Consider the following 143,659-nt stretch of genomic DNA (forward strand, 5'->3'; position numbering starts at 1 on the left):
TGGAGCTGTTTGTTTGGTTGTGGTTTTGCCTCCAGCAGCAGGGGGGTTCTACCTCTACACCCACCAAGGACGTGGCAGTGGCAGCTCAACACCCAGTGCCTTAACTCTGGTTTGCTCCATCCGACACCCACTGTGTAAATACTACAGGATCGGCTCCAGGGTGCTGACCAAAGAGGGCACTGCTCCAAACCACGCTTCAAAACCTTAAATGAAATAAGGAAAAGATGTCTGTGGCACTGGGTGAAGCAGTCATCTTCAGCTGAGCATCTTCATTTTTATGGTCATTTTTTAATGAAAATATGGGATTTGAGAAGTTTGTATGTATGAAACATCTGTGGGAGCACTGCTTAACCAGTTGGCACAAGGTGGATGTATCCTCATGAGACATAATTTATACTTCCCTGTTAAGCCAAAGTTGTTCTATTCACTATCATTATCCTAAGCTGGGTCCTTTGGTGATCTCATAATTCCAGAAGTACAATAGCCAAATAAGCCTTGATTAAAGAGGTCCCTGTTTTCAAGCCAAGCATATGCTAATACTGGAGAATAAAACAGTGGAGATGCAGTGGTACTGGAGAACTTGGAATATCCTGAATTTCTGCTTGAGAAAAATACAGTTTCTTGAGGCAGGGTGTAAAATTTTGCATTTGAAACATACTCTGGAGCTCAGGTCTCCCCAAAGGATAAGATTTATCTGGTTCTTGAGTTTATCTCCAGCAGAGTATTTATGTGAGCCTGGGCATAACACCAGCTGACACCTTTTAGATCCCTGAAATGTCTCAGGCTGCTGCGGTACCACGTGGCAAACCCTGTGAAATAATTTTGATGAATCACTGTTCTGGCTGTAAGTGGTTTGTGCTGTAACCCATCTGTGCTAGCAGAAACATCATCTCTTCACAGAATGTTTATTTTTGTCAGGTTCATCAGCTTTCCCTGCTACTCTGTCTGAAATCACCTTTTGTAGCATTGCTCTGGAGATAACAACATTCTATTGACGCTGTTAAAAGGCCAGTTAGATGAATACTAAAAACTCCGCTTTTGGGTAGCAATTTGACATGGTGGGAAATGATACCTTTTTTTATATTCCTCATAATCTCTTTTTTGTGTGGCAAAACTGCATTTATCTCAACAGAGCTCCACAGCAGCACATTAACCGTGCCCAGCATGTGCAGTTTTCCCTCACAAGGTGCAGTGTCATGTCTCTCGTGCTGCAGCAGTGCACGGTTCTGTCTCTTGGTGGGATTTACTAGAGGAGCAATCCTCTTCCAGCTGGAGGAGATGGGAAGTAGGAAAATATTTTTCCATCTGTGTAGACTTGAGAGCAGCTCTGGAGTGGCGGGAGAGCAGGACTGTTAAAGCAGGACTGTTAATGGTGTCATTTAACAAACTACAGCAGGACTCCCTGGAGCTCTGGGACCAGCAGAATTTGCCTTCCACTTCCCGCTCATATCCTCTCTGGCTGGAGCCAAAGCAAAGGGAACTGTTTGCAGAGCACAGGGAGCAAATGCTGTTAAGTGAGCAGGTAGGAGGAGGAACGGTGTGCTGGAGTATCCGCTCGAGCATTTGGGGAAGCCTCGGAGTATTTGGTTGAACCTTCCTGTGGTCAGCAAAGCGCCTCGTGAAGGCACGTGCAGCAAATCATTCATTCCCTCTGGGCTTTGCTGCCCGAGAGCAGCCTGCCTTCGGATGCAGGGCTGCATCTTCCCCTGCTTAACGCGAAACCAGCATTTCTGGGAGAAGCCAATTTCCCAGCTAGCTGTCATCTCTGTGTTCAGCTCTGTGACTCACTCCTATCCTTCACCAAGGCACTGCTGTCTTTATCTTCCTATCGAGATAATCAAGTGTCATTCTTACTATTTTTTAATTTGGGAACTGGGATTCAGGGAAATTGCACAACTCTCCAGAGAGGAAGGAGCCTGGATCCCATAGCACTGACTCAGTGCTGAGCAGGACCAGGTGTGTGACCCATCCTGTGATCTCAGGGCCACTCTGGAGGGTGGCACTGGGATCCCCAGGTCATTCCTCACGACACTGTGCCCTGCTGAAGAGGTCTCTCATGGAAACCTGCAGGTGAATTCCCTGGCTCTATTTGTTAATGATATCCCAGGTTTATTTTCTCGTTTGTCTGGTGTCACTAATCGAGCAGTAATTGAATTAGCTGGAAAGAAGGATAAGATAAATTATGAGGAAGAATTAACTTTGTGCACCTGAGGTCAGAAGGCTCCTAGAAAATTCAAGGTGAGAATTGGCTGGACTATAAATGAGATTTAGCAGGAGGATACCAAGTTCCCTGGAGAATCGAGAAGCAGAAGTGCATATTACAAATCAGCTGTGAAAATCCAGAGGTGTCTCAAACTTTTTGGGCAATCCCTTTCTGTTTTAAGATGGGGAAGCAAAGGATGGCATTTACATTCTTTCCAACTGCTGTATTTGATGAAGAGAATTTCCCTGAAATTTATCTTTTCATTCTTGTGTGAATAGACTCTGCCAGAAAGATATTTTCCCTTCTCTATTAATATTAAGGTAGTAAATTGTCTGTCCCTGTGTTCAGTCACTGGCCTTCCTTTTTTTTCCCCCTCTGGTTGGTCTGTAGTTTAAGTTCATCTTTCATGAAAACCATATGTTGGATTAAAGACACGTTATTATTTTCATGCATTGTAATGTACTCTATTACCTTCTCCATCACAGCCCATGTAAAAATAATTATTATTCCATGTGTCACTGTGGGTACATTTAAGATTCTTTAGGTCTTCTCTAGAGCTTATTTCTGACTCACTGGTCTCATTCTATTTTTATGTCAGAATCAGCCAAATATAAACATCTTAATTTTATAAAAGGCTTTTAAAAATATGAAAAATGCATGTTAAAAATAAATAGAAAATGAAGTCATTCAGGAAAATATTAAGGGAATGACAGTAAATTATTTCATACATTGAAACTCCGTAAATAAAGGTAATTAAGTTGCAATATAAAGAAAAATTCCATTCTTAAACACGAAAGCAAAGGCAGCAGTTCATACACTTGCATTTGCTTTGACAGTTGAATTTGCTCTTATGAACAAAGGTTGCAATTAGGTGACTTTTGTGGGTTTGTGAACTTAGCTTTTTGCAGCAAGTTTAACCTGATTATCCTGACTCCATAGCAAGAGCTGCATTCGATCAGTTCACTTGATTGTTAATGTTCCCTTCCCACCAAACCTCAGCTGTGGCTGTGTTAAATAAAAATACAGACACTGGTATGGTAACCTCACCATCTGCTATGCAGCCTTGGGTTTTGTTCTGGAGTTGGAGTTGCGATACGTTACTGGAAATCGTGGGTTAAGTCGCTGAAATTAGATGGGACCCCTGCAGTCTAATCCATAGGAACCAGCCAATTCTTTTGAGTGTTCTGTGTTTGATTAGTTGTACTGTAATTAAAGAAATTACCAATAGTCTTCTGTCTGGAAGTGATTAACCCACCAAGTGCTCATACCTATATTCTCTAAGCATCTTCAAATAATATAAGGATTCATTTATGTTCCTTAATAAGGAAACAGATGAAAATCGTCTCCAGCCTTAATTCTGTAGCTTGTGTGTAACAAGCTGTTCTGCCTTGTGCCGCGGTGATGGCTGTTCAATTGTTGGTGATTATGCTGCATTTTAATTAAAGAGCTAAAATGCTATTTGTAAAAATGGAACGTGCTTCTCAGCACAGCCACGACCCACAGAGGGAAAGAAATCAGATAATGATGGGAGCCACCTAAGCAAACAAAACCTGGCACGTTGACCCTGCACACTCGTGGAGATGTGGGTGTGATTGCTTGAATTATGGCTAAATTTCTCCTGGCCTCCGCAGCATCAGAGTTTTCATTCATTGAGGGAAAAAAAGGAACAAAACCTGGGGGGAAGAAAAAAAAAAGCCACTCTCAATTCTGACTTCTTGATGATGATGATCTTTGCTATTTAAGAAAAAAAGCAGATTGAATTGTTTTGTTAGATTTGCTGACTGAAAGAGCAGCAAAATACAAATTCATCCTTATGTGGTTCTCATTGGAAGGAGGAGATTCATGTCCTGTCCCCCCAAAAACATAAGAACTTTGTGCCTTGAGCAAGGGCCTGATGGCTGAGGATCCCACCAGGAGAGGCCTCTGGAGTTTGGTCCACCAGGCTGGACTCAGGGCCTGCTCAGGTGAGGAGGCACACCCACCTCGGGGCTACCCACCGAGCTCACTGAGCCTCTCTGCCCTGACCTGCCCACCAGGTGCCGGAGTTCAGCTGTGAAATTCATTGCACCTTGCCCCTCCCGCTGGACTCTCAGCTTCTCTCCAGGTGCTCCCTGACCGTGGGCAGAGGGAAAGAGGCCGGGTGAGTTTTGCTGCGGGAGCGGGGCTGCACATGGCGGGAGAATGCCGAGTGCCCGCCTTCGCCAGCCGCCCGCTGGGGTAACGCCACAGCAACCTCTACACGTTCTAGTAAAAATAACCTCCTTTTCTCCAGAGCAGGCCAGAGCAGGGCTTGTGGGAAAGGGCAAAGGAAGAAGGGCCAATAAGGCCCAAGGTTTTGCCTTGTCTCGTCTGGGAATATTCCTGCACCTGTTTGCACAGTAAATGAATTTCTGCATTGGCCTGGAGCTTGGGCTGTGCCCTGCAGATAGTGAGGAAGGCACAGATGCCTCCTGTGACATTCCTACAGTCTGTCATTTAACTCTTCCTATGCATAAAGTGTGGATAAAACCAAGATAGCCTCTTACAACATGCAAATTAATGCAACTTCCTTAAAATAAGTAGCATAGTACGTCACGTGTTGATAAATAACCAACAGATGACACATACTGAATTTCAAGAGTTTCTGTGAGGCCACAAAATAAAAATCACTGTGCTAAATTCCTAAATTATAAATTCTGTAATTGGATTTCTCCTTTTGATTCACTGTAAATTGCATGGTTCTCACAGCAGCTTTTCAGTGGTTCCTTGGAAGTGATTATTCTCACAAAATATTTTTTTGTCTTAAAAATCACTCCAGTGTTCAGCCTGAACCTGCAACCATGTTGTAATTGATATCTCAACTGGTTATTGCAGGAGAGAGACACTGCAGATGGGAAAGCTTTGAAGAGAAGCATTTCCAAAGTCAAGGTTTTTCATGTGCAGCATTGCACAGCACAGAGAGGTCTGCGTAGAACAGTTTGATTTGAGAAATAGGGATATAAATGCTCTGGGAGGTTTTGATGTACTCCTAATATTAAGGAATAAACCAGACATGAACCAGGTCCTGGTTCTCACCTGTGCTGGAAACCTAAGCATGAATCCCAAATCCATTTTAACCAACTGATGCATCTCCTTAATTTTCATGGATTTCAAACTGAGCTCAGCTCCTCCACAAGCATTTGCTGAGATGCATTTTAGATGAGTTCATCAGAGTTTGTGTTAGTCTGTAATATGATGTATGTAATGGGCTTTTACAGTAAATAGAATTTGTGGCTTCATTTCCTGTGCCATGCAACTGAAAGTTCTGTGTGATTCATACAGAAAAATCTGCTTACACAGCATTTGTCGTTGGCTGCTGCTTGTCCTCAGGCTGCAGAAATAAGGAAGAGATTGGCAAATCAGACAGGTAAATTTGTGTGGGAAATACCACTTCATGGTGCAGGGTAGCCCATTCTGTACCTCCCCTCAGCACTGCACTCAGGAGGGGTTGATGGGAGCCCGGGATCCTGTGGGCTTCTGCAAGGTGGACACGAGCATTTTGCATTTGCTGGGCTTTTGAGCAACATGTATTCTCTGAGAAATGAAGAGAGCAGGGATGCTGTGGAAATAACCTGACTTCTTGTGGGCTGTGAAGCCATGGGAGTGTCAAAACTGGAAATGGGATGGTCTGGTTTGTACCACTGAGCCTCTTCTGTGACCACCCAGTGGTACCTGGTGCCTCCAGGCCCTGGAGAGTGGAAAGCAGAAGTCAGGGATGGAGGGAAGTTGCCTGTTGGGTCTGAGGTGGAAAAGGGCAGTTGACAGCTTTTGCGCAAACCTCTCAGTCCATGGCAAGGTAGTGGAGGCAGAAAACACTTTTTGTTGAGCAGGGAGTAGAGTCTGAAATCTAGAGGGGTTGTTGGCTTGTCCCGTCTCACACAAAACTGCAGCAAAACGGGAGCTAGGGAAAATCCCTGGCCTCCAAAACAAACTCCTCATCCTTTGTTTGCTCTGTTTTGCCTACGTTGGTTGAAAATCCTCGGGAAGGAGAAGCTCTCACCATGAGTTACACTGTGCTTAGAACAGCCTGTCTTCATCATGGCTGGTACTTCTAGGAATTACTGCTTTTCCAAGGGAATCCGCATCACGGAGAAATAATAATACTCATCCTTACTGAATGTCCTTTCCAACATTGCAAGGACTAAATGGAAATAGAGAATAAAGCTACTTTTCTGGTTCTAAAAATAATTCTTCTGGGTCATGCGGAAAATCATCGTGGAGGTTATTTGTGGGAGTTCAAATGTTCAGTTGTTCTGCTTTCCTTTTTCTAGGAATTGCTGCATGCCTGAGTGTCAGCCTCCAAAATTCTCAAAAAGCTCATGAAAAGAGCTGCTCTGTTTCCTTTGGAAAAACTGGATGGCTGTGAAAGGAGAGAAAAAAAAAAAGTGTTAGAATGTGTTACGGCTTTACTGGGATTTGGAAATACATTTTAGGATTTACCTATTGGTGTCACAACTCAAACTGGACAAGGAATTAATTTGGGGATAGAATTTATTAATTTTAATGTGCTGTGACCCACCTCTAGGACAGAAGGACTGCTCAGGGGTGCAATGTCAGTGGAAAATCACGAGGTTTGCCTTGAGAAACAATGCCATTCCTCAAAGGTTGGTAGTGTGCAATAAAGGAGGCTGATGGGGAGCTGTTTGGAGCATCTTCCAAGGTTAAGGAAGGGCTGTTTGATGTGCTCAGCCATGAGGGCACAGCCATGAGGAGTGTCTGTGTGGGCCCTGGGGACAACAGGAACCAGCAAAGTTTGCCCAAAAGAGATGGGTTTCCTAAAAGCCGCTGGCAAAGGCAGGATGCTGAGGCAGCAGAACTGCTGACCAGCAATTCCTGCACTCTTAACTGTTTGCCAAAATATAATAAATTTTTTTTATAGTCAAACGCTGAAAATAGGAAAAAAAAATAAAGCAAACCAGTGCTGGTCCAGTGTAGAGCAAGTGGTTTCCTGGTCCTAAAGCAGTTGTCAAACCACAGGTCATCAGCTCTGCAGTTTGCAATTCTTTCTCTGGAATAAAAGGAAGGCAGAGCTGAATAAGCAGCAGAGAGGTTCCTTCTGGGTGCATCCACACTTTTAAAGGCTACCTTGTTCTTTTTAGCTTGTATACCAGCATATACATTTAAAAGAGAAATGAAATCAATCAAGACAGGAGGTCCCAGCCCTTTGCACTCTTTAATGGTTTTTTTCCAGCACAAAATGTCTTTTTAAGTCGGGGAGTTATATCATAAATGGGAATTCCTATGTCTTGGTAACAAGAGAGGGGGATGGGACAAAGGTAGCGGATCAGTGAATGGTAGGAAGATATATAGACAGTTTTTATTTTCTCCAGCTCCATCCTGTCTGCATGTTAACAAAAGTAAAAAAAAAAATTTGCTTCTGTGGCCTGTATGGTGCATTTTTTGTAATCTGTTTGCATGGAAGAGAAAACTCTGATGTTCCTGTAAAACTTCTTTACATCAAACAAGGGAAGAAATCAGCTCACCTGTCAATGCTCATCTTCTTTCTAGCACTAACCTTTCATCTCATGTTCTCTTGCTGCGTGCTGTACAAGGATGAGGGAGGGGAACACCACAGCACTGCTCGTTTGGAGAAGAATCTGTTGGACAAAAATTGGCAGGCTCTTAGCCTCAAAGTTTCAAATCTATTTCTTGATACCTGTCAGCTTGAGGAGCACAGCATTAGCTTTTCTCCCTCTTCTCTGTCATGTCAGCAGGCTGAGAAGAGGCTGAAATGAGCTGATTGTCTCTTTCTTGAGAAAAATCAAGGCACAGCCAACAAATAGCAAGCACAGAAATCTGAACAACTGAAAAGCTTCTTCTGCCTTAATTAACTTTCTTGGCTCTGAGTTCTAGTCTGCCTAAGAACATGTTCAGCAATGAGGTTCACAGAGCTGAAAAATGTTTGCACTATGAGATATAACTGCTTATCACATTATCCAACCCTGATAATAGATGTGCCACCCTGGGAGCCAGAGGTTTGGGGCAGAGGAAAGATCACTTAGTTCTGAGTAGAACTAAATGCTGAAGGGATTTTGGCTTAGTAAAACAGCCATAGACAGGAGAAAAATTAGGATTTTACCAAAGAAATATTGGGGCGGGGCGACGTTTTACTACTGACTTTTAATCTTCTTGGCTTCTCAAATACATAGAGGGACTGGAGAATAATTACTGAGTAATCTGTAGTGAGAATTGGCTGTGTTCTGCTGGGTTAGATGTGTGTGCAGCATTTCTTCCGTGTTTTCAGCCAAAGCTTCCCGTGGTGCTGCTGCTGTGGAGGATGCTGAGTCCCAGGTGATGGATAGTCACCATTCCAGGCGTGGCCTTTCTGAGCCTGTTCTCTGAGTTAGGCCCAGTCCTGCTAGAGGAGCCCTGGAAACTCGGGAGACCTCGCATACGAGCTCATCGGGGCCTTGGGCTGGCTGCTGGAAATTCTCCTTTCCATGAGCAGTTTAAATCCTGTGGAAAACTCCCACTGACTTTGCAGGGATTATCCATTTGTGGAAAGTTATTTTGAGGGAGGTGCATTCCTTTGTAAAACAGCTGGCAACGAGTCTGGGCAGCGCTGAGGTCTCAGTCCTGGCTATGTATTTTTGTTGGTCCCAGTCTGTCCTGTGCCACGCACAATGGGAATGCACTCCGTGGCTACAGCTTGCACTTTCTATTTTAGTCCCATAAAAATAATAATAAAAAAAGAAATCAAGGCTTGAGTGCCTAGGTGTTTTCAGATATTGGACCCCTTGGGCTATAACATGTCTGTGTCTTTGTGCAGTTCTGCTTGAAAAGCACAGACCCAGCATGACCTGTCTTTTGTTAGGGCTTTTGGGCTCCCAGATGAGGGAAGTTGCATCATAAATGGAACAGTGTTTTCATTAATTTTCTGAGCGTTGTTATTAATTGTACTCTTTTTCTATTTTAGTACCTTATATTTCTGTTTATAGTGGGTTTTTTTGATCTCATTCATCTGTGTATTTTCAATAATAGTCCAATATTTAATTTGAAGGTAAAGTAGAAAAGTCCCCATGCTAGTTCATTTAAAGAACATGTCATCTGCTGTGTGCTCAACACATTTCCTGTGATGTTTCAAGACAGAGAACCCTGTGCTGCTTTTACATTGAAGAGTTTGCTAGTAAAAATACACCTCTTCTGATTTAAAATCAGGACCTACATTTCTCACATCCCCCTGTTGTCTCGCACACAGAATCCCATCCGATACTGCTGTGCCAGAAAACGTTAGCAGATAAAGTGCAGAGCAGGTCAGGGTATTCCTAATTCAGATTAATGACCCCATTCCGCTGCCTCCTTAGCAGGAAATTAGAAAGTGCTGGGAAGGAGAAAATAGCGATTCATAACGTGGGGCTCTCTGTATTGGCAGTTGCACTCATTAAAGCTAAGATATTGTTTTGATATAAAATAATTGAGCCTGACTTATTTATGGGCTGCGGCTCATGGAGATTCCTTGAGAAGACTGCTGGCTCAATGTCTGGATCCCCCTTCCTAAGGGGGAGCTGGCCTTGCTCTGAATTCCTGCTCATGGGAAATGAGTTACTATGCAGAAGTAAAATTTTTGCCTGGATAAATGGTCCCAGTTCAAGAGCATTTAACTCCAGTCTAGTATGGAAGTATGGAATGCTCCTTCAGAGAGTGATATCCATGCATGTCACACAGGCATGGAGTAGGAAGGAGCTCTGTGTGTGAAGTGTCAGGTGAGACTGGGCAGAGGCCAGGGTGTGTATGAGCTTGGATTTTCAATTTTCAGCACTGGCACTGGTAATCTACAGTCTGCTGAAATCCTGTATCAGGTGTATTAGGTGTCTCTTTTAATTCTGGGTCGGGCCTGTAATCTTTAAGGACTCTACTCACCGGATATTCCAAGGTGGCCCCGTGCACAGCTCAGTGTTGCCTTGATTGAACACTGAGGTCAGAGGCCAGCAGGAGCCAGAGGTCCCTGCAAACCTGCCCCGTGCACGGGCCTGCTGAGCTCTCTGCCTCCGTGTCATGAAGACAAATGGCATTTTTTAAAATTCTCCCAATGAACTAACATTCATTTTCTGGTGTCTCTTCCTTCTTTATTGCTTCCTAATGAGCTTCGTTCCCATCACCTCTAGCCTTCTGCTTCCCAACCTGCATTTACACCCTTGCATGGAAGAGAAGCAAATTGAACAAATTAATTAAGTTGGCCTGTCTAATGAAATGGCTTTGGTGACTTCTGGGTTTTCGTCTCTTGCTTTTTACAGGAATCTTCTACAAATCTTTAATGGCCACAATTGCTGGGCTTTTTCTGTCCATAGTTGACAAGAACATCACGTTTTCTTTGTATGGTGTCTCCAACTTAACTGAGAACATTTCATTCTCTGTCTATATTTATATTTTTATATATATATTACATACACGTGTGTATTTTTACTCTTTATTTGTATATTTTTGGTGGTCATTTTGCCTCCTTGTTTATTTTTTTAGCAATGGAATTTTCATAAAAGTGCTTTTCAGGAGCCATTTGGAATAACAGCTGTTTCTTAGGAGAGGGGCTCTGTGCTATTACAGTCCACAAAACTTCCTCTTGACCCTGGACTGGTCAGGGTGTATTTTTTCTCCTGTTCTTCTCATGCTGCTTTGTTTGCTCTTGGACAAGTCAACTGATTCAGAATCAAATGTTAGCTAGGTTGTTATTTGCTTGCTCTTGCAGATGACACAACTTCTAACACAGCACCACTCTTACCAGATGAAAGTGCCGTGGATTCTTTCCAAGGAATATGTGAATAATTTTAAATTCCTCTGCTGAAACTGCTTTTACTGAACCTTTCCCCCTTCCAATCTGCACTGTTTTCATGTTGAAGTAATAAATACATACAGGCCTTTGGTATCTGGTTACCTTTCTTCCTTTTCATTCCACAGCTCATCACTTCATTATAGCTGAAAAAAAGTGATGCTCCTGTGAAGTGAAGCTTGTATAAAACACTGTTCTGGTATGAAACAGTGCCTGAAACTTCAGTAGTGGTTCATGTAAGGTCTGACATGTCATGTGTTGAAATGCCAGTGGGAGCCTGATTCAGCTGCCAGTGTTGTTAACCCTGTAAACTTTAGTGGCATTATGGCAGAATGAGAAATACAAATTTTAAACTCATCCTTCTGTGCCATTTAATTCACTGCACATGAGCATGTCCAGGAGGAACAGCACAAGATTTTGTTCTTGCTTCTTCTATCACACAGATTATTGTGCAGTATTTTGCCATTGTGCAACCAGAATGTGTAGAGATGGATGATAAATATGGGGAAATTATTATTTTACACACTCAGTACATTGTAGTGAGTACAATGGGTTCGTTTCAGTCCCCAGGTATGCAGTTGCTAATACAGTCTCAGAAGGAACGAGGGGATCCAGAATAAAACAAAAGCCATCAATTTGGGGTTGTTATGGGAGAAAGAAGTTCTCAGAAATTCTTTAAGCCGCATCCTCTTTCTATCCTTGTGCGTTTTTTATGTGCTCTTGGTGTCTTTATGTGTTCCTTTTACCCCAGTGATAGAAAGGCCATAAATGGCTCTCTGTGGGGAACTTAAAATGCCAGAAAGTGCTGCAGAAGACACGAGCTGGGTCAGCGCTGCTTACAGTGTTCACCTCTGGAGTCAGACCTGCTACTTGGAAAGCTGCATATCAGTGGTGGGTTTATTTGTGGTTTTTTTCTTTTAGTTTGGGATACCAGAAAAAGATATCTATGCTGAGACGAGTGGCCTCACCTCTAGGTGAGATTTTGGACAATTTTGTTGGTCCTTCTGTGTTCAGGTTCACTGGCTCCAGCTTTCTCAGTTAAAGGAGCCTCTTCCTGTCTGGAATTTCCTGCACTCAAGGCAGTAACAATTCAGCTGATTTTGGGAATTTTGGGAGCAGTTTGCACTCAAAAACTGTCACTAGGACTTAACGGAAGCAGCAGCTGGCAGTGCTTGCTGAGATGGAGGGTAGCTCGTAGCAGGATGAAGGTGAAATAATTTGTTAAAAGCTGCTGTGCAGGAGTAGCGGGCCTGGGAACGATTCAGCCTCGTGATGCCCATTCTTCCCAATGCCTCCCAGTCTACAAACAAGGGTGTTTGACCTCACAAGGGCACAGATTCAGCAAAACCTAGATTTTGTCACTACGTACCTGTCCTGCCTCAGGAGGAGCAGTTTCCTCGCTTGTGCCTTGGAATGCTTTGGAAAGGGACTTTCTAGGTAATGCTGTAGTTTTGTAGGGAATAATCCAATTCTTTTAGTCTGAAAAATCTCTTTAGATGTTTAGGAAGAAGCCAAATAAGGGGAGAGACAAACCAGGATGTGCAAAGGACCACAAATAGCATGGGGGGTTTTGTCAGTTTTCTTCAGGAAAAGAAGCCCTGACAACTCTGCTCTACATGTTTGATGTTCACTCACTTTATGGGAGCTGGCACTGCAGAGAATATGTATTTATAGGGATGTATTCACACAACTTTGCTTCACACAGACTACTGATTTAGATGTCTAATTTAGGAGCACAGGCGCTCTCTGTAGTCGGCAGAGCCTAAATGAAGGTCTCTGAGTTACCCCCTGAGAGGAGGCACCTTTCTCCACCGAGTTCAGAGCAACCTGAGGTTCCTAATTTAGGCCCGTAAGCCACGTGTGCAGTGTGTGAGCCTTGAGTAAACAACACTCAGGGATTAAGTGCTGGCCCTGGCACTGCTTTCCCCCACAGGCAGTGAACTCTTCAGAGATCATGACTTGGTCAGACTTGAGTGTGGCTGAAGAGAAGGATCATCTTCCTTCCCTGCTGAATGTAGCCAGATCCATGGGCCTCAGTGACTTGAGGGCAGATACACACTTGCATAGGACCGTGCCCAAAATACCATTTAGTCAGTGAGGGGAAAGGGAACTCCCTACCCCAGACCCAGCCATGCATGCTCGACTTCAGGTGGTAGGGCAGGTAGTGGCACGAGCCCCTGCAAGCTGCTACTTGCACAACTGGCTACCATGGCTGTTATCCTGGGATGAACAGAGCTCGAAAAATAAAAAAGGGAAGAAAACCCCACCCCAAAGCAACCCCCACCTCTGCAGAAGTGGAGGTTAGTGAGGTGAGGACCAGAAGGGATCTGTGAGCCCCCATCTCCTCCATCTGCCTCAGCCGGGGGCTCTTCCTGTGACCCCGCACAAATTGTGGATCTCTTGCTGCTTCTCCACCTCTTTGCAATGCGAATGGTTTTATTCACAGAAGGTGATGTCACGAGATTGTTGTGAGGGGATGTGACTCAATGTTTGTATAATGCTTTGAAGATGAAGAGTGCTAAGTATTGTTATTTGAGATGGCAACAAAATAAAACAAAGTATGTTCGGTGCAGCTGTTCGAGCCAAATCCATTTTCAGTTTATCTTCCAAGCAGGAATTCAAAATCAAAGTAAAAATCCTTGCCAACTGGAACTTTACAGCTTGATGGGAAAGTTAGAAAGAGAATTAATTGGGTTTTAAATAGTTGTAACTGTATTGCGATGGAGCGTGGAGTGCTCATCTACTTCTAATTGCCAGTCAGTTTGGAACTGGGAATCAAGGTTTGCTCAGGGGAATCTTTTTTTCAGAAAAGGAAAATAGTTGAGCCATCTTGCATGGCACACTGTATAAACTGTCAGAACTCTGAAAACATGTGCTTTTTCCACTTTATGCTGCCTTTTTGCAGTAATGCAAACCATCAGAAGATGTGGAAAGCAATGAAATGGCCAAATGCCACCACAGAGCTCCTTGGGGGAATCACTGTCCCCTCCCAGACAGCTCAGCCTCTGATCCTGCCCCAAAGGGCTGCTCCAGTAGGGCAATGGTTCTCCCGGCCCCGGCAGCCTCTGCCTGGGATAATCTGGGATCGGGTGCCACCGCTCTGTGTGCTGGCCCCTCAGCATCTGCTCCTGGTTGCTCATACAGGGGTCCATGACAGGAGGATTTGCCCTTTGGATCAGGGTTGTCAATAACCACACAGCGCTTACTCACTGTGTGATAGATCAGAATTTGCTCCCCGGCCTTTGTGATGGCCTTTAGCCTCTCTCCCCTCAGTTTTGGGAACACAGAAATTCCTGTGCTGAATCAGGCTAATGGTTCAGCATTCCAGCAGCAGCAGCTGACCTAAAACCCCAGGGACAGATGTGCTTCAAAATTGTTTCTACCTCGTGGTTGATATTTCAAAATATGAGAGCAAAAATCTGCTTCCCGCAGAGTCTATAAAAAGGACACAATAACACTTTCACTTCCCAGGAGCAGTGCTGAGCCCAGACCGTTTGCAAAACACTTTCAAGTCCTGGACTTAAATTAGCAAAGCTCAACTATTTTTACCTCCCAAAGACCTGCCCCTCTTAAGGAAATGTACATTTGATTTAGAGTTTTTCCTGATGTTCAAAGGGGACGTGTCTCTCAGCCTCTTGTGTTTGATGGGATTTGTGCATGTGAAGCACCTTCATAAGAGGGTTATTCATTACTCCTCACTTTGAGTGAACACACTGTTTTCCAGCTAAGCCATCCTGTTTAAGTTTTGCTGTCCTGTGCAGAGGTATGCCTTCAGATCCCAGGTTTTGTTTTCTTAATACTTTTGAAGTTACTTGTTCCTAAAATACGACTCTCAGTAAACATTTCAGTGCTTTAATTTGGCTTCAATTTACGTTTGAATATTAAAGTTCCAAAATAGTTTTATGAGCAAATAAAAATACGATGGCTCTGGGAGCCTTTCTTTTCAATATCTTTTAGTTATGTTAAACTCTGCACTCAAGTAACTGCCTTATAAACAGCTTTATATTGCAAGTCATTGGAACAACATTCCGTAATGGCTTGCAAATGGCATAACATTTTGTGCCCCAGTTTCTGCAGCCAGAATGAACAAGATCATTGGAAAGGTTGCTGATAAAAGTGGGCATAAAAAAGATAACCTTAAATCTAAACCCTCTATATCACAAGTAATTGAACAAAGTAAAAAAACCCCATGTATGTTTCTTCTCAGAAGCGACACGAGCCAGCCCAATCCTGCTTGCTGAAATGCATTTTCTTATCATATTCCAACTAAAATTTTTATTTATTTTAAAGCTGTGCTTGCTGTGACAAAAAATGATTGCATAAATCATTTTTCCTCACCTCTGGAAAGCTGATTCTCTCTGAGAATCAATTAGTTAGCTGCCAGAAGAAAGCCTGGATCATATATTCTGGAACACTTAGTGGGCAGAGCAGTGTTGAAACACCCGTGGCAAATGTTCATTACTTGAGGTCTGGCAAAATTAAAAGTGCAGCACAGGACTGACTTTTTTTAGTTAAAACCTAAGGCATTACTGGAGAGAAACCTGTATAATTAGATGCTTATATTTCTTTCCAATGTGTAAATCTTATTGATTTTTATGAATGTTACCATCAGCTACAAAAATGGGAAATAGCAGAAAAGATGGTCAGTGCTAGTGTGGTATTTTGCAAAATCTTGATTGAAAAAAACCCATCAAGTCACTAAAAGATATAATCTTTTCCAGTTATTGTCTTGACAACTTTGATATTTCAAGTGCTTTTTGAAACACATCCAGAAACTCATGGGACCCAGTTCCACATGGTACAGCTTCTTATGCCCCTCCCAAAACATAAACCCCAAACCCACCAACCAAATACCTTGCCTGAGAAGTTTTGACAGAAAATGAAGCTTTGTTAGCTGAGGGACCTGTGCCTCTTTTGTGTGGGCAGTGTTTTGGGTGTCAGCTGTTTGGTGATCATACATTTTAATTAAGGCAGGGCACAGTGATGTGTGCGCTTTATTTGAGCTTGTTCTCCCTTTTAAGCCTAATGAACTTATTCAGCCCCACAAGCAGGAACAAGCCTGTCAGATCCCTTTGCCAGCGGACTTTGGCACAGATCCCTGAGCAGATAGTGTGAGATGGCATCACTCAAGAGAGGGAATTGTCCAAACCTATAGAAATCCAGCTGCTGTTCTTAGTAAAATACAGTACTCTAAGGTGGGGCATATTTTCCTCCTACCTTCCTGTGAGAATGGTGATGCACTGGGGGAGAAAGATGTTTCCCAAATGCATTTCTAGGAACAAATGCTTTTGGAGATGCCGAGGTGGCTACACCATTCAAATTCTGGCTTTCTCACTGCTTATTTTATAAGCTGCTCTCAAGCTTATGAGCTGCAGCCGGATGGACTGTGGTCCTTCTGGGAAACATCTCTAGGTTTTATTTCATCAGTTTGAGAGCTGTAGCCATGAGTTACAGCGCAGTCACCTTCACATGCACTACACTGTGCAGTAAAAGCAAACTGCTCAGGTTTTGGTTTTTATTTTGATTAGATTTGAACAGACTTTCCTGACTTGTGTGCGAGAGAAGAGAGTGAGGCAGAAAGATCAGGTGGCAGTTTTCACAGGGATGGTCCCGAAGGTTAGAGCAGCAGTTGAGGATCAGGATTTCTGTCCTTTCCCTGCCTCAGTTATGGCTCACTGTCACTGAGAGAATTCACGTGCTCTTTCTGAGCTCACGTTCACAGGGATTTTCTGTCTGACACGGTGTGAAAACATTGTCTCATGGTGGTGCTGAGGGAATGATGTGTAGCTAAAGCAAAGACTTGGACCAGGAGTCCTGTTCTGGTCAGATTTGCATCTGTCTGTAAGCCATGCCTGAGCTTCCTTCCTCCATCAAACGATACTGTAATCCTGAATTTATACATTAAGGAATCCTTTCAGTGGGTAACCGCAAAGTGGCCAGCGGTACAAAATGTCGTGTGCAATGTCCACATGCAAGAACGGGGTCTGTGAGGGGAAACCCTGCAAAACGGGGGGAGATTCTTGGGAATCACCCCGATACCCGTGCAAGTGGCTCTCGTGTGAGTCACAAAAGGCGTGGGCCTTTCTTGGGAGAGGCGCAAGGCAGTTTCTCCGGAATCGCTCTCTGTGGTGCCGTTGCCTCTTTGCCAGTGCCGGGAGAGAAGGTTGGAGGCAGGCGCAGGCCTGGCGGCGTGGGATGCTCTAAAGGGCCGTTAAGGACCACGCCCGGAGGTGAAGCCCCTTTTTTTCTGCGGAGATCAAACAGGAGGGTGTCTCAGGCGGTCGGGGGAGCGCCGATGTGCATATTTATAGAAGTGTATAATTGGTGCGGATTTTACACGTTACGGGCCGGCGCGCTCAGGCATCGCCTGTGTGCGTGCGCCACCTGCCGGCCGCAATGCCCTTCCCGCCTTTTTTCCCGCCGCCCTTCCCGCCGCTTTCCTTGCTACTTTCTGTGGGACCCAGGGAAGAGTCGTGAGGGGATTTGGTTGAGGAGGGAACCGCCCCGGCAGGCTGCAGGTGTTTTGAACTGTGGGTAATGTCCCCATGCCGTATTACATGTCACCCACGTTCATCCCGCCGTATTTTTGAGTTTCTCCAAGGGAGACTTAAGTTCTCAGCCCCAGAGGAAACATCCTCTGCACTCTTTGGAGATGCTCCCTGTGGGGAGATGCCCAGACATCTTCCACTGTCTCTGTCTGAGTTAATGCCGGCAGGGATTTCGTTTAAGGGACCCTGTTTTCCATTAGCAGTTACTCCCACACAGGGCTGCCCTCCCAGTGTTCCCAGCCTTGGTGTGTGGTTTGTAGTGCTGGAAGTCACGCACTGTTCAGCCCTCTGTGGTGGGAACAGACGACTGGAAAGGCCTGGATTTGCCCTATGTAACCTGTGGGCACAGCTGGCCTGTGCAGGTAGCCCTCAGCCCGGGGGTTTGTGTGCTGGGAGGGCTTCCAGAGGGTCCTGGAGAGCTGAGCCATCCTCTCAGATCCACACTCTCCCCATGGAGCACTCGGAGTGACTGGTTCCATGTGGGCGCATCTGGATAGGTGGCAAAAGCTGAGGAAGATAAGTCTGGGTCAGCATATCTTATCAAAGACAGGTACAGAGCAAGTTTATTTAAGCTGTATTTGACTTACCTGTATAAAAGCCAGAGGGGAATGTAGCTCTTGGCTCCTCAGTACAATTATGTTTTATTTGATGCTTTATGTCTAATTTCTGCAATTTTAGTGCTCATATTAATTATTTTTGAAAATGTCAGTTAATAGGTCCGGGGGTTGGTTTATTTGTCTGTTTATCCCCAAGTGATGTTCACTAAATAACAAATCCACACAGTTTGCCGAGCTGAATGAAGTCACTCCACTGCTGTTTCCCTACTTCCCATGCAGTACTTCTCATGGACAGAGGAGGCTGCTATGGAATTGGTTATTTCAGCTGGGGGAGTGCTATTTAGGGGACTGTCCTCTGCCTGCTAGATACATGCTGAGGGCTCTCACAAGCCTTGACACAAGTAGTTACTCCTGCCTGGCTTCTTCTAGCCTAGATCACTATAAAGTGCAATAACAGAGGGCTGGTTACCCTTGACAGATGCTTGGAGGCGATGCTGAAGGTGACCACCAGTTTCACAGTGTGACACGTGTATCAGGGCTTCCCAGTTCTGTGCAGGTGTCACCTCGCTGCCACGGGCACACCCAAACTTTGGTTTGCATTTAGAGGGCACTGGGCTGCCTTGAGAGCTGCTTCTCCCTTCTGCCAAAATTCCTGCCTGGACTGCTCCTGCTGGTTTTTACTGTAACATTAAGCTTGTAGATATTACAGCACTGTCAGCTGAAATCCCTGGCTCCACCACTGACTTCAAATTTGTAGTCTGGCCTTAACCTTAGCACAAGCAAATGCTTATTTAGGTTGTTTTGCAAGTGTATGATTTAATGACATCACCAAATTTCTGGCTAATCAAGATCTTTCCAGAAGCAAACAATAAATGGCAGCAAAGCATATTCTTGAAGTAGATTTTACGTACAAAAATCTGAGCATTAGAAATCTGTCTTTTGAGTAATGAGATAAAAACCACAGAATCAGCTTCTAGGATCAATGATAAATCTCCTTGTTCTACACATAACACATGGTATGGGATGATGATGTGTAACAAGCAGCACACCTGACACCCCCCAATGAAAACCACTTTCTCCAGGCAGAACCGTTTGGTACCCTTATAAATCCAAAAGAAAATCAGGTTGTATTGTCCCAAGAAAGAGCATCTACTTAGAGCAGACCAAAATGTTATTTTTCCCTAAGGGAGCATATTGAAAGCAACATTATTCTCCAGGTAATGGACAAAACCATTCTTTATTACAAAGACTTCATGCCCTTTCATAAGCGTTAATAATGCTGGGGATGTGTGGGTGGGAGAGCAGGTGGGTAGGAGTGCTAAATGGAAAAGCGAAAGGCAGAGCTATGAGGCTGTAATTTCTTATGAAATATTGCTCCATGTGATACCTCTTTGCTTTAAAACATTTTTATAGAAGAGAAATACTTTGCATTTCCTGCAGTCTTCAAGTTTTTGCTGGTTTTTGTAACTGCAGTACTTCTGGAAGGCGGTGGGGAGGGGATAGCTTAGGAAAGCCTTTATTTATCCCAATGACGTACAGTAGCACCAGCAGTGGAAATTTCCTTGTGCTCTGGGCCAGTGCCTGAATCTTGTCTAAAATCATCTCCTAGGCTCAGAGCAATATCCCTCTCCAGCTCTCCCAAGCCTCCCGAGATGGGACTCATTGCTGTTCTTCCAAAAACATTTTCCTGTGCTTCAGAAATTGGGTGGTTTTCCCTCATTATCCTCTTTGGAGGTCACAGAGCGATAGTGGCAGCAGAGGTGGCTGCACACAGGGGTGGATTCAGGGGGATTCCTGGGATGGACTCCATGTCCGAGTACCTGGAATCCTTCCATCTTCTGTTTGCTTGGGAAATTCTGTCATTGAATCTGATTCCTACATTGTGGCCACCAAATGTTTCAGCCTCACAGCTCTGGCTCATGTGGCAGTAAGGGCCCTGGAGATTTTTTCCAGTTTCAACCTGTTTGGCTCACTATTGCTGTTGTAAAACTGTAAAACCTTCCCCACAGGTACTAGTAAAGGTCTAGGACTGTCCTTTCATAAGAATTCCTATGGAAATTCCCATTCAGGGTCCAGAAAACTCTATTAACACAGTTCTTTCATCCACAGTGTCCAGAAATGCTTTTCTGAAATGATCAGATTGAAACTTCTCTTCATAGTTGCACAGATTTTTTCATGGCTGAAAATAAAATCCAGTGAGCTTGAAATTTCACTATATAGACCTCACCAGCCAGCTTCTATCTAAATTAAAGAAAGACTCCATTTCTAGGAATAATAACATTATAAAAAATAATTAACACGAGAATGAATATTTGCAGCCCTAATAGTCAGAAGCAGGAGAGGTAATGAGCAAGATAAAAATCAGTGCTGGCCTTTCCTGTTAGAAGTTTATGGGCATTTAATGAATTTAAATGGAAAAAGGAAGCTGATAATTGAATTATTCGTAAGAACTTTCTTCAGCAGGGTTTGAATGATTGCTGTTGGCTTTCACTGCTGTGCTCCCATTTGTCACCTCAACCCGTGCACTGGGAGTACTGGATCTATATTTATTTGTAAGCAGGCAAACGTGAGAAGTGTGCTATTGATGGCATTGACTGGAAACATGTAACCAGCACCACAAAAAGGTGAGTTGGAGCAGGAGCCGACTGCTCAGAGATTGCTACAGCCACCTAAAGAGTTAGACAGGAGCAGAGAAGTCATTTGAAAGAGGTAACTGTGTCAGGCTGGAGAAGTGCTTTTATGCCTCTACACTTAGAGTTTCCCATGTAACACCCAACAATTATATGGGGACGTGTGGGAAAAAGAGGTTCCTACAGGAAACTCTGGGCAATTTGCATTGGTCCATAAAGAAAGGCAGAGAACAGCAGAAAAAAGGCAGGCTCAGCCTACACAACTAGCAGGGAAAATGCTGCAACATGAATTAATTTTCATTAAAAAGGTGCGTGGAACAGCAGGAGGACAAACTGCAGCTCTCTGCAGATGGAAAGGGCAGTGGGAGGAAGATGCCAGCAGGGAAAATGCTGCAAATTGGTGTTTTGGAGAAAAGGCAAATGCGTTCATCCTGTCAGCTGCGGGAGGTTTCTTTTTATTGCAGGCTGTGTGTGGTAGCTAATGTGTGTGCGTCCTTGTGGCTTTGGGGATTGTTAGTTTGGGTTGGTTTTAGTACCTGAAAACCCTCAGAAACTATTGGAAAAAAAATCTAACAATTGTGAGTTATCCTGACACTGACATCCCTGCAGACCAGCGGCCTGCAAAGAAACCCAGAAGGAACTTTTCCCTTCTCACAGAGGTCTATCCATTTGCCACAAAAACAACAGATGTTGAAAGGAAGTAATTTTAAACTGTAAGGTTTAAATTGGCAGCAGGGGAAGACAAGTTGCCAAAATGTGTTTCTGAAAGCCTCAATTCCGCCTAGTGGGAGACTTCCCCGTTTGGCCCCTGCACAGAGACACTTGCATTTCATTTAATCTGCTGTGGCGCAATCAGAAGGCCCTGGCTAAAAGAAGTGTCCTGTGAAGCAGATCCAGAGCACTTGGCCCATGGAAAGCTCCACACTGCTCTGCTTTTATCTCTGGTGGTGGTTTTTGAGGTGCATCGGTGAGGGCTGCACTCACCAAGTGTCTGGGGGGGGTATTTGCCATGTGGGAAGAAGCAATGGGATTTGGTCCCTGGAACTTCCCAAATGCAGCTTTTCTGTCTGGGTGTGAGCGCTCCAGTAGCTGAAGGGAGTTCACAGTACCCCCTATGCATGAGCAAAGCTTAAGGAAAAAGAGATTACAGTGACAGGGATCTGTGGAAATAGCTAAAAAGGCAGAGTGTACAGGACAGCTCTGAAACTCTAAAATTACTTTGTAATAAGTTGTACAGGATCCTTTCCAATTATTACACACATGTACAAAGAAATGAGAAGTGTTTTGTAAATGTAGTGGTCAGAGGAAGAGAGTAATTGAAATGTTAATTCTAATCATATGCTATGCTCATGCATTGATTTTTTAATTCATGTTATCCATTAATTAGTTAATGCCTGTAAAGCACATTGAAGATAGAAAACGCTAGAAATTACTATGGACTATTGTTACTATCGTTATCCACTAAGTTTAATTAATTCTTGTACATTTTAATTGGATTATTGAGATGTAAACTTGACAAAGATTATTTCGGACCAAAGGTTGTCCTCAGAATCCTGGCAAAGTGAGCAGCTGCAGTGCCCATCCATACAAATCAGGGGACTGCCTTGTTTCTGCAGATTGATACATAAATCCTCTTAGGTTCGTGCTACATGAGCGTTGCATCTGATGGCTTCCCTCTCCCCTGGAACACTCCTTGTTTAGGGCCAGGCTGGGACGCGTTCAGCCCGGCCTGGCGATGGTATTGCTACAGGAGGATGTGTTACAGTGCTGAGCAGTGATTTATGTTCCTGGAAGATGAGAAACAAGAAGATTATAGCACAAAGATGAGAAGACTCTCAATTTCCCTGTGGGGCCAGCACATTTCTGTCACCCTTTGAAGAAGGGGAGTTGTCTTTAAACCAGTAGTGTCTTTAACAGTATCTGGTTGTAATTTGTTCTCTTTCCTTCCTATGTCTGTAATCATGATGAAACCCTCTGACTGTCCTTCGTTCTTGTCTGTGCTTTGGAAGGTTGTATGGGAAATAACTGTTTCTATTCAGCCTTATTTATTTAATTATTTATTTATTTATAAATAGCTGCTTTTGAGGGAAGCATCGATACCTGATCGTCTTGGAAGAAAACCTCTGTGAGGTTTTCCTTTCAATTTGGTCCATATTGCTTCCCCCCACCCCGTGATAGATCAGGGATATTCTGGGTTTGTGTAAAGTTGAAGGTGGTCTAGTTCCAGAACCTGCTTTATTTCCAAAAGTAATTTCTCAGCTGCACATCTTCCCATGGCTGTTTGCAACAAGGCTCGGTGCTCTGCATTTTTTCCAAATGTTTTGATTTTAATGCTTATAAGAACCACTGTTAAAAAATCTCCCACCAAAATGAAAAAAAGGCATTATAGTGGAAAAAAGAACACAAACACATTTGCTCTTTTTAAAAAGACATTTATCAAAGTTCAGTCAGCTGGGATTTTCTGACACATGGCTGACTTGAAAAATTCTCTTTAACGTCTTTGCATTTTTGACAATGTAAGAAAGTACCACTTGGATTACTGCAACTGTGAGGATTTTAATTGACAAGAGAAAAAAGTAGGCATTGTGATTTTTTCCCCCCTAATTATTTTTTGTTAGATATTTCCCTCTTCTAATTTTGTTTCTGTAATTTTCTCTGTGCAAATGTCATTCTACTTTTACAAAAAGATGAGGACCAAGGCTGGTAAGAAGTACTTGAGCAGGGTATGAGTCCAGCAGTCCTTGCAAGTAATGGAAAGCCATGTATTGGAGCCAGTGAGTTTTGGGACAAATTCTAAAATATCTAACTTGTCTCTGCCTCTGTAGCACTGAATTCCTATTAAAAATTAGTGAAGTTTGTTTCCTTTTTTAATCATAACTTTCTTTGAGTCAGTTCTGGGGTCTTATGTAGTGACATCATACCCCAGTCCTTCAGGACTAACCCAGTTGTCCATATCCACAGATACTAGAAAGTTGCAATCTGTTATTTAGCCTTGAAGAGCATTGGCCGAGTCAGCCTAGGGAATCTCATTTCTGGGTTAGATCCTCCTTTGTTTCACATGGTGCTGAAGTTGCAAGAGTTTGCTATGCAAAAATCTTTGTGCACACTGTTTCTCTAATGTTACAGAGAAAATGCTCATCCCCTGAAGGTTGGGGGTTGGGGTTTTTGGCATCTAATATTTCCTTGTTGGGAACAATTGTTTCAACTGCAGCCTATCAGTTTATTTTCAGAACCGCTTGCCCTTGGCATTTTTCATACCTCAGCTGTGACAAAATGTACAGCAGTGTGATTCTCTTTCCTCTCCCTGTGTATTCCAAACATTAGGGTGTGTGTCATCCCAAATTGCTGGGAAGTGACTGAGGTCAGCAGGATTTTGCTGGCCGTTCTCAATGAATGGTTTGTGCTTTACTTAGATTAAATCTTATTTCTTGGAATTGCTAAATTGCCCCCTCTCTGTTTTAGCTCTGTTTCATTCAGTTTAGAATGTCCAGTCTGGTCTGTCATGCCTGTGGCTGTGCAAGCCATACACAGGGATTTTCTCTACCCATGAATTCCTGCTCCACTTAAAAACCCAAACAAGCCTAAAAGCCTCTCACTCCAATGCCCAGTTTCGTGAGTTCATGCATCTCTTCTGGAATTGATTAAGTAATAATAGCTCAAAGGAGGATGCTTAGAATAGAAATCCTGATTTGGGTGTTCCTTTTTGTTTTGCTGTTCCTGTTCATAAGCAAATAGAACAAAATCTCCAATAATGTGCATATCATTGCAGCACAGTGTTGTAATGATACAGCATGTAACATTAAGTTAGCACTAGATAGAGTAGTTCACTTACCTAATATATTGAACACAGCCTAATTAAATATTTAATGGATTTTTCCCACTGAGAGGAATCAGCAGAATAACTAACGAGTGTGTTCCTGGAGATGAAAGTTGCCGAGGAAGGTGATCTGTGGGGATTGTTGTTCATTCAATAACCTCGTGAGCTGCCTTTCCAATTACTGATATGTAGATGCATATTTCAGTGGCCCCAAACCAGTGAGAACTTCAAAGTCCTACTGCATGACACAGTGGTAAATGTTTAGCTGATTACTGTTTGCTGAACTGACAATAAAGTTGTGGTTTGTTCCTTCCTTAGTTTAATGTGAGCACAGCTTTGCAGTGAGAAATGCCCATATATTATTACATGGGACACTCAGATTTAACTAATTCTGCCTCTTTCCTTTGTAGGAACCGGAGATCTAAAGGTGTATCTTGTAAATTCTAGGAGTCTTTTTATGGACTATATTGAGGACAGTCCTCCTTTAGTAGTTCTATAGCCTCAGCTCCAAGGGGTCCCACTCCATGGCTGGGGGTCTCGGTTGCCATTGCAGTACAAATAAATAAATGAGGCTCAGCATGAATAATGCACTGCAGTCTTTATTCTGTCCTGAATGGCATTGTCAGAGCTGATAATTAATTAATTTCTGGAGCCAGTGGTGTCTGCACAGGGCTGGAGCAAGTGAACATTGTATCTCTTAGCAGGCAGCTTCCTTCTACAGTCCTGTAGTTTCCAACTGATGTGAAGGCAATAACTTTAGATCCAGCTGGGCTTTAATTCCAGCTGAAACTTACAACTCCACTAGGCACTGTGATATTTTTACTGCCGTACCATCAACTCTCCTTTTCTGGCAACCTTTCTTGTTTTTCTCATCAAAAATAATCTGTAGATAGCAATTAAAAAAAAAAAAAATTGGCAAAAGGTGTCTGCTGTCCTTGGCAGACTCTCTGTTCACTGGGCCCTTTCACTGACATTGTGAATGAGTCCAAAGGGCTCTGAGCACCAGCTCCTTCACCCGTGTTACTGCCATGTTCCACCAGAGCCCTGTGAGGAATTGCCGGTGAGCTGGAGACCCAGGGTTTGTTCAGATGTGGGATATAAACCCTAAGAAATACTGCAGTCATCTTTAAATTGCTGTAGCAGCACAGGGAATGCACTCAATAGGAAGTGCCATGTTCCGTTAGATAAGCTCTGAGTGCTTCATTTCATAGGAGCCCAAACACTGAAGGGTTTTGTTGTTGTTGTTGTTGTTGGGTTTTTCTTCTGTTCTTTTCCTTTTGTTTGCTTTTTAATTAAAAAGGAAAGGGGGAAAAAAGCCCAGTTTCAAAGAAGATGATAAGGAAATGGGAATTATCAGAGCTGCAACTGGTATAAAGAAAGTGAATGTTATCACAGCCACATCTGCTGGAGAGGTTGTGTTACTCCTGCTGCTTTTTATTCTCTAAAACTTAAAGGGTCTTGGAATTCTTTCTTGCAGCAGGAGCTGTGCAGAGCTAAGCACCCCTCAGATGAAGCTTGGGTGAGGGCTGGCAGGGCAGCATTGCGGGTTAACTTGTCAGGAAATGAGCTGTTCCTGAGCTGCTGGAGTCCCAACAAGGAGGGATGTTGTGGAAAGCAGCACTCCAGATGCTGTGGCCTGGCCACCGGCTTTGGGAAGTGCTGAGATGGACTTGGGGTTGCAGTGAGGATGAGACTGATGTGGACTGATGTGCAAATGTCTCCTGTGGGTGGTCCTTGGTTTTATGCTTTACTTTCATTACTTGATTTCCAATTTTGTACTCAAGGACCAATGCTTGGCTGGATGAATGGTTTTGTTTGTGTTTTTAAACTAGTCTAGTATTTAAAGTGACTGTATGTGAATCTTCAGAAGAATCTAATTTTGCTTCTCTGTAAATAGGTAATCCTAGTAAAGATGTGAAAACCTTAGGATGGGAAGTTTGGATAATTTGGAAGTCCCTGGAATGGTTTCCCACTGAGCTGTACTGTGGAAGTTGTCAGTGAAACAGCAATAGACAGCGAGAAATTGGATTCTGCAACAGACTGCTGGTGTCTCTGTGACAAAGTGGTGAATAAATAACCAATGATTTCACAACAGAGCCCACCTTACTAACCTGAAATTTTGGGATATGTGTTGAAAGTTACAAAATCCCGCCCTACCAAGGAAGGAGCTGGATATAAAAGGCCATTGCGTAGCTATGAGTCAGCTGGAATGAGTGGATGGGTGACTGATTTAAATGTTTTTTGATAAATTAAGATGATTCTAAATGAAAAATAGTGTTACAAACCATTGGAGATCTGTCCTAGTGTAGATTAGTTTTACTTAAGCACACATAGCTTTGTAAAAAATGCAATGAGTAATCACTTTTTGTAAAAAGGTTTTATTAACACATATCAATAATGCCTTAATCTCATTCCAATGCTTGTGCTTACTAAGTATGTTGTAAATGCTTAAAGCTCTATTGATGTCTTAGAGGAGGACAGAAGGTCTCCATCTTCATGTCTGTAGATACTGTGCCAGTATTTGCCCCTTTTCCAGGGTTGGGGGAGCAAAGGATGATACTCTAGGACATGCACCTCATCTCACTTCCCACCATATGGGCATGTACTTTATTTCCATCAGCAATGGTGGAAAGAAGCATCTGGCCCCTTATTAACTCACTAATCAAGTATGAACAGGAAGTAAAGTCCAGTGTTACTCAAATGATGAACAGGAGCACAATTAAAACAACGCCACAGATGCTCTGGTTATGTGTCTGTGTTGGATCCCAGCCAGAACAAACTGTCAGCTCTGCAGAAAAGTTGCCAAGCCCTCCACGATAAAATCAGCTGCATAAAAATGTTGTAATTAACGATTTCCCTCTAACATCTACGGATGCCTTTAAGTTATTGTTTCAGGAATGTTTTCTGCCGAGTTGGAAAGGTGCCTGTTTCCATATTTTATGTTGCCTCTAAGGATCAGCCATCAGCCCACTTGTTTAACCGTGGGCAGTTATAAAGCATGTTCATTTACATGAACCTCACTGAGATTAACAGACGGGTTTGGAAGCATGGGCCAACACCTGCAGGAGCAATTTCCCTGTCAGTTTGAGTGGCAGTATCTGTTCCTGGCTCAGGAAAAGATCTTTTCCTTACTCACCTAATCCATGACTTGGGGAACCTGGATTTGTCCCGGAGGAGGGGCACACAAGTCTACAACTGAAATAAAAGGCAAAGTGCCTACGTGAGACCTTCCAGGAGTTTTCATTCTATTACAGGTTCCAAGTCAAAGCTGCAAGTCTGGCTGAGCCGCAGCCACTGGCTAAGCTCAAGCAGGACGTGCTCATTGCTCTCCTCTCCTCTCCTCTAGGGCATCTTTGGTGTCTGTCCCGAGTCAGGGTGTGTTTAGTCTGCTCCAGATGCAGGCTTCTGTCAGCACGGTTGGGCTTGCTCCATCTCCATCCCTGGCCTTGTGTGCTTCTTCCAATTCCCTTGCATCCCATACAGGTTCTGTGAGCCAGATCAGTGCAGTCATCCACGGGAAAACCAGTCATTATTCATAAGTGGTAGATTTTGGCATTATTTTTTCATTGACTCACGAAGCTGATCCAGTTCACCACACACTTGCATGGTTGCTGAACCATGAGGAAGGTGTAGGTGGCAACAGGAGGAAGTTCACAGCAAACTTTGCTTTGTGAGAATTTCTGAATTTTGAAATACGGAGGTAAATTTTTCAACAATTTCAAGAAGAAAAAACTTTTAATGTAGTTAGTTTTCTTACAAAATAAATAGAAACTATTTACCACAAGCAGTTAATTAAAGGGGTTTAAGTTGCAACTTTCTGAAATTTTGAAAAGCTCAATGACTAATTCAAGCTGATCTTATCTCCTCTCTTCAGGTTGTTAATTTGAAAACATTTTTTTCTAGATTTCTTTTATGTTTTCTCCTAGTTGGAATTACATGAACTTCTTTCTCTCTCAAAAGTAGTTCTGGGATGAGAAAAGTGCATGTTGCCTAGTTTGGTTTGCTCAAAGTTGGCTCTTTACTTTTACCTGTGGTCAAGTCCAGGAGCAAAACACGAGGATTCCATCTGTAAATGCTTTGAATACAAAAGCAGTCATTTTCATGACTGAAGGATTTTGTTTCTGGCCAGCTTTAGCTAGATGGCATTATCCATAATATCCTTTGTGCAGTGGAAGTGGGCATGCAGTGAAGTAGGAAATACTGTGTGGATGGCCTGGTGTCAGACTATTAACTTTCATAGGTACCAACACTGTGAACACTGCTGGAGACTCCATTAGGAAAAGTTGATCTATATTGCATTTAAAATGCATTATCTAATTTATGCTGGTGCAGTGACTACAGGAGTGGCAGTCAGGGCTGGAAAGTGAATCCTTTGATGGTGAAAGAGCTGGAGGAGGAGTGGATGGATCCTGTGGCCGGTAAGTGCTGGCACAGCTGGCATTTACAGCAGGGATCTGGTTTTTGTGACCGTGGGACGCTCTTTGAGTATCAAGGACTGTTAGGAGGAGGTGTGATCCTCCTGGCCAAATAAGGCAAGAGCATTTTTCCAATGTGCTGGCAAAAGCTGCTGAGGAAAACTTTAACCTAGGATGGACAGAGAGAGCTGACTACAACAACACAAATGAGGGAGTAATGGACCAGACTGGCAAGAGATCCATGGCTGGGGTGCTACCATGCTGGAGAGAGGCTCTGTAGGGACAGGATGGGAAGGCGAGGAAGGGGAACTCTCTCCTTGGTTAGGGATGGGAAGGTGTGGAGCTCTGCCTAGGGACAAGGGATGAGCCAGCAGAGAACGAACGGGCTGCACTGGAGAGCAGCTGATGTTGGGGATGCTGTGTTGGGTGTCAGCTACAGACACATGACTGATGGGAAGAACATCTAGGAGCAACTGTAACTAAAATTACTTGATCTTTTCATTTTTAAAGCTCTCTCCACTGCCTTCCAATTTGGGAATGACATTTTTCAAGTCTGAACTCCTCTCAAAAGTATTTTTGGAAGGTCTGAACAAAAACAGTTTAGCCATCTTTGTGTAAAATGACTGCTAGGCAAGTACTTGGCTATGACATATTTTTGGCAGAGAGCTGTTGAACAGCTTTAGGGCCTCACTGGAAATGTCCAAAAGTGTTTTTAAAATCATCAGGTAATTATTATTGGTTATAACAATGCTTAGAGACTCCGCCCAGCAGTCAGAAACTTAAAGCACTGGAGGGTCTGGAGGCAGAAATGAAAAGCAAGTCCTTGAGGATATGCTGGAGAATTTTCCAGCAACAGTTGCTGGGTATCTGCATGTCCAGGGGTGAGCAGGACACAGCAGCGGAAATGTTACTGAGCTGGCAAACTGTGGTCAGCTATGGAGATTTAATTGGCTGCGGATCCACATTGCTGCTGGCATTTGGCACGTGGTGTGAAAGGGCTGGAAGGATGGACAGGGACTGCCATCCCCCTTGCCACTGGACAGAGGCTGCAGCAATCCCAGCACTGCCCTCTCCAAGCTCATTTGCCCAGACTCTGCACTTCGGGCTGTGAATGAGAATTATTCAGGGGAGTATTGCAAAAATGCAGCTTTAATGTGAAAATTGCAGTGTTTTGGGGCAGTTGTGGTCCTCACCGGTGACGGTAGCAGCCCAGGAGGAGGGAAGTACTTGGCATTTGATCAGTGAGGTGTTCTGTCTAAAAGGAAAGTTTTACATTTGCCAGGAGATGGGAGTAATTATGTTGCACTTCCCACTCCGGTTTTGATCTTGTTACGCAAGCATGAGCGAATGTGAAATTAGACCTCTCCTTGTAGAAACGTTCCAGATTAGTTTCACTTGATACGTTTTTGCTTCCATTATTAGAGCTACACTTTTTCCCAGACTTTTGAAGTTTAAACTACTTCCAATGGCCATACTCTATGAATTCCCCTGTCTCACTGGTGCCTGTACAATAAAGCTGTGTCTCCTGAAGACACAGCTGTGGAGGCGTTCATGTTTGTGAGGAACGTGGTGTTCCCTGAAGCTGTTCATCTCACATTCGTGCTTTCTATGGCACCTTGTGATCAAAAGCCGTGAAATGCTGCTCCAGAGAAACACTGGTAACGTTGAGGCAAGCGGACACTCTTCCCTGAAGCTTTTGTATTAAAAAGTTTTTGGACATTTTTCAGTTAACTGTTTATTTCATGGATGGAAATTAATTTGAACTTTTAAAAATCCAATGTCATGTGACCTTTCAGCTCACACACTGCTGAATTAGAAGAAGAAGAAAAGACTTTATTTATTGCTGTCTTTTCCCCAAGCTGTTCTTTTTCAGTCACATTAAAATGGAATATATTTGGGCATAAAGGATGACAGCTCCTTTTCATGGCCTTTCACTGTATTTTTGCTGTGGCTGGTCAGATGCTTTTATCTCAAGCTTTGTTCTTTGCAGTGGGAAAAAAATCAGAGGATTTAAGAGAGTGATAGAGTTTTCAGAGAAAATAAAAATTTCACACTATACTTGGCGCTGCTCAGGAAATGGGATTTCATGCTGGCAAAGCTCTGTGCTTGGTTGGAGCTCTTGTTGACAGTGATGGGCTTTGGGGTTCCTCCTGCAGCTGAGCCAACATGCCACCTTCCTGTGGCACAGGTATTCCTTGGAATAGAGGCAGAGTATCCTGAGCAGCAGGCTGGACCTGTGGGAGCAGCTCAAGTGGGATTCCCAAGCCAAGACCCATCCTGGATGGAACCAGAGTGTCTGGCATGTGGTTGGGAAGCTGAAGGTACATGGAAAATGGATCAGCTGAAAGAACATCTCTGCATGGCAATTGGGAAAGGAAGACATGGAGGACTCGTGTGGTGAAAAGTCCAAGTGTAGCCTGCGAAGAATAGGAGCAGGAGAACTTTTATTGCGACCAAGTACAGCTGGCAGTTCAAGGAGAAGGTCAGCAGTAAGAACAAAGGAACAGTGTTTGGTTCAACCATTGTTGTAGCAACTTTTAAATAGGACTAAGAGCAGAAAATAATCCTTGGCTGGTCTGGTCCTGTGGCATTGGCAGGAAAATGCCAAGGGAGCTGGCAGGGACAGCGACATGGGACAGGTAGAGCACAGATTCAGCAGCTGCCGGTGGAGAGGCAGCCCTGCTCACAGGGTTACAACCTCGTGATGTGCCAGTGTTGGCATTAACTTCTTTAATTTTCCCCTCAAGAACCAGAAATCTTCTTTAATCCTACATAATTCTAAAATTGCAGAACTGGAGCTAGTAAGGGCCCATTATGAGAGGCAGCCTCCTCTGCCCGCAGGGGGATTGTTCAGGGGGAACCTGGTGATTGAAAAATAGGGATTCAACCAATTACTCACCTAATAGTTTCAGTTCATCCACTTCTGCCTCTGAGATCTGTCGTCTCATCTTTCTTTGTAAGCAGCATGAATGGATTATCAAGTTTCATTCTCAAATCATCTGCAAGGCAGATTTATGCAGAGTCTTTGAATCTCTAAGCAAATTGGGGAATATGAGTCTCTTGCTTCACTGCGGCTGAATATTCTTAGGGAGGGTGTATCAGCAGCCCAAGCCTAATTCCTATGAGGGGCTTAGCTCATGGCATGCGACCTTCAGCTCGAGTGAGGAGCTGCGCTAAGGTTTGGTGCGAGCCCGTCTGTGCCTCCGGGCTGCGCTGAGCGCCGAGGCGGTGCCGCCCGGCGGTGATGTAATGTGACCTCTCGGCAGCCGCCCCACCGGAGCCATCGCACTGATGCGCGGGCGGCCGCGTTTGTGCCTCCGTTCGGCGGGGCGCGGCGGTCACCGGCCGGGACGCGGGGCCGGGAGGGCCGGGATGCTGCCGCAGGTGCGTCCGTCCCGCAGGTGTGTCCATCCTTCAGGTGCGTCCGTCCCGCAGGTGTGTCCATCCTTCAGGTGCGTCCCGCCCGCCGCCCCGGGATGGCCCCGGCCGCGCTGGCGGGCATTGGCCGGCAGGGGGCGCCCGCGAGCCGCGCGGGGCCCGCGCCGCCCCCGCCCGCACGTGGCTCGCGCCCCGCTGAAAAGCCGCGAGCGGCCCCGCGCCCGCCAGTGGCGCCGGCAGCGCCCGCTCCGCGCCGTCCTTCCCGCTGCTTCCCGCTGCTTCCCGCTCATTCCCGCTCCGCCGCCGCCGGCCGGGCCGCCCTGCCCTCCGCCATGGTGTGCGGCATCGGCACTTCGCATCCTCCCCTGCATCCCGCAGCCCGGGGGCGGCGGGTACCGTGAGAGCCACCGCGCATCCCTGCCGCTGCGGCGGGGACCAGGCGCACGCAGCTGGCGCTGACCTGTTGCAAGAGCCGGGCTTCCCTTAGGGATCTTTTGTCTAGGTCTTTTTTTCTATTTTCTTTTTTTTTTTTTCTTTCCTTCTCGACGGGGGAAGTTTGCTTCCCAGTGTGTGGCCCGGCTTCCTCCACACCCTTTCCTCCTCCTTTTCCTCCTTTTTTCCAGGATCCGCTGCCTGGGGCCAGAAGGGGTCTCCCTCGTTACCCCCGGCCCAGCGCTGGAGCTAGGGGCACCCCTCGGGCTCCGGGCTCGCCCTTTCCCCCGGCGGCGGCGGCGGGGCGGCCCCGGGAGCGCGGGGAGGCTCCGCGAGTGCCCCGGGCTGCCGGGCCGCCACCATGTCCAAAGTGGCGGCGGAAAGTTGCGGGGCAGCGCCGGCCGAGGACTTGTCCAAGGTGTCGGACGAGGAGCTGCTCAAGTGGAGCAAGGAGGAGCTGATCCGCAGCCTCCGCCGCGCCGAGGCCGAGAAGATGAGCGCGATGCTGGACCACAGCAACCTCATCCGCGAGGTGAACCGCCGCCTCCAGCTCCACCTCGGCGAGATCCGCGGCTTGAAGGTAGCGGGGTGGGCAGGGTGGGACCCCTGAAGTTTGTGCGGTGTCTTCGCGACCCCGCCCGTCCCGCCGGGATCGATCTCGTCAGGTGGATGGTCTGGGAGGAGCCGCTCCCGAGAACCGCATGAAAAGTGGAAGAGGACTAGGGTGTATAGCATTTGATCCCACTTAAAAATCCAGTCTCCGGCTAGGAGATGACCAGCTGTTCGGCAGGCTGCGGGGCACAGCTGATTTATGCTCTGCCCCAGTATTCTTTTGGGTTGATAAAAACGCTGTCACCTTTGTGTTAGACTTCCTTGGTTTTGACTGAGGTTAAATGATCCTGCCTGAAGTGCACGAGAAATAAGGTCTTGTGTAGCTCACTCTGTGAATCTGTCAGGCAGGCTGGTAGGCTGCTGGAGAGAGGTGGTCATTTCCAGGATGCAGTGCAGCGTGTGGCAGGTGATGGCAGACCCTTGGGCTAGGGTTTGGGATGATCAGAATCAATCTCTAATTTATTGTCTGAAAAAGACATCTGGTAACATACCTCTGATCAAACCATTCCCAGCTGTGGACTTGTGCAGCCTGCACACATCACCAAGTCTGTAATAGCTTATCCCTTCTTAATTTCACTCTCTTGGTGGATGAGAAGCTTAGTCCCTAATGCTTCCCTCCTAGTTCTGAGGACTGGGAAGAAAAGTGCGACTATTTACAGAGCATCACCTTGCCTGTGGATTACAGACCTAGAAAGTTACCTTAAAGTAGGCAGGACTACAGAACATTTTCTGGTTTATTGCTTTGAGCATTTTCAGGAAATTCCTTCAGTGAGGTGAGGTTGGAGGGAAGGAGAGAAGAGACAGACGCAGTGTGGACTTTTGAATTATTACAGGAAAGTGAATTAGAAGAAAGTTCTTCACTTGTAAATTGGCTTTAAATGACAATTATTGAGAAAGTGTCTTTGATAATAGTGTGGCATAAAATAAGTAGCTCGTGGAGGAAGACAGTTCCTGCCTCCCAAGTTTTTGTGTTCTGCAAAGTGTGAGTATGTGTGTCCCTTTGATGGTGTCTGAGGGTAAAAACGACTCATCCATGATGGTATTTAATAAAACTGAAGCTTATCTTTTAAATGTAAGCTCAGTTACAACAATAGCATCTTTCTCCCAGTTATGTGCAAGAGTGTGACATCATCTGGGTTTATGCATCTTCCAGATAACTGACAAAACACACTTAAGATGTGTAGGAAGGAGTCACAAATTCCTCTCTCAATTCCAAACTCCTTAAGTCTTGTTTGACTTCCGCCTTTTGTTCAGATGCCTCAGCTGGGGCTTTCAGAAAGAATCTGGGACAAGGAGGTGTTTTGAACCCTGTGTTGGTGTCTGGAAATCTCCCTCCTTTGTCCTGTGTGAAATAACTGCACCATGAGTAAGAATGACCAGCTGGATGGCTGCCTCCTGCTTCCTGACTGAGGAATTGTGGACTTACACAACTTTTTTTATTCCATTGTGGGATCATCTCAAACATCTCTCACTAGCAGAGGTTTTAAAGGACACATTATAGCCTTGTTGAATTTTTTTTTTCTATTGTCAAATACAGGTTGAAATTGTTCAAATTCCAAGTTATTTTGAGGCAGAAATCAGACAAACACAGGCATTCATGCACCTAAATCCAGTGGAGTTTCTTAGGAAACTGTCCTAAAATGGTGTTTCCATAAGACTAAATTTTTAACAACTGTGGCTCATCTCTAGTTGTAACGTCATACATAAGAAGGAATGAATATGTAGGTGATGGGAGAAAGATAAATATGGTCACAAGTCCAAACTAGAATGATAAAATACTGAAAATGTTTTTATTCTGCTGTAGTAAACCCTGAGCATTTTTACTTCAGAGCATTTGCTTCAGACTGTTCTTCACTTAGGGAAGGGCATAGAATCACATACTTAATTTTATTAGGGGTGAAAAATCTATTTAAGCAGATTATTTCATTTCAGAGTGGTTGAAGCAATCCTGGTCAAGTGATTACTGACAAGGCTTTTTATGCAGATCAGAAACAAAATCCAGCAAACCCCAATTTTTAAAAAATCTCTAAAATGGTCATCTTTGTATGTGACTATGCTTTGGGGAGTAGGGAGTGTAAATGTTAATAATTAATTAATTGAGAGAGATTACAATTTCTGGTGTACCTTGCAGTTTTATTTAGCAATAACTTGCAGGTGAATATTTCTCAGGAGAGTGAGATCATCATGAGAGCACTTACAATCTTTGCCCAATTTGGGAGCTAAATTACTCTGATATTTAGCATGAAAATTAATTAAGCACCTGAAACTTTTCTGCTGTATCAGAAGTTAGAAATTAGCTCCAAGCTAAGGGCAGTTTTTGCTGGACAGCAGCTTTGTTTGCTTGAAGCATGGTGCTGTTACAATGTGCCAGATCTACACATGGAATTATTTATGCTTCACTGGAGTGCTTAAGTGTGAGTTTGCAGCAGTGCTGTCCACTGGCCTGTGTAACAGTTTAACATCAACTCCTTTAGACACTCCTCTGTCATGACAATCTTTCTTTTAAAGGACATCAACCAGAAGCTGCAGGAAGATAACCAGGAGCTGAGGGACCTTTGCTGCTTCCTGGACGATGACCGGCAGAAAGGCAAGAGGGTGTCCCGCGAGTGGCAGAGGCTGGGCAGGTACAGCGCCAGTGTCATGCACAAGGAGGTGGCCTTATACCTGCAGAAGCTGAAAGAGCTGGAAGTGAGGCAAGAAGAAGTGGTTAAGGAGAACCTGGAGCTGAAGGAGTTGTGTGTGTTGCTGGATGAGGAGAAGAGTGGAGGAGCAGGCAGCCGGAGCTCTATCGACAGCCAGATCAGCCTGTGCCAGCTGACTGCCACCAGTGCGTACATCAGAGATGTTGGGGATGGCAGCAGCACTTCCAGCACAGGGAGCACAGACAGCCCAGACCATCATAAACACCACCCAAGCACCAGTCCAGAACACCTGCAAAAACCTCGGGGGGAAGGAAGCCCTGAGCACCAGAAACACAGGAGTATCAGCCCAGAGCACCTGCAGAAGCCCAGGGGTTCTGGCAGTCCTGATCATCACCTGAAAGGGCCGAGCCCTGAGCATCACAAAACCATTGTCAAAGTACCTGAACAACAAAAGCACAGCAGCAGCAGTCCAGAAACTATCCCAAAGCATGTTTTGAGTAGTAGCCCTGAACACTTTCAAAAGCAGAGGCCTGGTGGTAGCCCTGAGCATCAAAAGCACAGCGGTGGCAGCCCAGATCACCTTCAAAAGCACACGCCGAGTGGAAGTACAGAGCACCTGCACAAGGTGAGGGGTACGAGCCCGGAGCATCTCAAACAACACTATGGAGGGAGCCCAGAGCACCTCAAACACCTCAGCGGAGGCAGCAGAGAAGGTACCCTCAGGAGACAAGTGACAGATGAGCTGTCCCCTCACCACAGGAGTTTGTACAACGGAATGAATGGTGGGTCAATACTTGTAGCAAAAGCTCACTTTGAAAATTGCTAAGGTAGTTTCAGTGCTGTTTCAGCTATTTCTGTGGCAGGAATGAGGTTTGATGTGAAAGGAAAGGCAATGAGTCTGGTGTCAGCATTATTCCTTTAGTGATTTAATTGGAGTGCACCTGTTTGTCCATCCAGCAGGATGGGTGTGGGGTAGATTAAAGAAGTAGGGGAAAAGTGCATTTTGAGTGTTGGTGTAAGGTATCAAGGAGGAACTCTTGGCCCTGACCCTGCTCTGTGGTTGGTAGATGTAAACTGTTTGTCCCTAGGTGGATTTCTATTTGCATAAGAGAGGAATTGCACTATGTTTCTTGTCCTGCCTGTATCTGAGTCAGCAGAGTAGAGGTGAGTGTCTCCAATTTCATTTCCACCTTCCTAATCTACCTTGTCTGTAGCTTTAAAGATTTTAAAATTTCCTGTTTATTGATTGAAGGCTTCTTATGTCCTTTTCCATAAACTTTGGAAAAGATCCTAGATGAAGAGTAGGCTCAATAGAAATGAATGTGATAGCTCCTAAAGCTTTTCAAAGCTTTGAGTTTGCATATTTTTATTCATAACAAATTAAAAATTTAGGAAGATCAGAAGGGGTTTCTTTGCTGTTGTTACTGCTGCCTTTTAGAAAGGTTTCCAATAAACATGCCTTGTTTTTAAGAGCTGTGTATCCTCCCTGACAGAAATAAATTACTTGTCTTAGGAGAGTCACAGTGTATGTATTTTCTTATTTGGAAAGCTACAAAGTTCAAACATCCTACTCTGCTGTAGAAATAACTCTTTTTAGACTTAGCAGAATTCCTATAGCCTCCTGCCTTTTATTTCTTCCATGTGCCTTGGGATGTTTTCATGAAGGAAATTAGTGTCCTAGTTAAAAACTCTTTTCTCAGACCTTCACACAGGTTTGAAGTCAAGCTCTACGGAAAGTGATGATTTGGCCTTAGCAAATGGTCTTGGATGGAGTTCATGTGTGTCCATTTCATAAGCAGCTGTGAGCAGCTGTGTTGGAATCAGTGGAAGTGACCACTTGTTGTTGGATCTGCTTGTGAGATGGGTGCCTTTGTCACACTGGTCCAGTTACCTGTTGGGATTAACTTGCAGAATGCCTTCAGTTAACCCCTCTCTGCAGGGGCAAATACACATTGTTTTCAGTGAAATGTGTATTGTTGACAGGGCTGGCCAACCCCAACATGGTAAGTGTAGAGACTCCTCTTTTTAATGATCTTAAAATGATTAATAAGGTGAGTGTGTGACAAATACGTGAAGATGTGTAATACAGAAGTTATTCAAGTTGGTCTTGCAGAACTTCCATTAAATGCTGTATTTCTTTCTCCATTCAGTTCTTCCTGGTTACAGTTAACCTTCTGTAAGTAGCACGAAATCTGGAACCAGACTTCCTAAAAAGGACTTGTTTCTTGCACCCATGATGTTCATCAGTCCATCACAGGTTGTGTAGGAAGGTGACCTAAGGTTTTAAATGTCTTTTTAAAACTCACATGGGAGGGAAGATATGGTTTTTCTGCTGCCAGCACTGTAGGCTTTCTGTTTGGTTTTTGTTTGTTTTTTTTTTTTTTTCCCCCAAGTAGCCTTGTTAAGAAGCATATTCCTGACCGTGCAGTGAAAGCAGTTATTACTTTATTCCTGAGTTGACTGGCATCCTTTGTGCAGCATATTTCAGCTGTCAGAAGTTTGGACTCAGGCCACAAGGTGCTGGAGAGGGCAGCTGGTGCTTTGGGAGGTTCTCTATTGACTTTAATCAGAGCTTTGCCTGCCCTGTGCTTTATATAATCACTTTTACAGAGAAGTTCTCTTTGGTTTGACAACTTCTCTCACCAGAAAGTTGTCAAACCTCTCTTCTTTCAAATTTATGTAATTTGATGCAAGCTTGAGGTTTAATTCTGACATCTGTCTGACCTTGATCAAACTTGGTAAAACTCTTGACAGCTCTGCTGTGAAGAGGTTTTACACTTCAGGGAAATACTTGGTCTTCATGGCAAAGCTGAACCCTTCTGGATTTATTTTGTGTAATTTTGTGTTTTGATTTTGTCAGCTACTGTAAAGTTGTGGGGAACAGTTAATATGGAAGTGGTAGAAGTGCTGGCCATTATCATTTTTTATTGTTGTGAAAGTAATGTGTAAGTCTTAATTTGCATGTTCTGTGTGTACCTGACCCTGCCAGCTGAATGTAGGTGATAAAAGTCCTGATCTTGTTGTAAGGAATGCTGAAATTGTGACAGTGGGAGTTAGGAAATGGCCTGAAAACATGGCCCTAAACTCTGATGAGCAATACAAAAGGACAATATTTTGATTGTGATCCCAAAGTCATGCAGTAAGTATATCACATTGGTGCAATCTAGTTTGTTTTCAAATTTGGAGTATCTCTAGCTGGCAGATGTTCGCACATCTGTGTCATGAGTTTGCGGGGCACTTCTAAACTTATTGTAGTTCTTGCAGACTGTCATGTGAGCAGCAAGAGTAAACTGTTGGTGATCCTAAATGGTGAATGGCAGAGACAAACATGTTTTGATATTTAAAGGAGTAAAACAAAGTATTTTAACTAGGTAGTCAGAATTTACCAGAGTCAGCACAAGCCTGTCCCATCTTGGTCTGAACTGGACTCTGAATTGTGTCTGAGAGAAGTTATTCCTCTTCATGATGTCAAACCTCATTCAAAAAGTGCTGTACTCTCTACCTGGAAGTGGTGTTCCTAATTGGAAGCATGTTTGTGAACAGCCCAGCTTTACCTGGAGAAATGGGAGCTTCTAGCAGCTCCCATTTACCTGGATTTGTGATCCTGTCAGCACTTGGTGACCACAGGGAAGCAGTGGATTCCACAGGGTGGTGTTACCTCTCCCAGAACTCGGGCTGTACATAAAGATGTGTGGGATGGATTAGAGAGTTTGCAGGTCCCTGACAAACTGGAGCTGCCGTCAGAGCAGTTGCAGTGTAATATTACAATGCCATCAGAAATGTGATGTGCAGCTGTAGCTGCTTTGCAGGATGTGTTTATGCATTAATCATTGGGGCTTCATGCATGTTTTAAGCTATGCAGGAAGTTACCTCAGCCTCTCCCTCACAGGCACAGCTGAAGGAATAAAGGATGAGGTGATAACATTTCCTTTCATAATTCTTCTCATCTTCTATGGTCAAAGGTTTGATCTTGGTATTTTTTCTTGTATGGCATGTCAGCGTTCATTTATAAGATTTATAAGACTTTGAAAAAGCCTTCTACTTCATGGTTCTACATATTTTTCTGAAATGAGTGTCCTCAGCCTTTGGAGTGACAGAAAATGGGATGGGAGAGCTAAGTTTGGCTTGGTGCCTGTTAATTGAAAACGTATGTATTTAATTCCAGAGATTTTAACCAAGTAAAACATGATAGCAATCTTTTGCTGTAATCACACCAAAATGTTCTGGATAATGAGAACAGAGGTATTTGGGATAGAAAGATTGCTGAAATTAGATGAGAAAATATCAGCAGTAAAAACATTTTGAAGAGAGCATTAATGCAACCTAGAAGAATACGTGACAGTTTAGCTCTGACACAGATATCTGGGGTGTAAGTGCCTCTATAAATTGATCAGCTTCCAGCATTTGCAGTCTAAGTGTTGGTTTTTTAATCTAAGTGATTTATTTTCAACTTTCTATTTTAAGAAGTCCTTTGTTTTACTCTGAGCTTTGACTTTTGTGTGAAAGGAAGGTATCCAAAGGCTTTCATGTGTGCTTCTTGCTTCCTGCTGAGGTTATTAATGAAGAGAAGTTAAACTGCTGACTAACACCTCCTGTGCTGCTGGAGCTGTGAGGGCTCTTACAGAACAAATGCAGCATCGCCTCTCCTTGAGCAAAGGTGTTTGTAGGCTAAACAGAGACTCAGCCTAAATTTTGGACACTTTCTCTCATAAATGCACTTGTGAGAAGGAAAATGAAATTAGAAAATACTGCACTGAGTAAGAAGAGGAAACTACAGTGTGACTCCAGAGAGAAGAAAACTCACAGCAGTGTTACTGAGTTAACTGATACCCTCTCTGTGCAAACAGCTCCCCTTTGCTGGCCAAAGAGTGGGATGATGTCATGTTTCAGTGTATGCTTGCTTACACGTTATGTTTCCTTAAGTTGAAATGCAAATAATCTGCCTGCCATTAATGGCACTGTACAGCACTCTGTGTGTGATTTGACCTTTCCTAGTGGCACCCACGGCTGCACATCTTGGAGCCTGAGGCAGCATTTCTTACTTTTCAGAGTGTGACCGAAGGCTACAAGGATTGGTAGAACCTTTTCCTTGCCAGTAAGAAGTGACCTAGTGTTTATTTCAGGTATTTATTTTTGAAGTGTGGAGCTCTGAAACTTTGTCATTCAGAGTCTTTCAGTTGAACTCTGTAGGTTTGATGTCAGACTTGTAAATTGGTCTTAGCTGTTCCACACTGTAAGAGAACTGGGGCATGAGATGTGAATATGGATGTAACTACAGCACACTGCATTTATTACCCAACTCATTTTTTTGTGGAGTGATTTTTCATGTTGAAAATGTGTTTTGTAGTAGCAAAACAATGAACCTACTAGAAACCCATGTTGTAGGACTTTTGGGAGAGGTTTACAATTGCGTGTCCTTAACTTCACTGACAAAACTTGTTTTGATTTGAGTGTTTTAGTGTGCGGTGGATCATCCTTTCAGCAAAACTCTTGGTATGTTAATGGTGGAGTGATGCCTCTCCTTATGGAGAGAGTGGCCTGATTTCACACGGTTGTCTGGATGTTCAGCACTGATTCCTGCACAGTTCAGAGGCTGATCCAAGTAGCAGGCAGGTGCTGGGGGCAGGGGTTTGCTGTTTGGTGCTGTGGCACTGCTGGCTGCAGTGGGATGTGCAGGCAGGGCTCACCTGCACAGCCCTTCCTGCTGCAGGACTGAGAACACCCCAGCACCTTCTGGGAAGTCACTGCTTCCAAGTTTGTGTCTTCCTTTCTCCTTTATGCTGCATATCCCACTACACAGGCGACTGTTTTGCAGTGAGAACTTAATTAATTCAGCCGTTCTTTGATGGAAGCAAGAGGCGGAGTAGGGAGTAGAGACATTACCTTTAAGCCATCACCAGTGTACCTCGTGTCTCTGGGAGCAAGGTCCCTGCTAGTCCGTGAGAGGGGTGTTAATGAGGTGGGAGACAGTCGGTGCTGTCAGGGATTTGGGACCTGGTCCCCCAGTTCCGGCAGCAAAACCCCCTGCGGTGACTCCCTGCAGCACAGTGAGCAGGACCCGTCCCTCCCGAGCGTTTAACCGGGATGGAGAGGAGCAGCCGTGCTGGCTCCATAATTGGAGATGTGTGGCCATCCCTCGCGTTTGGAGTGTCTGCTGGAACTTCCTGACACCTGTCCCCGGAGCTCCAGGAGGGAAGGGCTGCTGATCAATCACCACACCGGCACCGATGGTGTCTCCACAAACATCCTGCAAGCCACCGCCTGTTCCCACCATCTGACTGTAGTACTGGTACACCTGGGATGGGGCTGACATACTGATCTTTCTTTTGTTGGTTTTCTTTTACTTCATTAGGTATTTTTGAAAAACAATGTGTTTTCTGAGTAGTGAGTGGAAGTTTGTTTTGGTGTGTACAGGAAGCAGAGAAGCTTATTTCTTTTTCATGGTGATTGGGTCAAGGTGTAAGCCATTTGCCTTTACCTCAGAGAGCTTATCAGGAGTTTGCACGGCTGTTAGTATTGTCTGCCTGGCATGAAGTGGGCACATTTGTGTGTTATTTTATTTTTCTTAGTGCCAGAATGGCAAATCCTCACATTAAAGCCTTGTCTGAGTCCTTGCTTAGAGTCCTTGCTTTAACCCGAGCTCAGGACCCCGTGTATCAGTTCTTCACGCAGCTTTTGGGGTTAGTGTTACGAGTTTATAACAGTAAAATATGGGTTTAGAAACATCAGTGATTAAACTGTAAAATTCTCTGAACTCTGGCACTTACAATGCAGTCAGCACATTACAGTAATTTTTGGTGAGTGCTGCTTGTTTAAGAAATTCAACCTTGTAGTGTGTATTATGTGTGCCAGTCCTGTCCTGTCCCTTCTGTTCACCTGTTAATGTTTTGGCTTTTTAAGATTTTTATTATGAAGTTAGCAATGGAGAGTTGTTGCAGGCTGTGCAGGGGTTGGAGCTGGATGGGTTAAGACTTAGGGAAGAGCGTGGCAGTCAGTGCAGGGTGGGGTTCAGGTTTTGTACTGCCACACACACAAAGTGCATGGATGTTGACAGGAGTAAGGGACAGCAAGGCATTTCAAATTACAGGGTATTTAATGAGGTATAATAAAGCCTTGTGTACCTAAGAAAATTACTCTGGCAATGAAAATTCATTGGCTTCTGAGCTAGCAAGTCATGTCTTAATTAGTAAACTGAAGCGCAGCTTGTCTTGGGTCATATTGTCATATGCACAGATATATAGTTACAGAGGGAGCACTGAGAGTTATCTTGAAGTCATGATCTTGATGTAAATCTTGTCTGCCTGTGCTTCTTCACTGGTTAAGGGGTTGTCTCTGAAGAGAATCAGCTATGACTGAAACATAGCTTTGAATTTTGCTTGATGCAGGAAGCAGTACAATAATCTGTTTGAGAGGGAATGAATTATACAAGTGTAACAGGGGGGTGAAAGACATAAGCTAGAATTGTCTTTAAAAAAATTAGCAGTAATGATACTACTCTGTGCACATTTAGTGGGCTTGTAAATTTGGTTTTTTAAGTGCTTTTAATTCTGCAAGGCACACAGAGAAGGGGCAGGATTGTGATCTGTGTCCATGAGCATTTGGTGCACAGCATGGAAGTGTGTGCGAATTTATTGATTGTGAATGGAAAAGCTGCTGTCTTGAGCTAGGCTGTGTTAAAGATGAACAGTTCTGTAAAGCTTGTGAATAACAAATAGTCTTAGTTCTACTTGTCATTTCTGCTATAAAACTTTGGGCATATTTGCATTGTTTCTGTAACATTTATGGGGAGTGAAGAAGCCAGCAACTCTTTGTAATTCAGCAAGAAAGTGCTTCTTCTACCCCTTATTTTTTTATTTGCATGATTCATGTGAGCTTTACTGGTTTGTAGAAGTCCATATAGTAAATTAAGTGGTTATTTGGACCAATGAAACACATCAGTGTTCAAGCACCCTCAAGAGTCAAAGATGTGTCATAGCTGAAAAAGCCCAGTGAGCCATGTGGTAACCAACAATATGGAATGTCTCCTAAAGGTCTCCATTTTGGTACTTCCTCAAGGTTACACAAATTATTCCAGAGCCTTTATGCCTGTAATATTAAACATCTCTAGATCTGATCAGTAGTGAGATAGCTCCTTCAAATGTCTGACCTCAAAACTCACTAGATTTCTTTCACTGCATCTCTTTAAGCTCCTGTGAGCTGTGAAAATTTGCCTTGATCAACTGTGGAGCCTGTAGCTGTGACTTGGATTCAAAGAAAAATAGCTGTGCTTTCTGCAGAGGGTACAAGGCTGATTCATCACTCCGTGATAAGCTCCCACTTAGGCCAAGTGCAGATAAGCCTGGAGAAAAGCATTGATTGCTGACCCACATCCCCTCTTGGCTTCTGAGTCTGTTTTTGGTTTGTTTAGTGAACGAACTTTAATGGTGTTCAAAGTCCATCTTATGACTTTTGTGGTCTGCAAACATTACTGAGGACATTAAGATGAGCTTCTAAAAATAGTGTTGGATTATGAGAAACAAAATGAACATTTCACTGAAGGCAGATGAATATATTGAGCACAAACACATGAATGCTGTGAAGCAGATCTTGAAAATTGACTCGGAGCCTTCCAAGGATTTGAGCACTTTGCTCCTTGTTGGCACGTGACTTGAACTGAAATGGGATGCCCGGAGAGAACAAGATGCTTAAATAGCCGTGCTCATGCAGTGCTCTGAATGAAGTCACTTGTCTGTCACTGTCATTCATCTTGTTTGCTTGGGTCCCTTTTAGAAATCTGTGTAATCTGAAGTTAAATTTTGAATTTTAGGTTTTTACAGTGCCACTAAGTCCATAAAGAAAACATGATGAGAAAGCGTTCCAACAATGATCTTTTCCTAACCAGCTCTCCAACTACTGAGACCAAAGGCTCTTCAGTATTAACTGAACAGCAGAAGATACCAAATCTATGTCTCCTCCAGGTACAGGTGCTAAGAACTCTTCCATTTATTCCTGTTGTTGGGACTTGATGCCTGGCCTACACTCCAGTCCATACTGCTGAATGCTACATTGTGACCACTTACAACCATAGCACGTGCAAATATTTTGGAGAACTATGAGGACAAAAGACCCTGAGTTTTTATGAAAACAAATCTTCATTTCAGTGTGAAAACATTGGGATTTATGTGTTTTACTTTCTCCATGAACGTAATAAAATGGGAAGATTTTTTGAGTAGTGTATTCAATCTGATAAAAATTAATCACTGGATTTCCTGACAACATGGAAATGATGGATCAGATTATCTGGGAAGCCTGGATCCTGCAGTTTTATCCTGTCAAGTCACTCCATCATACCGGATTTTTCAAGAATGAGTTGCACAGTGTTCACTCCTTATATTGATCACAAATACTGCTAATGCATACTGCTGTATCCCTGGAATCCTGAAAAGGTGCCTGGGGAACTCCAAAAGGAGATGCAGCACAAAAGGACTTGCTTGACCCACTTTCATGGTAACTCTACAGCAATCCAAATTAAGGTGTATTTACTTATCAATTGCCACCTGGAAATGTGGAACACTGGAGTCAGTTTCCTGGGCAACATATTCTATTCCATCTTTTCCTATTTCATGGTGGTTTTTATTTGATTTAATTTTTTCAACTAACAAAACTGACAGCTGATTCCAGTGTCACTTTGGAAAATGGGTATTTGAAGGATTGGTGAAGAATGTTTGAATGAGAAACAGTTTCTATTGGTGTTGAGAGCAAAATAGTGTTGAGTTTATCGCTGAAAAGATCTATAGGTTAAATGTAGCAAACCTTGGCTGTGTCTGCTTTGTGCTTAGGAGAGTTGCACTTAGCACATGTATTTTTCAGTCAGTTGATGTTAGATATTAATCCTGCATGTCACTTAAACCTAATGTAAGGTTTTTGGATATTCCTTGTCCTTGTTGCAGGGCAAACAGGATGTTGACTGCAAAGATACAGTCAGGTGATGCTTGTTCTCTAACACTTGGGTGCTTTTAATACCTCCCCAGTTTTGTTAGATTTTGATTTATTTGTTCTTGCAGTGCTGCTCAGAAACACATCATGATGCACAGGAAGTAAAGAGGTTCTGGAAAATCTTGGGAAAGGATCTGTAGTGAAAGATGAAAGTTACTTGTAGGTTTTTTACTCCCTGGAATGAGAAAAATCCAGATAGCATTTGCATTCTGTTTATTAGGAAATGCTGTTTCCCAGGGAACCAGGAGGATTTTCATGCCAAACACTGAGGCTCACCGGTCTGTGGCGTTGCCCATCAGGGCAGTACTTGGGTGTCAGGAGTTAGCTGGTGACTGAACCATTGTTTGATTTGCTCCTCAGGTCATGTAACTTGATATGGGGCCCAAGTGCCAAATTTGTGTCCCATCATATTTGTGGAAACACAGTGGGAAGGGCTCTCTGGGAGAGTTTCTTCACTGCTCCAGAAGTCTCATCAGCTGAGCACGGTCTGTTTAGCCACACCCAGAGACATCTGTTGCAAACATAGAGAGAAATTTCAGCAAACATAGATTTCTCTGTTTTAATGGTGTAAATCAGAAGTAGCTCTTTGCCCTACAGATTGCAGGTACAGTTCTGTTTCTGAGCACCATCCCTTTAGCAATCTAAATTCAGGATTCAACTCCTAATTGAGGGCTTGAGCCAGCTCAGATCTGTGGAGAACCAGGGGTGGATGAGATTGTAGGTCTTGGCTTGGCATGATGCTGGCTTGTCACCTGTGGATCTGTCCATGTCCAGTTCCACCTGAGTTTCTTCTCCATGTGATGGAATGTGTGCCCTGATAGCAAACCAATCAGCTGGGCCAGAGGCTGACTGTGTGGGGTCGTGGGAGTTTGGGGAGAGCTCATCAGGTTTGAGGGTAGTCAGACCTTGCATCCTGTTTTGCTCTGGTTTTGTGAACATGTGTTTTTATGTGTGTGTTGGGCAAGAAACTTCTCCCTCTGAACACAAAGCCAAATGCTGAAAAGGCCAAACCCAAGAATATGTCAGATCTGAAAGCCAGCAAAATAAATGCTAAGTGCCATCTATTTTCACAGATTCACAGCTTATTCTGAGTTGGAAGGAACCCACAAAGATCGTGGAGTCCAGCTCTTTAGTAAATGGCCTGTATGGGGACTGAACCCACAACCTTGGTGTTATGTGCTGAATTCACCATCAGAGGGAAAGGCTGAAAATCTGTAACATATGGGTCATCCTATTAACAATACTGATGCCTCTTCTGGAAACTGCCTTTGCAGTATGTCTGTCCTTTTCAGGCCCAACCCTTCTGCTCTGGTTCGTGCTGCAGAAGCTTTCTGAGTTCCATGGAGTCCTGTGAGCTTCTGAAAGGTGCAGAGCAAGTCTGTGACCTCAGAGGTGGGACTGCGGTACCTAGGGGAGAGGAGGATGTTGTTGTTTTCCTTTGCTTACTTGCTTGCTGTGGAAAGCCATTGGAAAGTCCTGTCCTTGCTCCAACTTGTAGTGCTGGAGTTTGAGCCTACAGAGGGTTTGGGACCAGTCTTGTGTGATGGAGGAGAGAAAGCAGCTCTGCCCAGAGAGCTTGGCTGGATTACAGAGTTCTGGCCTTGGAGAGCTCCTGTGTGTGGGCTGGGGTAGCATCGATGTGTGGAACATTGATTTACGTGTGTGAACGCTCCCCTGGTGGCAGCCAAGTCAGACGAAATGTCTTTATGAAGGTGAGACTTGATGTGTATAAAGAGCTGTGGGTGAGCTGTTACCCTGAGCAAATGCTCACACTTGTCGGTAGTGCCTGGTTCACACTTGGCAGCTCTTACCAATACTTCTGGAAACAATTTACCAACCACACGATACTGTCATCATCACCTGTGTATTAAGAACCATGAGCTAAAGACAAGACAGGATTAATCAGCCACCAACTAATGCAGGTTTCCTGAGGTTTTGCTGCTGATTATTCCATTGCATTATGCCAGTTTTTTTCTTAGTCTGTTTTCAGCATGGTGTAAAAACATGGGCTGAAGTTACTCACATGCCTAGAAAACACCTTTATGAACAATCAGCTTGAGACAAACATTTTCAAGGTGTTTCCTTTCAAAATCAACTTTTAAGGCAATGTTTCCTTCCTTTCTGAATTTCCTGAATTGTGCTAGTGGGAAACAAAGCTATTTTTAATTCTCTTTTGTGTGTGCAGCAGTCCTATTAGAAGCTGTTAATATACCTTTTGCTTTTACAGGGCTGCTTAAAGGTGTCCTGGCCCATGAAGTGACTTACAATGAATCCGCACCTGAAGGGCTGTGATAGCTTTGCTAGAGGAAGCTCTGTTTCTGTCTTGTTTCTCGTGGCTTGTTTTTATTGTTGCAGAGCAGTTATGTAGCTGTAGTTGTCTTGATTTGGGAAATGAAGATGCTGGTACCAGTCAGAGGCATGGTCAGCTCTCTGCTGGGGATTTCAGGCTGCGAACCGGTGCAATCCAAAGGAGCATTCATCTTCCATCAGAATAAAATTTGAAAAAGAACATTCTTGAGCTTAAAAAAAATGAGAACACAGTATTTTGGCAAGATGGTCATCTGGCCCTCAGCATCCATCAACAGTGTGGCATGTTGTGACTGTGCCAGGGAGGGGGCGAAATGGTGCTTAGCAGATATAAATCTCCATGACGAGGTTCAGGCTGAACATCTGTGACTTGGCAGATGTGGAAGGGAGGAACTCGGGATTTGGAGCTGTGCTGGCTGAGCGCCGGCAGACTCCGTTCTAGCAGGTAGGCGGCTGCTGCTCTCTGTCAGACACTGCAGGCTGAAAGGTTTGCTTAAAGTCCTGTGAAGCCGGGGCAGTGCTGAAGGGAACACTGGGGAAAGGTTCTCCCTGCCTGCCAAAAGCTGGAGGTTTCTTGTGCAAAGTCACTGCAGCAGAGTCGGTTCGGGAAGTGTTTGTGAACGGCCCCGCTCAGGCTTCGGTGCAGGCTCCAAAGCTCCTCCGTGGCGCGCCCTCCGCGGGGAGCGGGGATTTGGCATCCCGGGATCACAGCCGAGGCATTCCCGGCCAGGGAGATGTGCTGACAGCACTGCAGCAACAATCCTGCTTGGGAGCACGAAGTTCGTGCAATTCCAGCAGCTTCCTGCCGTGCCAGGCAGCGAGTCCTTAATGGCCCTTCTCAGCCGAAATGTGCTCTGAGTGCAGTTTAATATTTCAGACCTGGGCAGAGATTAGAGACATTAGTACTGCTACTATTTTAATCTTAATTACAAGAGCAAACACCAGGTCGTGTGTCCTAAGCATGATTTAGCAACCTGTTAGTCTTTTAATTATCTCCTTCCTAATTAGATTGCTCTGATTATTTGATAATTGAAATAAGTGTATATTTTTTAATTCTTGTGGCAGTAACTTTTGGAAAAAATTCATTGCTTTTCATTTTGCAGACATTTTGTCTTTCATGGTGAAGTACAGGAACATATGGTGCTACTTCTGAGGTAGTGCTTGTCTAAATATCTTTGCTTGTAAAATTTTCTGCAGAGCCATATAATTTTCTCCTGTAAAAACATTCCTACTGTATTTAACTGGTTTTATAGCTACTTAATGGGATTATCACATTTTTATAATTGCAAACTTTTAATGGATGCAGGTTAAGAATTTAAACTGTGAACCCTGAATAAGAAAAATGAGAAGTAAGTAGTTAGAAATTCAAAGAGAGTAGTAAGTAATAGGGATAATAGTATGAAGAAAATAAAATAGTTTATCTAAACACATCCCAGGTATTTTGAAAGGGCCAAAGCAGTAATTTATTTTTAAGCTGAACTCTTGGACTATCACTGGCAGTCAGTAGACATGAAATGCTCCAATCCAGTGTCTGGAATCCTCCCATGGGAACTGGTTACATCTCTGTTTGTGCTCAGTCTGGTGAACACGCTTCCCAAGTGATGGTGTTCCTTCTGCCTGAGCCATGGGAAGCTTGAGTCAGGAGCATAGATTAAAAAATGTAAAACAGCAGCACATTCATCTATATACAATGAAGGGAGACTGGAAATGTTCCTGAGCGTGGCACAGCCAGCAGAGTCAGAGGAGTGGAATAACCGGAATATTCTGTATGTTTTTGTCTACATAGCTAGACTCTTACCCAGCATGAGAGATGATTAGTGAGAGGCTAATTGGCCTGTTAAATAAACATATTTAGAAATGTATAGAGATACATATCTCGGGAATGATGCAGATCTAAACCCCTTCTTACGCAGCAGTGGGAAATGCATTCCAGGGGCAGTGTGCCAGGCTCCCTCTGTGCTGCCTTGGACATGCTGAGCCAAGTCTGGAGCTCTTCACAGGCCAGGTACCATGGAAAACGCTGCAGGGATGAAGCGTCTCCAGGAGAGGAGGAGCTGGCCCAGTCACGCCGGGAGCAGAGCTCTCTCCCCCTACGGGATCACAGATGGAGCAGCAAGCGCACAATTGCTGGAAGCGGAGAGACAAGAGAAGGATGGACTGAACAGGATCTCCTTTCTCCTGCAACTGGATTCAGGACTGATTGCCATCTCTAGGGAAACATCACTCAGATGTGGAGGTAGTTTTTGTAGCTGTAATGAGAGCAGGCTGTGTTAGATTCTGAAGGTTTGGAGTCGCACCCTGCTGAGCACAGACAATAGGGTTGCTCAGAAAATAGTTTCTGAGTTTTTTGGGAAGAAGAAAGTAGATGAGGTCAGACAGATTCCGAGTTATATCTCGGAGTGCATAGGTTGAAAAGTGAAGGACTGAAAAAACAAAAATGTTAGGAGGACTCTGGGCAAGGGAAAATGTCATAATCCAGATACCCAAAGTTGGATTGTGTTGAATTTGCTCTGGTTTTGAACAGTATTCCTGCTTCCCAAAAATGAAGGTGTGGGACAGCAGAATTAGATTACAGGATAACCAGAGCTCCAGCATTTCCAAGTTTGAAATGGTAGGAAAAGGTATAGGTAATGACCACTTACATGTCCCTTGTTTGTGGGTGCCTGTGTAGTTTTTCAGTCAGTCACAGGTATCAGTTTGGTGTCCTGCCCACCTCATTCTGCTGTCAGGGGATAAACAGGGCATTTATTACAGTGCCAGCCATGGTGCGGTGACCATCGTGGTGCTGCTGGTCCTGACCAGCTCTCAGTGGCTGCTCAGGATTTGTGTTTCCGTGGCACCTCTGAGCTCCCCCGTGGCTTTTGGTGTCTTGACCTCTTGGAGGAGCTCCTGCCAGTCTTTCCTCATGAGTGGGAATGGAGCTTTGGCAGTCCTGGCAGTTGATAGTCTACAAAAGTGAATTTCTTTTTGTGTGGCCTCTGCTCCTCTACCAGAGTTCTCTGTGAAGCAGGATTCTTCCCCCATGTACTGGAAGGCAGAAATCTTTCATTATGGAGTATTTAATTTTTCAAATGACTGCTGCTACAGTATCAGTCAATAGTCTGTTAGTTGAAATCTGCTGCTGAATCTGAGCTTTCCTATTAAGAAAGGAGAAAGCAAAATATTGTTTCTATCCACTTTTACTGAATTAATCTTAACGATTTGTGAAAGTTGTTACTGTGAGTCCTTTGATTATTATTGCTGGTGAAAAAGCAATTACATTGGAAAACCAACTAAAAGTCTATTGTGAGATTAAAACCTACAGTTCTAGTTTTTTCCTTGATTTATTTTTGTTAGTGGGTGATTGATTATTCAGAGTGAGACAGGGATCTAGGATTTCCTCCAGGTTCCCCTTGTTAGTCCCTGTCTAGCAGCTGTTTGAAGTTTATGGCACTATGAAGTTCCTACAGGTGCCTGTGCTTTGGGGCTTGGAAAAAGATCCCACATGAAGTGAATGGGGAAGAATTTGATGGTCCATTTGATACATGGCCATACAGGTTAGCAGCCCATTTAGGGGACCACTTGTCTCATTTTAATTCAACTAGAAAATGCTCACTCAGCTGCACAAATAGGACTATCCATCTGTACACCTATTATGGGATCAGATTAATTAAAGTAAAAGCAGTGAATTAACTTCAGTTACAAAGGCTGCCATGAATTGCTCAGTAATCATTTAATCCGATGTTACACAGGTAGAAGCCACCTTATAACTAACATTATACTACAAATTTTTGATCCAACATGAGTTTTGAGGGTTTTTTTTTTTTGTCTTCTGCATTGTCAAGGAACATGGTTAAATAGCCTTACAAAGGCAGAAGGTTTGAAACTTCATTGGATAATTTGTAATGCTTAGTTTTAGCCTTAGGACTATTTCTAACTATAGCTTGAAGTACCTTTAATCTCTCAGTTTGTCTAAACGGTAATTCTGATAAATTTAACAAGAATCGAAGGTACTGTGGGATTGAAAGTTTTCCTGGAAGGTTACTCAGAAAAGAAATATGCTTGGTTTTAATTGCACAGGCTAACACAAAATTGCCTTTCTGCTTTGAAAGCAGAAAGCAGTCACGTAGAGTTGCCTGGGGACGTCCATCCGTCCGTCCATCCATCCCACCGCCAGTGTGTTTGTGAAGAGTCAAAATGTTTAGCAGGGAGGGTTTTTGTATTTCTAATTTCACTGTAAGGTAATATGTGCTTTTTAGGGAAATATATAGCTGTGGGCTACATTTGTTCACAATTGCCACACCCCATTCCCTCCATGCTCCTGTACAAGGCTCCAGGTTGGACGCGAAGCTCTTGGTGGGAAATTCCAAGGATTTCCAAGGGATGGTCAGTGCAGGAAGGTGCACAGTGGGTGACATAGAGTTGTTCTGTAGCTGTTTGAATAAGCTTGATATTCAAATGCACAGTCTGAGATGCGACACTAAGGGAGAAAATAGAATTAATACGAGTGTTGCCAATCCATTACTGTACTGAGAGCAGGAAATGAGCCCTGCTCTCTGCCATAAATTGATATTGTGGAAGCCTGGGAGCCATCCTTGCTGAGCACCAGAGACTGCCTAGTACTTCAAAGGAGAGCTGTGTGTGAATTGCACTCGAGCTGTTAGGTCACAATCTGTGATTGCACTTCTGGAGATTGGAATTAGTTTTTGCCTGTTTCCTTTTGACATCACTCTGGTGGCAACTGAGGGCCAGCAGTGTTTGCTGAAGAGATAATGGTAGGATGATGGCTGTTGTCCTTGAGGAAATGCAGATTTTAGTCACTGATAATTAAAAATCACAATTACTGTGTGATCTTGGCTGTGGTTTGGAGATTTTTTTCCCCTTAAGACAAGGAATTTCTTAAAGCATTTCACTGGAAAATGGAACTAGATGGAGGAACATGGTGGTGGTTAAATTGTGGAGAGAGTGAAGCGCAGGACTGTGGAACCTTTGGATGAAGTTCTGCTGTGCTGCAATAACTCCTGTGGGCATCACAGGAACAAATGTGGTGCAATGGTAAGCCTGGGATCTTGAGGGTAAATCATTCATTGAATGTATTGTAACGTGAGATGTTCTGCTGTTTAAATATTTTGAATGAAAAGAGCATCATATGCTTTTTCAGACACCCCCTTCACTAAAGGTGTAAAACAGAAAAATCCATATACACTTACATGCTAAATAATTTCTTACACATGCAGGAGAGAGATTTGAAGTAGAAACAAGAAAATACCGAACTGGGATTGTTGAGCCTGTTTTCTGCCAGGAGTGGAGTCCTTGAAGCAGGAATAAGAATTAGGATTGCCAGGAGCAACAACTGACCTTTCAGCACTTGGGGTGCTAAGTTGGCAGATCACAGGGGTAGTTCCAAAGTACAGTTCCCAGCCTGTTCAACCCCGTATTGGTGAAAAATGGAATATCAGAGGGAGAGAGGAAGTTTATCTTGCTGCAAAGAACCATTCATACAATTATTATCTTGATTTTATTTTCACAGGAACATATGTTTCATGTTTAGTAGTCAACTCCTTCCTTAAGTCTTTGCTTCTCACCATAATTAGAGTGTGAAAAATCAGTGTGAAGGAAGTAGGTGGGGTTGGAATAAAACCTTGGCACAGTTGGCCACATGTAGAACATCCTTTAGAGCATTAACAGAGGTGAAAAAGTGTGTCCGGTAAACCACGGGGAGAAGGGACAGGGATTTGGCTTTAATTTCATTTTAAGTAGGAAGAAGAAATGAATTTGAATGAGAAATTGATCATACACAGTTTGATCCTCTTGTAGGAATATTGCCATTGATTTCCGGAGGAATGGGATGTACCACCTTGTTTGCCTGTGACTGTGCTTTTCTCTTGGAACAGACTAATTCACTGACACTCCAAAGACCCCAACCCAAACAAAAACCACCACAAATAAACAAACAAAATCTACTTGACTGCATGGAGACTAAATTAACTTTTAAATTTCTAATATGATTGTTATGGAGCAGCAGAGGCTGAGGAAAGACTCTCCTTGAAATTTTGCTCCTTGGACTACCTCCACACTGTTCAGTAGTGGCAATGGTTAATTCATTTTCTAAAGATCACGAAGATACACGAGGCTGAAACTTTGTGATTTATTTTGAGCTCTGAGGAATATAATGTGAAAACCTATTCATGTTTTACTGGCTGGCCAGAGACTGCAGTCACTTTAATGAGACACAGCTAAATTTGCCATGATAAAGTGCTGCTTCGTGCATGAAATAGATGTTGTGGTCCTGTGCTGGTGATTGATGATTTATTACCTTCAAAACTGTAGAACCAATGTGCAGAATTAATTTTGAGTGGATTATTCATTGTTTTTACCCCCTGGAATCTTGTATGATTGATAAACATAATTTAAAAGGAAAAAGCCAAACTCAGAAATTAACAGTGAGAGATTTTAAGGATGTGCATTTTACAACACCCCCCCCCTTTTCCCCATGAGATGTTTTACAAACCTAATGTAGCATCAGTTTGTGCTGCAGAAGATGTTTATAGCTCACTTCATTCTGGTTCCTTATCAAATTACTGGTTTTACTCTGTAAAGCTCTCGGGGGATTGAGTGAAGCTCCAGTGTATGGATCACCCCTCTGTGTGTGGGCCTTTGTTCCCTGCAGCAGTCCCTGGGCTGATCCCAGCTGACAGCCCTCAGCTTGGAACCCCTGGCACTGGGAGTCAGCTCATGGGGAAATGCCCACAGCAGGGCTCGCTCAGCCAGGGGGATTTTCAGCTCCCAGTCTTGTATCTGCTTCTATCCTTTAACTTCTGGGGAGAAAGCCTGCTCAGGCAGAGGACTGGCACTAGAAAACTGAGAGGAGAATCCAGCCAGCAGAAGATGGAGAAAGGCAGAGGTGTGTTAGAGGCAAGGAAAGTGATTAATGTGCTGTGGTTGTCTCCCTGGAGCACAAGCACCCCACGACACAGAGTTTTAGGGTTTCTTCTGGTGCAAACAAGCCTTGGGTCTGCCTCTTGCACTGTGGGGATTTGAAAAAACCTGTGCTGCTCCCCCAGTGGGTTCCTTACACTCAGCTGTGTAAGAATATATATTTATGTACTAGCCTGTCCTGGATGTCTCATTTTGGCAATGCTGGGTCTATAAGATGAGCTGCTGATGGGCACTGGAGGTGCTCATCCAGCGTCCTGCCGGAGCAAAGAGCAGCTCAGCTCGGCTCGGCGCCATCGGCCTCCAGAGCTGTACGTGTCTGCTGCTGGAACCATCAGTGTCAGCTGCCCTTCCAAAATCCAGGGAATTAGGCAACATAGGATATGTGCTCTGACAGGCTCCATAGCAACTAAATGTTGGACTTAGGTGAAATTTTGTAGGTCCTTAAGCAGTTTTGGTCCTTGCCCTACAGAGCTGAGGTGAGCTTTGCTTTGTGAGAGGTTGTTTCATAATCCTCCTTTAGACTTGGGCTCATGTGCAGGTCCGAGGTGACATGAGGGCGCAGCAGCATCTTAGCTGACAAAAGCAAAGGCTCGGTGTTTCATTTAATCCTTTATTTATTTAAAAGGAAAGAAGCTGTACTTTTGCAAGCAAGGCTCTTCTCAGCATTTGATAGCTGAGCAGGGTCAGTCTGGATTGTTACCTGGATTTTTAACCTCTGGAAAGAACACAGGTGTGCTTGTGATGGAAAAACCATTATCTTTTGAGCCTGTCATAAATAACCTGAGGGTAAAGGTTGAAATATTAAGCTGAGATTCTTTCTACTTGCTCTTTGAAACACTAAAGACCAAGAGCCTGACAGTTTTCCAAGGCTCTCTGCAAACATTGGTGGTGGAATTATCATTCACTTTTTGTCAGGAGCTGCTGTGCGATGCTGCCGTGTGCTCCAAGCAAACACAGCCCCTGTATTCCTCTCCTTCAAGTCCTGAAGCTGATTCATGTTCTCTCATCACAGCACCTATTTATTCTCTTTATCACAACCATCCTTACATCATCTCTTTGCCCCTTGTCCATGCCATTCTTCAGTTTTAAGGTTTTGGTAGATTAAATAGATTTAATTATAATCAAAAATGTCTGCTGAGGCTGGGAATGGTGCAGAATGGTGTGAAAAAGAACCATTCCCATTCTGGGGAAAAACTCCCTTCTCTGGCTTGTTCTCTTGGAAATTCTGTTTCCCTTGTGCTTCCCTACACATCTTCAGAAACTTAAGTGCTTAAGAATTTTATGATCTATAAGCCAGTGTTTTTGGCCTTCATAGCTGGTAAAGTAAATAAGTATCAGGTGACTCTGCTCCTCAGACCTGGAGCTGCTCACAACTCCTCTGTCCATTACAGACACCAAGCCCTGCAGTGCAACAATCCAGGGCATATTCTGTTTGGTAAAAATCAGTCATCATACTCTTTCTACATCTCTCTGTTTTGTTATATGTCATCTTGGATTTATCAGAGTGATCCCTGTTTGGGTTTTCATCCCTAAATCTGGCCAGATTGTCTGACAAAAAACTGTGGCTAAGAGACAGTTTCCTTAAAGGGCTGTTGGCACTCAGTCTTCACCCCTGGAAAAATTGTGAAAAATGAATGGTGTTGTGGGAGACATGGGTTTGTTTCCAAGGACTAAGCTTTATGCTCAAGGTAATCATAGGAGAGTGATTTTAAATTATTAATGTCTGGAATGTGAAATCATCAAACTTCTGCTATGGAAAAATCTTTTTGCGTTGGAGAAATGTATCTTAGGTCAAAAATATTTTTGTCTTCCTCAGCAGCCAAACCTCTGTGGGCTCTTTGTGACTCTCTGAAATGATGCTCACGTGGCTGGAGTGGTGCTGTGTGGTCCTGCCTGGGCAGGACAGAACAAACCTGGCCAAACTGAGCCCTGTTTGCTGTTCCTCTGGAAGAGGCTTCCCACATCTCCTAGAGGTGTTCTGTGTTATCATTCCAGGTGCTCAAGGCATGAGCTTCTACCTTTTCTCAGTCTTGGCTTTGCTTTCAGTGGTAAACCACATTTTATTGATTCCTTTTGCAAATGCTGCTTCAGTTTCTCTTCTGTCTCCATGGTGTCCTCCTCACTTTCCTGTCAACAGAAGTAATACACCTTTCTGTTACTATGAATAATGGGGGAGATTAGCATAATTCTGAATCTCACTGTAAGTTTAAAATCTCTTACGGGTGCTGACAGAGAGACCACAGCTTGTTACTATCCTTGAGACAGGAGCCTATGGTCACTCTGTCAAAGTCTTGATGGGTGATGATCAAACTTCTGTTTTTCAGGAAGTGTGAGATGTGACAGATCGAACAGATGGCAGGCTGGGCTTCATTTTTATGTCAGAGAGATGCTGTGTGTTTCAGTGCTGGTACAATTACCCCGTCCCTGGGTATTTAGCAAACAAAAATGGTTCCTCAGGGTAGGAAAAAGGGTAAAATGGTCTTTGGCCAAGAACAGCATGTGCATCCAAAATGCTACCTTTTGGAATATAATTAATTAGTAGAATTAAAGCTTCTAAAAAGCTGAGTGTTGTCAGCAAGGAATGAGAGATAATCTTGAAACAGGATAAAACTTTGGGATAGAAAACACTGAAGGATTCATAGACTGGTTTAGATGCCTTTAAAAGCAGGGAAAGGAGATTGACTGTACTTCCTAAAGCCACAGGTATCATTCCAGCTTCTGGTTCTGAAAATTCAGATGATGTGAGCTTTGTGATCCTGATTAAATCTTGTCAAAGTTCTCTCTGTCTCTCTCTCTGATACACTTGCAGAAGCTTTATCCTCATGTCCCATGGCAGAATTTGGATTTGATGCCTCCCTGAGGATATATTGCACTTGGTATTACATGCCCACTTTGCACTGTATGCTTCAATCTATCTTTTCCTGGTTGAAAGGCAAAGAAATGGCAAAAAAATAGTAGAGAAGAAATGAATGTCTTCTATTGGAAATCCAGAACAAATTTGAACCAACTCCATGAGTGTGTGAAGTTGCAGTCCCTCTGTACCTGCTGTGGTGGAAGTTTTGGTTTTAATCCAGAGGGAACAGAAATGAAACTCTTGTACATGAATGAAATGAAAACCCCCAAATGTTTGCCTGACTAAGGCAAGTTGTTTAATGGTGTGGTTTGTTTCGAATTTTTTTAATATTCTTTTCCTTAGAGAAAGCAAACTGAAATCTTTCCCCCTGGCTGAGGTTTTGCAGGTGGGCAGAGTCAGCAGGAATGAGAAGTCTCTGAAGGACAGAAGGATAGGGAAAAAGGGCACTGCATAGTTTCTAGGCAGTATCCCTTACACTTAATGCAATGAGTGGTTAAAACAATAAGCAGGTTTGGTGTCAAGTTTTGAAGACGCTGTACCAGAGCCAAGAAAAGGGGAGAAAGGCAGGAAGCACTGGGACATGCTGAGGGTGTTTTTTGTCTAGATAGAACACATAAATAGTAACTGTTTCAAAGGGAAAATAGAGGTTGCAGAACTGCAGAAATCTGAATTCATGTCAGGGCTGCTTTGGCTTCTGCTGAGTGTGCAGGCCCTGGAAACCCATTCCGTGTCAGTGTGGGAGAGGAGTGCTGTGCTCAGGAGTCGCATCCGCCCGCAGAGGAGCAGGCTGGGGCATTCCTCGGGGAGAGATGTTCCATCCCACAGCTCCGCAGTTGCTGCAGCGTCAGATGCTGAGTGCCACAGCCGGATCCTAAGCTGTAGTGATGCTCTGGGTGTCGTGTCAGGAGGGATGGATCGGGGGGAAGTGTCCGCGAATGTGTTGCAGCGCCAGTAGTCTTGGTGCTGACACTATTTTTACTTGCCTAGGCAGCATCTTGATGAAATCAAGGGAGACTGAAAATGTTTAAAGTTTTGAAGTGGAAAGGAAATAATAATGATGCTTTTCTTGAGGCCAGTTCTTTTCTCAGCCATTTCTTCACTTCTTTCCTCAGTAAGTGGGGAGGTCTGACTGCAGGAGCTGGTTTAATCTGATTTAGTAACAGCTGGAATACAGAGACTTTTTGTTCAGCTGTTTATGCATCTTAATACATCTTGTTCCTTTCACTTTCTTTCTTTTTTCTCCCCAGAAGAGTTTTAGCAAATGCAAAGACACTGTAATGAGGAGGGAAGAAAATGACTCCTGACCATAGAGCTGTGGAAATTAAATACCTCCTTTCTTTTCCCTTCTCCCTTACTAAAGAAGGGCCTTGTGAAGGTGACTCCAGGCAACCAGCCCCCTGCAGCCACAGGGAATGGGAAATGATTTGTGTGGGTGTTCCAAATCACCAGATAAAAGATTGGAAGGGATGAGATGCCAAGCCCTTAACTAATTTAAGGTGGCATAATGCAAAGGACTTCTGACTGATGGAGAATTTGGCTTGGTTTTCAGATCTTCAAGGCATTTCATACATGACATCAAATAATGACAGCTCTTCTGAAAGCTTCAAAGATTTGGATAGTGGCCACCGCAATGATGCAGAAGTTTTTCCTTTCCATCTTCCTGCCATGCCCTGACTTTACTGCTTAATAAAATAGTCCATTTTACCTGGTAAGCTCAGCCAGTCTTTTATGTAATTCATGATATGGATTCAGTTGAGGCTGTGCTACACACAGTGGATCTGGTTACCAGGTGCAGCAGAACTTCAAAAATAAGATGAATTAAACTGTGGAGGGAGTTTTCTGGGTCTGACCATTCAGCTTTGGAGTTCCAGTGAAGGAATTCAAGCTCCATACCATACTTCATGGGTTCTTTTATTTAGGAGTAAACAGCTCAGCTGGGATCTCTTAGCCTGATGTGAAATTCCAGCCTGATGGTTTTCTGATAAATAGTCTGTCTCCTGGCCTTTGCTGAAGCTTTAGGAAGAAATGCAAGCTGCATGTAAAGCTGCAAGCAGAGTAAGCTGTATTTCACTTTTATAGGGATTTTTATCAGTTATTTTTATTGTGCTCATGTATTAACACCACTAATTTTCACTTTTGTTCCTTAAAGGCTTAAAACTAAAGCTTATTAAAAGATGACAGACTTTTCAGTATTTCCTGGGAATGATAAAGTCTCATGAAGAGGCATCAGTAAAAACAGGATATCCATCATTTTATGTCCAGTGGGCTGGGGGTGTTGCTTATGTTTGAGCCTCTCTCTCAGCTGCAGTTTGTTCTCTGTAGGGGTCTGGGTGGGCAGAGCTGTTATGTGTGAACTTCAAACAGGTGAGGGTGTGATGCAGATGGGGTTAAACACCTCTGACTTACAAGAGCATCTGTATTGCTCTGCATTTGATTTGGACCTGAAAATGTCTGTCAAGTACAGGTACGTGGGCTTGTATAAACCCTGCCTGTGAGGTGGTCATTACTCTGATTTTGGAATAATTTCATTAACGAAAAGGAGGCAAATACCTTCATAGACTAAATCTCCTTTCCTCTAATTTCATCACTGTGCATTTTGCTCTTCACTAAGTTCAGGAGCAGGTCCCCCAGCCCTGTTCCCTGGGCTCTTGCTGAACCAGTGCGAGAGCAACCAGGGAAATAAATACCTGCAAGCTCGCCCAGAAAGTGCTTTTGGCTGTCAACCAAGTATTGAAGTATTAACCTTCCAGATGAGTGGGAGCTGCTGCTGTGTGCTCCTACTGCTGTCTCCTGGGGGCTTCACTGGGGAAGCACTGGCATTTCATCTGGGGAGGAATCCTGCTCCTCACCTGGAGTCTGCCATCAGAAGCCCAGGTATTTATAGCACATGCACCCATGTGGAAAGTGCTGTTATTGGATTTGGGGCACTTTAGTTCTATACTTAGCTCTGTTACCTCCAGTGAAAACCCTTGCGTTGTGCCTGGTAATGTTCCTTAGCTTGCTCTCAGCTCATGCCACTTGTCACTTCTCTCTGCCTCTAGACAACTGCTGCCATGTGTCTGTAGGTTCCAAAACAAGGAGAATGAAACAACTTTCAGGCAAGTGATGAGATTAAATTGACACAGTGCAGGACTGGAGCTGAAAATGTTAGACTGCTGCTATCCCTTCAAATGCCCTTTTACCAGCTAAGAAAAACTGCCTTTAAAAAAAATGGTTGGACATGAAAAGAGGGTGACATTTAAAAGTGAACAAAGGGAGCATCCACAGAATTCACAACCAAAGTGTGAGTGAGATCAGGAAGAAAACCCCAGTTAAAGTAGTGATCAAGCAGAGGTCTTCCCTAGAGGAGGTCTGAAATGTTTGTCCTTCTGTCACTTTTTTAGCAAAAGATTCAAAGGTTTCTGGGAGTAAAACCACTGGATGGTGTTTGCTTAAGAAGTGAGTCATGCCTAGGAAAACAAACTTACTCAAGATGCATCTCACAGCAAAACAAACTTATTTGAGATCAACTTACTTGAATATCATAAATTAGTCCAATTCCACTAGAATTTGATATCAGTTAACCTAAATACAAGCTAAATACAAATGCATGTGTTTTGTTTAAGCTTCATTGTTAATGACAAGTGAAGCTCTGGTCATCTCTTCCTTGGGAGCAAAAAAAAGAATTAATTGGTGGGGCACAACTGGAAAAGACTTTTTAACCTCTGAGGAGAGACAAGGGAAAAAGTGAAAATATTTAAACGGGGATAACTGCAAAAGACAGGTTGAGGCTTTAGTGTACTTCTAGAAAATGTAGGAGATGCTCTATGAAATGGTAGCAGGAAATTCAAAAGCAATGAAAGAAATGAAGATGTTGTTTGAATATATAAATAAAATTTGCAACTGAAAGAGGTGATTGATACTTAAAAGCAATTTATAATAGAAAAAAGACTGAAATGTGGGTTTTAGGCACTGCTGCGTGGCAGAGCGATCTGGCTGCAGCTCAGTGTGCCAACTCCTGTGTGCTGAAACACCAACTTGACTCGTCCACTTAAAGGCTGTCTTCACCTCTTATACTGAAGCTTCATTTCATTCTCAAGTCCTACCCCATCAATTTTTAATTTTTATTATTTTTTTAATAGATCAGGCACAGAGCTGTGCTTGTTTGGAGAGGATCCCTCTGTGCAGAGCCTGCCTGCATTTGCAGCGCAGATACAAGTTATGTGCGTGGTTTGACTCGCACTCAAGTGAGCTCACCCTGAGGATGCTGTGATTTTAAACACTGTGCCTTTTTTTAGTGCAGTGGATGGTTATAATTAAGGGAATTTGCAAGTAGAAATTTGTTTAGGCTAGATGTGCAGACATAACACCACACAGATTGCATTCTAAAGACACACACAAACCTCTCTGTGAAAACATGGCTGAGCAGGCAGGGAAGAGGTTGAGTGGAAATAAAATATGAAACAAGGGAGAAGCCCGTCTCCAGTAAATGAGGAGCAAAGGCATTCCTTCCTACAAATGCAGCAGGATCAAGCAGGGAAGAGGCCACAGGACCATAAAGGAAGAGGTGCATTATCTACAGCCCCATCTATTTTTACACTCACTTGTCTTCTCCCCTACCTGCTTACCAGCCTTAATTTATTTTATCTAAGTGAATAGATTGAAATGAAAAATTAAATTAAAAGGAGCTAAGTAAACGATTTTGCCTTGCAGCTTCCTGCAGGGTATGGAGTTGGGTCATTTGAAGGAATTTAAATTCTTGACTAGAAGCAGGTGAAAGGTTGGTGTTGGCTTTCATCTGTCATTTTGCTGGAAGTGTAATAAACCCCAGGTAACAGATGAGGATGTTATTGCTCTCAGGTTGATAAAGTCTGCATGGGAAGGGCTGCTCAATTCTTTCAATTACCCAACTGCCAAATTATAAACAAACTCTGTGGAACACAAGGATTTCTTATGAATTTTATCTCTTTCATTTTGCCATGCTCAATATCCTGCCCTTTATTAAACCACCTAAGGGATGGACAGTGAGAATCGAGAAATCTCTTGCTGTTCCCAGGGCCTCCTCCATCTCTCAGTTATTGGACTCCTTGTTTTTACTAAAACTGGTGTCTTTCATGTAGAAATGGTGTAGTGCTGCCAAACACACACCTGCAGGGAGGTGAGGTGTTGCTTCCCCAATGACGGGGGTGTGCAGAGCATGGCCCTTTTGGTGTCTGCTGAGGGATATGAAAACCATCTCTGAAGCACTGGAAGCTTTCCTGCTTTCTGCCTCTTTCTCATGGACGTGCGATAAATCCCATCTTGAGACCTCACCGTGGAGTGAAGCGGTGAGCAGTGCTTTGAATCAGATTCTAGGTCACAGGGGTTTTTTTAAATTTTATTTTACTTCTTAAGATACAAATTTAGAAACTCATTAAAGCTTTGTCCTTATGGATTAGACATACTTAAAACAACGGCAGGATTTTCTCTGAAGGATATGATAGAATTTGTTGACAAGATTAAGGACAGGCGAATGGTGTCACCCAAAGCCCACAGGAGTTACTGAGTTTACTGATAAGGGATTTGGATCTGGCCTCCAGGATTTTGCAGGTGGAAAGAAAAGAAAAAAAAAAAAGCAGCTTATTTTGCTTCTTGGATAAGGAATAATTCATTGCTACTTCCTAATAGAAACCGTGGGCATTGATTTTCCATGGATTTATGTGCGGTGGTTTACAAGACTAATTTTTACAAATGGTTTCTGTTGGCAGATGTAAGCAGTCTCCTGCTGCACTGGCTGAACAACTGCCATTAAGCAAATGGTTGTCATTAGCAGGTACTTTTTTAAGCTTAATTTTGTTTAACCATTTTTTTTTTAATCCAAGTATCTGTAGGATTGCAAAATGGAGGAAAAAAAATCCATGTCTAGCTCAGATTGCTGAGAAATCTTTGGGAAAATTGGTTTATAAAGCATCTTAAAAAGATGGACACAGCTGTACAGTGTTGACTGTGTAATTCTAAATATAATTCTAAATCCTATTAATTCTAAAAACAGTTTGATGAAAAGAAAAGGAAGCTCAGGGAGAAATATAACTGCATGGGATAAATGGGTCTCTTGAATACATAGACATTCTGCATGGAACTTACCTGCCCTGAATTTTTAATTCAATGATAGATCTCTCTTCAGCAGTTTCTTTTTAAAGCAATACCTTAGCCAAGGGAACGTGAAAATTATAATCTCAAAGTTCTATTTCTGGAGGTTTCTAACTCAACATTGAACCATTTATTCTGAGGAGAGAGCTGCTGTGTGAGGTCTCTGGTGTCCTGGCAGGGAAGTTGGGCTATTCCTTACCTGCAATGTGGGCTGTGGGATACCTGAATACCTGAATCAGCAAGAGCCTCCCTGGATTTTAAGAGCCCCTGGTTTACCTGATGCCTTTGTAGGAGTTATTTTAGTAACAATTATGTATTAGAGATCTGTTACTGTTACTTTTGCCTGGAGGGCAAGGAAGTCCTGGTGGTTCTGTGGGGATTCCAGCTGCTGCTTGCAGCTCTTTAAGTGCTGAAAGGTTTTTTGTTTTGGGATGTTTTGGGAACTATCTCCTTGGGTCTACCTAACTATCTGAGGGTGTTGTGCTAGCGATGGGATGGGAGACCTTTGAAATAAACTGGGATTTCTTGAGGATGTTGGGTTTGTCCTGGGAACTGTGATCCAAAGGCTAAACCTTTGTCCTCTTGATGCCAGCTCTGAATGTGTGTTCAGCTACTGCTGTAAACACGCTGTAGACTCTTTTGTGAAAGTAAAAATTACTTTCTGCAAGTGCTTTACCACACTTTCGGTTAAGGGTTTTAAAACATGTATGTGATGCTATTTTCACGACACTTATTGTTTGTTTAAGGCACCTATTAATGTCTTCTTAAATATTCACATAATCTAGATTTTACGTGCTACTGCCACAAGACAGAGATACTTGTTCCATGAGAAATGTTGTACTGTTGTGTTTTATACTTCAGGGCAAGGTTAAGACTCAGTCATTCTGCATTATAACTGGATTTAAGAAACAGGAGAGTCATGGATCTCAACTCTCTCTTGCTCCTTTTGGCTTTCACATCTGTTATGGCTTTGATGTGAAATACCTGCAAACTGCCAAATTTGGCTTTATGTAAACTTAAAGAATTGTTTGAGCGTTTTCAGTTTTTATAGGCTCATTTTGTTTCAGTGTCATTTTGCATCTCTATACAATTAAGAGTTTTTAAAAGTCTTGAGTCTTCATCTGACTCTTCTGAAACCAAGGGAGATTTTTCTTCATGGCTTTAATGGGAACAAAGCTGGCACTTGGCTGCCTTTGAAAATCAGACCTATAACTTAATAAACAACAAATCACTGTCAGCATTTACAGTGGATGTCAGCATTTGCAGTGGCTATAAACAGCACTTACACCATAAATGTCCCCATTAGGTTAATCCTTACAGAAGTGGAAGGGTTACTGTTAGCCAAGCCCGGGCTGTCTAGGTTTGGCTGGATGCAGGAGGCCCTTTCCTAGGGAACGTGTCCTGGTGGTGAGGTCACTGTCTATGTATTGCTGTGTGCAAATAGGCAGTGGGAGTCCCTTTGGAGAGGGGTTGGCTCTGGAGGAGGGAAAGAGCAATGGAGAGCTCCTGGGATTTACAAGGGAAGTTTGTGTCTCAGCCCAGGAGTAGCTCCCATGTTTGCTGATGCCGATGACAATGTGTGTTCTGCTCTTGGGAACATCTCCTGTCCCTTCAGCCAGGCTCTGCTTCTTGACACAAGCCAGAGTTCCTGTTATAGTGCCTGGAGCAATTATTAATACAGCAGTTGTGTGGAAATGCAAATAAGTGTACCTATTTTGTGTGGTCTCTAGATAACGTGGAGTGAAAATCAGATTGTTGTGCTTTCCCTGGGCTGCAGTGGGAGGAACCATAGAGAAAAGCAGTGGCTGTGCTGCAGCAGGGCTGCCCTGTGACGTTGTCCTGTGCTGGTGAATTCCCTTCTCAGCCTTCTCTCTATCCAGGGAGCCCAAGTCAGTGCACCTAAAGAGCACAGTTTGGGTATGGCCCCCTGAGTTCCACCCAAGTCCTGCTAAAGGTGTCTGAATGTGTTTCAGATCCGTCTTGAACCCAGAGGCACCTGTGGGTGGCAGAGCCACCGTGGTGGGCACTTGCATGGCCCTCTTCAGAACCATCACTTTCTGCTCCACGGGTGGCTGTGTCAGGTCCAGACCCTCGGGGAGAGCTGTGGCTCTGCTGTGTTCCCATTTGCCAGAGGCCTGGGGGCTGTGGGCAGGGCTGTTTGCAGACTGTTCACAACTTTGGGGCAGCTGTGACCAAATTCCCCACTGACAGCACATCCAGGATGGTGCTGGGGCAGCCTCCCATCATTTCAGGCACTGACTTCACAGCTCCTGTAATATAAAGCAGCTTTTATATGTTGGCTTTTTATTTTTCTAAAATGGAAGCTCAAAAGCTTTTATGGTTTTCTGACACATGATCCAGAGAGAGAATAAAGAATACAGAGCTTTTCCTGCATTTTTTTTGGAAAATTGCTTCCCTTCACACCTGCTTGCATTGACTAATTCAAGTCAATAAACCAGGACCAAATTTTCACTCATCCCCTCATATTAATCATCTTATCCATACAGCTTCCCATCATGGCTCTTTAGGATGAGGACATTGGTTGAACTGGTTTATTACAGAAAATATATGTCATGGTCATTCATATCATAATGCTCATTACATTTGTGACACTATCAGAATTAGAAGCCTTTAAAAGAAAATGCCACGAGTACTCACTTCCCCTGGAGCTAAATGAGTGAGTGAATGATCTCTGAAATGAACTGAGTAATTAGACATTTTCTCTCTGGAGACCGGACAGACTCCAGGAATAAATATGGGCAATTCCCGTTTTGAAAGGAGCATTTGGAAGGTTTACAACTTGTTCCTGTAATAAAACAGGCCAGTTAGGAGCAGAAATGTGGGGGACAATTGCTGAAAATACCCATGGAAAGAAACAGCTCTTGAATCCCTGGCTGTGGCTGCAAAGGGGGATGTGGGGCAACAGTCAAAATGCCAGAAGTACCAGTGACAGGTCAGACAAATAATAGAAGTGACCAGCCACATTATGGCCAAGGACAGCCCCTTCTCGTGCTGGATTAATTAACATTCAAGATGTTTCTGTGTGAATTCTAACCCCTTGAAAATGGCCCTAAATGGCACACTTGAAAATGGACTTTTTCACTCCTTTGAAACTGGTCCTCTCACCTTTCTTTGCAACAGGATCTAACTTCAATGGAATGTTATTTTTGTGGGCCTTTTCACTATTTAAAAATTTTGTTTTGCTTAAATAAATCTCAATGTTAAATCTTCATTCATATGGCCTCGACCTGGCTGCCTTTTTCAAAGCATATTTCCCTTCTGTGGGTCCTCCAGCTGCAAAAATATACAATGTGAATGTCTGCCCCAGGGTCAAAGTGATGCTTCTGAGTGTGAAGTTTAACAATGTGCATATTTATCCAGCTGATAAACATGTCAAATATAAGAGACGTGTTTGACAAGGAGAGAGGAACAAAATTTTGAGGACATGGAGGCAGATGTCCACTCTTACTGCTTTCTGTGGGCTTTCAGGTGTTTTTGTTGGCACATTTCTAAGTGTTCAGGGTAATAATTTATGTTAATGGGTGATATGAAGATGTAAGGAAGTTACTTAATTACTTATTTATTAATTCCCAGTCTCAGAAATTATCAGGCAATGAGACTAATGAGAATGGGGTAAATCTGAAGAGAGAATTTCAAGTAAGCCCAGAGTAAAAACTGCAAAAGGACCTGGGAGTTTGCTAATTGATTGTCTTCATGAAGAGAGAAGTCATGTTTAAAATTGTCCGTGCATCATTTGTTCTAATGTAATAAGCAAAAACTATATAAAAGTAATTTTATTGGGGGGCAAAAAGTAATTAACCTGTCCTGTTACAATGAAACAGATTTTTTTCTAGAGAGAATTCTGCTGGGGACAGCAATCCTACCTTTGATTATGTGCTATTGCATTATGAGAACTGCAATTCAGTCATACTCATCTTGCCTTCAAGAGATTTTCAATTTAGTGTGCTATGAGCTAACTGAGCTTAAACTTGGTATGAGGCTCCTTAAAGGTGACATTTCAAATAAACATAATTTTTCTGCAGTCCTTTCACAGAGGAGCTTTAACAAATGAATGACAGATGTGAAGTAATCTCACAGTCAAGAAATAGAACTTGTAAAACTCGGGTGTTTTGAGTAACGACATCCTTAATTTCTCTTTCGCTTGATTAACTTCTGTACTGTGGTTCCCAGGGCCAGGAGGAATTAAATATAGTGTGAAGTGACTCACTCCCTGTGCTTTGGGAGACTGAGCTCTGGGTAAGAAGGGTTTAAGCTCTCTTGAAGTCTGGAGCAGCAGGTGAGGGGCAATTCCTGGTGAAAAATGGGAACTCCACAGTCAGCAGGTAAAGGCTGGTGTTTGGGAACTGACTTGCAGCAGGATGAACAGATACACGAGTCCAAATATTGATTCCAGGCTGCTGGAGAGGGGAGGAGATTGTCCTGGGAGAGCTGCCCCAGTCCTGCTCTGAGGCTGCAGCTCACACTGTGAACCTCACAGTGTTTACAGCTGGGTGGGCACGAGGGAGAGGCCACATTTGTCCCTTGTTTTGGTCCCTGCTTTGGGGATTTAAACTGGCTCATATGGAAACTCTGGAAGGAGGGAACCTGGCCTTCCTTGGGGCTTGGTGACCACCAAGTTACAGCTGCACTGGCACAGAGAGCAGGGGCTGCAGCTGAACCTGTGCCCAGCTGCCCCCATAAGTGAACGTGTCGATATAGATGCAAAATACAAATATTACCCTATATAAATATCCTATTTAGCCATGTCCCTCTGCCCAGGAGTTGCAGAGCAGGTCGCTCACCCTGTGCTGTGCTCACCTGGCTCTGTCCTTGTGCTGGCAGAGCAGCTGCTCTCGGCTCGGCCACGGCTCGCGCGCGGCGTCCAGCTCCTGGTGCTCCCACATCCGTCATCTCCAAGGCTTTATGAGCCATCTGACTGCCCTGTGCCAAGGGAAGTGCTTCGTGGCACTGCACCCAGCCAGGGGTGGCAGGGCAGCCGCTCACAGAGATATACATCAGCAAGGGGAAGTGGAATTTAAACTGCCTTTTAATTTGTGCTGAGACAGGAACTGGCAATTATGAACCAGCACCATTTAATGAAATATGCCATCCTTAACAGACTGGGAGGGGGTGCTTAACATGTAGGGCAAAGTAAGTGCTGTGTCTGATTCGATTAGAGGCAAATTTAATCTTGTGGATGACACCGCTGATTCAACAGTCTACTTTTTTCCTAGGGTCAAAGTGACTTTGGCTTGACATGTGATCTGCTCAGTGCCCTAATTGAACTGTAGGCTGGATGGGTTTGATTTTGTATTTCAACAGGAAAAGGAATTTAATTTGAGAAGTTGTGATGTACAGTATGGGAAATTATCTTTTTACAGCACGGGAAAGCTTTTCTGTGATGCAAAATTTCCCCAGATATGCTCCCCAGGCAGCAAATAATAACTCGCAAAGACATTTCCCCAAAATATCAGCACTTACTACAGAATTGGTGAAAACTTGTGGTTTCCATTATATTTTTCAAGCCTAAATCCAAAGGATAAATATCTTTTTTCCTGTAAAGAGGTTTATCTGACTCAGCAGATTTGATTGAATGTTCTTACAAGAGGGAGATGAAAGACTATGTAAGTAGGTTAAGCATGGGCTGAATTTTAGTGGGAAAAGCATCTTGAGACTTCAGAAGCACTTTAAAAATTGGCACTCAAATCACAGGTGTCCTGCATTAGTCCTAGGTCAGTGTGTTAAACATTGAAGAGTGAAGTGTCTCTGATTGAAGACTAGAAAAACTGATTTGGATCTTGAAGTAATTTGTGTCTATGATGGGATGTCCTGTTCCTGGGAAATCCCTGTGAGACCAGGAGTGTCTGAACACCTGGGAATTATGAACCGAGGCAGCTATTGTTGCAAGGGAGGAGCTTTCAACAGAAAACATTTTCAATTTATTCTAATGTATTTATTTTGTGGTTCTGAAATGTACTCTGTTGCTCCAACTCAGACTGTTCTGTGGTTCTCTGAAAGAAACTGGTTTGGTGGCCCCAGCAGTGGATGTTATTTGGCTTTGGCAAGAACAAGGAGAGTAAAGTAGGAATTGACGTGACACAGTGAGCAATTACCCTGAAACAAAATTGGCCATTGCCAGCATTTACTATGGCCAGTGGCAAATGCTTGATGCTCAAGGGATTGTAGACTTTGGATGCAATGGATGGCAAGAGGAAAACACAGCTTCTTTACAGGGAGTTCTTTACTGCTGCATAAGAAACACTGTGTCTATGTTAAGAATGAGGCAGTAAAGATAAGGTGCTTTTCTGAAAACAAGATTGCTGATTGTTACTCACTTCCTCTGATTTTACTTTCCCAAACAGGTCTGCATTCCTCTGACTTCCACAAGAAGAGATTTGTCTCATTTGTTAGTTCAAACTGAGGTCAAGTTTCCTTTCTTTGAGTCTGCTACCCTGTCTTTCCCTTCCAAAAGCTTCAAATACAGGTGTGAGTCTATCCCATAATCTTTCTCTTACTAAAAGTTCCTTTAGAGATCTGACCCTTTAATCTCACATTCTAAGACAGAGCAGTAACTTGTGTGTTCATGTTTAACTCAAGTAGAAGGATTTTTATCAAAACATAAGATGTCCTCAGTAAGGGCAGTCATCACAAGCAAATCTGGAAGCTGACACAAGGCTCAACGGCTTTTAGGTAACAGTTTTGATGTTTAGGTGGAAATGATAAATGTTTCATTAAATTGTTGGCCAGGCAGCTCTCGGTCCTTTTTACTTAGGGACTCCACCAAAAATGGCTGCCAAAGTCATGCACTGGGGTGAGCCTGGTTTGATCCTGTTGTTGCTTTTCCTCTTTCTCTGATGATGGGAAGCATCCCTTGGAGTCAGTGTTCCTGGGAGTGTGGGTATGACCCTCTGTAGCATCCTTGGATCACTGACTAAAGGAAGGACTTGCCTAAACCAGGAAAAGCCCGTGGCCTTCTAACAGCTCCCGCTTGTCACCACGTGTATTCTGCAATGGGAGCACTTTTCTCGCTGTCCTGCCCAGTGTAAATTGTCCCTGTGTGCTGACTGTGGAGCCAGGCCCTGGTCATCGTAGAACAAATGCTCTCAGCAAAACTCAGCCAACTGTGTCAGCTGCCTCTGCAAGCCTTCCCTTACCAAAAAGTGAAAATGAGACCTGGGAATATTGTCTTTGAACAAACAGCTGTGAGAGCAGGAGGAGACTGAGACGGGACAACTCACTACTGCTTCCTGGGTTATGGGCTAGAGATGTGTTAAATGCCTTTTTTGCCTTCTGCCTATTTGTAACAGTGGGACAAAAAAAAGGTGCAACCAAACCAAACCCCAAACCAACCCAAAGCCAGGCAAACAGAGAAAATGGAGCAGTTCTCGTTACTTCTCACTCCACTTGCCGCCCAAGTGCTTTGGTCACAGTTTGGCTGATGAGGAATGGTGGGACTTGCCACTGCTGAAAGAGGTCAGTTCCCACCAGAACTGGGACCTGAGTGCCCAAGAAAGGGTTATTTCAGCTGTCCCAGCAAGTGCCCTTTCCCTTGGGAAGTGTGGGCTGGCCAGGTAGGCAGGTATGGAGCTCTCAGTGGCTGCTCCACCGGAGGAGCTGCTGCCGCTGTTGTTTTTCAAGGAACCTCCTTGAAATGTGTTTATGCTATGGGAAAAGTGAGCTTATAATTTTCCTGAGCTCCTGGCACCTTTCCAGGAAGGCATTGTTTTGTGTGTCAACTCACTCTGGGGTTGGTGTGTTGTAATTGCTGCTCCGGGAAGAATGGGAGGAAAGGAGATTCCTTTTAGTCTCCAATTACTCTGAGATTTTTCTGTTAGTCTTCCTTAGGACTGGAAGTTTCTGTGGGGTTTGGAGCAGAGGGCAGTTCTCTGTACCCTCGGGTGAGGCCAGGATTGCTTGTTGCCATCTAGGAAATACCAGGGAGGTGCTGGGGGTCATCTTTTGTGTAAGGTTTAGAGATGTTGTTAACAACTGTAGCGTGACAGATCTTGGTGCCACGGAGGCAATTCCATACCTGTGTAGAGCAGGTGGATGCAGGAAACACTGTGGGATGTTCTGTGGTTTTCCAGCTGGGGTGGGTGAGTTTTCTCCTTGTGCTCAGCATGCTCTAAACAAGGTGACAGAGGGTAATTGATACAGGTTTCCTCCTGCTGTTTCCATAGGTGAACATGAAAGCAGGGTTGTCCTGAGGAATGGCAGGAGACAGTGCACATGGATTGGAGCTGGTTGTCGGGCTCACAAAACCCATGAAATATATAAGCCTCCTGCAATAATTTATTGCTACAGATCTTATGTTCATGTCCTAAGTCACACAAAAAACCTCGTTCATAAATTTAATTTTGGTCCAATTGTTTCTGCCAAGATTTTCTTTACAGGAAAAAGCCCACAGACTTCTTTCAAGTATATCCACTTCCAGCAGCGAAAAGGAAACCAGGCATTCCTGGAATTATTATCAAAATTCCTTTGTCTCCGCAGGGCAGGAAGCCAGATTGCTTTGTTTTAATAGCATTTTTCTAGCCTTAAACCTCTGACGCTGTCTATATGTCTCAATTTTCTCCAGAAATTTTGGGATGCTGTCTGCACTTTGTTACAGCAGCTGCCCTGACAGCTCATTTATACACTGATTTTACCTTTCTTGCCCACAGCACTACAGTATCTGAGCTGATCCCTCTGTAATAAAACAGTGGGTAGGCTGGTTTGGTTGTGTCTCTAACATGACTTGCTGTGGTCATACATATGTAATGTAATGTGATTTGTAATCCTCCCCAACTGTTTTACTTGGAGTTTTCCTGCAGTTTGTAGTTACAGTCACATCTGTATTTTATGCCCAGAACCCTGGGAATAATTCTTTTTGTCTTCATTCTAAAAAATCTCAGGAGATTCAGCCCCACTTTGCAGCTATTGGTAGAGAAAAATGTCAGTATTTTTTAGTTTCTAGAATTTATTCTATTTCACAGCATTACTGTATTTTAGTTTCATTAGTAGTATTAACCAGGCATGATAAGTGGGACTGTGCTCTACCTCCTGCTTGGGAAATGCTCACATGTCTCTTCTATCTTTTTGCCTGCTGATGGGGCAAATTCTTCCTCCTTATAATTCCATAAAAGAAGCTTTCAGAGTGACCAGAATGAAATCTTGGTCATTTGAGGGTAGGTAGTTCATGGGAAGACCCTCACCTCACGTGCACGTGTCCACATAAACACATGCACTTGATTTTTGAGTCTGACTCATCTCCCAGCCTGTGTTGTGTGGCCCAGAAGGGGCAAGAAAGGGCCCTGGGGAGCTCCTTATGCCGGGGACAGAGGATTAGTCATGGATTGCTCTGTGTAAACCTCAGCGAGGACACGACAGCTTCCAACAGCCTTTGTAACCAAAAGCCCTGTGCAATTATTTGTATGTTTGGGGAGAGGAAATGCGTAAATTGCTTTCCCATTAGTGAAGTAACCAGGAAATAAACAGAGGAGACCTCGTTTAAAATGTTTGTTTTGTTCCGATGATGAAGATAAGCAGCTGGGAGAGCTCTCAAGTTTGACTGCTCTTCCTGAGTCATCCCAGCTTTGTCTGGATGCCGAAGGCCCTTGTGCTGAACACAGCACTAAAGCCCTGCAAATGGATATAGATCATTTAGAAACTTGAGGAAGTATTGCAACTGCTAATTTGCCATTTTCCGGTTCTAGAGCACTTCCTGCATTTGGCTGATTTCATCTCTGTTAGTTGAAATGGTTCTTGGAACGTAAAAGGAGAAGGGTGCAGGGGCAGCCAACAGCAGTGGCCTCGATTCCTGAGTTTGAGGAACAGCTCACAGGGGACACGGATCTGGGAATAGCTGTGCTGGGTAGCTGATTTGGATGGACACACATCCACAAGAGTGGACAGACCATTTCATGGAAGGCAACTGCAGTCCTTTAGGTAGGGCTGCATGGAGAGATAGTTGAGTCTTGGAAGTCTAGTAAAGTGCAAGTACTTCATTAATTTTTGATTAGGAAGATGCTCACAACACCTACACGTAAGGATCAGCTTCACTAACACTGGGGAGAAGTCTCCTCAGTGGAAGAGCTGCCAGGCAGCAGTATCCTAGGGGAACTGCCACATCTGCTGTCCTGGGATCTCCAGTGCAGCCCAGGGAATGGGCAGCTGGCTATTGAATGTGCTGACTTGGGAAATCTCAGCTGGTTTTGCTACAAAGACATTGCAGGTCAACAACCAACAGAAAAGGAGAGGACAAGGGGCTCCATTTGCTGTGTCTGGGGGTAAATCAGACAATCATTAATTACTTCATTGATTCAACAGCTTTATAGCAGGTAAATGTGTCTAGTACAGCATACAGCTCTCAGTAGTATGTGCTGTGCTTTGTTACCTGTGTTAAGATTACTTGTAAGTTTTGAATATTTTAATCAGCATCATGTTAATATAGCAGCAGTGTATGTTGATTGCAGTGAAATAACCCTGAAAAGGCACTCAGAAACCAGAAAGTTGTTTATGTGGAGCATTTGGCTTCCTCTGAAGCCCTGACAAAACACAGGCTCCCATGGTTTATGCCTTTCACAAGTGTTGTTCTGCATCAGTCCGTGATGTGGGTTTGTGCCTGTGCACTTTCACAAAATAAAGCACAGTCACTGAGTAGTTCTCAGGCCCAGCTGCAACAGTGTAGGATGTAGCCATAGAAATCCCAGGAAGGCAGGAAAGGCAACAAGGCAGGGGAAAATGTGGGTTTAGGACAGAAAGAATCTCACTATGTGGATAGGAAAATACCTAAAAGGTGCCTAAACCCCATCCCTGGGAGCGCTTGGAAGCCTAAAAGTGCAATGTGGCAGGGTTTGGCTTGCAGCACCTGAGTCCCCTCTGCCCTGGCTGCTGGGAGTCTCACTGGACCAATCCCATAATCCCAGCATCATATCAGGACCACAGAGATACTGATCAGACACACAGATCTTCAGAAATGAGGGAAATAATGAGCTGAAGTTGGGGCAGGATCCTCTCTTAGGTGATGCCTGGTCTGCTCTGGCACAGGAATCTTTCTGCCCCTAAGGTCAGGATGTTTGGGCTATCAGGAACATGCAGGAGACATCTGCAGAGTTTTCCAAAGTGCTGAAGTAGCTGAGTGCTGATTTCAGCTAGAGCTGGACACTCAGGCTGATTCCTGACCTCTGAGGTCCCTCTTGGGGCTTTCCCCTCGCAAGGATTTTGTCTGGAGACCTGGATGCTCCAGCTGTGGAGGGAGCAGCCCAGGAGATGTGAGTCCCTAGAGAGCGACATGCTTGCACGGACAGATTTTTGGCTTAAATACCTTGCCATTTGAATATTTCTTTTCATTATCCCTTCCCCAGTCATTCCAAAAGAGTCTTACAGAGGAGCTGGAGACTGTACCGACAGCCCTTTCCTCTGCTATTGTGTAGCTGCCAGCTGAAATGGATAGAGCTAATTTTTCCTTGGAATTAGGTTCTGTGCTGAGATTGCTGGTGCAGTAATTTTACAGAATACTCATCTTTCCTGCTTTAAATGTGCCCAGCTCAGGAGGGACAGGCAGGCGTTACTGTACCATGGCTCTTTAATGGGCTCTGGAAGCAAGAGGGTGGTTTCAGTCCCCAGGACATATTTAATCTTGTAACATCTTTTACTGCATTTAATAGCCTGTCCTACATCTTAATCACTCTGTGTAGAGAAATTAATCCAATATCCCCTTTTGTTCTGATGATTTTAAATCTACACTGTTTGCCCAGGTTGGCCTGTCTTCCTCTGGCAGTTCCCCAGCTTCTGCCCTTGCCTCCTCACGGGAATGCTCCCCATTGCTCCTCACAGAGATGGATAATTGTGCACATCTCGCTGCTTTTTCCCTTGGATGCTTCCTGGTTTTGTAGTTTTTCCTGCTTTGTTTACAGGAGGCTTTGGATGCTGTGTGCACATCAGAGTTCATGCAGGATGCTCCTGTTGCAGGGAATGAAGCATCAGCAGGATGAGAAGTGAGACAAGGAGCCAGAAACAGCCCGAGAGAGTGGCCCTACTGCCCCTCTTGCTTTCCTGGCCCTGCCTGCTGCCCAAACATCTCTTGGAGCCCCTGCCTCTCCATCCAAATTTACCCCACGTAAACCCAGAACAGGGACTGTTGGTTTCACTCACACAGGGAGGAGGAAGAGTTGTGGGTTGGCTGTTCCTCCACATATTCATGTGGCTATCGATCTTTGTTGTGAGTTTTGGCATCTCTTTTGTAGTTGGAGCAAGAAAATGTTCAATGGTTCGGTGGCTTCAGTAATGTGAGAGCTTCTATTTCTGTACTCTGAGGAACGTCGTTCGAATTTGGGATTGAGTCACACGAACAGTAACCCATAAAAGAGGAGTTTACAGGTTGGATAACTGCCTCCTAACGAGGCACTAGATGAGCATAAAAATGATTGAGAGGTTTGATCTGATTCAGAATTCCTGGAGATGTAGTTTTCAGGTTTGGCCTATGCTGCAGTTTCCCAGGTGGAAGCCAATGTATTATTAACTAGAGATTGCTGTACCAATACTAAAATTCTCACATAAACTAACTTTTCTAAACTATGTCTCTTCAACATCTGATGATTGGAGCCTGTGAAATACAATTTTATGTGCTAAGAAAAGTGGCTGTGAGCATCTGTGGGGAGTTGTGGGGGTGGTGAGGGCCTTTAGTGCAGGTATTTGGTGTCTCAGTCAGTTTGACCCTCTGGTTTTTGCACAAATATTGCTGTTGCTGGGAAGCTTTGCATTTTCATTTTTAGTATTTTTTCATTTTGTCCTGTAAGTATTTGTGTAACAGAGGCACAGCAGAACTGGGAGAAGCTGGAGGTGACTCTGTGGATACGGTGGTTTCTCAGTGGCCATGGGTTTGCAGGGGACCTGGGGCCTTTTCAGCAAGGGACACTTAAAAGATACAATTCTATGTGACAAGGAGGCACCAGGGTAAAGTTGAGATTTCTGTGTGAAATCAAATGGAATACTGGAAAAGGCAAGCCTGAGAATAGCTTGGCTTAGGGAAGGAAGGAGATGAGGGCGCTGGGTTGGAGAGATGAATGAGTGCCCTCATCTCCCTTCCTTCCCTAAGCTGAGCTGTTCTCAGCTGGTGCCTTTTCCAGCCTTCCATTTGATTCCATGCAGGAGCCTGCTGAACATCCATCCCCCTTTCCTTCTGCTGTGTTTCCAGTCCGGGGGCTGTGCCTGCGCGTGGGGACACGCCTAATGAGCACAGGAGAGTGCGGTGGCACAGGGACAAACCCGAGTGGCTGAGTAAATGGAACCAATAAAGATTTTACTGATCATAAACCACAGCCAATCAATACCAGAACAAGCTGACAGCCAGTGGGAAAGGCTTCAGCAACAGCATAATGGGTTTGATTTTCTCTGTTTCCATCAATAACGTGCCAAATGCATTTAGCACAGGCTGAAGGGGAGCTAATGGGGTATCAAACAGGCCAGCAAGGAAAGCCTTGCTGTTGTCACCTCTAGCACCAAAAAACCCCAAACAAAGCAAGGTTAGTGTTTCAGCAGCCCATTAGTGTGACAGTGTTATCCAGCTGTTAGCAAGAGCGTTACCTCAGCTGACATCTGAGACCATTTTTAGGTGCTCCTAAAGTTGAATCCTTTTTTCTCCATGCGAGGTTTTTAAACCTTTTTTTTTTCTTTCTTTCTTTTTTTTAACTTTTTTGGTTTTTTTTTTTTTCTGGATGAATTCAACTGGAAATTTTGTTGCACCTAAAGCTAAATGTGCAACAAAACCTCCAGCCTAAATCGGTAATGTTTTTAAGTAGAAGCCAACAATACATTTCTAGTAAGTTGTGTCACAGGCAGCATTTGGGTGACCTGGGGCATTCCTTGGTGGCCTCAGGAAAAGGGAAAGCCTTGGCAGAGCTTTACCACAGAGATGTGCATGCACAGTCAGCCCAGACCTGCTCACTAACCTGCCTGATCCACAGTGGCACCTAAATCCAGGCAAATACAAACACCTTGAAATCTGAGTGAGACCCCAGCACTGAATTGGCTAAAGGCATGGCAAGGGCTGCCTTAAGATAAGGAGAGTATACTTTCTTCTGATAAATAGTTAATCTGTGATTAAAAGCTGCTGCACCTGAGAAAACACTGGTTTTGTGTGAAATCTGAATAAAATTCTCTGATTACAGAGATAAGGTAATTAGCACCTGTCTGTGTGTAATGTGTGCTGAAAAGGGGAAACATGGCACATGCTGCCTGAGAAGCATCCGGGCTTTCACTGCGTCCTGGATGTTTGAACCAGCATGTGCCAGCTTTTCCCTTTGCTAGGATTCAGTTTTGACACACTTGGTGAACTAGCTCAGCTTAGTTAATTATATTTTTAATTACTGGGAGAAGTCAAGAATTGCTGGATCCATAATCATGAGGAATCTGAGCTTGGGGCGGGAGAATTTCAGACAACAGCAAGACTGAGAAATGCAAACCCTGTCTTAGTGCCACGGTGCTCGCTATCCCAAAACTTCCCAAGAATATGTGTCTTTGTCGTAAATAGCTCCTAAACATTCTGGTGAGCTGAATAAAATCCTGCCTTAGGCAGATGTCTTTCTTTCTACATGATAGCACTAATCCCAGTGTCGCTGCGTTGCCGGGGAATTCGGCTGCACTCTAACACGAAGTTCTCCAGCCCTTCTTCAGTAAGGGATGTTATGTAAGATGTGCAGCCCTAATGGAAAATCATAAGAGACAGGGCTAAAAATGACCTTGGGAGGTCCTCTGATGCTGCCCCGGGGAGGTGGGTGCTGCCAGCGCTAGCACTGAGTGCAAGGGGTGTAAATTGCTGAGTGTAAATCCAACAGGGCCTTTTTTTTTTTTTTTAAATATCCAAACAAGGTGCCTGAAAGGGGACGGATTGCAGTGATAACATGTCTTAGTCATGAGTATTAATACTGAGGTAATTAAATCAGATGACTAGGACAGGGAGATGGTTTGCATGTCATTGAATCTGCTCCCCAGTTAGCAGAGGAACCCTTTCCTAAATATGTGGAGCTGCCAGGGAATTACAGGAGGGTTTAAAGTACCACTTTCACAACCTTGGTTTTCGTCTCTCATTTATTGAAAGATTATTTAGTTGTCACTGCAGGGTGCTGGGTGTGTGCTTGAATGACCAAAATCTGATTTGATATGCAATTATTAAATTCCTGCCAGCACAGTGCAGGAAGCTCAAAGGTCTTTTCCAACCTAGTTAATTCTGTGATTCTGGAAGAGCAGCATAACAAATGGAGCTTGTTGAAGTCGGACGTACCTGAACCAAACCCTCGTTGCTGTACATCAGAGTATCCCTACACCCAACATGCTGAATTCTTTGCCCAGGTAAATTGTTGGCAGTTTCCCTCATTTCTGCCCTCAGTGTTTAAAATGTGTGCCTTGGGATCTGAGAGTTCCAGATTCTGGTGACCTCCTTTAGGAGCACGAATACCAAAGCAGGACGTGTTGCTGTTAACAGAATCCAGGTGAATTTTGCACTGTCACCAAATTGTGTTTTTCCATTTTCTGGCCATGAGGATGTAAGGACTGCCTCAGAGCAGCCTTCTGTCCAGCTCTTGGGTCTCCCACTCTGTCTTTCCCTCAAATACTCCTCTGTTGGATAAAATCCCTTCCACCTGCCCTATTGGGCTTGTTACTCCAGCTCATATGAACAAGTGGAAAAGTAGGTTGAACCTCTGGGGTTTTGCTTTCTGTGGGTTTCTCATCCCTTTTCCAGGGATCTAATAAGTGTGTAGAGGACCTCAGACTTTAAGATGTTCTCCAGTGCAGTCCCACAGCTGCCTGTGAGTGGTAAAAAAAAAGAAACAAACCCAGAAAGAAAAAAGAAAATATCAGAATTTAACATGACATCCTCACCCATTCTAAAACAGCAGAGGATAATCTGGCTTAAAGAATGTTATGAATTCCTTGCTAGACTGAAATCAGGCACAGTGACATAAAAATGGATAAAAACCAATGCACAAATATGCCTTTGGCAGCAACATAAGTGTCTGATAAAGTTTGACATAACCCCAAAATATCTACTCGCTTCAAGAGTGTGGATGTCAAAAGAAAAAGAGATAATTACGAAAATATTGATGTTCTCTTACAACATGTTAGAGTGACAGATGTGGAGAGAGGGCGAATTGTCACTGAATTTCCCTAAGAGCAAGATATTTCTGTGTCTCTAATAGCTCAGAAAATAGTTTTATTTCAGCCCTGGAATGAGGCACCACACGTTGATCACATTCTCAATGATGTTAAGAGCACAGGAGGCTCAAGTAAGGAAGCTCATTTGGTGGTAACCCATTCCTGAGAATGGGAATTGTTCAAAATCGATACATCCTTAGCAATGCCTCACAAAGGAAGATGGGAAGGAGAGGACATCATGTAACCAAGGAGCCCACAGGGGTCAAAACTGGCAGTAATGACATGAGCCAGGGACTGTCTTGTTTGCACAGGCTGTTCCAAAGCAGAGAGATGGATCATGTCGGTCTTCTCATAAACGCTTTTAGATGCAACTTTTGTTTGGTTGGGTTTTCTTAAAGTTTGGTGACAGTGTTTCACTTCATGTGTTTTCAATTTCTCCATCTCCTATGTCCTTGACTGACTTTTCTGCTCATTTTTCCTCTAAGCTTATAACATCCCAGCATAAATATATTAACAGATCCTGAAATATATATGTGTCTAGTCTATGTGTCAAGAAGACTCACATACCTTAGGATTTACTTGCTCAAGCCTTTGGTAGATGACCTAATTTTCCCTTTTAGTGAGATTACAAGAGGAGATTTAAATAACTGTTTCACACTTTAGAAGGGTTAAGAGGCGCAGAGATTCTGGACCAAATCCTCAGCTGGTAGGAGCTGGCATTGGGAAGCTGAGAACTGAGGCAGAGTTGCGTGATTTGAAGCAGCAGAGATCTCTGCTCTGGACTCACAACAGAGAAGTAAAGGAGTAAAACTAAGGCAGACGTTGCCAAGAGGCGTGTGTTGTCTGAGGAGATAAGAAATGCTTAACCAGGAAATTGCAGGCGGCCTGGAGCTGAAAAGAATCCAGAGGGGAACTCTCATGGAGGGAACTGGTGGGCACAGCTGGGAAATTGGACTCGACTCGACCATGAATCCAAATCCACACTGCCACAGCAGTGAACTTGTAACCAAGCAATTAGAGCTGGCCAGGGCCAGAGGGAGCACCTGGTTCAGCCCCTCTGACAAGATGGGTACTCAGGGACCATCTCATGGAGAAAACAACAGAGGGAAGGGCTGGGATGTGCCAGGAGCTGTTGCCTCTGCTAAGGGCTGTGATGGTGAGGGAGTTCCTGCGGCTCCTCCCAGGGGTGCCTGTGCTGGGAAGGAGCTGATTTGGTGGGAGGGTCCCTGTCGTACAGAGTTAATTGAATGAGCTGTTCATCTCCTAAGTGCTCATCTGAGCCAGGCTCAGCAGCTCTCCAGAGATGCACCCATCACTAACTATGAAAATCCTCATGCAGCAGAGCGCGCAGAACCTCAGATTACCTCTTCCTCTTTTATTGCACGAGGCTATTTTTAATCCAGTGCTTGGCTGGGCATTAATTATCTTTGACAAATTACTGTGTATTGTCTTCATATTGTGTAAATTCCCATGCATATTTTAGCCCATTGCAGTCTCATAAGAGCAGTAAGTGACACCTTATTTCCCTTATTTTACGGGCAGGCTGCAGTAGTGATGAGGTATCAGAGGAAATTCATGCCCAAATTCATCTGTCAATTGAAACCAGTGAACAGCTGTGTTCTCAACGCAGCTTTGCAGGACTATATCAGCCATCAGCACTGCCCTGATACCCATGGATTCCATACCATCAATCATCAATTTTGCTAATTACATGGCAATATGAGTACAAATGTGTGATGGGAATTGACATCTCAGAGGAAGTTGAGTGGATGGATCACTGAGTCAGGGATGAGTAAATGTGGAATTCCACCTACATACAAGGAGGTGCAAGAGTCACAACAGTTTTTCTGCATCTTTTTTCTTACACTTGAGTGCTACATTCCTAGACATGTCTCTCTCTTAGATCCAGGACTTTAAGAGCAGCAATTCTATGTGACCCAGGAAATGTGTGATGGTAAAGCTCTTGGGTGCTTTTAGTGCTGGATCAGGAATCTCCTTATGTCAAGGTCTTGGGGGCAGACTGGGAGTGACTCATGTTCTTCACAATGCACCAAAGGTTGCCCTTGTGGAGGTCAGTGAGGGACTGGTGAGCAGAGCAAGCAGGGTTTGCTCTTTGTGCAGTTGAGAGAGCAGAGCAGGGCAGTGGGAGCGTGTCCCTGGTGTGTGGGGGAGAGGAGGACGTGCCGTGAGGCGCGCTGTGCCCCGGCCGGTCCTGCTGTCAACCAGCTCAGAACGTCCCGGGCCCTGGGGACACACAGCTGCTTTCCAGCCCAGCCCCAGCTGTGGCAGCACGGCCTGGCAGGAGCTGGGGCTGGAGCCCACGAGCTGCTGTGCTGCCTGGGGAGGCTGTGTGTGCCCCAGAGCCCCGGGACTGTGCGAGGGGCCCCTCTGACCCTGGCTGCCTGCACAGCACCATCTGCTCTCCCTGGGCTCCGCAGTGCTGACCTGGTGGGATAATGAGTTATCCTTGTGGAGCGTTTGCAAATGGGGATGGGTTGGAAGGACTCAAGCCTGTGTTGTCTTTCTGTGAGATTCCTCGGGTCTGAGAAGGGACCACCTTAAGGTGCAGCAGTTCAGAATCACAAGCAACAAGGAATTGATCAGTTCCAGGATCAGGGCTGTTTGCTCTGCCCTGGGAGGAGCAGAGTGGGATGTTCCATGGATATTTGAGAGAGGCAATCTGCTGTGAGTACAAGTGAGAATGTGGCGCAGGCTCTGGCACTGGTAAACACAAGCAGATCTCTGTGGATAATATGAGTTTTTTTCTGTTTGATTTTTTAGAATCAACCTTGTCCTATGTTAGGCAGCTGGAGGCCAGAGTAAGACAGCTGGAGGAGGAAAACCGCATGCTGCCCCAGGTGGGTGACAGCCCCGTGGGAGCACCCGGGCTGCAGAGGGACCAGCAGCCCTTGTCCTTCCTGTGTTTGAACACCCAGATAACCAAAGGCTCTCACATCTGTTTGCTCATCTTGCTGTGTTTGAGTAGGAGGTTGATTTAAGGCTGTGACAATGCTTTCATTAATGTTTTTCCTTTGCAGGCGTTGATACCTTGCTAAGAAAAATTCTCTGGAAGCTGCTCCTTCTAATTAATTAATTAATTTATGGGTTGGGAATCACAGTGAACTGACCCTTTGCATTCTGGTTTTGTTCCAAGAGCTTCTTGTTAAAATATCAACTACTTTTTACAGTTAACCAAAACATTTTGCTCTAAAAATGCAAACATTATAAGTAATAATTGGGTTATATTATTTTTAATACTCTAGGAAATATATTAGATACATTAATGCAAGACTGAAAGTCAATTGACTAAATACGGTGTTAAAGGTTTTCCTAACATGTTTCTAAGAATGCAAAATTTAAAAGCTCAATACAAATGAATACACTTGTAACTTTTCATATAGGTACATACTTACTAGAACGTACTTCTATCGTGTTTCATTAAATAACCCTTAGAAAATTTTGTCAGGTCTTCAAATGAAATTGCCCAATGGAAAAGAAATGAAGTTGGATTTTGTTTAAATTGAACACTAGCCATTGGTCTGAAGAAAAAAAATGCTTTTTGTTGGAATTAGTACCATTATTTGACTGTAAAATCCAAGGTAACAGTGAGGTAGTAAGAAGTAAAATCCACTGGCTCAGATTTATTGCCCTTTTGTTAAGGCAGAGTCTAAGTAAAATGTGGTGGATTTTCCCCTCACCTTTAATGTGACAGTTGGAAGGGCCTCTGCAACTCTTTGCTTGGTGACCTTGGGCCCTTGGCTTCTCTCCACTCTGATTTTTGGATCTGGAAAAGAAGGACAACAAGAAAAGTCTGCTCATTAACATGTAAACAGTTTTCAGTAGGAAAGACAATGGTTGATCATCAGTGATAAAGAGTATTATTTTCTTTCAAGAACATTTTTCATGGCAAATGTTAACAAACCCACCCAAAAATACTGTGTGGTTTGTCTTGGGTCTGAAACAACACTGGGAGATAAATTGTGCAGAACATTCTTCATGGGCCAAATCTTTAGAAGTGTCCGTGTGTTTATGTTTGATTTGTCTGGGTTTGAGGCACTGAGGCAGAACCCACAGAATGCATTCCCAAATCTTACCAAAGCCTGGAACACCCACACTGTGGGCACTGAGTTCAGTGAAAATACCTTGGCTGGGGTTCCAAACCAAAGAATAGTGCCTGTGGAAACAGCCCAGCACCTAAGCCTGTAGCTGTTGCAAAAATCATTGAAACAAAATACGCTGAGGGTGGGGTTTTGAAGGGGAAGAGTGAGGTGGGCAAGCCTGGAAACTGCTTTTTGTTTTCAAGTAGCCAGGTCAGAGTTTGTCTTATGTCTGGCTTTGTTGGCACAAGGATCTGTGGTGGAGTTCTGAAAAATCTCCTCATATCTCTGGATACTTTATTCTAAGACTTAATGAGTGGCAAGAGTTCACATTTCCTGGCATATTTTACTCTTCCTCCTGGTTGAAGTCATGGCTTTGGGGAGAGGAAGGAAGTGTAGACACCAAGCTTATTCTAACTTTGCATTCATCACCTCGGTGTTACATTTGCCTCAGCTTGTTTTGAGAGTTTGTTATTCCTGTGGGTCCCACCTTGAACGTGCTCACCTCAGTGGTGATCAGGCCCTGTCACAAAGACAAGGATGCAGGATGGAAATGCATAAACTCCTGGCACTGGTTTAATTCCATTTAGTGGGAGGAGTGGGAGTTTGTTGGGCATGAAGCCAAGCCAAGTGCTTTTGACAAATAAACTGAAAATCTACAACGAGCTCCACAACCGATGAAGGTTTTTGGCACGGCCCTTACTCAGTTACAGTGTCCTGCCTTAAAATTTCAGCAGTGTCTGAGTGAGAGATGCCTTTCTGCTTTTATGGATAGCCCCTCCCTGGCAGGGTTTGGGAATTGCAGGATTGCACTTAGGAGAGAGGTGACGAGTCACGCTCGTGAGTGTGACACGTCTGCTGTCTCTGCTGAAAAGCCCTGGCCTTGTCTCAGGCTTTTTTCTCTCCTCCTGTCATGCTTTTCTTCTTTTTCCTCTCTGCTTTCAATATCCTTTCTTTCCCCCCTTTTCTGCTTATGTGTCACTCCTGGAAATGCACTGACACAATTGTCGACACCTCTCCAGACAAATCATTCTGTTCCTCTGTCACTTAGATGTGGTTCCTTTCCGATTTCTTTTGCTTTGCTTGTCTCCCTCCATATGTATTAGTTTTCTTTTCAAAACCCCACAGACCTCTAATGTAAAGGTTTTATTAATATTTAGTGGCAAGAACATTTCCAAAGAAAATGGTTTTAAGTGCTGCCATCACTGTTCAAATGGAACCTGAGTTTCAGCTCCCTCTGCTGTACCGAAGGGCTGCTTTGTCAGGGGAATTGCAGTACCACCACTGAGTCAATATTTTAGTTTGATCAGGTAATAGAAAAGGTATAAAAATGGGAATATTCACTTAAGCCTGTTAATGTCTTTCGCTGTGCTGCACAGTGGTTGTGGAGATGGTTCAGAGCATAGGAAGGGCTTTCAGAGTTACGAGGAGCCGTAGGTTGCAGGTTTGCTGTGTTTGTGGGAGCTCTTCTTTTGTTGTTGTTGTCGTTCTCTGTATTCCTTCTCTCCAATAACAAGATATGACCCAGACCCTTTCAGTTTCTGGCCACAAGCAGGACTTTTGAGCAAGAAAGCAGATACTTTCCAAGATTTATGGCACGCAGCTGGGTCTTCTGTTGGGAATGCCAGACTGTGCCGGCTGCGGCCGGGCCGAGGGGTGAGCAGCTTGCACTGGTGCTCCTCAAACACTCCTGTGGGCAAAGCTGTGTGACAGCAGGGCCTGGGGGCAGCAGGGATAGAGCAAGAACGTTTCTGTTTTGCTGGATGAGTTCAGGCCGGAGTAGTTCCTCACAGGACTGAGGCAGGAGCAGCACATGGGCTCTGGCAGTGCCTTCTGCTGACTCAAAGTGCACATGGAACTGCAGCACCACTGGAGATTGGGTTGTGCAGCTGACATTGAAACAGGAGAATGCAGCATCAGCAATGCTCTAACCACACACAGCGTGTTGACCCTGGCTGGAGGCCAGGTGCCCGCCAAAGCTGCTCCATCACTCCCTTCCTCGGCTGGGCAGGGGGAGAAAATACTGCAGAAGGTTCATGGGTTGAGGTAAGGACAGGGACAGATCACTCACCAGTTACTGTCATGGGCAGAACAGACTCGGCCTGGAGAAATTAGTTTGATTCATTACCACTCTAATCAGAGTAGGATAATGAGAAATAGAAACTAAATCTTAAAGACACCTTCCCCTCACCCCTCCCTTCTTCCCCGGCTCAGCTTTGCTTCTGACTTTCTCCATCTCCTTCCCATCAGCAGCACAGGGTGGACAGGGCTTTTCTTCCTTCTTCTTGAGTGTGTAACTCAGCTGCACTGAGCTGGAGGGCTGAGAATTGGGAAGCCATCCCTAAAGCCTCCCTGTTACTAAAACCTGAGATCTTCGCCTACCACTCAAATCTTGTCACACCACCTATGTTGTTGTAATGAAGATACTCAGCAATAATTACTAAAATATGTAGGGGTCAAAGATTGAATTCGGATCCAGTTGCAGCTCCCTGGGCTGTGACAGACCTGTTATGCCAGTGAGTATCTTCAGAGGCCTGGGAAGAGGAGTCTCCTCCCAGACTTGCCGTGGTGCATGACTGCTCCCCTGCCTTATGCCGGGAGAAGCCAGATCAGGATCTGGCATCCACATGTCAATTAGCTGAAGATATCCCTGAGTTTTTGTTGGGGTGGTATTTCAGGGCTGATAAGCTCAGCTGAAATGCCCTGGGAATGCGGACATCTGTCATATAATGACAGTGAATGCATTTGCAAAAGACAAACTTGGCAAGTCACCCAATTTAAATTGCTTCGGTTCTTATTTGTTTCACGGGAGGAGGAGACTTTTCCCCTTCCAGCTCTTTGTCCTTGTAATTCAGCTTTCCCTTTCAGTGAAGGGGAAGGGAAGCATTGCCACGATGCTGCAGACAAGGTGCCAGTGGGCCGGAGGTGGTATGCAGAGGGAGTGAGTGCCCAGCTCCCACAGCACAGGACCAGGAGGCAGCTCTGGTGCCAGGCTAGAGCAGAGCCTTCTGCTCCCTCTCACCTGGGCTCTGCTGCCTCTGTTTCCTCATTCTTTCCTTTCCAAGGCTTTTGGTCCTTTCCTGTCTCTTTTTGCGGTACTTCTTGCACTTGCACTGTTGCTTCAGGCCCTTTTTTGGGGGTAAAAAGCATCCTTGTTAGCCCATTCCAGTCCTGGTATGTTTAACTGGGAAATGGTTAGGCACACATGAGTTTATTCTTAAGCTCTTTTAACACTTTCCATTTCCTTCTTTCTTCCCCCTTTCATTAGATTATCACATTTTATTTCAATCTATTTCCAACTCTTTCAAAAACCTTTCGCTGAGATCTGTGTTTTTTCATTTTCCCTCTTCATGACACGGTTTTAATTATAAATCTATTAGAGGGTGGGAATTGTTTGGTTAGTGTTTCTTTTTCTAAAATCTGTGTCACTCACAGTTCCATAGTGTTTGTCTCCTCCCTTCCTTAGCAGGTAGGATAGGGAATCCTTCAACCAAAATGTAGTTAAAAGCCATTGAATAAACTCATGTTTCCTAATCATGCCATCAAATATTTGCTGAAAGAAAGTGAATCAAGAGCATCCACCCATCCAGTTCTTTCATGTGCTCTCGTTCCCAGTGTAAATTAATAGGCCATTAATGAAGGGCTCCAGTTCCCAGCAGCTGCAGTTCTGAGCAGGGTCTTTGTCTCAGGGTGTCCATTGTGCTTGACAGGGGAAGGCTGGAAGACAAGAGCTCATGAGCTTCATGTTACCAAGATACAAATTCAAGAAACACTTGGTGCACAGAGAGTTGCCGTTCTGAGAGGACAGATGATCTTTTTTTCCAGTTATAACTCTAAAAGTCAGGAGTTACTTTGTCCTCAGGATTTTCTAGTAGACTGTATGGAATCTTCTGGATTTTCCATATGTGACCTCCAAGGTTTGGAGCTGCCACAGCCCAGAACGTTTTTCTCTTGCCTGTTCATTATCAAAAGAGGTTTCTGACAGGCCTGCTGGAAATGGCTGTTTCTGAGGGGATGTAGCCAGCAACAGTTTTGTCCACTCAGAAATCTGAGTGTGCCTCCAACCCAGTGTGAACATGTGTGGATTTTGGCAGCAATATCCTGGAGAGGTTTCTGCTGAGGTCTTTGAGGACAGGTGAAAAACTGCAGTGTTTGAAGATTGTGTATTTTAATTGACAGGAATATTCCCTAAAAAATGTCTCTGTTTTCTTTAGTGTGTTATTAATCCAGCAGAGCAACATGCTGCAGTTACTGCTTTCTGGTTTTCCTTTCTCCTGCCTGTTTGAAACAAGCTGACAAACACAGTCTGTGTTTGCTTTGAGCTGTACAGGGAAATTGAGGGCTGGGGAAATCAGGGAAAAAAGCTTTGAAAATCAGGTAGTGATTGAACTGATGTGGCAGCTACCCAGCAGGAAGGATCTACTTCCTAGTAAACCACTTGCATCTGGGATAAGAGGCCGCTGCAGAATGAGGTAGGGCTTGGATGGTGAGTGAACCAGTGCCCAGTGGACAGGAAAATCCTGCTCTCTTGGAAGCTTTGATGAGGTGACTGTGAGTGTCCTTGGGGCAGCCATGGACTGCTTTTCCCTTCCTGGCTCTTCCTGCGTGCCAGGCACCTCCGGAGGGGCTGGCACATGGACTCCCACGGACTGAGCTGAACACTGGGCTGGGCACTACAGTGGTTTTCATTCATGGCTGTCCTTATCAACAATACAGATTGAAAAAATGAAGCTTTCTACTGAGTTAAGTAGAACAGCTCGTGATGAATTCTCTCCATCACAGAATACCCTGTTCTACACAGGGGTCTTTATTCTGACCCTGGCCAGGGTACAGTGCAGGGTTTGCCTCTGGCACTGTGGGAAAATGGCCTGAGTAGTAACATTTTGTAGTTAGTGTGAGTGAAATGCTAAATTTCCATTCATCTGGGCTTTTTGTTAGGTGATATTACAGGACTGAGTCAGATTTCCTGTTCTTTCTATTCACTAGAGTCACGTTTTGGCATTAGATATTTTGTAGATTTTCTTCTAACAGCAAATGGATCTGCGCATTCAGGGATTCTTATCCTTGTGGGAAGTACACAGGATGTGGTGTGGGTTTTACCTGCTCTCTGCAGTGGGATGACCTGTACAGAGATCCCTTTAGACTCAGAAGAGGCCACATGCATGCTGCTGTACTTGGGCACAAGGGCTGGCCAGGCCCAGTAGGGAAGGCTGGTTATGTGGGATGAGCAAAGAAGTAAATGATTTCTCAGGTGCTGATGTTATACAGCTCTGTTTGTTCACAATTACTCAAGATGTTTAAAGTTTATAGAGATTTCAACACTACAGAGCTATGACTTCATCCCTCCTGTCTGATTTGGATCCACTTCCACAGTTTGTTACTGGATAAGAAATGAAAAGATCTGTCACACAGGATACTGATTCCAGTAGCTGGATGCAGGTGCTGTGTGGAGCTAGGAAAGAGGAGGAAGGGAGCAGATGTCTGTTCCCATCCTCGAGGTCCTGCTCAGGATCCAGTTGTACTTGGGGCTGGGCAGTGACAGGGGGCTCAGAGCAAGGAAGGTTAGGCCAGGTTTTGGTGGAAGGTGAAACATGTCCATGCTCCCCCTGGGAAGCAGCAGCTGTGCCAGAGGCTCTGCAGACCTCAGTTCCTCGTTCCCCAAGGTCCTGTGTGTTCAGGCACCACCGCTTTGGCAAAGTGCCTTTTCCTCCTGCTTTGCTTCACTGCCTCAGGAACTCCTAACAGTAGTGCTGGAGTGCCTCCAGCTCACAGGGCCCGTGCTCAAGATGGGCATCCCCATCATCCCCTGGAATAAGCTTCCTCCATGGGAGGCAGAAGCTTTACTGCATCAGTGGAGTGGCCTCACCTGACATGAGAAGTCCCTGAGCTGAGGATGGGCCTTCAGGGCTGCAAAATCTGCCTTACTTTTGAAAGAAAAGCTTATGTCTCTTATCAAGGACAGAGGGAGGAAGGAGAAGGATGTCCACAGGGGAAATAATAATTTTCGGTCTCCTATCAACATGTGCTGGCTGCTTGAAGCACTGTGTTCACAAGTTTCTCGTTCTCATGAAAGGAGACAAAAGTGTGCTACATATGGCAAGGGAAGAGGCTGTGGAGCACAGCTGCCTGGAGGAGAGCTTGAGCTCTGAGAGCAGCACTGCTTGCAGGAAGTTTGGATTTTTTTGTGTTCAGAAGGCTACATGTGTAGTGCATAGTCATTTTCTCATCATTTTAATGGCAGTATTTCTATTTTCTATTCAAAACTGACCAAAATCTTTGCTGCCTCTGGAGTTAGTAAAGAAACAGAATACTTTTCCTGATACAAGCCCCAAAGCTGACAGACTGAGTCTATCCTAAGCCAGAATTGCTCCAAGCTGCTTTATTACCCCTTTTCCTTCCTCTTTCATTTCCTTTCCCAAAGTACAGCATAAAGTCTGGCCAGTCACGAACTTCCCAAAGTCATGAATCCTTCCCAAAGCAAAATAAGTCCTAAAGCCCCTCCATACATCACAGCAATTTGGTAATGGCCATTGCTGGGGAGGACTGCAGGATGCTGCCCCGCACAGCCCCGAGCGTGTGCTGGTGTTGCCAGCCTGGTTACAAGATCCATTAGTGCCCACTCTTGTGGATTACATGGATCCAGTGCTTGGCGGGAGGACAAGTTTGTGTATGAAATGAGGTTTCAGATTCAGGCTTAAAGTACCTTTTCCATGGGTTTAGCATATGCCGCATTTTGGGGTTTTTTGTAACATATTTAATTTTTTTTAGGGTTCTTTTTGAATATGTGAAGTCCAGTCCTGCAGATGACTGTGGGGGTTGAGTTGATGTTTTAGGTGCCCGGGAGGGTTCTCTCTGCCCCTTGGCACTGCTCTGAGCCTGCACCTTTGGTTACAATGGCCTCAGTGTATCCCAAGAGCATTAGGAACTTGCTTTGGACTGGGTTACTTTCCAATGAATTTGGATCTGTGAAATTCAGCCTCGTGTCTTCGCTGTGTGCCCTTTTTCTCCCACCCCCACCTTCATCTTTCCTACTGTTTAGATTAGAGATACCCCCAAAAACTGCACTGTGCTATGTGCTTGCTTAGCAGGGCAAATGAGAGCCCATGGGGGCACTGTTCCTCATCAGAGGCTCTTTCCACTGTCATTACTTTTCCTTCAGAAATGCATTTCCCACACGTTCCAGCAGGAATTAATGCTACATTATTTCTTAATGTTTCCTACGGTGTTTATTACCTTTAAGGAAGGAACTTTCCTTCTCTCTGTCTTTGAAACATTTTGCTTCTTCGGAGTTCTCAATTCTTTTACACAAAGTTCTGCGTAAGGAATGAAAGGGAAGAGCAGGGCAAGTTGGGAGCAGCTCAGGAGCGGGACTAGGGCGGTCCCTGCGGCTGCAGTGCTCACATTGCTGCCCACAGATGCAGCAGGGGTATTTTTAGCACTCCTCCAGAGCTGCCTGCTTGCTCAGGTTACCTCACTCCAGGAGATGCTTTACATCCTGCAAAGCTTGAGGTGACTGAGCTGGAAGAATTTAGGTAGCGTGCATTTTTTTGGCAGTGTCCTGAAGAGCCCTTGCAGGTGTCCACTGGGACAACCCTGAGGTTGTCACTGCTGGGGACAAGTTGACATCTCTCAGGCCAAGGGGGCCATGCCCTTGCCCTGGAGGAGCTGGAGGCAGGGAAGGAGTGAGCTGGCAGCCCGGAGCTCCTGGCTCCTTCTCTGGTTGGCTGTGGCTCAGCTCATATTGCAAACCTCGCAGCAACGTTCAAAAATGTGAGTTCTGTTGAAGGAACAACCTCCAGAATTACTGAGATAAAATTAGACCTTCTCAAAACCTTCCTGTGAGGTTGAAATTATCTCTGTAAACTTTGTAGCACTTTTGTGAGGTGATGTACACACATAAGAAATTTTGTTATGTCCTGATTTTCCAGGGAGACGCCCTTGAGGGCTAGAATGTTTGGGTGACACTCTGCAGTGCCACCCACGCTGCCTCAAGTGGACCTTGGTTACTGTGGCACAGAAAGAGGGGAGCTTGGGAGTAACACACACCTTCAGTGCTTCTCAGCCTTCTGCAAAAGAGCAATAAATAACTGACATCTGTTTTAATTAGTGACCAAGCCTTTTGTGTATTAAATAGTGTTTAATTTTTTGCGAAGGATGCCATTAGGATGCCAGGAGGGGCGGAGGGGAGTCACTGCTCTGCAAACGAGCCAGCCAACGTCAGTGGACATGGCTCAGCCTCTCAGCAGTCTGACTCAGTGGTAAATGCTCTGAAGGTAATGCTGCTCCTCTGGTACAGTCCATGCAAAACGTCCTGTCTGTCCCTCAACACGTGTGTATTGTCCTGGCAACATCCCCATGGGCACCACTGGGATGTTACTGTCATGAGTGGGGTTGTTTTTGTTTGTCACTCATTGCATCTGTGGACTGTGTGTATCCTGGGCAGGGTCCCGCCCTCACAGCCGTGTTGATTCCAGCTGTAGCTGCTCTCCACATTACTTACACTTGTAGTTTTTCTTTGAAGCTGGAAGTGGTGTTTTGCTGAATAAGGAAGTCTTTCATTGAGAATGCATGTTTGTGCTCCAGTGGAATACAAGGGATTCCTTAACCCGTGCAAAGAGAAAGACTTTAATGCAGAGATAAAGCCAAGGCACACAGTATATTTCTGTTAAAAATGGCAAAGACCACAATCCCAAGGTCAGTGCTGAAACTCCCTTGGGAACAGATGTGCTTTACCCTGAAGTCAGGGCTACGTTGCAAAGGCCTGTGTGGCATTGATATACAGCAATTGACACAAGTAATCAGAGGGGTAAATCTCAAGTTCTCACTTCTGTCAGCAGTAAAACTGTTGCAATTAAAGAAACTTAGAAAGTGTTAGAAGATTCCAAGGTTTGTGGGGTGACATGAGACAAGTGGCTGAGTTCTCTGTCCCACTGCAGCACAGGTGCCAGTGGTACCCGTGTTCCTCTGGAGGGGAATGAAACTGAGGGAGAGCTGAGCAGAGAGCAAGGACTGTGTATTCCTCTCTCCCAGTGCTGGCTCAGACGTGGTTGTCTGGGGCTTTGTGCACCTCTTCTTTTCTGTGCTTCACTCATTCCTAACCTGCTTTAGGTTAAGGGGGTGTTATTCCCCACCTCTACAGGTGTTACAGGGACATACTTGGAGTGGGAGGTTGGCACTCCTTCTGGAAGGGACTTTTGTAGACATTTGCTCTGGTTTTGAGCTCAGCGGTGCTGTTGGCTTGCCTGGACATTCGAGTTCCTGCACACAGTGATTGTCTCCCTCAGGCCGGGTGACATTGGCTTCTCCTCCGTGGAGCCTGAGGAAATGGGTTTATGCAAGTGAACCGAGCACAAATTACAGCCATCAGATCCCTTCCTGTAACACAGCCCCGGGGCACAGCAGCGCTTCCCCGCAGCCGTCTCGCCTGTTTTCCTGGCATGCAGAGGGGAGAGGCAGCAGAGAGTGCCCCAGCCCCTCTCCTCATGCCCTCAGCTGCACGTCCCCTCCGCGATGGCCGCCCCAGCCACGTCCCTGCCAGCTGCACTCAGCCCAGGAGTGCGCTGATCTCACCCTCGTGCAACGTTCCCAGCTCCCGAGGAGTGCCTGGTTCAGAGTGCTCCAGGTCCTCTCTGCATCTTCCATGCATGTCACCTGCTGCTGCCTAGAAAATAAAGCTATGCCACGTAATTTTGTCAAGAGATCATGTGTCATTATGGAAAAAAGCCTTTTGTAGTTCTCTTAAAATACCCTTTGGCAAAGGCTCTTCCCTGAATGGAGCATTTAACAAGGTGCTTTTGACAACCTGTAGTAACAGCTGGTCCGTGTAAGTGAAATATTGGAACAACAGCTGATGCTTTGCTTGCTGAAATGGATTGATAAGAAATACACAGAGTTTAGTTCAATATGATGTGAAAGCTGTGCTTTTAAGTTCACCAGGAGGTACTGCAGCAATTGATATAAATGAAGTGTTGTATCCAAATGGAAAGTGAGCTGTCAGCTCACAGATTGCCCGACTTCCCCATCCCCAGCCAGGGAGCAGACCCTGCTTTTTCCCAGGGTGAGGCATATGGGTTTGATCCCACCTTTCTGGGGAATGCACAGCTGATCCTTGCATCACTGCAGAATCAGGTGCAGGAGGTAGAACCAGCCAGCATCAGGAGCCTGCTTTTCAGTACAAATTTGGCAACTTGGAATTCCTGCAACAAAGAAATAGTCTCTGTTATAAAACCTCATTGTTAGTGCAGCCCACTTGTGAACAGCATGAAATCTGAAGAGCAGGACTGTGTTTTAAAGGGACATTTCCATTAGAAAACAGAGGAGGTGGTTGTTAAAATAGTGCTGTTGTTTTCCTGACTTTGAAAAAAATGAAAAAATATTTTAAAAATTGCCTGGAATCTCCTGCCAGTGGAGGAAGTGGGGAACAAGAGCAGAGCTTTGCCATGCAGCCGGTCGGATGAGGCTCTTCCATGACCTGTTCCATCAGGCAGGATGGTTGGAAGAAGAAGTTGCCACTTGTGTGTCCCCATTCCAGTTGTATCTGACCAACCTGCTTGTGGTGCTCTGCATGGATTGACTTTGCACTGAGACAGCTGGAAAAATGTGCAGTGTAAGTTTAAGGGGTTTAATTTTGTATTCCATATTGAACCTGGAAACACCTGAAGATGCAAAGTAATCTTCGTTTAAATGCTGACAGTATGCCCTTGAAGATTTTATATGGAAATTAAGTCAATTACTGTTTCTGTAATGCAATTACTGTTTCATTAGGAACACTGTAGTGTTAACATGTGGGTTAGTATTGATCAGAAAAATCTATGTGTATAATATATCTGGGATAAAGTACTGTATGACTCAGCTGACCTGAATTTATCCTTCATAAGAATAAAACTTGGCAAGTGTGATGAAGCCTGGCAGCCTCAGTTTCCCCACCTGAACAATGGCCCCTATGTATTTTTCTGCCTATGATATTCCTTTGTAATTTATGGATAAAACCCAGTTTCTAACTCATACATATTTAAAAGTAATCCATAAAAATTCTTGTGATGTAAGTAATGCCACTTCTAAAATGCTCAATTTGACATTATCACTTCATTTGTGTAAATCTCAAATATATACTTGTATCCCACCTTGTCCCTTTGTTCCCCAGCCATTCAAAGCTCTGCTGCTGGCATTGAAATGCTCCCTGTTCCTCTGACTTCTATAATCCGTGCCTGATTTGACTATTGATATATTATTATACTTTTAAAATAGTTGGTTATTTTCTTTCTGGTTTTGTCTTCTTACACCCACCCAGTCCATGTTCAAAGCACAGTGGATTTGTGATGAACGACTTATAATGTTTCTTTTCTTTTGCATTCTCCTTGCAGTTCCTGCCAGGCTGTAACTCAGTGTTTAGCTGCAGCCTGATGCACTGTGGGTGTTTCACAGGAAACATTTGCCATGGCATCATTTTGCCTGTGAAAACAGTGGAACGATGACAAGTTTCACTTTGAGCTCCATAATTTTGATGCATGGTGTTGATTGGTACCAAAATATTGCAAAACGCAAATATGGATGTGTAATTCATGCTGTAGGAATTTTGTGGTGTTATATGATTGTGCTGGTATGTTATTAAGGTAACGGAGGTGGGAATTCTCTCCTCAGGATGTGCATATGGAATTGGTGCCTGCTCATCAACAATGTATTTGGGAATGGTTTTGCTTTGTATTTATAAGCTTGTAGTGCCTTAGGAGAATGTAGCCACATGTGACAGTGGGTTTAGAGGCAGTTCATTGTGTATTAGTGAGCATGGGTGTAATTCCAAAGCACAGGAATGTCTGGATTCGGTCTGGAGGGGTGTTACTCATATTTTCCTCAGGTTACTGGGAAGCTTTGTTTGCAATTCACTTGGGAAGGGAGCCCAAGGGAAGGTGGTATACACCAACTGGGATTTTAGGGTGTAGCTGGGCAAGAGGGCTCGGGTAGCTGAGGTTTCCACAGGTATTTCCTGCTGCTCATGGAGACCCACAGGGCTGGAATGCTGCTGCAGCCCGGAGATGTAATGGCTCTCACCTGCAGTTGGGTGCAGGTTCCTGCCTGGATTCCAGGGACATTCCTGCATCCTGGCACTCGGGTATGTTGGAAGTAAGCTAAAAAGGAATCTCCATGGCTGCATCCTCAGCCTCACAGCTGTCCTTTAGCTGAGGTTTCTGCTGAAATTTGGAGTGATTTTGAGTGACATTTTGACCCCAGCTTGTCACTTGTGCTTAGGGCATGGGCTCTCCTGTGTGGGTTTTCCCCTTCCTAGCAATCCAGGGTCACTCATTCAGCTGGAACTAAAGGACCTTGGGAAGTGTCATCTCCTAGTTTATTACTGTGTCAGCATTAGCTACTTGGTAGATCTTGTTTTAATATTTATTGACAAGAAAAATTGTTGGAAGTCATGGTTAGGCGCAATGTGCCTTCTCACAAAAGATGTCCAAGAGAGCTTCCTCTTTGATAGTATTAAGTTAGGCAAATCAGGAAGCAGATGTTGGAAAGAATTGTCAGATCCAGCCTGGCTGTGCCACAGACACCCAGCCTGGGAGGTGTCCCTGAACCCCCATTTTTCATGCTCTCACCACTGCAGTGTTTCACTGCACAGCAAACGTGCCTAAAGCACACATGTTTTTTATGATGGTGACTTGGGATTTCTGGCTGCAAGGTTCTGGTCATACGGCAAGTTTGCAGGCTTTGGGTCATGCCCACCCACTGGAATTAAAGACAGTTCCCTTTAAAGACTTGAATTTGGCCCTGTAACACTGTAGTCGTGTTGCTTCCAGTCTGAAGTATTTCTGGTTTTCATGCTGACACTCAGGTTTTCTTCAGGAAAGGCTCAGAGAAACTGGGTTATTTTCCCATCTCTTGTACCGGATCACAGTAGGACCTTGGGTTTGTTCTGCCTTTGCTCATCAGCTCTAGGAGCTACCTTTTCAGGATGTCAGCTTCCCAGGATCCAGCTCCTTTGTCTTTATTCAGTGCCAGCTAATGCAGTGTCTGTTCACTGCTGGACTTTAGGCACTGGTAAAATACAAATAATGAATGATGACAATGGAAAACAGCTTTTACCTTTCTTGACAGTCATATTGCTGTTGGCCTGGAGATTAATGGGTGATTTAGTAGCAGTTACAAAAAAATAGTCTGAAATTGCAATACAATTGATAGGAATCACCATTGTTGTCTCTAGCAGTCCCTGAGAGACCTGGGGACATTGGCATAAGCTACTGTTCTTGTGCTCATATTCCATCGACCTTTCTGTAAGTCATTGTAAAATACCTCCCTAAATATTGGGGGGTATCACTTCTCTGCCTTTTTAATTCTGACATTGTAACATGGGTGTTAAGCAGAGTAGCACAGTGGCTGCAGGCACAATTCCTCTCATCTCAGGAAAGAACTAGTGGAATAAACACTCCTAATGCCTTCCTTGGTTTGAAGAGAACAAGTAAATGCTTTGAAGCAGAGGAAGAACTGCTCTGTGGTTTTTAAGCTGGAGATGTTTAGACACCTCTGGAAGGATCTTTGTGCTTCTGAATCGCATTCTACAAGAGATGTGGTTGGGGAAATAGTTGGACAGAGTTTCTGTTGAGACCTGCAAACACCCTCAGTCTTGTGTGTGAAGCGTAAAATATCCCCATGATGCACGTGCCAGTTCATGTGTCCCTGTTTCTAATCATTTTTACCTGGCAGCATGTGCTTTCTGTGTTCAGAAGGAATGCTGTGTCCCATGGGAGACAGTCTCTGCTCCTGTTGTGTGTCCCTCCCCTGTGTCCTACCTGTGCTGCATGGTGTGTGTTCCAAGCTGTGGCATTCCAGATGCATGTCCATAGGAACGCCAGTGCTCCTTAACTGCGGATAATGAGCTCTCTTTCCATCCCTCCCTCTAGGTTGTGTGGAGGAAACTTGGAGATGCTGCAGGGTCGTGCCCTGGAATTAGACAACACTTGTCAGGAAATCAGTATAAAGGACCTATGTAAGAGGCCCTGACCACATCCTCTCTCTGAAGAGCACGAGTTTGAACTGCCCAGGAGAGGGGAAGAACTGCCTGTGTCCGCCGCAATTCCCAGCTGACGTCGGGGGCTCTGCACTGCAAGAGACTGCTGGAAAGGGGGGGCATTCTGCACAGGGGTCTGGCGGGGAGCCGTGTGGCAGTGTCCCCCAATCCTGCTGTTCCAATATCCCGGCTAATGAAGAGCTGCACCCTCACTGCAACACTCCACCCTTAGAAGCATTGAGGTATTGCCATCCTAACCAAAAGATATTTGGGATTCTGCAGGCGTTACGCAAAATAAGTTTTATTTTGGTTAGTTACAGTGAATCTCTGATAGGTCTGAACGAGTTTGCCATTGGATTTAAGAGAGGTTTTTCAGCAGACTGGAGAGACACTGATAAACTGTGCCTTTGGTCTCCGCAGGTTTGAGAAAGTCGCTTCTTAGTAACTCACACTTCAGTCTGTAAAGGATCCGTTAATGGTGCTTAGGCAATTTCCAGGTGATTTTTTTGCTTTGGTAGAATACCTGCCTTTGGAGGTGCTAAAAGACCATAAAGTCCTAACCAGCCGGTAGTGTAGCATAACTACAGTACTTGTAGTGATCCGCAATTTCTTTCTAAATGAAAGTCAAGATAGCTTTCTTTTCAATTCACGTTGATGCACATCTTCTGAAGAGGTGTAAGGTGTTTAATGAATGGCCCTTTAATTAACAGAATGCTTAGGCATCACTCTTACAGGTCTCAAGTCAGGATTTCCATCAGAGTTTATTTTGGAAAATATTTTCCAATTGTCAGGATGCTAATTTCTACTGTTTAATTTAGAGACATGCTGGTTTATTTAACAAGAGCCTACAAGGATCTGAAAGATTGCACTGCAGTATAAAAAAAGCTTTTCTTGCCACTGTAACGTTCTTTCAAAGAAAAAGGTTTTATGATCCTCAGAGCATGTCTTTCATTATTATGAGGCAGAAAGCTCTTGTTCAGATTGCCTGAGATTTGACCAGACGGCGCCCTAGATGTGCTTAGTTTATTTTTATCTCTGTGTATATGATCCTAGTTGTGTGTATTGAATTACAACAATAGATATTTTGTGTATATCTTAAAGCAATGATAGTTTCATGTATGAATGTGCAACAGGCTTGTGACTGAATGCTGTTGCTTAACTTTTTACCATAGCTGAGTATCAAAAAGACTAATAAAAATTAATAAAAAAAAATATAGGAATGCAACAATTCCTGGGTTTCTGGTTTGTTCTTGGTTACTAAGTTTTGAGCCAAAGTCAGAACCTCTGTTTTTCTGAGCTTGGACTGTGTCCGTGGGCTATTTGCAGTGGAATGTAGCTCGGTTGCTGTACAATCTTTTGTTATATAGGCGTATGATGTAAATCTGCTATCTGTCTTCAGAAAAAGTGTGTTAATTTGCAGCAGTAATTCTGTTGGTTTCTGTTGTTATTTTCACTTGGTACCATTCAATGTAAGGCCTCTGATCCAGCGTTGCTTTCTCGGGCAAAACTCCCGTTCACTGCTTCTCTTTGAGTTGGAAATGCAGAATCCAGCCTTCTGTTTTGAGCCATTGCCCTCCTGCGTGGTTTCTGATATAACCCCCAGCCCAGACAGCTCTGTCCTCTTTCCATGTTGTTTTCTCCCCTATATTGTTTGCAGAGTTCAATTTCAATTGTTGTATTCCTATCTCTCTGTATGTATGAACAGCTGTAACACCTGTACTTGTGCCTGCGCTCTGGACGTGCAGGGGCCAAGCGAGGGACACTGGTCTTTTGACACTACACTTGTGTAAATTTTGATACTGTATTAAAACTATTTTTTTACAGTTCTGCATATGATGAGGTATCAAGTATTGTGTTCATCTTAGCAATGGTAATAAATTATAGAATCCCAGCCTTGTTTGCTCTCCTTTACTGACTGAAGCTCTGAGCTGCTTGGGCTTACAGGCAGGAGCTGCTAGAAATCCGGCTTGGTTGAGAAATTAGCTGCATGCTGTGCATTTTTTTCTTCATTTTCTTGCCAGGTGTCTTTAAAAAATCCCAGCAAAGTGAAGTTGCTTCTCTGTCTTCTGTTAAATGAGGAATAGCTGTGTGTGATTGTGCAGGGGGGCTGTGACCAGGTGCAGCTCGTTCAGTCCTCAGCTGTGCTGCGTTTGCAGCCCCAGGACACCTGTGCTGGTTTCTTCTTCCTCCCCTCCTTACAAGCCAGTCTTGAGGTGAGGATTGGGGAACATGGAGCTCTTGGAGTCTTTTTGTTCAGGTAAGGGGTGCTGGTGGGGCTGGCAGTGTCCTACAGTGTGTTGGTGGCTTCATGTACCACCACGTCCTTGCCCCAGTACTGAGTTGTGGGGGAAAGGGCTGGCTCTTTCAGAGCAGAGAACTTTTACTAAATTTTCTGGAGGAAAGAGATACTTAGTACAATCAATATCTTGAAGCTAATAAATCCCATGGGGACTCCTTAAAGTGTACCTTCCTAAGAGAAGGAAGTGGGCAGTGTGTGTGGGGGGGTGCTCCTGGGGGGGGGGGGGGGGGTCTGTAGCCTGCTGAAATGCCTCTGTGCTAATGAATAAATGTTGCTGTAGTACTTGGGGACCTTCAGCTGCCCCTGTGGTTAAGCCTTTTTCAGTGAAATGTAACTGTGCCAAGCCTTGTGGACTCTATGTACAGTTGTTTGTAGCAGACTTCTGCTTTGGTTGAAGATTTGCCCATGTTGTTACAGGCCCTTTCCCAGGATCTCAGCTGAGCCTGAATGAGCTATAAATTCACTGTGTGAGTGAATTTTAAATAGCACTTATGTAGTGGATGTATGGAGTGGATTTTACCTTCTGTACTGTAGAAAAGCTGCTTTGCTGAAGGGTTAGAAGGTAAAGAATGGCACTTTGTTTTCAGCAAGTAACTGGTTTTAGTAGAGCCTGTTCCCCAAAGGCTGCACTTGATGGACATGTTTATGACCATGGCATGAAGCCAGAGTGCCCTTCTTAATGTTTTGAGCAGAGCCAGCCCAAACAGCCTCTGTGGCCTGGGGACAGCGCCTGGCCCTGCGCTCCTTTGTGCTGCCCAAACCTTTCAAACACCAAATGCCCCCCAGGCTCTCTGTGTTGTCTCCGCAACAAATACCAGCCCTGCCAGGGTACTGGATTGTTTAATTCCCCAAATGTTTTTGAAGTAAGTCCTGGGGTGGTGTGAATTCTTTATACTGATCTCACCACTTTGATACAGAAGAAAATAGCGAAAATAGCTTGGCTTCTCTCTCCCCCCCCCCCCACTTTTAAGTGGAAAAAAGTCTTGATGAGGCTGTCCTTTATTTTGAGCAGAATGGGCCATCAAATGCAGCTGCTGGGTATGGAATGCCAAAATCTCCATCTCCACACTTGTGTTTTCCAGGCTCAGGTGAACCACATACATGGGGACCCCAGGCATGAATGTCCCCATACTAGCACTGAACTGCAATTCTGCTCATCCAAGATCCCAAAGGTAAGAACAGCTGACTTGATAGCAGCTCTGCCTGGAGTGAATAAATAGAGGCTGTGCATTAATTAATCAACCAGCAAACAGGAATTTGCTGGGCTGCTTTGGGGTTATGGTACTTACTAGCACGTGCAGGCAGGCCCAGGAGTGAATTGTGAGTTGGTGTTTGCCTGAGCTGGCAACTCACATCTGATGTGTGCAATGCTGGGAGTGAGGGGGAAGGGGAACTGCCAAAAGAGGAATGAACAAATCATCTTGCTAGGAATTACTCTTTTCTTAAAGAAAAAGCTCCTTCCCCTCTTCCTTGATGGCTCCAGACTCCTCCTGTTTGGTTGGTTTTTTTTATTCCAGAAACAGCATGGCATGGTTGAGATTTTCAATGTGCAGAAGGTCAGAGAGGAGGGGAAGGCTTAGCCAAGACTGTGTGGGATTGGTGGGGGTCAAGCAAAACAAAGATGGTAATGTGAAAGAAAATTAACTTTTGAATACTCTTGCATAAATACAAATATGACTGTGTTTTAAAAACTTAAGAGAACATGGACCAGAGACATAAACCTTACTTGAATCTGTCTTAACTGTGAAAGCTCAGACACTTCCATGTGAGTAATTAGAAAATGGAGAAATAAGTAAAACCATAGTACCCTATGCTATTGATATGGTGGCTTTGCTGGAGTCAGGCTCTGGGGATCTCCAGCCTAGTCCAAGCATTAGTGGCTCCCCTCGTGCTGGCTGGTGGGGAAGGACCCCAGGGACTGCATCCCACGCTTCTGTCTGAAACAGCTTCCTAAACACCTGGTTCACAAAGAAGTGCCAAAGTAATAATACTGAATTATTTAATGTGTTTGTTAGAACATGATAATTACTCTCCTCTTGAATAAGAACTTGTTATAATGATCTTTTCAAAGCACTGGCCATGGCCTGAAGTTTGAAGATTCTCTGGATTCCATCCCTACCCCCCCCCACTACTGCATATAGGTTGAAGTGTGTGTGTGTATATATATATATAATCATAAATATATGATTTAAAAAATATTTGTAAGTCTGCAGATGAAAAAAAAATAACACAGGGAGCCCATCCCCAGCTTCTGGAAAGAAAGAGGACCAAGGGAGGGGGTTGGGGACCTGCTCTGCCAGGATCCAGGTGGCTGCAGGTGAATCTTGTGCTGCATTTAGGTGGGACAATTCTGTTTGCAATGACCTCAGCTGTGTGTGGCAAACACTGAGAGAAAAGCAGGGTGGGAGAGAGAGAAGGTGGTTTAACCCTTTCACAGGTGACTTTGTTTTCTTTTTATCATCACTGTTGGTAAGTGCCAGGGGCTGGGATCAGCCTGTGAGCAGTGCTGTTCCCAGGCCTGAACGCCTCCACTGTGGAGCAGGAGGGGTTTGATGGCATGGTTGGGTGTTTTTTCAAGAAGCTTTGGAAGTGCCTGGTGTGGCAGGGGACCATCGTGGCTCAGGCCAGTGTGCTGAGCCCTGGTAAAGCATAGCTTCACTCACACCTTAAGCATGAGGGTCACAGTGAAAGGAAAACATTCTCTTGGGTTTGGAGGTGGCATTTCCAAATAGAATCTGGTTTGTTGTCAGAGTGGTGGTGGTTGGCCTGGACGTCAGTCAATGGCATGGGGCTGTCGAGCTGCTCTGTTTTCACAGGTATTAGACCTCATAAGAGAGGAAATACACAATCTAAAAATAAAGTCTTTTCCTCCCCCTGCTGGAGGGGAAGTTTCCATAGACCGCTGTGTGCTCCCGTTTAGGAATGTCAGAGCCCACCCTACCCAACCTTGAGAATCCCAGGAAAAGTGCACCATGAAACATGGAAATGTTTCCATGGGAACTGTTCTTCTACTTCTGCTAATAAAACAGACCAATAACACCAGTGACAACAGGTCCCAGTTTCTGCACCGAACTACAAACAGTGAATGCTACAAAGGGAGCTGGTAAAGAGCAGAAGTGTAATCAACAGTACTCTAAATTAGGTATGTGTGTGCCTCTCGGTGGGAAAGCACAAGCAGATAAACAAAGCCCTTGGGGGTGGGGGGAGGGGAAAGGAAAAGATCGTTTTAATTATAGCACATGCAGCCAACATAAACCCCATGGATTGTGTGAAATCAGGTTTGTTCCTCTGATCTGCAGCAGGAAACCCTGTAGCAGATCAAATGTGCTCAGGGAAGCTGTCCTGCTAATTGCTGCTCCTAGCTGAGCCAAAGCCAGCTATTTAGACAAAGGAGAGAATTCACTTCTTATTTAGTATTAATTATGAAATAGCATGTCTTGATGGGCTTCACAATAACACTAAATTTCCTGGGGAAAAAAAAAAAGTAGTTCTAATCCTGTGAAATAATTGGAGAATTAACCCATTGCTTCAGGCTGGAATCCAAACATGTGCATACAATTAGGTGCAAGATGAGTGATGTGATGAATAAGGCCTTTTCTTCAATCACAACCAATAATGAAACTTATTTTAAAGCCTTCCTTCCAAGCATTCTTGTATGCTCTGATGTTAAAAGAGCATGAGGTTGGGTTTTGTTTTTTTTTTTTCCTTTCTGGCATGATTTTCATGGTTCCTTTTGGTTTTTATTTTTAAACCTGTTGTGGCTGTTTTGCAGCATCTCTTTGGCTTCTCACTAGAGATTTCAGAGTTCTGCACTGAGTATTTTGGGGGTTGGATGTGTTGCTTGGGTACTCTCATGGACAGGAGGTTTTTGTTTCCTCCTGTGCTTTTCCAGTGTGCGTGGGGTGTCTTGGAGCAGCTTGTGCACGTTTGTAGCCATGGACAAGCAAAGCCAAAGAGGCGGGGAGGAAGTTGTGTTGGTACCCTGACAGAATGGAAACTGCAGGAATATCCATACAGAGCATCCATAATCCATATGTGCTTATGTTAAGTAATAACTTTACTGTGTCCAGGAAAATGTTTCTGTGAGCGCTGATGGAAAACTGAGCTGGATGGGAAGGCAGGTATGTGCCAGCAGAGACCAATAAATGTGCTGCTCTAAAGGCACTTCAGAGACATTTTCAGGTGTAAAAATGAGCAGTTGGTTAAAAAATACAAACAGATGAAAAATAGACAACTTGAGGTTTTCCCAGCTGCTTCCCTTGGCTCTTTTGAAGCTGCCTTTCTTCAGAGGATAGTTCCGTGTGACAGTGGGTTTGACTTTTTCCCTGCTAATACCTTAGCAGGGAAAATGAACAATGGAGAGAAGAGGCAGCCAGTGATCGGTGCCCAGACTGGCGCTGATAAGGTTTTATCTTTGACCTCAATGAATTAATTGATGCTCAGGTCTCAGTCAGAAAAGTCCTGGCCTGGTTGAGGAAGGGGCCGAGGGCTTGGTCCTGCCCGCGTCTCTGTCCCAGGATTCGCTTCCCGGGATCGGGGCGGGGGTTGTCGGGGTGTTTCTGTCCCCTGAGCTCCCCGGGGCTGCTTTTTACAGTGGGGTTACTTCACGTGGTGCAGCCGGGACAGCGGGGACCGGCGGGAGCAGCACCCGCCCCACAGAGCCCCCTCAGAGCCCCACCTCCCCTCACAACTTCACTGACATCTCCCACCTTCCCTCACGCCTCTCCCCTCACAACTCCTGTCTTCCCGCCTCACGACACCATCTTCCCTCACAACTCCCCTCCCAGCCCCATCCTCTCTATCTCCCCTCACAACTCCCCTCTCTTTCCCCTCACGACTTCCCTCACTCTCACTCTCCCTTCACGGCCCCATTCTCCCCTCGCAATCCCCCTCTCTCCCCTCACAGCGCCGCCGGAACCGAATCTTCACCCCCAGCACAGGTACTCGCCATAAACACCGAAAATACTGATCTAGGAGAGTCTGGAGGGGAAAAAAAAAAAAAAAAACCAAGAGGTCGAATTTGGAGATTTCCAGTCCTTTGTGGCATAGAGGGAGGGAACTTTTCTTGGGCTGGATGGAATCTACATAAATAATTTTTGCCTCCCCCTGTGCCCGTGGGTAACTCAGCAGCTGTTGATGTCAAAGACTGAGGAAAGCTTTCTGAATGTATGTTATAAGAAACGGGTTCTAAGTCATATTTGTTGCATTTTAGTTTTCTGTCATCATAGAAAATATATAAACAGTCCATAAATCAGAGTGATTGGAAGAGGGAAAGATGTTTAGTCTAATTACCCTGTGCTCTTTGTTTGGATGGGGAGGATATATTAGGCAGACTTTTTTCTTTTGCTTCCCTAGGAGTAATTAAATATGCTCCCAAAAAGGTTTCTGGTTAAACTGCCTATTAAAATAGCACATTTGTAATTCCTATTTCACATATTACTAGCTTCAGAATTCCAGTGGCTGGAACAAAAGGAGCTGAAATTATATAAATTAAGGGATAGTATTAGAAGAGAGCTGTATAACCAAAGTAATTCTCTGCTCAGATGTGTCCTCTGAGTTTTTATTCTTTTCAGACACATAAAGATGGCCAAAGGGCAGGAAAAATGACTGCAGTGTTGAACTATAACTGCACACAAACCCAAGTTTTCATTCTGTTTTCAATTACTTGAGCAATCCGTACAATATTCCAACCCACCAGAAAATTAATGCTGGTTTACCAGATACTCACCTTAAAAAAAGGCCCAAATCCCTTCATGTTTCTATTGCTGCTTTACAGACACAGTCCTGTTAACTGGGATTTCATGGGTATAAATGACTGGAAAATTACCACAAAACGATGTATTTTCTGTTCTTGTTTTGGCATGTCTGTTGCGATTTCCTGAGGAGTGGGTAAATTACATGGAAATTGTCACATGTAGTGATTAAAAGGGTTTAAAAATCAATTTCACCTTGCAAGTTGGTAGAGAGGGGTGACTCTGCGTGGGGTTTACTCTGAGTTAGTGGAGCCTGGGGCTAAAATGCAGGCTTGGTTTATTTGGTCTTAGTTCAGTGTTTATGTTAGTATGTGGTGTTACTTGCTGTGGTACTACTGGAAGGCATCTGGGAGTGCTTGATGGCCTTAGCCTGGGAACACTGCTCAGAAAACTCCTGCTGTTTGAAGTCTGCTCCTGAGGGAAGGTCCGTCCAATCTGCTGCTGACTTCAGCCCTAGACCTTCAAATAATTTTGGAAAAGAAAGGTAGATCCCAAACAGCCTCATTAACACCATTTTTGTTAACACATTTTTCCTCAATTTTAAACATTCCAACAGGTGTCTGTTTGGGGGTTTTTTTTGTTTACATCAATGTGAAATATTTATTGATGTGAAGAAATGCCTTCATCTCTTTGAGAGACAGGTTTGGTTTGCACATATTCCTGCTGTGCACAGGAACATTTGCTGCTGATTAGAGGGGTACAGCTCTGTTTGCAAAGCAAAGTGCTTGCATGAACAGATTTCTCCCCTTTGCCTTCTGGTTTCTCTTCCTGACTGGAGTTTTCCAGGTGCAAAATGGTCTTCATTCAGAGAGAAGACCATCTGTGTTTTGTCGATGCTCAGAGGAATAAAACTTTGCAGCTGAGAGCTGATTTCAGTCCCTCTCCTTTCCTGCCTTGATACTGGAGTTGGTTTTGTGGCTGTGCCAGGCAAGTTGGCAGAGGCTGCTGGGCCTTGTGAAGTCATGCTGGGCTGTGGCTGGAGCAGCTCCCCATTCCTTTTATCCTGTAGGAGTGTGTTTGTTTTGTGTAGGAATGTCAGTCTGTCAGAGAAACAGCATTTCTCCTGCAGACAGTGACAATAAACATTGCGTCGTGTGGTGCTTTAGCTCCAAGTCCAAGATTCTACATCCCAGCCTCTGCTGTTGGCATGGCTCAAAGCAAAGCCGTGGATGAGAGAGAGAAATAATGCACAATGAAGAGTACTCTGAAGGCCTTTGCTGTAGTGGGTGCTGTGAACCTCCCTGGCATGTGTTGCAGGGGTGGTTTTGATCACTCTGTGCAGTGCAAACCTCCAAATCTCAACATTTGTGTGTACGTGTCTCCCTCCTGGCCATGGAGGTCATGGCAACCAAAAGAGGTTTCCCTCAAAATTTAACAATGCCCATTTGTTGGTGGGGGAATGAGTAATTGCTGAGGGGTAGCACCTCAGTAGTGCCATCTGGGAGGTTTTGGTCCTAGGCCAGCTCACAGCTCTGTCATGTGGAGCACCAACGCAAAAATGTTTTCTGTGCTTTTGCCATGTCCAATTATTTGCCTGGTGAATGGGGGAGCTGTTTTTTCAGGCTGTAAATGTGGCTTGATTCTCTGAGCCCCCATTCCCAAACAGGAAGTCTCTCCCTGAAGGCTGAAGGGAGCAGCACACCTGTGTGTGGTGCAGGACTGTCACAGCAGCCCTCGGCGCAAGCAACAGTGATTAGCAATTTCCAAAGCACTTCAGCAGGTTTCCATTTCCAAAAGCAGCTCCCGGATGGCAGGAGAAGCAAGGAGGCCCCAGCCTGTCTGCACATGGTAGGTGACAAAGTTCCTCAGCTACTGATATGCTTTAAAAATATATATGTGTTTAAATTTTCAAGAATGCTGATTCTTTTCTGGTGGCTTGTGCAATTTTATCAGTTGTTTGCGTAAATAAATTTTTACCTACTCCAAGAATTGCCATGAATTTTGTCCTGGCAAAGGGCTTAATAAATTGCAGGAGACAAAAATGAAGAGGAAAGTGCAACCTTTAAATAGAGCATAAAGGAATCATGGACGGATGTGGAATTTTTTTGTTTGTTTTCCTCTGTAATGGATGTACAATATTTTTATCCATTACTAGCTGTTGGCTGTGGAAGTGAAAATATAGAGGCGGGCGATGCAAGGCCATAGAAATGAGGAAATACTAATATGTAAACCCATTTGCATTAAAATATTGCACTTGTCCAGCAGAGAAGTAACACTGGGTGTTAGTAGTGGTAGCAGAGTGATGGTTTGCTATTAGCCCTCATAATTTATCCCATGCAGAGTGTTTCCTGTGGACTAAGGGCTTGACAGATCCTCTCAGGCATCCTGGTGTAGCAGGAATCAAGGTTTTGTGTTTCACTCTTAACTCAGTGGATCAAGGAAGAGAAGCCAGAAAGCAGAACTGATGATTAATTTTTGGGGTGTGCATGTTATTATTGCTGCAAATCTGTATGGCTTAGTCCACATCAGGATTGTGTGGTCTCCAAGTGGCTAAGGACGTGTGCCTGCTTGCTCCAGGGGAGCTGCTCTGTCGTATTTGAAGAATTTTCAAGAGTCCCTCCTTGGGGCCTGTAGGGTAGGCAGCTCGGCCACTGCTGAGCTGGGGTGTTCAAAGAAGGTGGGCCCAGGGTTTCAGTTTTATTGTCTGTGCTCTCTCTTTCTCCAAGTGGTTGCATCAGTGTGCTTTGGGCTTAAAGGGAATATTGCTGAGCATGTTATGGGTTTTAAAAAGTGAGTTTGATACTGTTGTAGGTCAAGAAATCACTAACTAGCGGGTTAGCCTGCAGTCAGTGCTGCGTGGCCATTTAGAGCTGATGATGCAGCCACAGGTTGTTAAACAATTTTAAACAGGCCTATTTTCAAAGCTTGTAAAACTAACATTTAATGAAGCGAAACAGATCAGCGGTAAATTTTGTGCAGCAGCTCAGCTGTATTGATTGCAAGGTTCAAAGACTTTCAGTATGGCCCTATTAAACACCTATAATGTTAGGGCTGAAATGACGCTTGGCAAATGCTAACAAGGTTGAAAATAATTCCTGCTTTCCAATGATCTGCTGCCCTCCAGTCAGCAGGGAGCGATGGGAGCTGTTTGGTCACACAGGAGTTGCTCCTGGGTTAATCTGGGCTGGAAAGAAAGGAACTTCTGTGCTGGTGCAGTGGCAAAGGCAGCCCTGCAGCACCTGTGGCTGCTGAGTGTGCAGGTGTGGGAGCTCTCCCTCGGTCCTTGCGCTGTGCCGCTCTTGTCTGTTGTTCCCCGAGGGGATTTTTGCTGTTAACGCGTGGACAGGGCTAAACCTGGGCCAAGTGTGAGAGCAGGGAGCAGTTTGGCCCCTCCATGCCTGGTGCCTGGGGCACTGTGGGTGGATGTGCACGGTGGCTCCGGGCAAGGACCTGCTGGAGACCGTGACTGCCACAGCGGCTGTTTGGCAGAGCACCTGAGAGTGTAATTTAGCTGTGCTTGGCTTTGGCACGCTAAAAGCTGGATCCTGGCTGCAGCCCGGTCCCCTGGTGAAAGGTCTGTAATTTGTAACCACTCAAGGCTGCCGGCGGCTTTTCCTCTGCTCCACGGATATATGCCCGACTCCGCAGGCTCAGCTGAGCCATGCCCCCTCCTGCCCAGCAGCAGGGTGGGAATGGGGGAAGATGTATGATCAGGCAGGCAGTATGGCAAAAATAAAATCCATGTGGATCAACTGAAGAGTTTTAATCTTGCCTTGTAATAACTCCTTATCTCTCCATCCCCCATATCCATTACAGTGTGGTGTCACTGAACGCTGCTCGCTTGCAAATCAAAGTGTCCCCATGCAATGTAGTGACTGTAAATGTGCACACACACACACCAGGAGTGCACCCCTTGCTGTGAGAATGGGGGGTGTGCACGGAAACATACCCACGCAGCTTCCAGGGCGAGTACAGCAAGGCAGGGCCTTAGGGAAAGAAGAGTCTGGGTGCTGCGTTTGACCCTGGAAGCTCCTGCTCTGGGTCGGCTGACATCCCACGCTTCACACCTGGGTAGGAAGGGTTGTTCTTCTGTAAAACAGCAGCTCCCTCTCCCGCATATATTCTGACAACAGCAATTAGAAACATAGCGGCACACCAGGGAGCTGCTAAATATAGAATGGCCCGAAGGGATGAGCTTATGTTTCCTGGATTTTTTTTTGTTGTGATTCCCCACCCCTGTCTTATGGATGGTGCAGGAGAATTTAAAGGTCAGGTGAGCAAACTGGCTCAGAAAGAGGAAAAGGGATCCCTACCTCTGCCACCATGGCATAAAGAATAGGAGTAAGGAAATTCCATAGGGAAATAAAGGACCATTAACTCAAAATGAGTTTTTGCCAGCCTGTGGTGGATAAAGCTCCTGCTGGTTCTGGGATAAGGAGGAGGAAGCAATGCTGAACTAAGGCAGTGTGGGGACTTGAGCACAGTGGGATGTTAGCTCTGCACTGGAGCTTGGAGAAGGGAAGTTTTGCTGAGGCCCAGCCCTGACCTGGCTGGGCCCACAGTGCTCTGGGACATCATAGCTCCTGTGCAAGAAATCCTGTCTTTAGGAAATTCTTTCCTTTTAGGAAATGCACAAAGAGTGAGAGCTTCAATTCCTGAATGTCTTAATTCAGAATGAGTTGTTGTCAGTGCTGCAATAACACAAATTTTGCTTTTGCATAATATATTATTTATTTAATGAAGGCTGAATGAAAGAGCTCCCCCACTCCCTCTCTGTGGTGTGCAAATGTCTGGGGAGGGTTTGGTGCTTGCTCAACAGCTCACGCTCCTGAAGACTTGACATCTTGTTTATGTTACCTAAATAGATACATGCTATTTCCAGGAGCTGGTGTTGGGCTTCTATGGCTGTCTTCATACACAGTTTCATTTTTAACATAGGAGAGGTCACAGCATTTTGCCAACTCAGAATACCTGACACTGACAAGAGGAAGCAAATTTCATTAAATAAAAAAGGGGTTAGCACTGCCCAGGCTGGTTATTTATAAATAGTGCTGCCAGTTGATACCTGATGGTTTATTGAACTTAATGAAACTCCTGTAGCCAAATGTGTATTTAAGAAGGCATTTGACCTTGGGCATCTTTCCTGCTGAGGGGATGCTGTCTGCTGTGTCAGTGGTTCAAAATCAATAACCTCCAGCACCGTCCTATTGAGAGCTCTTGTACTTAAGGGTGATATTGTAAAAAAGTGGCAATATTCTGCTGATGAATGACTTGATACCGATATCCCTGTGGGAAGGGTGGGCAGGGTTATGTGGTGACTCTAAAAATGTACTGGTAATGAATGAAGAAAAATTCTGTTGGGGATGCCACTTTATTCATTTAGTACTTGGAACTGCTGCCCTTCTGTCAGCCTTTACCAGTGCTGTCCGTGGGGGTCCGAGTGAGACCTGTTTGCTATTGTGATTCACAAATTTCATGAGACTTGTTAGGAATTCATACTTTGCTATTCTCCTGCTCTTAGTCATTGTAGCAGGTTGATAGTCCTTATGTAGAAATTATACTTGTATTGTACACAAAAATCACTGCCCAAGTCTCACTTTAGGGGCTGGCTGGACATTTTAGGCTGTTGCCTAGAAATAGTTTAAGGGTGAACATCAGGAAAGGAGAAGAGCTCTCTGATGCAGGAGTAAATGGGGGTAAACTGGCAGTGGCTGCATTTATTTTATCAACTGGAAGAGAATCTCAAGCTAGAAGTGTCTGCCTTTAAAGGCCAAAGCAAAAAGTCGAAGTTCCTTTTGAGTATGACACTCAAGTCACATAAGGGGATGTATACTGGTAGACAGTTGGGTGTGTTGCCTTGCAAAGGGCTTTTTACAATATTTAAGGCTCCAGACTAACTGAGATGCTGTACATAGAGGAGCTTCTGTGCACGGCATCAGTCTGAGGTTGTTGGCACTAATTATGAAACTAGGCTGAGCCTGGATTTTCTGGGTTCCTGGGTTGGGAACTGGGGGGTAGATCAAAGTGGATCTGTATGAAATATTTTGACAAATCTACTTTGTGGCAAACCTAACTTGTGTTGGAAGATGTGTAGCCTTTCACAAGGGTAATATTGTAATACTGTTACTTCCCTGTAAACATCCCTATCATGGCTCAAACCTCTGGCTGTGGAAGCACTCCTGTGTCTCTTGCTTGACGCAGGCTGACAGGAAGAGAAGCAATAAATGCAAGTGTACGCGTCGATTTTTAATTGCAATTTTCCAAAATAACTTTTTTAATAACATCTTTTAAATACTTTATGTATTAAGGAGCTCAGCGGGTCTCTTCTTAATATACAGTGTGATTAATTCAAATGAGAAAAAATAGTCATGCAGACAGGCTTTTCAGCTAACGAACAGGATGCATAAAATATGCTCTGCCTCACTAAGGTATTACTGTTGTCTGACATTTTTGGAAACTCCCATGGAATTTATTTTGCATTAGCTTCTGGTAGTGCTGATGGAGTGGGTGAATTATTGCCTCTTTGTCTTGAGACTCGAGCTAATCCTCTGTGCAGATTTTTGGAAGTTTCTTTTGCACAGTTTGGAGTTAGGCTCATTATTAAGAGAATTGCACACAAGAAAGGTTATGCCAGCAGCACAGGCAGAAGAGACACATCACTGTGGGTTAAGGCAGTAGACCTGTAAGTCCTATTTTTTTGTGCTAGCAAGTCTTAGAATTTTGTTGCTTGCTTTAGTCCATTGTACATTATCTGTGTAATGTTTTTAAGTACCTGGACCATGTGCAGAGCACCTCCTGGTATTCTCTACCTGAAATACCAGTAAACTCATTTGGCAGGGAGTCCTTCATTTCCCATGCTCAATCAAAAAGCAGGTTTTGCTCTCTAGCTTCTAAAGTCATCTTATTACAGAAGAGATTTTCTACCCTGGAAGAAAACAGAAGAGGAGCTGCTAAAGAGATAAATGACAGACTCAGCCTTAAACCCTGAACTTGCAATTTATTTGCGGAAAATGTTCAGGGAGTGCAAAGACAGGACATCTGTTTCATGTTATTCCCAAAGCAACCTGCTTATTCAGCTGCAGACATCTCCGCCTGCTCCTCTAATGAGCTCGGATCTCACAACATTCCATGTTCCTTACTTTGAACCTGGGCAGAGCTGTCTGAAGCAGGGGAGCACTTCCTAAAATTTAGCATAGAGAGAACCCTCTGCATATGTGCTGTTGGAGTCTCTCTGACTCCCACGCTCCTGGGGCTGTGATGGCTAAATTAGGCATTAGTGTACATGCTCCTAATGTAGGATGTTGTGTGAAACTAGAGCAGTTTTGGGGCTGGTGAGGGGTTTGGGCTCTGGCCTTGAAGACAGAATTTTTCAGTGTGATCCTTTTCTAATGCACTGCTGGCATTTGACATTTACCATTGACTGCTTATGCAAACTAAGAGGTAGCAGAAAGACACTAATTTCAATTTCTTTTCCCCCCTCCCTGTACTTTAATTTCACAAAGTAAATATCAGAAAGAACTGCTTTGCAGGTGATTTTTAGCACAGTGAGCATAATGCTCAGGGAATGCAGCTGAAATCCTTGGCCAAGGCTGCAGAGTCACTGTTTCAAAATGCGTATGACTTTGGTGGAAGCTCTGGACTAAGTGCTCCCAGCCTGCAGAGGTGCCCGCAGCAGTGGGAGAAGTGCTCCAAAATGGTGCAGTCATCTGCTCAGGCAACCTTCTTTGGCAGGAAGGGAATGCCCTTGAAACTTCACAGAAGTGGCAGATCCTGGTCCGAGTCCCCCGCTCTGAAGGTGTCCATGGCAGTGGGGTGCCTGCCCTCCTTTGGAGGCTGGGGATTGAAAGTGGTGTTCAATTGTACCTGAGCTTTCTGAGCTGACTTCTCGTGACCTGTTCGGAGCAGAGTAAATGGGGCAGCAGGCAAGACAAAGAATGGCTTTTGTAAACTCCCAGGAAAGACTCCTTCTTGAGCAGAAGCATCCCTGGGAGCCTTGCTGTGTGTCCTTCCTTATACTGTGCTATTTTTTGTTCTCCCTACAGTCAGATACGCATTGTCAGACACAGATCCTCTCATTTGAGAAGGACCTTTGGTGTCTGTCTTATGCTAAACACTGATATTAATGAGCCATTTACTTGGTGTGATGCCTCTTGCCTTTTATCAGCCGCTGTTTCCCAGACTAGTCTTGGCAGGAGAGGATAGGTCTTTGAGAGATTCCCAGGAGGGCTCAGGGCAGGGTCCATTAGGATGGGGGTGACAGCTAAGGAGAAGAAGTGTAAAACTGCCTTGTGCTGGCACCTCCCAGTAAATATTCTCAAATAATTTAAAGAACAACATGATAGGTTCAGTGTAGCAAGCCTTCCAGCTGCCTTTCCCACAGCAAATGTTGTGTTCTGCCCCAAAAGCCGTAGGTATGGATACGTGTTGGGAGCAGTGGGCAGCCCAAAGCCAGGAGGCTCTGGAGCACGTGGCTGGATTCAGGCACAGGGTGAGGCAGCCCAGTGGAGTTGAGGGAGCCGCTTTGCTGTCCTACGTGCAGTTTGGTAGTGTAAAGGTGAGTTAGGGAGATGGGATGGGAGTATCCAGCAGTGACGGTGTTGTCTGTAGTCATAGACCAGAAAGAGAATTTCTGGAATTGTGAAAACGGCTGCTCAGTGCCATCCCAAATATCATTGCCTATGAAGGAGACAGATTTATTCTCCTGATCAAATATCTTCCCAATTTTGTCACCCTGACCAAAGACTCTTGTTCTTCGTTGGTTTTTCATTTCCCGCTAATTTTTCAGAGGATCAGAGTAAATATTAACAGTGCTTTTTGGTGCCAACAGAATCCTGGATGTGAGACTGGATGAGCTGTGGTGGCAAACAATCCTGGCTTGGAGGCACTGGAGCTGCTTTAGCAGCTCTTCTTGTACCTCTGCTCCCTGTGCCAGGAGCTCTGTGTCACACTAGCGGCCCCCTGCCACGTGCGAAAAGCAAGTGGCAGCGAGACTGAGTTACACGATCATCTCTGATGTGAAATCCGACTGCTCTGGCACGGTGATTTTCAGAAAGCTTCTACATCAGTGCTGGGCTGAAGGAGTCTGTGGGATTCTCTGTGACATGTGTCTGCATGTTGGACCTGACTGGATGAAACTCTGTAGAAGTGGCAGATTGAAGGATGTGTGAAAAATATATGATCTGCAAAAAGCAACTAAAAATTGCATATAATGAAAGGGGATCTGCAAGTAAGTGTTTCAGTACAGTGCACCAAGAGAATCATCTTTGTCATCGTGGTGATAGTCAGGTCCTCTCTGCTGCTGTCTCCCAGGAGCAGCAGATCCAAAGAACAGAGCTGTGACTTTCTCTTTTGGAGTGAGCAGGAGCAAATCACCTCATTCTCCACGGGGAAAAAAATTGCCAGTGGTGTTTGCCTGTTGCACAGAGCTCAGCACTCAGATTGTCTCTAACTGCAGTGCCTCCATTTGTGAAAAACCATCTCATGGTAATTAGTTTTATTGGGTTTGGCCAACTGCCAGGTAAAAAGCTGGATAACACATAGTATTGGCATGGTGCCCCACGGATCCAGACATGCTCCATTTCCAGTAGCTTTTGGAGTCTTTAGTGACTTGTACTGCACAGTTATTGCATATCCTGAGTCAGTGGAGGCAGCACAGTACGTAGCTAAGTGCCTTTTGCAGTGCCCAGTATTAAAATTTATGGTATTTAAGTTGCTATATGGGTAGAATCAAGCATCGTGATTTTCTCTTTGTAAATGGGGTGGACTTTTCCTGTTATTGGCGGTTAGGCTTGCTGGGGCAGAAAAATAGATGAGAACATGGAATTACAACAGGCTGTAAACTCAGTTTAGCATCAACTATATATAATTATATTTAAGAAACAACAATAATGGCTGGAAACTATGGCATGATAGAAAAAATGCGAATCCTCCCTGGAAGAACGCCTTTGCTATTTGTAGCCAATTTCACATGCTTAGTAACTTAATTCTACATCGATTTCTGTAAATGGTGCTGTAGCTCACAAGGTGGCATTTAGCACCTGGAATGGAGTAAAGAGGGGCAGTGGCCCCTCAGAGGGCACTCAGGAGAAGTGGGAGGCTATTATAACAAAATTCTGCACACCATCAAAACCTCCCCCCCTTTCTTCCCAGGAAAGGCCAAAGCACAAACACTTGTTTGGAACCTGGGGCTGGGCTTTTAACCAGGGACTGGGATGTGCTGCAAGGAGACATCCTTAGGGAACTGCTGATCCCTGCTGTGTGTGTTGCACCTCTTCCAGAAGTGACCAGGCCTTTTCCAGACCTACTACTGTAGTTTTTCCTCCAGTGACTAAAAAATAAAATATCCACAGCAGATGTGAGACCCACTGGAGCACCAAAGAAAGATTAATAGCAAACTAACAGAGGTGGATGTGACTGAGGTTTTGTCCTTCCTTCTGAATGACCAAAGAGTTTATTCACTCCTAATTTAGAAATTAGAATTAAAAGGGGGCATCTTCAAAAAAAAATCAGTTCACAGTGGCTTAGGACTTTGTTCCCTTGTGTTGCTTGCTAACCTTGGCAGTAAATGTGACATTAATTCTAATATGTGGCTGCAGGACCTCAGAGGATAATCGCTGCAGGCTCACAGCATGCGGGACAGGCCGGTGCCCTGCACCTCAGAGCCAGCATCCATCACACACAAACCAAGGCATGGCAGATGCAAAAGATCAGCTTGTGCCCATTTAACCACAGGGCCATGCTGTAAAGTTCTGTCCCATTTAAAACAGTTGATTAACTCCAGTGACATCTTTACCATTATCTCTACCAGTCAATAGATTTGTCTTCATCTAAGCTTTCCTTTAGGAACAAGAGAGTTCTTGATACCTCAGCAGGCTGTTTGCAGATATCAGTTTTGTTTAAGCACTGTGATAACTGACTGTAAGGGGCTGATTTTATTCCTGTAATATTCATGTTAATAACAATAACTTTTGAGAAAGCTGTTAAAAGTCTGCAATGGTATTGTAAAAGAAAGGTCAGATGCACCATTCCCCATTCTGTAATGATCAAGTTAGTAATTTTTGATGGATATATTAAATGATGCTGTTGTCCCTGGGCAGATCACAGAATCAAAATAGGCTCCTATTTCATTCAGAGTGTGACACCTGCAATGAAATGGTCTTCTGGCTAAAACAGGTGTTTCCAACAGAGGGAAGGTTTGCTATTTTAAACTGCATCCAGCCAATACTGTGGGTGTCTGCCAATAGACAGCAACCCATAATCTATATATAAATTAAACAAAACCCCTTCATGAAAAGAATATTATTAAAGCTGCAAAGTCAGGCACTTGGAGGTGAAGAAATGCCAGCATCAAAGTTTCCTGGGTGACCTCATTTTGTCCTCTCCTTCGGTTGTGCACATGCATAATGATGCAGTTTATAATTATACAGCCAGAAGTTACTCCTTTTTTAATGCCATATGCCCATATTCAGCACCTGAAATGCCCTTGCTCTTGGGGCTGTGCAGTGCTGGGGCCTTGCCTCTGGATTCTTGCTGCCTAAACCAAAAAGGTGATTTATGGAACAACACCAGACTTGTGCCCTGGAGAATGTGTTGGGCTGTTGTCGTGTGGATTCTGCAGGAATTTAAGCACTCTGTTAAAGCCAGAGTTGCCACATTGTGGATGAGGGTGTGAGAATGGGGCTCCACACCTGCACAGATGCTGTCAGAAATGGGCTTTACATACAACACTGTGAGGAAAAATTATGCTGGAAATCTTTCAGAAGTTTTTCCTGGTGTTGTGTGTCTGGTGAGCCCTGGTGGGATTTTAAGCTCACTTGAAAGTAGTACTTGTGCTTTTTAAGGCAATGTATTTCCTGGGGAATTTGGAGCATCGTTCTGGCAAGAACAAAGAGGACAAGTTTCTCCAGTCATCTGCTCCCGCATTTTAAACTTCTTTCTGCATAGGTACATAAAATATTATTGTAAAAAGGATTTATATCAAGAGTGTATTGTGATGATTCTCACACAAACAGTGATATTTGCAACTTTCAGAATGAACTAATTGGGTATGATTTCATACTTCCTTTAACAGACTTAGCAGCACTGCAGCTCCAGTGACTGATGGTGGCTGCAGATCTCGCTGGCCACTTCAGCAGATCCGTCCCTCTGTGATCTGCTGCTTTTGTGCCCAAATCCCTGCCAAGGCATGGAGAGCTCTTGGCACGGCTGGAAGGAGCTCAGCACCCACATCTGTGTGTGTGTAAGGGGCCTTGGCTGTCACCTGGGGTACCTCAGCTGGCTTTAACTTGCTCCTGAGCTCTTGGCTGTGTGTTGAGCCTCTGCCAGCAGTGCCTTTCATTTCAAAGTAAATGAAACTGGGACTGGTCTATGTAAGTCTGCTGTGCTCCAGCCAGAGCTTCCAGCAGTGCTGAGGGCATGAGATCAGCTATAGATCGAGGCTGTGCTGTGTCCTCAGCTTATCTTTTCCGTCTGAATTGTCTCACTTTTCGTTTTGTGTCCTCTCTTCTCGCTGCTAGATCTGAGGGTTGACTTTGTAACACTCTCTGTGCTGTTGGGGCAGGGGGTGTCTCAGCATGTCCTGCTTGTGCAGGACCCGCCTGCCTGTGACTTGGGGACCAGTGTCTGCAAGGGCTTTCTGATCTCTGTGAAGTCATAGTACAATATAGATATTGAAACATGAGAGAAGAACTCAGGCACAGAAAATGAACAGAAAATCAGCTTTTCTGTATTAACTCTTCCTCTGCTGTGACTCTTGCACTGTGTGTGCACAGCTATCTCTTGTTTTGAATTTATTTATCGTATTGTCAAAAAAGGGGGAAAGACCTCAGTTTTATCCAGCATGATTTTTTGGATAGATGTGTTAGAGATTATAGATCAAGTTTAAATTTCTAGAACAAATGTGTACATTTACACATGAAAAGTTCAATTGTTTTCTTTTTAAATAGAAGGTTTTGTTTAATACTTGAGTTTACTCTTGCTTCAGAAGGCAAAGGAAATCCTGCTATAGAGCCAGGGACTGGGAGTCAATAACAGAAGTTAAACTGAAATTAGACATGAAAGATTTATTTTTTTTTTTAATCTTTTGTCTCTGGCGCCTGAGAGAATGGCGCCTCTCTAGTTGAAGGCATCACACAAAAGGAAATTCAGCCTCATTGGAAAACGTTTTATTCCTCTGAGACAGAAGGGAAAGTCTGAACAGAAATATTTTTAAGTGTCAGTCTGTCTCCCTCTGATCAGACTGTGCAAACTCACCACTCCTAGTTTGATTTGGGGGGGTTACTTTGCAATTGTAAGCCTCTGGCAAGAGTTGGCCCGAATATCAGCAGAGACTCCATCAAACCCATTGAAGACATTTGGGAAAATATAAATTTATTTACATGTTTACTCATTGAATAGTCCATGTGCAATAAATTTAGCAAGATTGCATCCTGGCATAAGATGTTTGCAGAAACTTTGAATTTTTGAAGTTTGCAGAAATGGAGCAAAAATGTGAGAGTTTGCAGATCAAAGTGAGTGGCACTCACCTCCTGGAGCAGGCTTGGGGTCTGCTCCCTCTGGAGGTTTTCCTAAGCTTTTAGTGGTTCTGTGTGAATTATCCTTCAAATATGTTTCTGTAAAGGAAATACCATTCCCAGAGGCAGGATCAAGCTGCTAAAGGTTGTTCAAAGAAAAAATAGCACCGGTTTTATTTACAGAGACAAAACTTAGCCCATGAGGTCTGTAGTATCAGCCTGCCTTTATCCCTGTGGTAACAGCTGGGAGCAGGGGTGTGCAGGTGGAATGGGAAAGGACTCGGGCTGGTGTTAGGGAGAGCTGTGTGTTCACACGGGCTTTGCTGGTATTCCATTTGGGTTTGCTCAAAGGGGGCTGTAATCTCGTAAGCTTCTATTTCAGATAGGAATCTAAAATACGGAAGGACATGCCTAAATTGCAGAGATTTGAGAACTCATGTGAAGCTTTGCTTCTCCAAACTCCAATGTTGTCAAACTCAGCAGAAAAGTGCTATAAATGTGGTGTAAGTGAAAGCCACATCAGACTCGTGGTGTAAAGCCTGCGTTTGAGACAGATGTCTCAAAGACAACGAATATATGCAAGTCACACTTGCTGCTAAGGAACATCCTTATATCCTCGTAGAGAAGTTTATCACCTTCCTGAGCTCATAATGGTGATTTTTTTCTTTTTTTTTTTTCCTGGCTTGAGCCGGTGACTGAAGCTCTTGTGCTTACAGAGGACCAGCTTGCTGTCATCTCGTTGGCATTCTGGTTTGCCACTTGCAATTAAATCTAAATGTATTTATGTGCCTTCCCCAGAAGACAAGAACCTGCTTGCAATGAGCTTCCTGGTGACAGGGATCCAACTTCCCGTTGTGCTCACTTTGTCTGACCTTTGGAGCACCGAAGGTTGTGATGCACCAGCCTGCAGGGACCTGCACGATGTCTCTTAATTGTGCTCTGTAATCAGCGGCTCGTTTGCAACCCTCTGCAATGACACAGCTTTGTCCTCCAGCTGAGGGCACCACGAGAGGCCACTCTGCAGGCAAAGGCACGAAGGAAAATCAAACACTGCCGGCAGCTCTGCTTCGATGCTGGGAGGCTCCTTGGATCTGTGAGAGGGACCTCAGCATGTGTTTTATGGTGTATTGATTGGCAGAGGAAGCATAAAATACTGCCTAAACCCACATTCTCTTGGGAAGCTTCCATTACCCAAGGCAAAACAGGACCCAAAGGGCTGGGGTCCTAAAAAGCATTAATTCCTCTATAAAGATGTGTGTGTGACCTTGGATTAATCCAAAGTCAGGAGAAATAGGTCCCACTCAGTGTCTCACAGGAGTTTGCAGGCTCATGGAAGGACCCTGTGATACACACCATAATAAACTCTGCAGGGATTAAACTGGGTGAAGCAGAGGAAACCTTCATTGCATCATCAGGGGTGAAGGAGCTGCAAAATGGTTGCACTTTTCCAGAAAAAGGAAGAGTGAAGAACCTGTACTTTGGCTTTGCTTTGGATTAGTAAAAGTCTGTGTATAAGCTCTATGTAGAAATGGGGGCACTTAGAAGTTGTTGCAAGAACACCTTTCACCCCAGCAGCACAAAAAATGCACTTTTGAAGAAATGGAGACCGCTGGGGATGGTCCAAGAGAGATGGGACTTTGCTTCTTCAAGTTGTCCGTGGTTCAGGTGCTCCTCTGCCTGGAGAGCTAAAAGTGTAAGGGCAGAAATGGCAAGATAACCCCACCATTGAAATGAATTGCCATGTGCTCAGAAATGGGTTGGACAAGACACTCTGTGACCATGAAATCACATTTTGGAAAGGCGGAATTGCATAAGCTTAGCCCTGAAGCTGCTTCGGCCTTGTGGAAGACGTGAGCCGATAGTGTAGGATGGCTCTCTGAGTCCCTCCTGGAATATCTACCCTCCAGAGTCCTTTCTGGAGCATTAGGCTTTCTCATGTAAAACAATCATTCCCTGCTTCGATGGATTCTCATGAAACATAATCTGCATAAACGGAGCTACTGTAGCTGTGTCTGGGTTGAAACATACAATGCTGTAAGATGGAAAGAAATGGTTGTGTTTTTCCTCAAGGCAAAATTTCTCATATTCTTGACAGCTTTTGAAAAAAAAGGTGGTGTATGTGGAGTGAAAATCTTTGATGGGCAAGTGAAATAGTGAAATAAAAATGAATGATAGCTCAGTTGTTTCACTTTTTAAAGGCGAGGTCCTAAATTTCTAAAGTGGCCATCCAGATGCTAAAAGGCATAACTTTTACAATTTATGGCAGCACATTTTCTCCTTTATGTCCTATAAAACACTCTAGCTGTTTGTGACCATACACCTTTGTCAGAGCATGTGATATGTACCTGAAATGTATTCATTCCCTCCAGCCAGGGGACCCCCAGGACTGTGTTTGCTTTAGCCTGTTTTACTGGTCCCTGTGACAAGCAGAAGTTGGAATGAGCTTTAAAAACCTGATGGCAGTGATGCCAAACCAGCAAAATGGTACATAGATTCTGTAATCCATGTTTTCCTGCATGGACTGGGCTCTAAAGCAGGCCTGGCCTCCTGTGGGATGTGCTTGACCAGGAAAATGCAAATGCAGTTTTTGTACTTTTTATCCTTTACTGTGGGGGAAACTGCATCTTGATGTTGTAGAGAGTGAACCTTAGAATCACCATGAGGACAAATGCAGCTAAAGAAGAGTTTATTCTCTGCCTGTGAGGGAAGAGGAGGGTGAGCTGAGAAACCAGACTGGGGGAGTGGCTGCTCCTTTCTGACACCACTGACTCCAAACCTTGGGGTTTCAAACCAGGGCCAATGTTTCTCCTAGGAGTAATTCAAGCCACAGCTGATAGGCACTGGGCAGGAGCTTGGCTGGATACCCCAGACCTGTTTGTTGTGTGCTGCAGAGCAGATGGGATCCGCATGAGGTCCAGATTTCAGAGTCAGGATGTTTGCAGCCCAGGCAGGGTTCAGCAGCTGCCTGTATGTTTCTTGTACACATGGTGAAAAGTGGGCCAGATTATGAGAAGGGGGTGATTCTGTGCGTGTCCTGGTCAAAGCTGGTATATCGTGCTGTGCTTTTGTAGTAACCAGCATTTTTAACAATCTGCAGTATTTGTATGGCCTTCCATTTCAGGGGAACCAAATACATCAGACTTAATTGCCTTCAAAGTGCTGCAAGAAAGCCAGAGCTCAGCACAGGCTGCACTGGGAGATCAGTGCTAGCACAGGGACCTCAGAAATCAGTTTTTACAAGCTCAGAGCTTTTACACATTGATAAATCAGTAACTTCTTACCTACCATAAGGGAAAGCATTGTAATATAGAAATACTGATGTTCAATTTACATTTAAGCATATCCATATTATATGTATATTTGACACTTGTATTTATTAACCATACATTCTTGTTTATGTTAAATAATTTAAACATATAGTGAATACATCATATAGCCTATATATAAATACATAACATTTTTTTCTTACAATAACTATTGGCTATATTTAGTTTACTATACTTTAGCTTAGTAACATGAGTTTTAATTAAGCCTAGTAAAAATGTTCTTTCCTGTAACTGTTCGGTAGAGAGGTAGGACAGGTTCCAGTGGTAAATGCATTTAATCTCGTTAGGGAAAAGGGGAAAAAAAAGATCTTTTATGCATTCTAGTGGTGAACGTTAAGGACAAGATCTGCTGGGAAGATCTAATGTTGGGCTGGAAATTGGACAATCACATTGTTCCTAAATAAAGTGATCCTGCCTCTATGGGCTTAACTGGACATGAGGCTGATTTATAGTGGGCTACTTCCGTACATCAAATTGAATGTATAAACATTTTCATCAGTATATATGGAGTATTTCTAGACTGTATCTGGGATAAGGTAACTAACAGGCAAAAAAGGAGGTTTCCCAAATTGCCAGTACTTTTACTGGTGTAAATATGAATACCTCTGCCAAGGCATTATGGTAGATGGCCCACATCTAAAGACCTTTCAGTGTAATGGGGATTTTTCCATTGCTTTCTCTGGCATTTGATTCAGGGTCCCTTTCCCTGGAATTTGGCTGAGAAGCCTCAATAAAGCTGTACAAAAATTGTTTATTTCCATTGCTGCTTAGCAAACCAACATGACATGGAGTATAACATGGTTCTGGAGGTTTAGTTGGGTTAAATTGTTTTTTTTTGTTTTTTTTTTTTTGCATGTTCACAGGCTGCTCCCTCCTAGCCTGTGGATTTCTGCCACAGGACTTATTTATTGCTCTTGTCTAGAGATCAGGAGCTGGGTGGTTGCATCTGTCCTTTCCCGGTCAGACTGCTCTGGGTGGCTCAGGTCAGCAGTGCATGCAGACACCCTCTCAACCACCTCCAACTCAACTAAAACACCTCGTCACACATGGGGAAATTTTGTACTGTGAATTCGTATAGGAGCACATTTGGAAGGCTCTGAAGAACGCCTTGGGTGTTTTCATTTTTGTTATTCCTGCAACCTTTGCAGAGATGTAACACCCGGTTATATCCGGATGCGGGATCACTTCTGAAGAACTCTCTGTTCTCACATCTTCTACACAAATACTTTTTCTGTATCAGGTCAGGGCACAAATGCTACAAAAAAATGTGATTTATTGGTAAAATAGTGATTTTTCTGAGAAAAGTTCAACAAAAAAAGGCCAAAACATCTTTTCCATCTGTCTACCAAGAAGTACAAACTCCATCTTGAGATACTGTTTTTTGATTCCATGCTTGGAGACAATTGAGAGCCTGATTCCTTCTCCTGAGAAGAGTAATAGATTTTCTTCTTTTAGACTGGGTATGGTATTTGAAATGCTCTTGGGGTGCTTGCCTTCACTTATCTTCTGTTTCTTATCTCTTGATCCAGCCAGTAAGTCACTGGAAGGGTTCTTTTTTTTGTGTGTTGTGAAGGGATTTTTTCATTCCTTTCCATGTTATATGATGTCTTTATCATTTATATTCAGGGGAGTAACAGGGCCTTCGAAGATTACCAGGCCGTGTTGCTTGGGAATCTCAGCTCTGCACACATTTGCCACACGTTTGATTTGTAGGTAGACAGTTTAAAATCTATTTTAGGGTGTTTCTTTTGCAGTAAGTGGAGAATGGCTGTCACCATGAAACCCAACTCTTGTGGAAACATGAGCCAAGAACAAATATATTTTACTGCTTTTGCGGGTAGGGCTCCGTTCCAGTTTTGTGTGCTGCGCTCTGATCGAACTGCTCAAGGCAGCCTGTGTGAGAGTGTAGATGTAGATTGACACCCTGCCTAAATTAACATGTCCTCCCTGTTTCTGGGGTCTGAGAGTTTTTTGGGTAAATATTGTGCTTGTTTGTGATCTACAATTGGTTTTGATCAGTTACATTGATGGAGGGATGGATGTTGTCTCCCTGGGGAAGGATCCATGACCCTCCCTGACTCAGCTGCATGAATTCACAAGAAGTTCTCCCTCCCTGAGCAAAAGGAGAGTTTCAGACCTGACTCTTCCAGAACCACAGTAAAGAGAGTCCAGATGGCTGGGAGGACTGGGATAAAACCTGGCTCACAGCCTGGGATAACTGCACAGTGAGGATATAGCCAAAACGTCCTTCTCTGGCTCTTCTGACACTCTCTTGGGCCTTCCTGCTCTCTCCCCTTGCAAAGATCCATATTGTCCTTTCCTGGCTTTCATTTCCAGCTCTTTATTGCTTTAGTAATACCAGAAGGATCTCCTGCTCAAGCTGCCAGACAGGCAGCTTGTAATAACAGAGGCACAGAACCAGCACAAGAGATTTCCTGGTTTGACTAGGATTTGTGTGCAGGAAATCTCCTCCTGAGCCCCATGTGAGTGCAGAGGAACATTGCAGCCTTGCAGCCCAGCAAAGACATGGAGGTAAAACCTCCAACCACCCCAGATTCCCCCCCACAAGAGAAGGGTAAAAGCATCAGTCAATGTCTCCAGCACCTGTTTCATTGAAGGCAGCAGCATTTGGGTGAGCACTCAGCCCCCTCACTCTGTGAGCCCTGGCTCCCACGGAGGGCTGCAGCCAACGTGAGACCAGCATTCCCTGACTTGCACCCTCTGACAGTTTTCGTCCTCTGCCTTCATCCAATGAGCTGGGTGTGGAGCAGGGGATCTGTGGATATTGCACTGCAAAGGGAAGTGATTCCAGTAGGTGCTTTGGGAGAAGCTGAAGAGCATCTTCCATGGCCTTTCCAAACCAGAGTGCTCCGGAGCTGTCCCCGAGCTTATTAGCACTGAGCCCTCTTAATTCCAAGAGGCTGCTCGATGGCCACTTGGGAGATAAGGGAAGATTAAATAGAAGAGCATAAGTGCTTGAAGATGAATCCTTAATACCTATGATGAAAAGGAGGCTGGATTAAGTGAGAGTTGCACTTCTGTGAGCTTCATTTCAGAGTAGGGATAGCTGATCTCACCCCCAGCTGCCACTGGAAATCAGCAGGTCCTGGCTGGAGAAAAGTTCAAGCCATTCTGGCATTAAGCTAAAATCTTTTCTGGAGGTCTACACTTTCAAAAAAATAGTTGTGTAAGGGACTGAGCAGAATATTGAGACTCTCAGGATCTGGTGGCAAAGGGATTGTTTAAAGGATGACATGAGTTTTGTAAACACACAAGGGATGAAAATGATGAATCAGAGGAATGCTCTGGTAAAGAACAGCCTTTGGTCAAAGAAGATACTCCTTCCTCTAGAAAGTATCTTACAGAGAGCTAAAGAGAAGTAATAAAGTGTGAACAGTAGTCCTGATTCTTCTACTGCACTTAGAAAAATAAGGACAGACCTTGCTGCAATACACAGGCTCCCACAGTTGGCAGGAAGGGCAACCCTGGACAGGAGGAGTCTCTCTTTCTCTGGGCTGGACTCCATCTTGGCTCCAGGCTTGTCCATAGGGATTTCAACTCTAGAAGGAATGCTGTGGGAATGGCTGCATGCCAGAGGCTACTGCAGTGGTGGGAGGGTTTCTAAGAAAACCAAGAGGATAGGTGGGGTTTTGTCCTCTTGGAAGGTCCCCATAGGAACAAGAATATAAATGTACAGGAGCTCTTGACTCATGCTGCAGCTGCCCCAGGGTGTATAAGCTGATGCTGGGTGTCCCCCAGAAGGCAGCAGATAATCCATGTATGAGGGAAGAGCACAGAAATGGCTCTTTCAAACGGTGCCCACAAGTAAAACTAAATTTTGAACAAAGAGGTGGCCTCTTCTCTTCCCCCTTTCCAAGGATATTTGCTGTTTATTGAATGGCATCTGACCAAAACTTGCCTGTTTTGCACTGGTGCAGCTGATGAACACTCGAGCCTTTGACTAAAGGCCTTACTGGCAGATCTGCCCCTACTGGGAGTCTGGTGGAGCTTTGCCCATGTCTTGACTGCCATACTTGAGCCTGTCTCTTAAAGCTGACCTGGGGAGAGATTTAAAAAATTGCTTTGGTGTGGCCCTTTTCAGCAAAAGGATTTTATGTTGCTCCTGGAAAGTCAATTGCCTTGATGAAGCTTTTGGCAGGAAAGAGGAGCTGCAGCTCACAACTTCTGAGGGACTAATCTTGATGTGTTTATTTCTGGTGTCTTTGTTGGAGCTCAACCATTTTAGGGCAAGCACTTTTTTTTTTTTTTTTTTTTTTAACCTCGGTCTGGATTTTGTCATTCTCTGAGAGCTCTGAGGTTGTAGAAACCCTCTGAAATGTGCCTGCAGCCATCACTTTGGGGCCTGTTTCACACACTCGTGCCTGAGCTGGTGTCAGTGCCCTTTCCCTGGGATTGCCTTCCCTGCAGCCCTCACTGAGGTGCCGTGGATGGGAGCACTGAGCAGAACGTTGGCTTTGTTGGTGCTGATTTCCTCGCATTGTGGTGCTTTAGGCCTGGCAGCAACTGGCACATTGTCAACCACTGGAAGGCAGGAGATTCCAAGGGGAAGGTCAGTGACAGGGCACATCCCACCTGAGGGAGAGTCAGTCGATTGCACCAGGCTGTGCAGGCTTCCCACAGCTTTCCAGACCATTAAGTGTGTTAACATCAGTGATCTAAACCCACAAGAGCCAGGGAATTTGGACTTTGGGGTGAAGCTCAGGTTTCTAAAATGCATGTCTGTGCCTCAGTAGCCCTGTGTGCCCTCCACAGGGAGTTCCTGGGGGGATGTTTGTTGGAAGCTGGAGCAGTTGGCAGAGCCCAGTGCTGGGGATGGACTCTGTGCTGCACCGAGAGTTGTCTTTGATGTCTCTCACTGGTTGCTATTGTGACTGCTGTTGCTGTCAGGCAGAAATGTAGCACAGTGAGATGAAGACACTGATCTGATTATGGTGACAGACTATGAAAATAAACTTTTCTCTAAGAGCAGAGTTTTGACAGTTGACTTTTTTTTTAAGCCCATTCATAAAGCTTGGGATATTATACTTTATTTTCTTACTGTTCAAAGTGAAAGGTTGCACGCAACAGACACATGGATATGTAAAATTAAATGCATTAAGAAAACAAGTAATTTTAAGTCAAATGTACACCTCGTAAAAATTTATTGCATTTCTGGCTGTTTTGGGTCTGCCTGAGATGGAGTTAATTTTCCCCACAGTGCTGAGCTTTGTCTTGATAGCGAAAATTTGTTGGTAAGACCCCAGTGCTCTGAGCAGTGCTGGCACAGCATCAGGGCTGTATCCCCAGCATTCCCCCTCACCAGCAGCCTGGAGGTGGGTGAGAACTTGGGACACAGCCAAGACAGCTGACCCAAGCTGACCAAAGGGATATCCCATTCCACGTGACATCAGCAGCAAAAGTTATGAGGGAGGAGGACGGGAGGCATTCATTATGGTGTTGTTTGTCCTCTGGAGCGATCCCTATGCACCCTGAGGTCCTACAGCCCGGGAAGTGGCTGGACATTGCTTGCTGATGGAAAGTAGAGAATGAATATTTTGTTTTCCTTTGGTTCTGTAAACTGCCTTTCTCTTTATCCATTAGATTCTTCCCATCTGATTTTCTCCCTACCGTGCTGCAGGGAGCGATAGAGCAGCCCGTGGGGACCTGGCCTCCAAGCAGGGTCACCCCATCACATCAAGGGACTTTTCTCTTTATCCTGACAGCACTGGGATCAGCTTTGCAAAGGCAGCTGAATGACCTGAGCCAGGAAGTAACAGAGCCTGACTGCTCATGGATTTGTACCTCATAATTGATTGGGCTTTGGCAAAGCCTTTCCTGCAGGACAGAAATTAGTAGGGCAAGAGCTTTTTAAGAAAGTTAGCTTGCAGTCACTAGAGAAAGGAAAACTTAGTAATTATATATGCAATCAGTTCTGCTGGTGAGAAAGTGATGAGCTTCCTACAGAACTGTCTGTGGAAATCTCTTTGTCTTTTTTTTGGAAACAAAAAACTGTTGGAGAATACTTTGGGGAAAAAAGGTCATGACATTTGAGAGGGGAAAAAAGAAAAACACAGTACAGTGATTTCCACCCCCCCCTTCCAAACCTGAAATCTGCAGTACCTGGTCTCCATACTTCTGTCAGCAATTTTCTTTCCCCTCCTATTTTTGCAAGAGAATTTTAATATGAATTGTTTCATTACTTGTGAGGCACAGGAATTGCCTTGATTTCCCCCAACCTGCACTGTACCTGTGCCCTGCCCTTCTGGCACAGCCCCTCTCTGCGTTGTCCCTTGAATAATGAGTAATGAGCTTTTGTCGGGGATGTAGCACTGGCTGGTGGGAGTGGGTTGGGTTTGGTTGGCTCCTGCCAGCAAACACAGAGCCATCAGCTGGGACAGCCATGGAATTCCCTAGCGAGGTGTCAGGTGTGGTAAACTGCACCCTGTTCTAGGAAGATTATCTGTAGAGAGGCTGTTATCCAACAGAACATAAAGAACATTTGTTTATAGTCACATTTAATAATGAACCATAAACTGCATCAAATCAAACATGGATTCCCTGTTGAATAGTGTTAAATTAATGGTGACTTCTAGTTTTACCTCCTCCTTTGTGTGCTGTAGGGTGCTGTTTATGATGGGAGCAAAGGAAGTTTGTGGGTTATTGCACCAAATGGTTAAATAACATTTGCACTAACAGCAACTGTGCTTGTTTATTGGAATGTGGGCATCTGGCCTGTTTGCCTCCATCCTTCCTGTTATTATGGATTGTTAAACTGTCAGACACACTTTTGGCTATCAGCAGTTGCATGTTTAAAGTGAAGGCGCCATGGAGGGACTGGCTGGATTACCCCAGGGGGATCCCTACACACCCCAAAGTACACTTTGGAGTACTCAACGTGCACCAAAGGAAGCGGGGATTTTCCCACTAATTTCTATGGCTTTGGATCATCCCCTGCTCCTGTTCTCTCACCATTTGCTCTGTCATGGCTCTTGCTGTCATCAGCAAGCTTCCAGGATTTGGGCACTGCAAGCAGCAGGTACCAGGGCAGTGTATGTAAGGGGGGGGGTGTCTTTGCACATGGGTGTTATTCTCTACTTGCATAATTTTTTGCCAAGGAAGTGATCTTTGAAAATAAAACCCAGCTTTCTGCTGGGATCTGTGTCTGTGAAGGGCAGTGGGAAAGGGATGCTGCTTTTCCCTGACCTGCTGGATTATATCACTCCTATTTCTCAGCAGAAACGTTCTCCCTTTGCAAGCGAAGAGAGGATGTCTCAAAGAAATCTCTGCAGAGCTCTGACCTGTGCTCCCAGTGGAGCTGGGGTTAGCAGCACTCCTGTCTCCAGCTGTGAGGAGTGCAAATGGGCTCTGCCAAGCCTTCCATATCCCTGCCAACTTTTTCTCACAGTTCAGTTGGTTGTTTTTTTAAGATTTGTTACAGAGCTTTTTTTTTTCAAAGTAAACCAATGCCGTGGGCCTCGTACTTAAATGAATGTGTGTGCTCAGGTAGGGGCAATTAATGCAATAGAAAAGTAAGGTGTTAGAGGTGATTTGGGTAATTTTCCAGTTTGTGAGTGGGTACAGTCAAGTCCCTCCACACACAGTCTGGGAGAGCATCTGAGCTGCTCAGTGCTTTGGGGCACTACATAAAATCCAGGTGCATTTTGTGCCTGGATTGTAACCCAGGCAGTGTGGTGGGTTTGGGAAAGTGGTGCTTGTGTTTTTTAGCTTCTCTTCTCTCTTGAATACGCTACCTTTGCAGTGCCTCTTGCTCTGATAGGCAAAATCCATGGCAGTTTGCTGTTTTTATAGCAGCCTTTTTTCCTAGGAGAAATATTGGAAATATGCTGTATCAATAGTATCCAACTCTGTTACCATTGGGAACCACCTTGTAACAACTGAACATTTAGATCTTTCCCTTCTGTGGTTGAGAGAAAGATCTTCATTCCTCACTGTTCCTAATTACTCCTCTCCTCAGTACCTGCCATGGGCAAACATGTAAATTTGATGGGATGAGGAATCAGCTTGGGTTATATATAGAAAAGCTGAAAATCTTGTGTCTGTATGAGACTGGATTTAGTGGGAGCATCCTGGGGAGCTGATGCACTAAATTTCACATGAACAAAGCATGGCCAGCACTTGTGCAAGGGTCCCTAATCCTCCCTGGCCATGTCTAATGCTACTTTTGAGCAACTTGCTGGAGTTCAGGAGCAACCACATCACTGAGGTTCATTACTCTGTTTGACTTGGAGTGCTCTGAACTGTCTTTGGCAAGGCAAAATCTGAGGGACTGGATTTGCAGTCAGTAAGGGACTGACTTTTAATAAGCAGTAGAGAGTAAAGGTAGAATACACTTTATCATATTTTAAGCCTTTAACATAAACAGTGATGGGTTGTTCTTGTCTGAGTGCTTCCAAACAAGGTTTTGATCCCACCTCGCACATTGCTGTTACAGCTGAGGGCGTAGGAAATCAAAGATAAAATACCAAGATGAAATGACCTTCCCCTCCTTTCTCCCTGTGCATGATTTACATTTAAGTCCAGATGCAAACCTAGATTTCACGGCTGGTTTTCTTGGTGTAGACTAAACCAAAATCTTGGATGCAAAGCTTGTCAGTGTTCAAAGTAAATGATATCACAGTTTATTTTCCTTTCTGGCAGAGGTAGAGTGAAATTCTCAGGCAGAGATCAGTGTACAGTGAAGAAAGCTCCATGGAAATGCTGCTGTTCACTGGAATGTATACTTATTTATTAAATTTCTGGAAATCTAGATAAAGACAGGGAAGACAGAGGGATTCTCCTAATGAAATTGGCAACAGTAATTGTAATCAAACTAAAACTGCTTAGGTTTGAAACAAGATAATTTAGAGTTTGACCAAAGCTTTGCATTGTTGATTCTCTTCCTTTCTGACACTGCAGATGCATTTCTGCTAAACCATTACGTGTTTAGCATTGACTTCCATTGAAAACACATTAAGACTGTGGGAAGATTTTTGTCACAGCAGTGAATCACTAAGAAGAGCTGTGTGTGACATATGAGGACAAAATTGTTATTTCAGTGTTTGAGCAGTGCCAGCACAAGGCACACAGCCCCTTTGGAAATGGGAAAAGTTGGGGATTGCTACAAGGCTCCTGCATCATCCTTCCTTACCCATTTGGTGCTGCTGAGCAAAGGTTGTGCTGGGGTGAGGATTTTGCTGCAGCTGGGAATGGCGTTGCTCCCTGGCCAGGGCAAGGAATGGTTGATGGCCATGGCATGAAAGGAATTACATAATTAGCTCCCACAGCCTGTATGGGAGTGCTGGTGTGGAATATGTCCCTAAACCAGAAATGTGCCATCTCTAGTGTTAGGAAAAGTGCTGTCTCTGTTATGCTCCCCTTCCTGCAGAACTCAGGAGAAGTCACAGGAGCTGCCCAGACAAAGGCAGAAATAGGGATATTTTGAGTGGAAAACCTTTGACTTCAGACTTTATTTCCTCTACTGTTGTTGAGGGCACACAATAAATCTTCCCTAGTTATTTTCACTTGAGGCAATGATGCACCAGAGTGATGTGTTATAGCTTACCCTGGTGCAACAAATATCCTCAGTTTACTTTTTTACAAGCCTACTAATTTTCATGGATTTCTAGAACTGTTTATGAACTGAGGAACAGCTGTATGATGGAAAGGGATATAAAACCCCCTAAGCACAGAACCTTCAAAATATCTGCAGTGAACAAGCAGACAGACCAATGCATTTATATTGAGAAATGAGAGAGACCCTTCACAGCTGATCCTTCATCAGCTGCCACTGGTATAGCATTGCTGTCTTGTGCCACATCCAAAAGTTTTGTAGGTGACCAGGGGTGGCACTTTGCGTCCTCTAATCTACACTGGAGATTTTTGCTCCAAGCCCTTTGAGCAAAAAAGAGATGAAATATGGTTTCTTTTTGCTCAGAGGGGCCCAAAGGTCTTGGAGAAAAATCAATTTGCTTGACAGACTTGGCAAGGAGAGCTCTCAGCTGGTGGCTGGCCTCTCTCCAAACTCTCCCAGTCCAGGGACAGGCAGGATAATTTAGCGGATCTTGCTGCAGCAGAGTGGGATAACATATTCATGGGTGTCCAAGTGACCGAAGAGCTCAGTGCGTAAGCGCTTGGGAGAACAAATCTGTTTGGTGCTGGCTCTTGCCTCCTGTGGAGAACAGGAACGTGTCTGACCCTGTCCTGTGGCAGGCACCACTTCAAAGTCACTTTGAAAGGGGGCAATGGAAAGCACTGGGATGGTCCACAAATGTCCAAACGTTAATTTCTCTCAAAAGTACCCAGGATTTCCCCTCAGCCTGTGGGTATACCATGACCGATTTATCAACAGTTAGCTGATTTTTCCATTTTTCCTCAGTTTTTTTCCTTACTGCTATAACTTTTTAGCCTTCTTACCACCTCTGAGTGTGTTTTGGGTGATTTTAAATGAAATTTCAACACTACTCTTTTTCAAGAGAAAGCATTGCTGTTACTTTAGCAGTCTTGCAGACATACAGTTATTACTGCTGTAACACAGCAACAGAATAATATGACTCTCCTTGAACCCTTCTCTCTGTTTGTTTTTACTATCACTGCATGTCTTGGGATTTAAGGATCTCTGGAAACCTTCCCTGTGTGCAGCCCTTGGGAGGAGCCAGTGTGTGCTGGCACAGGTTGCCCTGGTGTGCTGGATAGATGAGTTTTTCAGTTTTCTCCAATTCCAGTTAGTAACTGTGATAGGAAAAGCACAAAGGGAAAAAGGGGCTCTTCTCCCTCTCCAACTGCAGCGTGTCAGCCCTGCCTTCAGCTCTTCGAACACATTGCATTGTAACAGGGAAGTGTTGCACCAAGCAAATTTGTTGTATGAATGTGACTGGTGGTGCTTGCAATGAATCCTGTGGCTTATGTTGTGTTTGTAGGATGGAGGCTGCTTTAAATTCATTACCCTTTCATTAAGTTTGTTCCGTGGTGCTTTCACTCACTGTCTGTGGGACCCAAACAAATGAGACTCCTGGAATATCAAAAGAAGGGTAACACAAGCATTAAGCGTTTCTTTTTTATGATAAAATCATTCTGAGTATATGGGAAGAAAACTACAGAATGCAAATTGCAAGTCCTAAATGTCCAGCGTCATTTCTAACCTGCGTTTGGAGGAATCTTGTGGTTGCCCTGCTTGGAAGAGTCAAACACCTGAAAATTCCTGCAGTGAGGGCTCCCTGCCATACGGCTCAGCTGCCCCTGGGCTGCACAGGGAGGGTGGGACAGCTCTTGGGAGGGGTCGGGCAGAGCAGGCTCTGGCATTGCACATTGAAGGGCTGTTGTTGGGTTCTTCAGGTCACTTCAGACAAAGTCCGGAGTGATTCAGCGGAGCTGATTCTGACTTGAGGAAGAGAAAGGAGTAACTGACCTGGGAGGATCTTTTCCCACTCTGTTTTCTGTGATACTGTTCCTGTTTCGGTCCTCTGGGACCCAAAACTGTGCAGTGTTTTGCATCTCGAAGTCAGCCTGAGAGAAGGTTACTGAATGGAAAACAAGTTTACCCAACAATATGGGAGATGAGTTTGCAGAAGGTGTTGAAGTATTATTTGACATCACTAACTTGTGCTTTTACTCATAAGAAATGAACCTGAAAAACTTCATGGCACCCTCCTCTTCCCTGGTAAAAAATGTCATAAGAACACGTAACAAAAATAACTTCAGCCCCTTATGCCCCATCTCTGTCACAGGGCAATGGAGTAACAGATTAACACCACAATATTTTCTTTAGAGTTTCCCTTCCCTTCCCTTCCCTTCCCTTCCCTTCCCTTCCCTTCCCTTCCCTTCCCTTCCCTTCCCTTCCCTTCCCTTCCCTTCCCTTCCCTTCCCTTCCCTTCCCTTCCCTTCCCTTCCCTTCCCTTCCCTTCCCTTCCCTTCCCTTCCCTTCCCTTCCCTTCCCTTCCCTTCCCTTCCCTTCCCTTCCCTTCCCTTCCCTTCCCTTCCCTTCCCTTCCGCAGCCACGTGTCGCCCTGTCCCTGTATTACACGGAGAGGACAGCCCTTAGCTGCCACCTCTCTGGTTCTAGCAGAGCTGTGCCAATTAAAGAGACTTTTCTGTATTTATTATGGAAGAGTTACTTACACCCAGTGACATTTCTGCTGGCTGCTGTTAAAATCCTCTCTGCTCCAAAGTCAGCAGCTGCATCTCAGGGTGACAAACAAAACTGGTACTGAAGAAAATGTCTCCTGAAGTGTTGAATGTAAAATTGTTTAATGGTAAATGATACAGCCTGCAAAGATATGCTGGGAAAATGGACTAAAAGGAGAAATCACATTTAAGGTACTTCAGGTTTTTGCTCTTTGCAGTTACAGGAATTGATCATGCACAGTTAGTGAGAAGGGTAAAAACACTCAGGGGAGACACCAACACATCTCAGGAACAGAAAAGACAAAGGTTTCAGAAAAATGTTTTTTCCTTTACTTTCTAGTTGTTTGTTGTTGGTGGTTTTTTTTAAGAAACAATGCACTTGTTTAATCTTCCCCTCTCTCCTCCTTTTCATCTTCTTTCTTAAATGTCTCATTAGTTTCTACTGTGGAGTTGTGCAAGATCAAATGTTGTCAGCCTGTGCTGATGAATACCTCTCTGCAAACCTTACATAATCCATGCCAGCCCCAAATCAGGTTAGTGCAGAAATAGAGCTTTACACCTTTGAAGTGCCAATTCTGCAGCAAAAAGCAGCTGCTGGCATTCTGTGCCAGGCCAGGCTTTGCCAGCAGTCAGGAAGACATTGCACTAAGTTTTGGGACACAGAAATGAGGAGTTGCAGCCACTTGTCTCAGATCCTTTGGAAGTCCTCTACTAATTTATTAACTCTGAATCAGGTGCACTTTTTTCATGGTGATGAAGATGGAAAATTTCAGTATTTCCAAGACCATACTCGATACTGATTTTTCTAGTTCTCCACTTAACTCAGTGTTTTTCCTGCCTAACTCTGGGACATAGCAGGGAGACTTCTGTGCAATTCCATTATTGCCAAGGGCCAGATTGTCAGCTGCATGTTTGAGTGGGGGACACAGAATCAGAAGGACCCACAAGGATCATGGAAGTCCAACTCCTAGGCTGACAGGTTGCATTTGCAGCAGTGTAGGTGCAGATTAGGCTGACTCTACTGAGATTATCATCCTTTGTACTCCATACAGGAGCAGCTATGGTGGTTTGTGCATCCAAAGCAGGCCAGGGAATGGACTTTTGCAAGAAAGGCTGACAGGGCTGCAGTTTGATTTTTCTTGGTTACTCGAGAAGATGTTTGCTGGTTACACAGCATCCCTAGGGAATCCCTCAAAACCAGACAGGGTGCTCATTATTTTTCACTGGGCATGACCACTGCTTGTGTTAAGGCAATTTATTATTTCCATGTTTGCTGTCAGAGAAGGGTTTGTTTTGTCTTATTTTAAACCTCCTTGAAGCCTGTGCATAAACATTCACCTGTTGCTCCGTGGCATGTAAATAAGAATTGAGTCTTTTGTATGCTATAGGAATAAGATGGAAATGCTGCACTGAGGATGCAAGCAAACAAAATAGGATTATTGATTGATCTCTTGAAAAATGTATGTGCATTTCTCCTGGACCTACTGTGAAATGAAGGAATCTGAGTAAGTGCACATCCCTGAATCTCTCCCTTCTGCTACTTACCTTAGATATTTGGCTCCTCATATGTTGGGGCAGCAGCAGCAAAATGCATTAGAAAACAGAAGTACAAGTAAGGGCTGCAAGGAATGAAAAACTCTTGGAGGTGGTGTAATCTGCAAAGAAAAATGTGTTGAGGTGAATGGTCCTCTCCCAAAATGGGAGTCTGGCTGCAAACAAGGAATCAGAGAGAAAATAGGGATAGTGCTTTTTACAGAAGTAATCCAGGGAAATCATATGCTACAACTTTCTTGCAGGCCAAGCACTAATTTAATCACAGGAGATAAAATGTGTCCTAGTTCAGTGCAGGACATGGCAAGACCACTGGCTCATTTATTTCAGGGTTTAAGTGCACGTGCATAGGTCATACTTTATTTTCCAGATGCTTCCTGCAAGCAGAGTATTTGGACCTGCTGCATGGTAGAGGAATGAGGATGGTTCAGGAAAAGGGCCATGTCCAGTGTGGAACCAGAGGAGGCCTTGAGGGCTGCCTTGGTGAAGGCCTAGGTTTCCAAATATCTCAGTTTTCCTTGCTCTGTCACATGCCAAGTGCCAGAGCAAAGTGACCTGCTTTTCTCTTTCCCATTTCTCTGTGTTTGGTACCTCGCACTGGAGAGTTACTAGGTAACAAATACATAGACACAGAGAGAGAGAGAGAGATGCTCATTAAATGAAGGACTAAGTAACTGCACCTTACTGACTTTAGTGGATCCCAGATGTACATCCTGTATTGCTTCTGGATCTGGGGGAATCCCAGCTTCGGATGTGAGCTTTGCCTGCAGGTCTTCTCCAACTTGAAGGAGCCTTTCAATTAGAGCTGCCTTGAGTGTGGCTTATAATTTGATGCTGCTGGCCTGCTCAAAGTACTTTCTCTGGAATAAAACCCATGCCACAAGTCCTGTTTTATGATGTACCTGTCAGTGCAGGAAGTGGAAGGGGGCTGGTGGACACCATTGGGATACTCAGAAGTTAAAGACTAATGATCTGTATTCCAGACTCAGGAATGAGGGAGGGAGACAGGACCAAAGAAAGAGTAAATGTGGCTGATTCCTTAGTGCTAATATTCCTCAGAGAGTGTTAATGGGCTAAAGGGAAATTCAGCCACTTGAAAAGGAAGTTTGAAATCGAAGGATTACTGAAGGCGGAGGAAAGAAAGGCAGAGAAAGGCCCTGGTCCTGCTCCAGTCAGGGGATCCTAATGTGGCTCTCAGCTATTCAAAGCTAAAAAAGCAAGTGATGAGGAGGCTGTGCCCCCTCGGGAGGGATGCTTATGGAGAAGGGAAAACATTAAACCAACTGCTGTGTGCAATTTACTCAGGCAAAAGGCAGAAAGGAAGGAAACTGGAAATGAGAATGCAGTCATAAAGAGCAAGGACCAGGTCAATGCTATTTTTAGTTTCCATCATGTTATGGTTCTATTTAGTGAAGGAAAATGGGGTAAATTCCTCTTTGCCATCAGGCAAGGATGAACGAAAACTTGAACTTTTCTCTCTTACTTCTCCCTTTGATTAAAATCTGCCAAGAGGGGGTTTTTTTCCAACTCTATTTGTCCTGTCCAGGTCTGAGATAAAAGTACCTGCTACTTTTGTGATGTGCCAGTGGTGTTGTTTCTGGTGTTTATGAGGAGATGGGGATGGCCCTCCTTGCAGGCAGCTCACAGTCTGTGGGGCAGGCACGCATCTGGAGTAACTGGGGAGCTCATTCCCTCATTCTCTCCTTGTTATTGAGTGCTTGGGTTGCTTCATTGCAGGTGTTGGGAAATGCTGGGTTTAAGGTGGGGCAGGACACAGACTGCCACAAAAGCTGTGGTGAGGAGGGCATATAGCAGGAAATGGGACTGTGAGCCTGAAACATCGATAGGGTATTTAGCAGAGGGGGTGGGAGGAGGAGACTGCAAGACAGCCCTGCTGCTGCACTGGGCACACACCCCCCGGAGCCAAAAGAGGCTTCCCAGGCATGGAAAGAGCTCAGGTGGCTCCGGGGTTCCATGTCTCTTGCTTGTGTGGAATCGTCTCTTTTAGCACTACGCTGCTGTATTTGACTTTTCAACACAGTAACTACCACTTTGGTGAATTTTGAGATGAGAACATCTCTCCCCACAACTCAAATGCCCGTCTCACGAAGACGGTGTCAAAATCTAATTATGAGTAATTACCCTATCATATGTCTCATCATTCATTCCTGTAATTGGGTTTGCAGGGCTCAAAGACTTCTGCTGAAAGATATGTAAAACGATTCAGGTTTTAGATACTCGCCTTCAGAATGTTTGTGGTGATGTTTTGAGTCCAGAACCTCTGCAGTCAGTAGCTGTGGCTGTAATGGACACCGAGCCCTTAGACCACTGCCAGCATTCCAGAGCCATCCACGTGCCCTGCCTGGGGGGAATTCTGTGGTGGGCACCATCAATAACATCCAGAGAGGAGCTTCCTGCTGGAGCTGGATGAAGCCTGTGGCACTGGCAGTTCACACAGGGCAAAACTCCTCCCGGTTTGGGCAGTGAAGCCCATGGCAATGTGGGAGCCTTCCTTTACTCCTTATTCCCATTTTTGCTTGAATTCCTGCTGAGCCCCCGAGTCTTTTTGCTTGAACACATCTGGGTCAGCTTCTGTCCTCGTTTGGATGTTGGTTCAGTTTTGGCTTTAAGCAGGTTTTCAAGAGAACAGCTGAAGGGAGAGACTGGCCCCGGGGAGCTGCTGTGTAAGTAAGAACATTTACAGATCTTGTGGGTTGCATAAGCAGAGGGGGCAAAAAGGACAGCAGTCACAAGAACAGCTCCCTTCCCTGTCTCGTTGGAACAAACTTGATCTTTTCTTCTAGGACGTAGCCATTACTTTTTAGACGGCAAACGAGGTTGTTTTGTTGTTTTGGATTTACAAATGGAATTTGTTATTAGCAGTGACTCCACCATTGTGATGTTAAATGGCAGGAAATTGGCCTGCTCTGTTGCAGCCACCGCTTATTACAAGTATCTTTCCCCTTCTCTTCTAAGAGGCTGGGTTTTGAAAAGCCCCGGACAAGGACATTATGGAGAACTTTAGTTCAGTTTAAAAGCTAAATTAGAGTAATTGACTGTTTCGTTCTGATGATCAGAGACTCCCAGCAGAAAATCCTGAAACATCTGTAAGAGCCAGACTTGAGGAATAACAGTAAGTGATTCAAAGCTGTTTGGAAACTTATTTTTCAGCTCACTGACAGTTACGAATGTCATAATAATAATAGCAAAAATTTTCGAAAAACTTCAAGTCAAACTAAAATGCAAGGGCTCCTTTTGATTGCAAGAACATTATTTTAAAAACAAAAGGAAGTAAGATATTTTCTCAGAGCTGGAGAGCGACCTTTTATTAGAGCATGTAATGATAGGCCAAGGGGAAATGGCTTTAAACTGACAGAAGGTGGGTTTACATTCAATATTAGGAAGAAATTCTTCCCTGTGAGGGTGGGGAGGCCCTGGCAGAGGTTGCCCAGAGCAGCTGTAGTTGCCCCATCCCTGGAAGTGTTCAAGGCCAGGTTGGATGGGGCTTGGAGCAACCTGGGATAGTGGGAGGTGTCCCTGCCCGTGGCAGGGGACAGAATGAGGTGAGCTTTGAGGTCCATTCCACCCAAACCATTCTGTGATACTTGTAATTAAAAGACAAATCCAAGTCTTTATTTAAGAACATCGGTGGAGGTTTTGAGACTACTCAAAAGGCATTTGCTTTTATTTTCAGCATGGGACTTGGCGCTATAGGCACAGTCCTGTGGCATGATCTGAAGTATCTTTATCCTTCACAAATCGGACAACCTGCCAGAATATGCTCATTTGGTTCACTTTATGATTATTAGTCATTATTTCTCTAAAGGAAACAGCTTCATTTTGAATGGATTGATGCTCTGCATAGGTCGAATTTTGAGGGCTTTGCTTAGACAAAGTTCCCAGAGTTACCCCAGTGCAAGAGCCCATAGCTCTGCTTAGTGGCATTGTTGGAGCAACGGGATCCTCTGAGGGAGACACAAGGCAAGGACAGCAGCAAGGTCAGCCCAGAGAACTCTGTGAACTGAAAGCTCTGTAGGCAAGGAACACACTGCAGAAAAGTCAGGGGCAAACTTCAGTGAAACATCAGCAGAACAGCTGAAAACAAACAAAAAGGTTATGAAATCATCCCTAACAGATTCATCTGGAATTGTGACTAATGCATCGTTCTGGTACTCAGTGAAAGAAACCTCAACTCCAAATTTATTATATTTTCCTTTGCACATGTGGTTTTCATAGGTGCTGGAATGAAAACATGAAGTCAAGCCTATAAACCCCTCTATATTTAAAGTTAATGACACAGAAATCTCAGTATAGCTGGTGTGCCAAGAAAAAAAATAAATCACATTCTGCTCATCTTTACTTTTTGCCCTTTTTTGCGTAACTTTTGCTTTCTTGGGCAGATTTTGCCTTTAAACCAGTTCCCAATAAATGACTATTGATGACACCAGAACCTGCCCATGGTTTCAGCTGACACTGCCAGGCTCTGGCTCCGCAGCATAGGACATGAACCAAATCAGAAATAAAACCTGCCTCTTAGCTGGGCAGGCTTGTGGCCACTGCATTAGGTGTGTACAGCTGCTGACCGTGTGACACTGAGTTTGGAGTTAATAATGAGCTCAAACAGTTTGTAGCATTTTGTGTGTTTTCCTTGAAATGTGCTCTAAAAGGTCTTGACTCAAAAATGGCTTTTCTTTTCATGGGAAAAAAATACCAAGTCTTCCTGTTGAAAATAAATTGGTAACATGACCTGAATGCTTCCTAATGACTGAAACTGGAGGACAAAGAAATCATAGTGTCTATTTATCTTAGTCACCTGCTTCTAAGCAAAGCTATTTTGCCTCTTGTGCTCCTCCATGGGTATGAAATTTTTGAACTCATTGGACAAATCCAACCAAAGCTGGCACGGAAGAAGAGCAGAAGTCTCACAAATGATAAATTTAAAAATTTCATGAAATGAAGCAGATGGAAGTAAGTAATCCACTCCAAGTCAACCCACATACAAGACTCCAGTTAGGATTTTTTACTAGGATTTTTTAACAAAAATCCTAGTTTGGCAAATTTGATCAATGTAGCCTGGGAAAAGACTCCACTGATGTCTGTCAATCTACCAAAAGATACAAATCAATATAAACAAAATTTTATCGGGTCTTGAGCAGCCTAATCCTAAAAGGTGTCTACTGCTGTTTTGCAAGTCTCATTGGTTTTTTCCATTTTTTATTTTTATTTTTTTTTAGTATGTGATCTCATTATATTTTGGAGAATTGTGAATGTTTAGGTTTGGAATGTTTCCTGATTAAAAATTACAAACCCATTTCAGGCTACCAAGGTTTCCATCCAATGGCTTCCCAGGAACTATGCCTGCAATTAGGATTAATTTACCAAATGAAATGACCTCTGGAGCAAGCAGGGCTTTCCCAGTCATGGGCCATCCCTGTGATGCAGGTTTGGAGAGAAAAATATTTACTAAGGAGAAGGGAAATTGCAGCACTTTGCTGAGTTAAAGGAACTGTGTGTAAATAAAGATACCCTCTGCTCCCACAGCCCAATTATAACATTGATGTGCGTGATCTGAAAATTATATGCTGTGAAAATAATCCCCGGTTACAGATCCACCTCTGACTGGCTCTCCTTGATTTCAGACACACGTAGGATAATTGCATGCTCCAACAGAGATCTTAATTTGAATTATTCCAGAAGATAAACCTTTATGAAGAAGTTTTCACTGTAGGGCACTAAGCCAAGCCTGTGAGGGACAGGGAACAGAAGAATGGACTGTATCGTATTTTGTGACACCAACTCGCAAGGTGAAACCCCGTGGCTGAAGGCACAAGTGGGGTTTTTGCCAGGCCTTCTCTGAGAGAACCTGCAGAGCTCAGGCACAGGAGCATCTCTGGGATGGCTTTGTGGGTTTGAACACCCTCATGGTCTGTGCACCTGTAGGTGAACATCAGGCCCATGTGCAGTGGGGGTGAGTTTCCATGAGAAAAGGCCAGCAACAATAAACCCATTAACTCTGCTTTGAACTAACTGCCATTATCACTTCTCGGTGTTTGGGGCATGGAAAAGGTTTTCTTTCTGGAAACATGGGCCAAATACTTTCTTAAAAAGATCTCTTTATTGGAAAGCAGCAGTAATTGCAAACATCCCCAAACAAAATGCTGCAGTTTCCTTTGACTGAAGGGATAAGAAAACACGGTGTGCTCTTGCTGTCAGACATCGCAGTAAAGCTGGGAAAGTATGTCCTGTAGGATTATTCAATTCTTGTGGTAATTTTGCAGGCAGCTTTACATAAGCATATCTGAGCTACTACTTGATTGGCAAGGCTGGGTTGAACTGTGTGTCTCCTGCCTGTAGCAGAGAAATCCTCGAGAAAGTAAATGCGTTGCCCTGATGTTTTCTGAGCATTGTTGATATTGCCAAATTACACGTTTTGGTGAACAAGCTGAAAGTTCAGCGTGTCCCCTGAGTTTTTCTCCAGCTCCTTTAAAGCAGCACCTCTGTGTTCCCCAGCAGGGACTGGCTGTGAAGTTAATGTAGGACAAATCTGGGATGACTCACCGGCTGTTTGTTACTGTGCATACATTGTATATTCATTACCCTCCCCTACAAGCTGTTTTCTGACCCAGCCGTTCTGAGTCAGGCTGATGTTTTGGAACGAGGGAGTTTTGTGGGGAAAATGAGCGTGCTGGCGGTTCCATGTACTGACAAAAGGCTGGTTCTTCCCCTAGCTCAGGAAAGGAGCTGC

At 44.3% G+C, this 143,659-nt stretch overlaps 1 protein-coding gene across 2 annotated transcripts; it reads left to right on the plus strand.

Moving 5' to 3' along the window:
• Positions 1-33,062: 33,062 nt before the first annotated feature.
• On the plus strand, positions 33,063-100,238 carry CCDC85A (coiled-coil domain containing 85A). 2 transcript variants are annotated; one of them, XM_082302279.1, is made up of 4 exons: positions 33,063-33,342; positions 35,883-36,798; positions 83,094-83,170; positions 98,308-100,238. In XM_082302279.1, exons 1-4 carry the CDS (start codon positions 33,124-33,126, stop codon positions 98,395-98,397), a joined length of 1,302 nt encoding a protein of 433 aa, XP_082158405.1. In that variant the 5' UTR covers positions 33,063-33,123; the 3' UTR covers positions 98,398-100,238. The 2 variants fall into 2 exon arrangements, with proteins under 2 accessions (XP_082158405.1, XP_082158406.1); XM_082302280.1 differs by lacking the exon at positions 83,094-83,170.
• Positions 100,239-143,659: the final 43,421 nt, after the last annotated feature.

This window comes from Coloeus monedula, assembly GCF_965178545.1.
Source record: "Coloeus monedula genome assembly, chromosome: 2".
Lineage (NCBI taxonomy): Eukaryota > Metazoa > Chordata > Aves > Passeriformes > Corvidae > Coloeus > Coloeus monedula.

Coding starts and splice junctions, on each gene's coding strand:
- CCDC85A (XM_082302279.1), top strand. CDS start 33,124: ATGTCCAAAGTGGCGGCGGAAAGTTGCGGGGCAGCGCCGGCCGAGGAC. Junction 36,799..83,093: donor TTTGTACAACGGAATGAATG/GTGGGTCAATAC, acceptor TTGATTTTTTAG/AATCAACCTTGTCCTATGTT. Junction 83,171..98,307: donor AAAACCGCATGCTGCCCCAG/GTGGGTGACAGC, acceptor CCCTCCCTCTAG/GTTGTGTGGAGGAAACTTGG.